Genomic DNA, 113,543 nt, shown 5'->3' with positions numbered 1-113,543 from the left:
GGTGGCCTGGTGCTCCTGCAGACTTTACCCTCTGGGAAAATAACACTTATCTTACACTTCAGTCCAGCCAGGCTCATTTCATTATGGCTTCGTCTGCGTTATCTACAGTATGAGTTCTGATTTATTCCTGCAAACGCCCCACACATATAGTTGAACAGCATCTGAGCCGTGAGACACGCAGCCTCCTGCAACTGATACTGGTAAAGATAATCATGAGGACTGTCAAGCGCCAGATAAAAGGAAGAGAAAGTGATAAAAGAACCAAACATTAAAATGCAGTTTGTAGAAATGACAAATCATACCTTTTTCCATCCCGTTTTAATGGTTATGTTTCTCCAAAACAGCTAAGAACTTTCTGCTGCAAATTAGGTTTTGAAAAAACATCTATGCTGAGCATCAAGAGTTTGAAAACTGAACTGAGTTCATTACAGTTATATACCTGCTCTTTGTGGAAACACCTGTGATTTTATTTAATTTGTTATGAAATCCATCGAACTTCCAGCCATGGATGCAGCTGGGAGCCCAAGAACATACAGGATACTACTTCACCTAAGCATGTGTTTTTGCACTGGGGACTCACAGGTGACATGGGGACAACACACAAACTCCACACAGACCATTTGAAACCTGAGGGGTATGAGGCAGCTATAGGCAACTTTACCAGGGCTGCAATTATGCCCCCTACTGGTCAGGTGAAAATGCTATTCAAACACATTAAGTTGAATAAAATTTAAATATTTTGTAAAGTTATATTTGAAAATGCAGCGTGAATAAATCACATTAGTGTGTAGTAATAATTTATTGTAAATGTATTTACTATTTTTTATGTGCTACTGGGTTCAGGCTGGGAGAAAAGCCCAGAGTTGCCTATGGAGGTAACAATTTTACAAACTTAGCAGTCTGGCATAAACATACCAAAGACCATACTAATGAGGCTGAGAGAGGCTTTGCCTATGATGTGACTCCTCCAATAGAGGGCTCCCAAGCCGGGCTCTTAGAACAAAGCACAGTCCTCCGCAGAGTGCTCCCTCTTTGCGAGAAGCCGTTCCCAGATCGGCAAACACCCACTGCACCCAGCTTACACACACAGGCCCAGGGCCTGCTGACAGGTGGCCTGTCACGCGAAGGAGGTCTGAGGTGGATGAAGAGTTTAAACTGCACTGGCGTGGGTCTCCGCCCCCCCTCCCCCCTGATGCCGTGGCTGACCAGGGATCGGGGCTGGAAATGGACAGACTTGTATGAAGGGGCACCTGTTTATCTGCAAGGAGTGATGCAGCAAACAGAGGAAACAGGAGAGGGAGACACAGGGAGATAAGATAGAGGCACGGATGAGGTGAAGAAACGCCTCTCTGTGACACTCCGTGAAGCCAAGTCAAATGTGACATGATCCAGCTGCCAGTTCCGGAAAACTCCACCTCCTCAACGCCAAAATCAACAGAGCAGCCTAAAACTTGTGCTCAAGCTTGAAGACTGTGCTTCTGTACGCCGTTTTGTGGTTTATGGTGACCACTGGGACTCTGCTCGGAGCATCTGTGTTCCACGGGGGGCTTAATGAAGATGCCTGCCCCTCTGATGCAATGGTAAAAACCTGTCCTCCGCAGCCAATCCCTCTCAAAGATGCATTCAGACATCTGCAGAAGGGTACGCCCAACTCCTGTGCTACTCTCTCCTTCCTATTGCTTCCACGCAGAGCTGTACAGAAGCCCACAGAGATCCACATAGAACACATATAGGGTGTGATTTTCACTCTGCAGCTCCTCCCCCCTGTGACAATGCATTTAACCTGATATCATGCCTCATAGTAAGATCTCTGCACCCAAATGCCCCAAGGGCTTCTGGGTACACCAATATTATGTCCTCAGGTGGAGTAACTGCTGGGATTAGTAACTATACACATGTGTGTTGATCCAGATTTTGGTTGCTGGATCATGGTGCACTAACGTGTCACAAGTCTCAGCTCCCTGCTCACATGACAGCTCTACGCCGGCTTGCTGGGCTCTGGAAGCTCTGACTTCACGGCTTATTCCTGTGACACCAGGGGTTCAGCCTGCAGAGGAACCTGTTCAAAGTGGAGCATGCTTTCAAAGAGCCCGGCTGAATCCCGTGGCACCATGTTTGTGTTTGGAGTGTGCGGGTCGTGGGGGTGTCTGTTCATTCAAAGAGCTGTACCGCTCAGCAAAGTGTGTCTCTGTGGTAAGGAAAGAGGGGCAATGTCCCTGAGAGAGGTCTCTGGAGCTGAGAGAGCGTCCCCTGCTGGCCTGAGATTACTTCAAATGAAAGCTTTCCTTAAAGCAGTTACCAGATTAGCTGGTTAGTAGCCACATACCTCAATGGAATTTGAACTTGTTTTCTGATTATACCAAAAACGTGATAATAATGTTTATGTCCTTTACTGCCTGTACCATTTAAATTAAAGAATGAACGCACATGCTGCTTTTTCAATGATTTATTAGCAGATGACATGTGATTTATTACGCTGGCTCTGGACCAAACGGCATTGCAAAGCTCTCTGCTCATGTCCAGGGTCCTAATGACCACCTCTCACATTGGGGGAGTCACCTTCACAGTGTAGCCATCTGGGTTAATATGACTAGCAGCAGAATGGGGCCTCCCCACAAAATTAGACGGATATATATATGTGCACTCTGCATTCTGCACTGTCTTCCCCCTACAAGCCCCCCATCCCTCTCCATTACCCATTTCATCCCACTCTCTTCACCCCAAAATTTCTCCCATTCCTCTCCATTGCCCCCTTTATCCGACTCAGACCCCCTACAATCCCCACGCCTCTCCATTGCCCCCTTCATCCCACTCAGTCCCCCCTACAATCCCCCACCCCCTCCATTGCCCCCTTCATCCCACTCAGTCCCCCCTACAGTCCCCCACGCCTCTCCATTGCCCCCTTTATCCGACTCAGTTCCCCCTACAATCCCCCATCCCGCTCCATTGCCCCTTCATCCCACTCAGTCCCCCCTACAATCCCCACTCCTCTCCATTGCCCCCTTCATCCCACTCAGTCCCCCCTACAATCCCCCACCCCTCTCCATTGCCCTCTTCATCCCACTCAGTCCCCCCTACAGTCCCCCACGCCTCCCCATTGCCCTTTCACCCCACTCAGTACCCCCTACAATCCCCACGCCTCTCCATTGCTCCTTCATCCCACTCAATTCCCCCTACAATCCCCCATGCCTTTCCATTGCCCCCTTCATCCCACTAAGTCACCCTACAATCCCCCATCCCTCTCCATTGCCAGTACCAGTCTGAATAAGTTAAATGTTAATGAATCAAATTCCTATAAAACACTGTGCTTCCCCTTCCTGCATACCAATACGCATTTTTGATAATAAGCAGTAACTATGTTTTTATTGCCCCCTTCATCCCACTCAGTCCCCCCTACAATTCGCCATGACTCTCCATTGCACCCTTTATTCCACTCAGTCCCCCCTACAATCCCCCATCCCTCTCCATTTCCCCCTTCATCCCACTCAGCCCCCCCTATAATACTCCTTTTTCCGCTTTGTTTCCCCACTATTGCCACCTCCATTTCTTTCCTGCCCAATAACATCCCCCGCCTCTTCCTTCCTCTTCCCAAATTCTTATTTTCCTTCCTTTCTTTTCTTTTCTCGTACCAAACCCTTTTGTCATCTTAGTTTAGCACTTGGACTCAAAAAGCAGGGAAAATATGACATGTCATGTATGTGCTTTATGAGTAAGATTTCTTTAAATGAAGCAGCAGGTAATAAATCTAATATCCACCTACCTAATATTTACCATGGCCAGTCCATCATGGTTTATGTGCAATCTTTTAATGTAAGGAAAAGATTTAAGAGTAATGGTGCAACGTGCCAAGTGTAATACTGCCGCCTAGTGTTGGAAATGCATCACTGCATGTTTTGAGAGCGTAAAGGCACAGAGATAAATGTAGGAGAGGCGTTTTATGGTATCAGGGTCATAACAAACTGAAGTAATAAAGCATGACAGGACAAATGAAGGAGACATCAGGCATTCTGAAAATCAGATAAATCCAGGATATATGTATTGAATTTGCTCTGGATTGGATTTCACAACGCGCAATAAACTTCTAGGGAAAAATATATCTAATTTTAAAGAGGGCAATTATACATTCCTACAGCTCACAATGCCGCTGAAATTATAAATGCCGGCAGACTTGTGGACAGATTTTCCTTTTTTAATGATTGTGTTTTTTTAGCAAAAATCCCCAGTCTGAATAAGTTAAATGTTGATGAATCAAATTCCTTTAAAACACTGTGCTTCCCCTTCCTGCATACCAATAGGCATTTTAATAATAAGCAGTGGCTATGTTTTTATATGCATTCTGTACTGCATCTCCACACAGAACCCTGGATGGCGGTCACTGGGGCAGGGGGTGGGGGGGGTCCTTACACAGGGGGGAGATGAATGTGAAGCGCTGGAAAAATTAAGCAGCGTATACACCACAGACCCCCTGAGGTGTTGGCCTGTGTGTGTGTGTGTGTGTGTGTGTGTGTGTGTATGTGCGTGGGGGGCACCCAGGGAGCCCCCCCCCCCCATCAATATTAACCAATTCTCATGTCGTCCCCTATTGGAGAGTGTGGCAAGCAGAACAACCATGAATAAATACTGAAAATCTCAAGATAATAGGCAGTGTTAAATACTAATAAAATCATTTACTCCCCCAACATTTGATCATATTGGACCTCGATCTCTTGAAGCCTATTACACAATAAGATTCTGGCTGGTGAGAGGCACAATTAATGCATGTGCAATGCGTGTGTAATGCGTGTGTAATGCATGTGTAATGTGTGTGAATGCCATGCATGAGTGTTTGATACTGCATGTCTATTTGCGAGTAACACCCACCTGTCCATGTAAAGCACCTTCAGATCAGATCCAAGTTTAATCTCAAATCATGGAAAAACCTTTAATTCCTGCACTTTCATTGTGCCTCTGCCAGTGCTCCACTGTATGCAAGTCGCTTTCTTAATCATCCCATCTGATTGCCTCTTAATAATCAAACAGCCTGTCCTTTGTGTTCTGGTATCTGAATATTGAAGGTTTGGCTTCCTTTTATAAATAGACTACGTGAAGAAAGGAGGAGTGCATGGAAACAAACTGGGACAGGCCCAATGAAGACTCAATGAAATCTTCGGAAAAGGTTCAGACACAGCAGCAATTCATCAGAACACAGGAAGACCAAAATTCCAGCAATAAGCTAATAAGAGAAACTAAAGAATACAATAAATACCAGAAATAAAATACAACACAAAGTAAAATCAGGAATCCGAATACAAGTGGAATACAATACTAGAAAAATGCAAGAAAGCAAAGATAAGGTATGCAACTAAAGTGAGAGTGTATAATGTGCAAAAACAAAAGGTCTCTTCGAGAGTCCGTCTGGGTGCCTCTGGTGCTCTTAAACACTGCAGTTGTTTTATAATGTAATCAGGCAGCCCCACAGGGGATCGGGGGAGGCAGGAGATGCTGCTGTGCTACTCAGCTGGGCCTCTCCAAATCAGACGGCCTGATTCCCACGCAAAGGGATGGTCTGAAAGGGCAGCAGGTCTCTTCATCGGCGAGGAGCTCTTCAGCTGGGGGGATTCTGGGAGATCAGAGAGGAGGTGGAGATGGACAGACCGCAAAGCACTACAGGGGAGCTATGAAAAAACACAGAGGGCTGGAACTTCCAAAGGTCAGAAAGTTCTATTGGCCTCATGCCTCCCACCAAGTAACTGATCATGTCAATCAAAGATACTCGCAATATAAAAATAATTATAGAAGAGTATTATACTTCATATTACACTGCATTGGTGTGAACCTTGTTTGTATAGTAACGAAAAGGGCAGGGCTTATGGCATTACAGCTGTGCTTCGTTCCTGAGCGGGCAGAGTTTTGTACTTTGAAAGCTCATGCAGAAATTCACATTAAATAGTTTGGGTTTAATGGGTAGATGCCTAGGCACCCTCATGCCACTCCGGCTGCATTCCTACAGGAGCAGTCTGAATGACGCCCCCCGCCCCGCCCCGCTCCGCCCCGCCCCACCCCGACCAAGCCCACCCCCTCAGAAAAGCCACACCAAACATGGTGGTCCGTTGCGTCCTGCTCGACTTCCGCTTCCGGTCCAAATAGACGAAATGTGCTCCGGCACTTCGATGGCCGAGATGAGCGCCGATCTGCGGTTTCGTTTCTCTAGCTTGGTAGCATTTTAGTGTGGCAGCTGCGCTCTCCTTTCTGATCGCTGATGTTTCACGTCCAGTTGATGGTCATAAGAAGGAAATGTCGCTGGTGAGCGCTGACTTGGAGGCTCTGGCCGAGGTATGCAAATGAGCAGGCGGTGTCCCCGGGGCGGCTTCGCGGGTCGCCGTCGGACCCCCCGATGTGGGCTGTGTCCACCAGCGTTACCGCAGATGCGACTGCCGACCCGTTTGTGCGGTGAAACGCGGCTTTTGCGCATTTCTGCTGCATCACCTCCTGCAGCTAATCTTCTACTTTTCGGTGTCTAGGTGGCTTCGCTTACTTTGACAAGTACGCTGTGTTAAACGGAGAGCTGTGCTGTGTGTTTTTATATTTGCGGTTCTTGTCGTGATTAAAATATAGATCAGAAACCCTAAGTAAAGAGTAATAATTATGCAGATGTTAGTGAGGGACTGAGGGAGATCCGCTTTTACAGACAACTTCTCGACATCGTCCACTTAAGCTGCATTTTATTTAATGCCACACACTAAAAACATCGCAGCTGTGATCAAGACACATGTGTGAGGATGGGGTGTGGTCGCATCTGTATTGAGAAGCAGGTGTCATATGTGAGGTCAGATGTTCTCTCTAACGTATTACTTTAAGAAATTTCTCCAGATCGCTTTCAGTTTTGACAGTAATAAACTTTTCTGGTGCATTGCGGTGTCAGGGGTATGCCTATTCGTGTCTTAAACACATTTCAGTGCTCAGTGTTAAACGAGACATTTCAGTGTTCAGCGTTAAGCGAGACATTTCAGTGTTCAGCGTTAAGCGAGACATTTCAGTGTTCGGCGTTATCGAGTCACTCCGGTGCCCGTGGAGGTGACTTATCACGTTCGCTCTCTCTCCTTGACATTCATCTGACTGCAGTGCAGGTACCGCTACCCGACGGAGGCGGCGCTCGATATTCGGGCTGTCACAGCGATCTACCAGGACCTGCACTTGTATGTGGAGTACTACTGTGAGTCCTGGCGTTTGGGTCTTAGTGCTGTTATTGAATGAGATGGGTATCTGCTTGAGGTCAGCAGACTGCACTGATTAATTTCACTGGTGCTGGTAGCAGTAACAGAATCTTCTTCACTGTGGTGTCTCCTCTGTCTTCCTCAGACTATGCCAACAAGGAGAAGAAGCAGCTCGTTAATCTGAGCGGCACCATCCCTGTTCTTTATGAAGGTGACCGCCCACATGCCGCGCTCATGTAAACTGTCAGCTTCCTGCAGGGGGTGTTGGAGGGACGTGGATACCCTGGCTGATTCAGGGGCCCTTGAATATGTAAAATTAGTTGGGTGCAAGGGGGGGGGGAAGGAGACATTTTGTCAGGGATCTCAAAATTTCTTAGTACGCCTCTGGCTCTCTGTCACCTTTTCACATCACTGATTTATTGATCTTCAGTGTCTCTGTGTGTTTTTGGGATATTAGGAGTCGCGTACAACATTCCAGTATCCGTCTGGCTCCATGAAACACACCCCCAGAATCCCCCCAAATGCTTTGTGCGCCCCTCCGCCACCATGGTGATCAACGCCAGCAGCAGCAGCGTGGACGAGGCCGGTCTGGTGTCCCTGCCCTGCCTCAGTAACTGGATGCCCGTTAGTCGCACCTTTCTGTCATCTGAATAATCTATAGCAAGGCTGCCCAACTCAAGTCCTGGGGGGCCGGAGCCCTGTGTAGCTTAGTTCTTTCCCTGTTCCACCATAAATGATTCAGCTCAAGAGCTGTGTGGTAATTAGCACAAGGAATTGAATCAGGTGTGTTAAATGAGGGGAAACCCAAAAATGTGCAGGGCTCTGGTCCTCCAGGACTGGAGTTGGGCACCCCTGATCTTCCCAGAATGCTTCAGGATGTCTTGCTGCTATTCACTTGAAAGTTTGCTGCCTCTGAACAAGCTGTTCTTTTTTTTTTTTTTTGAATGCATTATTTGACGTGTCTTAGGTGACGTGTCTCCGTCTGTTGTCAGTGTTCAGGTCTGATTCACATGCCCTGTAGGGTCGACATTGTCACTTCTGTTTCACTTGATTGACAGGGGCTTTCTCTGTACCTTGCTCTCCCTGCCTGTCCCTCCTTCTCTCTCTCTCTCCCTCTATCTCTCTCCCTGTCTTTCTTTCTCTCTCTCTCTCTCTCTCTCTCTCTCGCTGTCCCTCCTCCTCCTCACTTTTCACCTATACCCCCCCCCCCCCCCCCCCCCCACCTGGTTCGACAGGGCCTGTCCAACCTGTCTACTGTGATGGCAGAAATGAGGGCAGCCTTTCAGAGAGAAACTCCCCTTTTCTGCACCGTAGCTCCCCGGACCCAGACCCCGCCCATGGTGCAGCCCCCTCGGTCGCCCCGGCATGCGGGTGAGGCCCTCGCTCTCCAACGCGCCGATGTGTCGGGTGACGCCGCTTTAGCTGTGCTCGTGTACTCCTAGCCGTACATGGCTAATGGCCACCTGTCCTTCCTGCATTACTGCTCATTCATATGTGACGTAAATAATCAGCCAAACAGCTTAACCTCTTAAACTAGCCCGCTCTTCTTGTTCTGTTATTCTGCTAATAAACCACATTCATATCCTGATGTTTGTTATTTATCAATTATAAAATTGTTTTCCTTATCTAATGAGGCCAGCAAGCTAACCTTGCAGCTAGTGCCTCCAGGGACTGAAGGTTTGAGCTGCTGTGATCTTCCCATGATCCCTTGCTTTCCTCTCGTTCCTTTTAACTTTTCTCCCAGTAATTCCTGCCCTAATTCACCCAGTGTGGTCCCAGCAGAGGCGGCTGGTCCGTATAAGTACAGGAGGTAGTAAATCATTTATTTTTGGGATTAAATTATGAAACAAGTAACTAATAATTGAAATAATGCATTACTAAAAAAAATTTTGTCATTTAAAAACATATTTTCTCTCTTCTTTGGAAAAATTCACTACTGTAATATTTTGAAATGTATTTCGCAACCAGCCGCCACTGGTTCCCAGTGGTACTGTAATAATGAGATATTGATAAATAGATAGATTAATAGGGGTTTATAAAATAAAAATAAATATGGATTTCCCAACCCATTTGTCTGTGTGTGTGTGTGTGTGTGTGTTTGTGTGTGTGTGTGCGTGCGTGCGTGCGTGCGTCTGTGTGTGTATGTGTGTGTTACCCCCCTTGTGCACACGGCATTCATCCAGCTGCTCTACTTTTCTAATCTAGGCCAAAAACATGCACTTAGGCCACTGGGTGTCCCTGAATTTCATGTAGTGTGTATGTGCCCTGTGACAGACTGCCATCCTTGCTTTGTGCCTTACACTGTCACAAAAAAAAACCAAAACGTACCAATTTGTTCCTTTCAGGGTACAATTATTTGGCACTGGGGCTGTACCCTCAGCAGTCTGCCAATTGTACCCTTAGCTGTTGGTAATTGTACCTTTCAAAGTACAGAAATGCAATCTGAGGAACATTAATATTGTTTGTACCATAGGAAACAAATGTGTACCAGGGCTGTACCCCTTCTTTCTGACAGTGTATGGTGCCCAGGACAGGCGTCAGGCTTCCTGTAACCCTGTACTGGATGGAGGGATTCACACCCTATTCATTACATGTACAGTACTTCCTCTTGTAAATTCCTTCAGTAGAACAGAAATGTGCTCTCTTGTCCTCTAGGTGGCAGTGTGTCTCAGAGCTCTCCTGAGCCCTACAGGCAGTTCTTCCCAGATCCTATGTAAGTACAGTCGAACCTCGGTACAACGTACCCTGTTTATAACGTTTACACCAATACAACGTTCAAATTTCAATGTCCCGAATTCGCGTAATCCATTATTCCATTTGCCGGTATCGCTTAGAACGTACACCTTTACAACGCAAACTTCGATATAACGTATGATTTTCAGAGGAAAATAGGCAAACTGACCTTCGTTACAACGTACAGCCTCATCTTCCGAGCGCGCGCACAATTCAGAATCGGCTGTTGTCGGCCATCTACATCGCTTAGCAACGCCTAACTGTATGAACCTATCCTCACGAAGCATTCCATGCCGGCCGGACTCCTTGCATGCAGCCCCCGTTTTTTCATGGTTTTGCATGGTGTCATGGTATCGAAATTTATTTCAGCCAATTGAATCATACAGGTGCATAATTTCGGTTTGACATTAGGTTCCAGTAAGGCGATTTGAACGATAAGACGGCAGTGGATTTTGCGTTATGTCGGCTGTCTATGAGTAACTGATATTAACCTAGTTTGAAGAATATAGTTCCTATTCAGAATAGGAATTATATTCTTCAAACTACACAAGCTGTATGTCATAGTGTCAACTTGAGGGGTGTTTTATAAAAGTTTTTTTTATATACATTTTGTGTTCTGTCATTCATTTTGAGGGACTTGGTTACAACGTACTATGGTTATAACGTACAAATTTTTAATGTCCCCCGAGGTACGTTGTAACGAAGTTCGACTGTAATATAAATTACTGTAAATTACAAAGGCTTTTAGTGCCAAATGCTGATGGGTTTCATTTGCCTCTGTGCCTTTTGTCCCACCTAGGCTGCCGTTATCCAGCACTGCTTCCAGTCAGAATCGAGTGGCCTTCAGCCCCAAGATGGCCGCAGTTTCTCCAGCACAAACAAGTGATAAAGGTCAGTGTTTATATTGCTTTGAGTGAGCTGTTCACACATTATTAGAGAAAACACATTTCTCAGCAGTCATGTGGTAAACGCTTTTATGACACTTCATATGTGAATTATGTGCATAATTAGCCTTGTAGGTTTCGCTGTAAAATGTAGAGGGGGCAATTTTCAGTCAGGAGAAGGTCCTGCACACACAAAGGCTTCTTCTGCAGCTCCAGCCACTGATGTACCAGCGGTGAGGAGATCTCACACGGAGGAGCTGCTGGACCTGGGCATTACTTTCGGAGGAACGGAAAGCTGTACCCTGTCTCCTTCGAACCCTTTCCTCCAGAACACTACAGGTGTCTGGGCCGACTGTCTGGGGCTTTCTGGGTTGGATTATATAGTGTTATGTTCTTATTTCATCTCATGTGGTGTTTTTATGCAAAGCTTATGGCAGCTTCACACATCTGTGAATGTGCCCCCCCCCACATTGTGGAGTCAAACTCATTACCATAACATATTGTTATGGTAATATGACTATTAGTCGATTTTTGCATCTGGGGTAGTTAACCAGTTTTATTATATTACTATTTATCCCTGTAGTAAACAAAAGCGTTTAATCAAATCCAGGGCACACAGAGATGAGAAAAAAATGACAAGAAAATGGCAAAAATCTTATCATACAAATGTTAATGCGAGTTTTGGCTAGCTATTTGTGGAAAATGAGAAAATAATAATAAAATTAGTGGCACTATAATATTTTTAATATACCTACATGTATCAACACCCAGTTAATATGATGTAAAGTGCTCTATACAGCAAAATACTGTATTTTAGTATACCATACTTTCCACAAAAAAAAGCTAATGAGAATGACCTACTAGCACAATGGACCGTCTACAGCAGGGGTGTCGAACTCCAGACCTGGGGGGCCGGAGCCCTGTGCGGGGCCTGACATGGCCACCGTGCATTTCCATCTGTCTCTGGGCCAATAATGTGCTGTGCTTGGAGGCACGGCAACATCATTTATTCATTCATTCCTTAATTCTTTTTCAACAGTTTCAAGTGCAAATGCCTCCACTTCTGAAGACATGGCAACCCTTTTTGGGAGCTTGCAACTGGAAAACGCTAACGCCTCCCGGTTAAACCCCAGCGATAAAGGTAGGTATCGTTTATGCTTTGGCTGTAGACCTGCATGAAGAACCTGAAACCATGTCCTGCTCTTGCTGAAACCTGAGAGAGAGAATGTAAAGGGTCTCGCACATGGTCTGAGGGACAGATTCGGGGCTGAAGGGGGCATAGGGACAGTCTGATGTCCAAATTGACTGCTCCCCCTGTTCCCTTAAAGGTGTCCCCAGCCTCATGGGGGAGGAGCTTGGAGATAGGGCCCCCCTACCCGGACACCAGCTTCTGGTGGATGATGCCCACAAGGTGGAGGTGAACCGGCTACCCCTGGGCATCCCCCCCAGGAAGATGAGGAACAAGCTCACCATTTACTTCCAGCGGCAGCAGAACGGGGGCGGCGAGGTTCTGGATGTGCATTACCCAGCAGCCCAGCCCGACCAGGCCTACGTCACATTCTGCAACCAGAGAGGTACTGCTCTTCAGAGAAGCCTGGCTGAACCTTCTGGTCCATCTGCGGGCTTCTGTTCCTTTGCTTTGCTGGTCCGTGCTGCTCCATCGGTTCTGAGAGGCCTCCTTACGGCCAGCAGAACCGGAGCAGTGGTACTTATATTGGCAGATGTGTTTTTAAATGCCGACCGGCTCCTGAGCGATAGATAAGCTCTTAAATTAGACATGTTCCTCATCCTGATAAGGTTGAGTCTTATCAATTCAGGCCAAAATGATGGATTTAATAGGTGATTTTTTTTTTCATGTTTCTTGCTTCTCTTGTGAAAGAAAAATGTAAAATTTTATCCCTCAATGGTAGTAAAAATCTTTAGTGGTAAGTATCAGTAGTTTAATGTTGTAAGAAGTGGTTCTTATTTTAGTAGACTAGGTTTCATTTTTTTTTTTTTTTTTTTAACTTCTGCTGGAAGTTTAATTTTAGTGAAGGCCGGGAATTGGAGGCTTAGTTGATGCCTGCGCAGACACTGAGCTGATGCCTAAGGAAGGGCAACCAATCAGAAACGTGTTTGTCGATTGGGGGTGTGTTAGTATTAAGTAATTTCCACATTTTGCGGGCTAACCAATGAGATGCGATTTCCTGATTCCATTGAGAGATAATCAAATGACTATAACGAGTTGTATGATTCATGTTGGGAGAGACACTATTCCCAGAACTGGGATAGACTCCCTGTTTGATCAATCAAAACAAGAAAGGGTGCTGGCTTTGTGGAGCTCAGTATTTTCATCTTCCACGCTAGACCCCTCCGTTCCTGGTTATCCTGAGAAATGAAAGGCTTCCGTATGTGAGGGATTTGCGTTTACCTCGTGGTTTTATCCAAAGTGATTTTAGAGTGGGTTACTATTTTTTTTTTTTCCCTTGGGATTTGAACATTTGCATTGTTGGCACACTACTCTGCTCATTGAGCTACACAAGCCTGTTTGTATAATGGGCCTGGCCTGCATGCCTATGTGTGTTACAATGCGCGCAGCGCTCGGCATTTCCGTGCTGGCAGCCTATGAGATTCCTGGCATGATTTAATCTTCTGTTTCTCAAACTCATTAAGTTTAACTGGGGCTGGGATTATATTACACAGGATACTGACTCTGCATATCAGCACCGTCGTTAGAGTCCTTGCTTTATACTTCATTAATTACCCATCATGTCCCTCCCTCCGGCAGGACTGTCTCTTGCCTGGTGGTGTGGGGGGAGGGGGCTCTGCTTCTCACAGCCGGTTTCCTGTCCTTCCAGACGCAGAGCAGGTCCTGAAGCAGTCAGACAGGCTCTTCCCCATCAACCAGGAGCATTTTCCCATCCAGGTGAAGAAGTTTGATGGCGTGTTGGTAAGAGTCCCAGCCTGGGGGACACCAGTCGGCTCAGTTTGCTTTTCAGAAGCCGCCGTGTTGAAGTGACATCACAGGGGAAACTTGGATAACAACATTCTGTCCGACATCAACGTCGTAAAAGAGACGTGTTTCCGACGGGATGTGACGTTTCTTGTGACATTTTCATCCGAGTTCCGACTCGGCGAGAGATAATCAAACGCTATGTACAAGATAAGATAACAACAAAGATTTCTAAATTGGCTTTCAGTTCATCCTTGTAGCTTATGTTTCTGACGCAGTTTAAAAAAACAAGCCAATGACCCTGTTGTCTTTTTAACTCTATGTATTGTACTCATAGGTATCAGTGTATATAAACATCATCATAATAGTGGAACGTTTACTGTTGATTTGATACGACTTAATATTATTGTTTATACTGATATTTTTCAATAAAATATTTTTAACATTTTATTAATATTAAAAAAATTAAAATTAGATATCACCCAGCCCTACTGCCCAGCCTATGGTAATAATTTGAATATATATTTACACAAACATTTAATGTTTCCTACCCAAGGAGACGCGACTCAGCCTGACAGAACCCAAACCTTTGCTTTCCCGAACGCCCCTGCATATTCCCTCTTCTGATGCGTCGGTCCCAGACGGCATCTCCCGGGACAAGGCGGACATGTTCTGGAGCCTTCTCTCCCTGAAGGAGCGTCGCTTCTCTCCAGAGGAGGTGCTGGAGGCGGTACAGTCCTGCAGGGACCTGCCCTCAGCTCTGAGATACCTCACCCATGAGTGTCCTATCTGCCAGGAACAGGTGTCCTTCAGCAAGGTGAGGCCTGAAGATAAGATGGCCGACATGCCCTTCAGCTGTGAGGGACATAATGGCTTTATTTGAGTGGCGCTGAATCCGGCCTGCCGGGTCGTTGTAGACTGACGCATCTCCACAGCTCTGCTCTGCTCTCTATTCTTTCTTCTTCTCCCTTTCTCTCTCCCTATGTGTCCTGCCCATCTCTCCATAGATCATCACCATGACCCACTGCTCCTGTGCCTTCTGCGAGAGCTGCTTCAAGGCCTACTTCTCCTCAGCCATCAAGGAGAAGAACATCACCAATGTGGTCTGCCCCATCTGCAACCAGCCGGAGCTGCGAGGCGCCGGCCGTCTGGAGGAGGCCATGGATTACTTCAGCCTGTTGGACACGCAGGTGAGATGCTGATGGGCCCAGGGTGGGCAGGGGAGAGGGGGGGGGGGGAACTGGTGTAGGGAACTTTGGATATTTTGCAGGCTGGGTACTTCACTCATGAACTTCTGCTTGATAAGCTGGACACATTTGCTGCCCCAGATCAAGCACTACCTGGACAAAGAAACCCATGAGCTGTTCCAGAGGAAGCTGAGAGACCAGGCCCTGCAGGACATGCCCAACTTTCGCTGGTGTGCCCACGTAAGAGCGCTTTCGGGGGGGTGGGACGCGGGTGTCCTGTGTTAGCCGCCTTACAGAATGAGCCGGCCTGAAACACACGAGGGCGTGTGGTGTGTTTGGATGCAGTGCTCCTTCGGCGTCCTCCATGAGGCTGCCAGACTGAGGATGGACTGTCCCAACTGTGGGAAGAGCACCTGCTCTCAGTGCCGGCGTCCGGTAAGACCTCAACGCACACAGACACGCGTGCCGGTCAAGTCAGGTCAAGCAGACTTCATTGTCATACCATCCATATACAGGTACACACTGGCACCAAATAACATTCCTCCAGGTCGGCATTGTGACAAACAAACGGCAGAGATGAGGGGAGGGTTTGTAAAGTAAACGATCTCGTATCTGTCAACATCAGCACCCAGCCTCTGCCAGATTTTCTGAATACTTGAATGTTACTCTTGAAAAACACTGAATCGTAACACCTTGTTTCACTTACTTTAATCCTTTTATAAACACGCATCGTGGATTATTGTACTGTTAAATCAGATATTAGAACACAGGATATCACAAGGCTAACAATACTGGAACAAGCGAAAGAAGACTGAATCATGTTGCTCCCTAAACTTATGCAAGAACTGACTATTGTGTAATGCTGTTCTTAGTTATTTTTTATTTTTATTACAGGGTGTGGATTTGGGTGTGGGTGATAGGGAGATGTCTCTATCGAAATTGTGGGAGTATCGGGGGGTGGGGGGTTCGTGCCCTGTCAATGTTGAAACCAAACATACACCTTTGTTTTTCGTTAGCTTAGTGTCATTTTAATAAAATAGTGTTATTAGTTATTGTGAATTTTTATATTGATTTTTAGAACTATAATTGTGCCAGATACTTGCCGGACACAGTTAGCTTTAACGGTACTTAAATGGTAAAAACAGAGGATAGTGCTCAACAATGGCAACAACACACACACACACACATTCACACACAAACACACACACGCACGCACAGGAACGTCTGCATTCCTGTAAGAATGCATTATGTAATAATGCCGCATTATGAGAAACTATTACACATTTTAATCGCATATTGCGATGTTATTACATAATGCACTGTCACACACCGTGCACCAATGCATTATGTACACCACATTACATAATAACTCAACAAAATGTAACATATTTATTGACTATATTATAATTTTATATTGCAACATTACCCTATTTCAATCTTCATCATCATCGTTGTTATCATCATTCAATTTGTTACATTCTGTCGAGTTGCTACATGATGCGGCTTTATTACATAATGCCTGGTTACAATGCTGCATGCACGTGTGTGATGTCCATGCTGAGGGCTCCTGCCCTGCTTGTGTGGCCCTTCAGTGGGCAGCCCGACATGAGGGTGTGTCCTGTGAGACCTTCAAGGACTGGGAGCTGCACAACAACCCCGAGGACCAGGCTGGCCACCTGGAGAAACTCCTGGGCAGGAACCGGATCGGTAAGAGCCCACAGCATGTGACGGGACCCTTTGGGACCCGTGCTCTGGCAGACGCCGGGGGGGGTTCTGCGTTCCTTCTGCACTGACGCTCTCTCTGATCCTCGTCGTGTTCTGCAGACTGTCCGAAGTGCAAGTTCCGCTTCCACTTGTCCAAGGGTGGATGTCTGCATTTCAAATGCACACAGTGTCACCATAACTTCTGCGGGGGCTGTGGCAGACCCTTCATGCTGGGCTCTGTAAGTGCCCCCCACCCCGTCCGTTCTGAGGGAACCTCTGTCTGCATTTCAGATTAAGCTCTTAATTACTTCTTAAGCACCTACCTGGCGGTTGCTAAGGAGGTACATGTGGCCAGACCAGATGTTGTGTTGGGTTAATCTCGGATGATTAAAGGCTGCGATATGAGCTTGGTGTCCATGTGGTCTCGTCTCCTCCAGGCCTGTGGTTTCTCGGTGGACTGTGGAGCCAGGGGTCTGCATGCTCACCACCCGCGCGACTGCCTGTACCACCTGCGCGACTGGAGCGTGTCCAGGCTGCAGCGCCTACTCCAGGTGTGTGCTGAGGAGGTCTCCGGCCTGACCTCCTGCTGTGTCTCTGTCTAAGGGAGGTTTTCGGGGGAACAATCACACTCTGCTGTATGAAGGAGGTGCACCCTGTGGTTGCTAAAACAGAGTGTCTATGATCTTGAGTTGGGTCCACATTTGCTAAATTGTTGCCAGGATGGGGTGGGTGCTCAGGAGGGACCGGTCCTGCTTGGCCAACAGTGTCAGCTACCATTAGCGCAGTTTAGCCTGATGTGTCTCTTTCCTGTCCAGTACTTCAGAGTGTCCTACGCACTACATCCCCGAGGCTCTGACCGCCAGCAAGGGAAAGACTGCAGAGGTACCTCCCAGCTACATGATCGTATCCCTGACGTGTGGCCATGTTCTCAGATGTTAATCAGTGTCCTTCTGAAGTTCACGGTGTTCCTCACGCGCTCCCTCACCGTCACAGTCATTGCTGTATCATTACTTGTGTAAACCTCAGAGGCTCCTTGTGTTTCAGACGCATCCTTTTTATGGATGTAGCTTAAATACCGTGATCCGTTTGCTGTGTTTCTCACACCGTATTTTTGTGCAATCAGGCGTGTGTCCCGTTCTGGAGTACCGAGAGGCTTGCGGTCTCCGGGAGGAGGCCTGTGGACGCCCTGCCCCCCGCAACCATGCTGGTTACTGCACGTGAGTTTCCCAGTCCAGGGGGGGGGCTGAGAGGCTGGGTCCTTCAAAGATTTTTATTGGAAATGGAAAATAGGGTGACGGGCAGGACAGATTCTGGGGGGAAAATGGAATACGTCCATGGCATGCATGCAAGCCACAGCCCCCTCATCCAACTCTCTGAGGCTGCTACACAAATAAAACACCCCCTGCCATTCGCCCCGGGGACGTGGGACCTACCAAAGTGACACCATGCTGTTCTGCCGGGGAACCCTCTGCCCGTTTGTGTAGACAGAGCGCCCTTCTCTCCCAAAGGCTGCACTACAAGGAGTTCCTGGTGGAGCTGATCAACAGGGACCGCCTGGACCCGGCAGAGCTGTTCGACCGGCTGGAGATGGAGGCGGAGCTGCGGCGGTGGCAGGTGCCCGTGCCGGCGGCCCGGCAGCAGGAGAGCGACACTGCCTACCTGCGACGGCTGCGGCAGGTCTGTGACCCGTCGGTGACCCGTCAGTGACCCTTTACCCCACACGGCCTGCCAGCACAGCCCTCACCTCCCATGTTTCTGGCCCGCAGTGCGTCACTGAGATTGGCCTGGTGGGGGACCCGTTCTGTGTGGACAAAGCGGGACCTTCCTCTTCCTCCTCCTCGTCTGGCCCACGGGCTCCTTGGGGCAGAGCACAGGGCAGCTCATCTGGGGGCTTTGCAACAGACCCCCAGCTGCTGATGCTGCTTAACGAATGACGAGCAAAACGAGGTCCGGAAAGAGACGCCGCCCCCCCATCACACAGTTACTCAAAAAGCAGCTGTACCACACTTCTCCAGCAGGGGGGGGGGGGGGGGGTCTACAAATTTGACAGTGTATGTCTAACCCCGTCATGGTGTGGCTTATTGTTCTGGATGGTTCTGTCCTCTACAGTAGTCCAGAGGTTGTTTTCATTTGATTGATCGCTTCGGAAAGCATATGGGTGTCGTTGTATCAGCTGATCAAGGGCTTTATGATGTTCCATTAAACACGTAACTTTTACTAAAGAATGTTAGTTTATGCAACTGCCATAAAACCAAACATAGTTCAAAAGAACACAGAAATGAGAATATAAATAATTCTGGATCCTTGTGCTTGGAGTGTGGTTGTTTTGCACTGTGACAGATTGGAATGTATGACAAGTGTTTATTTTAATAACTAATAGCACTATTGAAAGTAAAATATTCAGATCTTTTAGCCATTGGTTTCTTTGTTTATTTAGCGGGGGGGGGAGCAAGGGGGATCTTATTCTGGCGGGAGGAATGATGGGGTTGGCGTGGGTCACTTCTCACTGTTGGGGTGAAAAAGGGATGGGGATCTGGGGGGGGTGGGTGTCTCAGCAAGTTTGGATGCTGCGCTTGTAATCAGATGGTCGTTTGTTCGGATCTCGGGGTCTTTGCCCCCAATTACGCTAGGGACTGGCGGACCTTACTTTCTCAATTTTATGCCACTTTGGATAAAAGCGACTGAAACACATCAGCACAGAAGGATGTGATCAGTCAGGGCTGCCACAGAAAGTAGAATGTTCATTTTAATTAGATTGTTTGACATTAAAATGCAGCGCGAACAGCACCTCAAAGCCCGATGATAAAGAGGTTCTTCCACAAAATAAAAGACCAAACTACAAAGGAATAAACCTCAGGCTGGCCTTTGGTGATAGACCATACATTTCAAAAAAAGGACCATCCCTGGCCCAGCAGGCACTGTGATGACGCTGCAGGAGCTCATGCTGACCCGGCTTCAGAAGCATCATCTCTCTCAGCTGGAAACGCCTCGATCTCCTTAACAATCCTCTCCGCAACGTTCCTGCTGTTGGCTGCCACCACCCTCCTGGACATCAGGTCCAGCGGCCCTCCTGGGGAACAGGTCAGCCTCAGGTTTCAAACTCTGCATCACTGCATATACACCAAACACTGTTCTGACCCCGGCTCTGTCCCACCTTCCACGTCCATGAGGACACCCCCGGCCTCGCTCACGATGACGGCGCCAGCGGAGATGTCCCAGCAGTGGATCCCGATCTCGTAGTAGGCCTCCGCGGCGCCGCCGGCTACCAGGCACATGTTGATGGCCGCTGAGCCGGCGCAGCGCATCCTGGGGGGTGAATTTTTACGGTTCAAACTACCTGTTGCTTAAAATGACGGAGCCAGAGGATGTCGCAGGGGATGCGGGAAATCCCGTTCACCGGGCAGGGAGATAGTGCTCAGACACCTACCCGTGAACAGGAATGCACAGGATCTTCTGCATGCTGGAGAAGATGTGGCGGACCACCTCTGGATCTCTGCTGGAGCCCAGTTCGGTGATAATAAGCGACTGTTTGATATCTGCAACCCAGAATGCACTGCTGCACTATAACAAGCTGTAATGTCTCGTTCACTACAGCCCCAGCTGATGGCTGATTTCAGACTCGGGGGGGGGGGGGGGGGCAGCATGTTTGACCCCTACCTGTCTGGCCTGACACCTGCAACCGCTTCCCATTGCAGAAGGCACCCTTTCCTCTCTTGCCTGTGTACATTTTGTCCTCAATACAGCTGTAAACCACACCAAACTCGAGCTGCAAAAGAAATGCTGCCATTATGTTCTTCACATTTAACATACTTCAAAAAATCTGTCATAAAACACTGATACAAAATATTAAATATTACTTCATAATGTCCAATTCAAATGGCTGGCACACCAAGAGGCAGTAGAGATATTTAATCAGAAGTTTGTTAGTTTTGCCCCATCAAGCTCATTAAGTTACAGCAGAAAGCATCTTATTACTCACTAACCAGCTCTGCCTATTTTGGTAGCGGTTTTTAACCTTTACACACAAAAAACAAAATTTTACAGCCATATAAAAAGTAGGTCCCTCCCATCTCTTGTAGTAACCAATAAGAATTCTCATCACACAGATACCATCTCACCTCTTTGTTGACTGCAAACCCAATGGATACAGCCACAAATGGGAACCTGAAACAGAGGAAAGGTGTTTCCCTCCACATGTGTCGTCTGCGTTTTCAGTGTGGTACATAGGAGAAACACTGCATCACCAGAATAAATAGTACAAAGTGAACTGAAACATTCTGTTCTGTGTGTGGTATGGGGAATGGGAATCATACCTATGTATAAAATTGGTGGTCCCATCCAGAGGGTCGATAATCCAGGTGGGGTTGTCTGTTAGGATACAGGGCTGACCGGCAGACACAGACTCCTCTCCAATTAAACTGGAAACACAGATTAACAGGGCAATTGCAGGCACTGTCATTCACAGCCTGTGGGCGATACCTGATTTTTGTCCCTTACAGCTCACACTTCTGGTTTGCTATGAGTCATCTCCAGTTGCTCCAACATACTAAGAGGCCTCACCTATGTGTGGGAAACTTCTCCATTATGGATGCCATGATGAGCTCCTCCACCTTCTGGTCTGTCATGGTGACCAAGTCCGCAGGGGAGCTCTTGCACATGACCGTCATCTCACCCTGGAGGTGATCCCTGATCACCTGCCATGAGACAGGAGCAACACAGGGTGTCAACATAAACTCCACGTGGACCAACCAGCCTCCTCACACGCTATCTGAGTTGTGCACATGTGTGCAGATGGGAGGTCACTTTAAAGACACACCAGCATACTGCTAAAACACCCCCAGCCCCCACTCTACTTACTGCTCCTGCCTTCCTTGCAATGGCTACAGCATGGTCCATCGCGTCCTGCCAAAGATCAGCCATGCTGCTGAGGACCCTGTGGCCAAATGGTACTCTTTAATGGCAGGGTTAGAAACACATGTACAGTAGTAACTGAAAAAAATCAGACATACTTACTACTCTGCTGATTCAAAACGTACCCAGAAAACTGAGAAATTTACTTCTCAGTATTAAAATAAAATCATCACACACACACAGCTGCCGCGGTTGTTTGAATGGGAAATTGGCTGGATTTCTTTTAGGCGCTATAACGCAAATCTGTGCACCTGCACTGCAAATAAAAACCGAAAGAGCCGCGCTGGAGCAAGCTCGCAGACCTCGATTCACATAGTGATAAAACTATGATGCACTTAAAAGATCGGCATTTCCTGATTTCGCTGCATGCAATAAAAACGAATAGTAAACGAGAAATAGAAACAGAAATGTAGTGAAATTGCACGGATGAACTTCAGATCAATGACAAGTTACAGCACCTGCACAGTCGTTACTGTACCTGTATTCACACTTGTACAAATAGCAAATAAAGCGCCATCATTTCTTTCCATCGGCCGTTTCCTACCTGATGGCAGCTTCCTGTACTTCGCTCAAAAGAGACCCGGAAAGAGGCAGCCGGTGTTCTGACGAGTTGAACGGGAGATTGTCGGACGTGATGTCACTCAACTCGGAATTTCCGAGTTCCGAGAGAAAAACGAACGCAGCATACCTATCGAGACGTACTATCGAGTCTTTTTGCGCATGTGCAGTTCCACCGTTTTGGGATTAGGGTTAGGTTTTAGGGGTTAGGGTAAGGGTTTTAGGGGGTTTGGGGGTTTAGGGTTAGGGTTAGGGTAAGAGTTAGGGTTAGGGCTATCGATTAGCACTACGGTAGGATAACTCGACAAAGTAGCTCATTTCGACAGAACACCGGAGCTGTACAAACGGGGGAACCGTATGCCTGTACCCGGCGGCAGCACTGCTACGCCGCCCTGGAAAACAGGGAAACGCCGCCCGCTTCCGGTGTAGGTTTCGGTACGACGTCAAAGAGGATCACGTGATTGTGGAAGGCGGGGTTACAATGTATAAAGAGCGGTCATAGAAATGTGAAAAATTTGTATATCGCATCTGTATCAACTGTGTGGTCCACTCAAAGTTCTTTAAATTGCTATTTTCTTTAAATTAAGAATTACTTTTGGACCTGAGTTATGACGTTCAACAAGGAAAGGTGATATTTATCATTGTTTGCAATTCAAAACAATCAAGAATCCGGCATGGGTTTGCATGTTGGTATTCAAGCATTATAATCACGAGGCAGCCTTTTTATCTGCCACGTATATTCAGCGCAGAAGTTTATCTTTTCTGAAGGTTTTAACTCAGCAGAGTGGTCTGAAGTGGAAAAATGCAGCAAAACCAGCAGGTGGCAGCATACAGATTGCGAGTAAAGAGGAGAGTAATTTAGCAGCATTATGTTTTTATTTATTAAACATTTTTTTTATTTATTATTAATTATTATTTGTTATTAGGCTTGTGGACAATAAGCCATAACCCTCGATATCAGTCCCTCTATCGTCCTCGGGTAGCCCTGGTCATACTAACAGGGACTAGGCTTGGAGAATCCTTTAAGCCACTACACCCAAATTCAACGCGAAAACGTGAAGTCTAACCAGTATGGTTTGACCAGGACAATGGAGTAACGGTGGAATTACTTGCAAAGTCTATGTTGTGCTGCCATCTGGTGGTCAAATAGAGACAGCACATGCAAGATCGATGTTTGTGTTATGGTGAACGAAAAAAAAAAAAACTATATAGCTGTTTACTATAAAATAAAACAAATGTTTTATATACTGCAAAAGTATTTGTGGGTGATATTTCCTGAAAAGACTTTTTATATCAATGACACTTCATAAATGTTATACACTGTATGACTGTCATTTAAAATCCAGACATATTTAAATACTTTGCTTCTGTGTTTCTTCAGTGAACCACAACAATGATAACATTGTTCACGTGTTTATGTACATGTGTGTAACGTGCACATTCAATGCTGATAATAATTACGTGTAATTTTGACTCACCTTTTATTAACTTATTAAGTGACTTGCCAACAGAGGACATAAGGTATTAAACAAGTGGGGTGTTTTTGGTCAAAGTCTGGCAGATCCTTTGGACCACACACTGGGCAGACAACACAACTGCCACAGGGAGAACAGTCTAGAAAGGGATTCAAGACCATCAAATGGGAATTAACTTACTAGGGGCCTGGTGGTGATGGCTGATCTCACGGTACATGATGAATGGCATTCGCTGATCTCACTGTACATATTTTAATAATTGGTAATATAATAATATGAGCATGTTCTTTTCAAAACATCAATACATTTCAATTTAATACCCAGTCCTTTTCTTAATTTCTTAATTCAATCAGGAAACTCGTTTTCTATTAAAAGGAATGTTTATTTGAGAGGATTTTATTTGACAGTAACTGATCTGCAACACATTTCCAGGCATATTAATTCCCAATACTTACATTAACTTTTTGGTAAATCTTTCATTTCATCCACATTTTTCAATACTGGCTAACGTTTCTCAGACGTATCTGAGTTTTTTTTCCCATAAGTAATTAACTGGTCCACTTTAAAGGGGTGATTGTCTCAGTGCATAAAGATAAGCAGATCTTAAAGTCAAAAAGAGTCACGGTACAATGGTTTCTGTAGGAGAGACAGACAGCAATGCTGTCAGAAATGGACATTACGGGTGATGCATCAACAAACATAATCAGCAAGCAAAAAATACAAGAGTGAAATGTAGAAAGATCTCCGAAATCTGCACCCAGATGACTAAGGATAAAATGTGGTGATCCCAAAATTTTGACAGGGAGGACGTCTTATATTCAAAACAAAGTAGGAATAGGAAAAGGGATCAAGCTCTTAGTGGAGGCGCACATGAAATTTCCTGTTGGACAGACACATGCTATTGACATGCCATATGCACCAGGACATGCCACACTACCTTTAATTGGCGTTTCATTTACAATCTTTATGGGGCTGGAAAAAAATGTTCTGCTTTTTTTCATTAAGTTAAAGTTTAGACACATTTTGATGCCACTGAATTTTCAGTAATTTGTCCAGCATTCATTTGCCATTCTGAATTTCTATGAATATCAGGTTTAAAGGATCTTTAATAAAAAACAATCAACTTGTCAATGTTTAAAAGTGGAGTGTTAAAATATTTTGTGTATATTTATTTTTTTAAAGCTGTCTTTTGGTGGTATGTTCAACAAGAGCTCCAACAAAACACTGCACTATAAGCAGAGATTATGACGATTAGGACCAAAACTGACATTCACACTTTACATGCAAGCATTAACGGTCGTTTCTGTGTAATTAAAGTACACGGCTGTGGTGACTCTGGGTGAAGACTCGTACGTCATAGTTCTGTTTCTTAAAAACTGTATGAGCTTCTCACATTGTGGAGCCGAGCGAGTGAGCGAGCGAACATTTACAGCCAGGCCACGGCAATGATTTTAATACAAAATACACACACGCATATAAATACTCATGTGTCACAGAACTGGACCCAAACAGCATTGTGGGTAAGTGAGTACTGCACACATTTCTCAGTTGTCCTCTGTCTGCCCCGTCAGAAGAAGGCGGGGTTGGTGTGCTCAATGACGCAGCGCTTGCAGTGGCGTTTCACAAAGCACAGCGCCTCTAGTGGCACGTCACAGTCCTGCACGTTGAGCAGCTGCAGGTCAAAGCAGTTGGCGGCCACTACCTGAAGGCCGCGGCCCGTGATGCTCTCGCAGGCCTTCAGGCTCAGCCTCTTCAGGTTGAAGCAGTTGAGGGCCAGCAGTTCCAGCCCGGCGTCCGACACTAGGGGGCACTTGCCGATGTCCAGTGACTTGAGCCTGGGGCAGTTCTTGGCCAGGTGCTCGAGGCCGTGGTCCGTGAGGCCCTCGCAGCCGCGGGCATTGAGGTAGCGCAGCTTGCCGCAGTACTTGGCGATGTAGCGCACGCCCACGTCGGTGATGCGGCTGCAGTGTGCCACGCTCAGGTAGCGCAGGCGGCCCTCCAGCTTGGCGATCTCGCGCAGGCCGAAGTCGCTGATGAAGCGACAGTCGCTGACGCTCAGCTCGCGCACGCCGGGGCAGTAGAGCACCAGACAGCGCAGGCCCTCGTCGGTGAGGCGCGTGCACCGGCGCAGGTACAGGTGCGTTAGCTGCGTGCAGTGCGCTGCAATGGTGTGCAGGCCCTCGTCCTCCAGCGCGAAGCAGTCCGTCATGTCCAGGTAGCGGATGCAGATCTGCTGCCCATGCATGGGGGCCAGCTTAAGGGAGACGTCGCGCGTCAGGCTGATGCAGGTCACCTTGGAGCAGCCTGAGGAAGGGGAGGGCATCCGGGCAGCGTTATTAGCATTAACGAAATCTAAAGCAGTTTACGAAAACTTTTCATAAACTGAAATAAAATGACACAAAAATAAAATTTAAAAAGCTACAACTAAATGAAAACTACAGATATTGCTTATGAAACTAACTGAAATAAAATAAAGACAAATTTGAAATACTTTCTGTCACATTTAAATACAATGTAGCTAAAGTAATGACCGTTAATATACCCAAAACATGTTTTACCCTTTTTGGCAACATTAGCACATAACGTGTGATGTGTTTTCATGCAAGAATGGACACATAAGATAACTCTACAAAGTTGTAGTCTATTACTACAAATAAAATGACTAAAACTTAAACTGAAACTAAAATATATAAAAGTTAAATAGAAATATATTTTCAGAATAAAAGTAGGTAAACACCAGACTGAAAACTGAAACTAATCTATATTTCAAATAGAAGTTGAAAATAATATAAAAAATAAAAAACAAATAAAGAATCAAAACTATAACAACACTGATCTGGGATGAAGTAGACAGACCCACATGGTCATTCTGTTACCTGAGACATCCAGGTGCTCGAGGTTTGGACAGCGGGACACCACCTCGAACACGGCCTCATTGGACACATTGTAGCAGCTGGCCACCTCCAGGCGCCGCAGTTCGGGGCAGCACTGAGCCACTGTGTGTAGGCCGCGGTCTGTCAGCCGCCGGCAGCCGCTGGCTACCACCGCCTCCAGCATGAGGCAGACGTTGGGCGTGTCCTGGCAGAGGCGGCGGGTGAGGACACGCAGGGCACGGTCGGCGTGCAGGAGCTCCCCCGTCAGGCGGATAGTCCGCCACAGCCGCGGGTCCCACGCCAGGTTGTACCAGCGGCGGCAGACGCGGGCGCAGCGGCACAGCTGATTGGTGGGCAGGTGGGAGAAGATGGTCAGGAAGACGTGGTCTGGGAGCAGCTCGATGGGCGGCAGCTGGTCCTTCGGGGGCCGGGGCCAGGCCCGCATACGTGCGTGAGGCAGGCTGCCGGGGGGAGCATGCACCATGGCGACGGTCTCCCCGGTGACCGAAGAGGAAGAGGTGGAGGAGCCATTGATGATGGCTGACGGCGACAGAGGGGAGGAGCTTGGAGACAGGATGAGGGCGGGGCTGGGCGTGCTCAGCGTCCTCATGCTCAGGTCTGAATCTGAGGCGGGGAGACAGAAATGCAGCGTCACACATTATCACAGTAATATCACATTTCCCTGCAGTATCATGCGTTTCAGGTTTAATGCTGGCTTTTCCTGAAGCACCACACGTTTCTCTGGTAATGTGAGCTTTCCCTGGAGTGTCCCACGTTTGCGCGGTAATGCCGACTTTCCCCGGATTGTCACAAGTATCTTCGACAATGTTTGTTTTCTGAGTAACCCCATATGTTTCTGCAGTAATGCTGGCTTTTGCATAGCATCACGCGCTTCCCTGGTAATGCCGGCTTTCCCAGGGGCGTCACGTGTTTCCACGGTAATGCCGGCTTTCCCAGTGGCATCACGCGCTTCCCTGGTAATGCCGGCATTCCCAGGGGCGTCACGTGTTTCCACGGTAATGCCGGCTTTCGCCCAAGCGTTGCGCATTTCCACAGTAAAGTCAGCTTTCCCCAGAGTATCACACCTTGTGACTAGGACTTGACCTGCTCTGTGCAGAGGTTTTGAAATCCGGCACCCCATCAGAAACAGAGTTCAGAAAGTTACTGGCTCAACACGCAGCGCTGCTGAAAACCAGCGGCACAGCACCAGCATGGCTTTAATGAGTATGTGTCTATTGTTCTGTGAGGCTAGAGCAATTTCCATTTTAAAAAGCCTCAGCATGAAGACCATCAAGTTTTCCAGCAACCCCAAAGCCAGGTACCAGAGCAGATAGAGGAGCCAGCAGACTAACTATATACATGAACACACTCATGAAAGTCAGTGACATATAATGACATGTAAGCCAGCATCGGGGGTAGGGTGGTAAATGTCCAAAACTCCACTGAGACACCTTTCAGCTGCTATCTTCTCATCGGTGGATTCAAAGCAGCCCTGGAAGAGCACCCATAGCATGGCAAGAAGCTCCAGGAATTTTTCGGTGCAGCCATTTCTGCTTTATACGTATAACCTGTACTGTTTACCCATAATGCCCTGGGGTTGCTTTGTGAACCTCTCAATAACTGTGTCCCTGACCATACAGGCCTAAGCAGCAAACAGGAATGGAAGCCAGAACAAAAAATCTGAAGATGTTTACGATGCATTTGCTCATTGCCATTTTCCCAACTTCAAACATTTCAGTTTGCTTTCTGATCCATATTTTTCGGAGCTGTCATAGCATTTCCAGGTCTAGCATATGTGTTTACACTGAGCAACGTATGAGCAGATGTCAGGCAGAGCACTTCACATATTGTACATCAGTCACCACAGAAGCTTCCTGCCACAGTACTTTGTATTTCCATAAGATGCATGTAAACTTTTTAGAACACTTTGTTTTGGGGTATTTTCCTTAATATTATATTGTCTGAAATATAATTTGAGCCAGAAACGTCTTCGCATTTGCTTTGTTTACATGACCATCCCTTTGTTCCGGGGTTTTTTCTTTGACTTCGCATCCTCTCTTGCAGTGAGACGGACGGCTTGTTCTGTACCCTGCATGATTACCAGCAGCACAGCCTGTAATTACACAAGCACGTCGCTCTCACGTTCCACAAGCGCTAAACACAAACTCCGCGCACACGCGCTCCAGCTTCTCTGCCCATTTTCACGCTGCTGCTCTTTACTGCCGCCCAGCAAAGCCGATTCATTTTTATAGTGCATTTATGGCTGCTGGCTACCAGCCCCTCACTGTGAGGCGTGCCTGCCTGATGTTGTTTGGGTGCAGACCTGCAGCTGCTGGGGGGGTGGAAGGGTCTGGAGGGAGGAGGACAGCCTGATTTATCACGCACTAAGACCGCAGGCAGGTGCAGCACTGATAAGGAGTCCCTCAGAGCCTGTGTCACGATGTGGGTCACGGACACTTGCCGAAGCAGAAAGAATAATCTTATGATGGGAGTCATCTCTCACATATAAATAAAAACCTACCGAAGGCACGGCAGCCCAGGAACACAGGGGAGAGGCAGGGGGAGCGCGTTCTTGGATGTGCTTGGAGCTCTCCTGGCGTTCCTAATTGCCAAAATAAATCTGCCAGACTGTGGACTTTCTGAGTCACTAATTACTGCAGACCAACACTTGCTGCCCAGCCAAAAGCCACAGCCCTGGAGGAGAGAGTGAGGAGGGGCAGCGAGTTCTTCTCAAGATGTTGGAAACTCTTGGCTTCTGCACCCAGCGGCATGAAAGTCACCATGCCTAACATCCACGGGCCCTGACACCCATATGGTGATACCCAGAGACCCCGATACCCATACGTTGACATCCAGGGGACCTGACCCCCATATGCTGACATCCAGGGGCCCCGACCCCCATATGCTGACATCCAGGGGCCCCGACCCCCATATGCTGACATCCAGAGGCCCTAACACCCACACAGTGATGCCTACACCCTCTACACCCACATTACACATTTCAGTGATTGTAGATCTCTGTAATTCACAGCCCATTATGTGGACCTGGAAACCTCTATTTACTCATTTCTTTGGCAGGATTGAACCTACGCGCCCATACTGTGATTGGCGATTTTTGAATTCAAATCTAGGAAGGATAAGATGCCTTAGTTGTTGTTTTTCCAAACCTTGACTGCGGCATGCAGCCTAATAAGGTAGAAGGGACTGTCTCACAGTTTATCCTATTATTATGAGAAATACCTTGCATTATTATCTTATTCCCATAATGTTTATTCACACAAAAAGTGAGATTTCTACCTAGTCAATGCAACCTTAAATGTAAACCTTTTAAATGGATACTGCCCTGATTTTGCCTGAGCACCTATCAACACAGTCATAACTTAGGCTATTGAGTGGGCAAAGCACAGCTATTCAAATATAGGTACAGCATAGCAGGTCTTCAGAGGGTGTGGCAAATCTTTACAGGGGTATAGCAGGTCTCCATGGGGGCGTGGTATATCTTCACAGGGGTGTAGCAGGTCTCCATGGGGGCATAGTATATCTTCACAGGGGTGTAGCAGGTCTCCATGGGGGCGTGGTATATCTTCGCAGGGGTGTAGCAGGTCTCCATGGGGGCGTGGTATATCTTTGCAGGGGTGTAGCAGGTCTCCATGGGGGCATGGTATATATTCGCAGGGGTGTAGCAGGTCTCCATGGGGGCGTGGTATATATTCGCAGGGGTGTAGCAGGTCTCCATGGGGGCGTGGTATATCTTCGCAGGGGTGTAGCAGGTCTCCATGGGGGCGTGGTATATCTTCACAGGGGCGTGGCTGAATGACATTGCTTCACATTAGCACCAACCACTGGAGTTGAAGAAGCCCATGAGAAGCTAATCTGGATGATAATAAAGTGGTGGCACATGTGGCCGGTAAAGATGCAGCTCTTTCATCAGTTTGGTTCACATGACCAGCCTGTCTCGGAAAGGTGCCCATCAGCAGTAATGGCCTCCTTCTGTTATTCATGAGTGTATCTGGCTTAACCCCACAAAGGCACCCTGATGTGTTGCGGGATTAAACACATTACAGTTCTTTACATTTTTTTTCATTTATATTTATGACTACTGACTTTCTACCAAACAGTAACTTTTTACTCTAGACGTCTGTTTACCAATCCAGTCCTCGGGGGCACACAGCCAGACCACGTTTTTGCTCCCTCTGAGCTCCCTGCTAGACAGTCCATGCTATCAGGAGCCAGGTGGGAGGAAAAATGTGGACTGTCTTTGGGTCCCCAAGGACCCGATTGGGAAACAATGCTCAAGAGAGATATTGTGCTTTGAGCAGCTTCCTTCTGGCACTCTGGACACTTTACAGAGAGAAAGCTGGTCCTTATAAATCTTTCCCAATATCTCAGAGCCCAGGGAAACTTTTGAAATGTCAACACTGCACCACTGCATTGTGTGACTCAAAACCAAATTATTTTCACATGAGATTTCACCTCAAGTGACCAGTCTGTTAAAGTTCAGCTATTCGACAGGTCACACATCTTGGGGCGCACATTCATCATTAGTGCCTCCGTTTGCACGCTTAGATTAGCTCATTTTCAGAGTATCCCTGTGGGTGGCAGTAGTGAGCATGTAGCCAGCTGTAAACACTGAGCTATAACACGTATGTGCTGCTCAGCCAGGGGAAATAGTGACCGATGCTGCAGCAATGGTCAGCTGCATCCCATCACAGTGGTATGAGCCTGGGGCCTCCGCCGGTGCACTCAGCATGACCCCAAACAGTCCTGCACTGGAAACGAATGTAGACGAAGAGCCCAGGTCTCGGCTGCCAGAAGCTCCCACGTAGAAGCCTGTCTGAGGCCTCCAACCTGCTGAAGCTGGGCTCAGTGCAGATATGGGAGCCTGTTATCTTACCCTTAAAGTTAATAGTCGTGTGATTTAGAGAGCAGAACTCCAGGATTTTCACGCTTTACATGAGCAATCCAGCTGGAATCTCAGCCCCAAAAAACAGATGATTTTAAGCTTGGGACTGAACCTCTTGTTACTTACCAACACACTAGCTGTTGTTCCTCTTGCCTATAGACATTTCAGTTGCTGTTCCTCCTACGTACTGAAAAACTGCTTTCTCCCATTCCATGGATGATCGTTGCCCCAAAATCCCTCAGATGTCCAATTACATAAATTGTGGGACACATGGTGAAGGTCCTGTCAGAGCTTAACCCTAACCCCAACATGAATTCTGGGAAACATGGTGAGGGACCTTCCAAAGTGTAACCCTAACTCCTACATGAATTCTGGGAAATGCAGTGAAGGACCTTCCAGAGTCTAATCCTAACCCCTACATGAATTCTGGGAAATGCAGTGAAGGAGTTTCCTAAGTCTAACCATAACCGCTACATGAATTCTGGGAAATGCGTTGAAGGCCCTTCCAGAGCCTTACCCTAACACCCCCATGAATTTTTGAATATGCAGTGAAGACCCTTACAGAGCCTAACCCTAACCCTTACATGAATTCTGGGAAATGTGGTGAAGGACCTTCCAGAGCCTAACCCTAGCACCTCCATAAATTTTTGGATATGCAGTGAAGACCCTTACAGAGCCTAACCCTAACCCCAACATGAATTCTAGGATAAATGGCAGAAGGCCCTGCCAGAGCTTAATCAGGGCTATAACCCGATAAGTGGCTCTATCTGTAGGTCCTTGGGAGCTCTCCAGGGCAAAGCCAATGCGGCACAGAGCCACACTTCAACGGACACTGACAGGGGCTCTCACATCCCTGACCCACTCTCTGGCCATGAACAGAAACACGCTGCATGCAGACTTTAACTGGAAGTCTTCAAATGTTTGGAACAAACATCCAAGTTCATTTGGAGGCTACCTCAAGCGCCCGAGGAGATGGACACCATAGGGCTGAGAAATAGCACAAACTCGGAAGACTTTCTCCTTCTGAAGGTGCTGCTCATGAACGATCTGTCCAGAACACGGGTGACGAGCTGGGCTACCTCCATCCACTGAGCCAAAGGCTGCAGCCATACACAAGCCTCAGTTCTTATACCCTCATAGCACCACCTGCCAAGTCAGTAAGCCTCAGTATGCATCCCTCTGTGTTCACTAATGACAGCAAAACTCTGAGCACCAACACAGATGGGGCAGAATGAGTGCTATTACATGCTTACAATGGAATTTTCCCAGTCTTTAATTTGGAGTGAGTAAAACTATGCAGTCTATGCAAAACTAAAATAATTTTTTGGGATGTGTGTGTCTTCACAGAGATCTTCAACCTGACCATCCAATCTTCTTCTTGGTCCTTGCAACAAAGATGCCTCATGTTAACCCTTTATTCTCGAATGGGTTTGTGACTGTTTCAACACAGAAGGAGAGGGAAAATCTGCCCCTGGAAAATCCCATCAGATCATCTATGGAAACTTATAAAGCAAATGACCAGGTTTGATGTCCAGCCTACATCCCGCACTTCATGGGATCTGCACAGGACTGAGATAGAACTCCATTCATTTAGAGCTTTTTATTTTATCTCCTTGGACAAGACAGGAGAACTCATGGGATTGAACTTTGAACGATGAGACGTGCACGGTGTGGAATGCTACAGGAGAGCTTCCTAAAGCGTTCCCCTCCTACTCCCACCATCCACCCCTCACCTCCCTCCCCCACTGAAGAGCAGAAGCACAGACCCACTGTCTGCTCCTCCCGTGTGTCGTTTAGATTGAAATTCCAGACCAGTCTGACTCAGTCAGATGACAAAGCCAGACAAAGTCTCTCTGGAAATGTCCACCTGATAATCTGCTTGGAAGCCTAAGATGACCTCGACATTGTACAATTCCACACCAACAGCTTCCACCAAATGGGAGTTTCTGCACAGCTGTTGTGTAGTGATGGCATCAGTGTTAGCTTCACTGCCCTTTCTTCTGGTTCCTTCATTTCCTGGCTGCCACTTCCTGCTTACATCACAGTGTCCTGGACTCAGAACTGATGGCCAATTATCTGAAGTACTTAATTTCATACGCCATAATTTCATACAGGCCGCCTGTATGTGACGGCCAGAACAGGGCCCGCTAACAGAGAGGTCTCATCAGGCACAAATAAAGCCGGTTCTATTGGCTGCGGCACAAATATAACCCAAATGCGCAGTGCAGAGGTCCACGGTTGTTTGGCACTGATGTTTCATACAAAGGGCAGGACGGCACGATGAAACCAGCAGGCCCATTTCACACCGCCGTGCTGGAGCTCTGCCACGGGCACTGCCAGCCTTGGAGGCCAAGTCAGCAGACACCATATGTGCCTGAATCTGCCCAGAAACCTGGAACACGGCACTTTCTGTCTGCTTCCCATGAGCACTGGATCACGGCTCCCATAACGCTGTATCTCTGACACTTGTGGATTCATTCCTACAGCTGCTTACCCTTAGGGCAGGCATACCTGCAGCATCATCTCAATGTGAAGGTGAAGCCTGAACACGAAGCCCACTCATCACTTTGGCCTGAATTCTCTGCCAGGCCATAAGGGACAGAAAAGCCACTTTTAAAAGCTCCATGTTTAGCATATACAGTGTTGGGAAAGTTACTCACAAAAGTAATCCATTACAGATGGAAAGTTCAGGTCCAGAAAGTACAAACCCAGACCAATGAAAGGTTTTGTTTCAACCAACCTGTTATAGAGTCAAAGTCATAGAGTCACTGTCATAGTGTACTCGACTGGTTGGTTGAAAGAAAACCTTGGTCTGGATTTGTATTTTATGGACCTGAACTTTCCACCTCTGTCTGTAATGGACAACATTTTTAAGTAACTTCCCCAACACCATACTGGGTGCCCCCTGCATCCTGCCCTATCCTGCCCAATCAGGTTTCAGACTCATCACCACTCTGTACTGCATAACTTATAAAAAATACTGACGTATATTAATGAATTTTTTCGTCATTTTACTGTTCAATCAACTACATGTTCTGGAATTCCATAATAAATTATAGAACAGGTAAGAAGAGGAAAATCAGTCTTTAATAAAATCCTTGAGAAATCTCCCCACTCCTGGGAAAAGCTGGCTTAGGTCAGAAAGAGACAGGAAGTCCCTCATGTTTTTGTTTTTCTCTGCCTGCCCGGAGAGGGTTGCTGGAGTGTTTCAAGCAGCCCAGTGGAGCCAAGCCCTTAAAGTGACACCTTCTCTGGGAAAAATATCTCCTGCATGACATCATGGCAACTGATAAAATGGCTCCATCCTCAGAAGGGTACCCAGATAAGTGATGAGGACGAAGACGAAGATGGATGGTTTACCAAGACGTCTCAGGTCCGATAAGCAAGAATGTGAAATATTCCACTTTCTGAGTGCAACCTTAGTGACCTTGGAAAACCTACTGCTCAATGCTTTTCTCAGTGTAACGTCTGTTCTATGACAATATACAGGAAATGACAAGAGGTCACACACAGCGTAAGAGAGTAGAGCCGTACAGATGCCGTTGTTATCGATGGCATAAACGCTTTCAGTTGTATGTCTGACAATATTGGCCAGGGATATCTGCACACAGGATTATCTGAAGCCAAGCTTGGGTCCTGACTACAAATCCAACACCTGGGTTTAACATCCCTACTCCGCACCGCCAACACCAAACAAGAGCTGGGTCTTATCTCAATGAGAGGTCCTGCTGGACACATATAAAAATGGTCTTTCTTTTGCGAATAGGGCCCGGATGGTGTCGTTTTAGCAGAATACAGACCCAGAACAAAATCACATGAAACCCGTGACTGAGTGCTAGGTATTTCTTGACTTTTCTGCACATTTTGGGACAAAACGAAGGTCTGGACCTGTTTGATCTAAGCATTGTTTTCAAGATTACTACACTTTACTCCATTAAGTGGAGATTGCTTATCTTGAGACAGGATTCCTTATGGCAATCTCTGTTTGAGATTATCTCCTTTAAAGACTGAGGCGTGTGGATGTTTGAAGGGACAGGCCCCTTCCATGCTTGCGGCTGGGTAAAAGGTCAGGCCCCATCCCAGCATTGCTGCTTGCGCTTTGATAGTTACTCCAGGGAGGCTTTCTGATAGTTTTCTAGAAGATCTGCTGAAATATGTCAGAGAGATAAAACTGTGACGATGAACAACGATTTCAGAACAATCTACTGTTCATTTTGAGTAACTTGGCAGTAAGTGCAGAAACACATTCCCCAAACTACACGAGAGGTTAAGGATGTCTGATGGACTGAATCACTCCTACTGAAGGCTCATGGGCTGAAAGGTTTCAAGCACCCCCCCTAAAAAAATGCTGGACCGTTGCACCTATCGGATTTCTTCCTTCTGTTGTGATTAAACATCCCCCGATGCAGCCTGACTGTGTCTTTCAGCTGTTGCGGGTGCAGGTCGTGACCCCCGACAGCTCGCTGTAACTCGAGCCTGAGCTTGCCGCACAGAGGTCACAGCGCGCCAGCCTCTCCTCTCTGTGCCTGCTGCCCGCTTTTGATGCCAGCCTGCTTCCAGATGAGCTCTGCAATGCCTGGATTCCATCCCCCCCCCCACCATCCTCACGACCAATACCATCAAAAGTAAGTAACATTCTTGTAAACATTTTATGGTGAATTCTGAAATAATATATATAGATATACTTAATCAAAACCTCAAAACACAGCTTATTATATGCAAATATATACTTATTTAAATGAGCTGATAATTTCTGTTCCTGCATATTTTTCTTGGTGTGTTCTCCTGCACAGAGGGCTGTCCCTAGGGCATATGCTTTATCCGGGTCTAGTGGCTTTGTAAATCGGTAGGGTACCTGTCACTCTTGCGCCACAATTTCTCCCCCCTCCCACCCTGCCTCTGACCATTTGCTCAGCAGCAATGCTGCCGTCAAAGCGGACCTGCAAATTCCCTCCTGAAACAGCCCCATGAACAGAGAGTGAGGCCTTTCATCTGGTTATACAGACTGACGCTAGATGAAGTTCAGCGAAACCTTTAGCTAGCGGTGTGTTATCAGCATGAGAGCCGCTCCCCCCGTCACATTAACAGAGGGCTGCACCTTGGTCAGCAGAGCGATCTTACCTGTACACTGTGCACTGTGCAAAAGTTTTAAGCAAAAATGTTTAAAGCTATTTATCCTACTAATGTGTGTATATTTCCTCAGAAAAAAAAAACACAATTAGAATATATGAAAATTCACAATAACTCAATAAAAACTAACGGGAATTTCTTCTGTTCTCCAAAATGTTACTGATACCTTGTTGCATGGCTACATGAACACTGCATCAGCTCCCAAACCTCAGGGGCACCTCAGCCATTCTGTGGTCGAATAAAAAAACACATGGGTGCACTGGATGGTTGCTGCAAACACTGGGGTGACTTTAGGAGAGGTTTAAAATGGCTAAGCTGACTCCGACAGACATAATATCATAGTTTTACACCAACATGAACATCCTTTAGCCGTCATCTTCTTTGACTTTTGTATTGCGCTGTATGTGTACTGAAGCCTCCTTCCTGTTCTCGGCAGTCTAGGTCTGGTAGAAGAACGAAGACTTATCTGCTCAGAGAATAAAGATGGCAGGGAGCCTTTGGCGGGCAGCTAGTGCAGCAGAAGGGGCTGTGAATCACTGGGGCCCGTTTATGATGCTGCTGCATGAACATTCCCTGAGCCCCGTCGCTACCGGGACAGACATCCTGCATGGGTTGGCATTTTCCTCTCATCAGGACTCCCGCCCTGCCCCCCCCCCCCAAACTATGCTCTGATGCGTAAATGAGACAGACTGTGTTACAGCATGAGGGCTCTATCCCAGCCCCCTTTATATCCAGGCTCGGCCGAGGCTGTTCTGTGATCCTCCTGCAAGCTCAGCGGCTTCCTCCACTGGTGCAGATCGAGGGCTCCTCAGGCATCCTCGTGAAGGACCTTATGGTTGGACAGGTACCAAAGGGAGGGCGGGCTGGATTCTGGTCTCTGGCCGACCCCCCCTTTTCCCCCCTGCTGCCCCCCACCCAGTGAGTCCTGAGCCTCTGTCGCTTAGCAGCTGCTATCATGGCACCCTGCGCTAATTAAACTGCTTCGCTGGCTTCTCACGCGAGACTCGCTGGCTTCGCTGTGCTATGTCATCCATGGCATATGTCTGAGACAGATCAGTCGCACCATCCAGACCCCATTGCGGCCAGGACAGAGTGAGCTCATTCATACCTACACCCACTGTTTAACATCCCCATGTGAGGCCACTGACAAGGCCTGTTAATATTACTCATGGATGTTTAGAGCGTCCTACTGAAATATTCCATTATCATTTGGGGAGAGCTTATGTCCACTATGGTGGAGAGGAGATCAACCAGGTAAATGACGGTTTAGGGTCCACTCGCTCTGAAAACAAGCAAAAACACACGAGACAGACACAGACAGCAGCAACTTATTACAAAGTAACCAGAGCTCTTCAAGCAAAAGAGACCAAACTTCCCCAAGCTCTGCAGTCCATTGTGGATTTCTCCTTCCGTAGGGAAGTCGAGGTCAAGAAAGGAACGTCAATGGAATGGGGTAGAACCTGGCTGGGAAGTACTTTACATAAGTGTACAAAGCCCCGCAGAGGTAAAGTGCTATTTTGGGGTTTTACAGTATTTCCGCGGAGATGCCCAGTAATGTGTGTAGGATGGTTGCGTGGGACCAGCTTGCACTTTAAAGTAACACATGAAACATTCCAGTTCAGAATGTCACGTTTACCTTTGTAATGCTCCCATTACTGAATGATGTCACTCTATCGGATTGTATTCTCTCAGAAACAGCTGTCTTCCTGTTTCCTGTCCCACTTGCTGTGGATGTGTAGGACGCACGTCACCCAGTGGTGCCGCGACTGTCCTCTTTGGCGGCCGCCCTGTTCATGCACTATGGCTTTCGTTGTGGGGGCAGGTGGTTCGCACTGTGGATTCCTCTCTCCATTTCTCTGTGTGTAAGTACAGTGATCGCGGCACAAAGGGAGACGGACAGCGCAGGGTCATGGGTCATGGGTCATGGGTGCCCGTACGGAGACTGTGACTGATTCTGACCGGTTCACCAGCTAACCTCTAAGCCACTGGCCATGCAGGGATGTGTGTGTCTGGGGGCAGAGGTGACATCACATCATTTTTTGGAAATGAAAGATCAATCTGCTAGAAATATGTTGTGGGCAGTATAAATCCATTTTGGGGGTGGGGGGGGACTGCTATTTTGAGAGTTGTAACCTGTTACTTATTTCATAGCAGTGTCCTGTTTTGAGCAAATATGGTGCACTAATCATCCTGTATTTTCAGTCTGTGACCATCCCCCCCCCCATTCTACAAATTTTATCATCAGGACCCATGCGGGTGGGGGGGGGGGGGTCCCTCATTTCTTCAGATTGAATTTGGCAACATTACTTCTAACCCAGGGGTGTCAGACTCCAGTTCTGCACATTTTTGGGTTTCCTCTCGTTTAACACACCTGATTCAACTCCTTGTGCTAATTACCACATAGCTGTTGAGCTGAAAAATTTGTGGTGGAACAGGGAAAGAACTAAGCTACACAGGGCCCCGGCCCCCCAGGACTGGAGTTCGACACCCCTGTTCTAAGCGGTGAATGAGCTGACGAAACCCCTCATTCATACAGAAATTGGCTGATCATCCAGTGCGGTTTTCTCCAATATTTTAGTAGTTATATATTTAGCTCTGGTGCTGGTACCTTGGAATACTGATAAAGTTTAAATATGAACCGGGCATACAGTATAGGCCAAGACTAATACATGGGACCAATTCTAATAGATTGATTTTTAACAAATACACTTATCAGTGTCAGGATATACACAGTGTCAGGATATGTCACCAGGATTTGTCACCTGGTATCTTCACACATACATATCTAACACGTAACAAAACCACTAAAGCCGTTTCTGAAATTATTCATGGATAAGTACTTTTGATTTGATCCCTTTGATTTGAAACATCAGAGAGTAAGACATCTGGTATTTAAACTTGGACTTTGCCACAGAAGAAAAAAAAGGTTGAATAGAAACTTTCTTTAAAAATGCATGTCAAATGTCTAAAGTCAGACAGCGAAGCATTTCGGAGGTCAGTGAATGCATAAACCAGACTCAGGGTCTGGACCCTTATTTACCTCGAGACAGACGCGGGCATCATGGCAACAAACAAACACACACGCAGTGGCGTCTCTGACAGTGATAATGAGATCAGATCAGGATGTGAACCCATCATACATGACAGCTTTACGAGTCACTCTGCGGAATGCAGTGACATTGGAGGGGGGCTTGCGGGCCTGGGTGTCTTGACCATTATTTCATTCAGATGTTGCCCACTTTGGAAAGGAGGAGAGAAGGGCAAGGGACAGAGACGTTCCCTTTTAGAGATCTAGTCTCTTTAAGGGATCCAGTTCTATGCTGAGGTTCGCTGATCTGGTCTCCCTGCAGCCAGCCGACTGGGCAGAGATTGGCCCTTTAAAGGATCCGGCTCTTTAAGGGATCCAGTCCCACGCTGAGATTCGCTGATCTGGCCTCCCTGCAGCCAGCCAACTGGGCAGAGACGGCCCCTTTAAAGGATCCGGCTCTTTAAGGGATCCAGTCCCACGCTGGGATTCGCTGATCTGGCCACCCTGCAGCCAGCCGACTGGGCAGAGACGGCCCCTTTAAAGGATCTGGCTCTTTAAGGGATCCGGTCCCACGCTGAGGACCACTGATCCGGCCACCACTGTGCCTGTGGGGTAATGTGGCAGAATAGGGTGCAGGCCAGACAGGCTTTGAGTCACGTCTAATCGTAGCCCTTGCCAGGCGGGAAGGTGCAGGGAGCCACAGACAGCCGTGTGCTGCGGGTGGTTCGAGGCGGCCGTGCAGGAGATCCAGGAGGCGGGGCTAGCTGACGCTGGCGCAGACCGTTGGGGAAATTAAGCAGAACCTCAGAAACTATATTATAAACACACGGCCATATGTCTATTATCTGGGCGTTCAGGGTATGTAAGCAGAGAGCCTCTTGGTCCAGCCTGTGAATGATATTGCCACACCACCAGGGGGGGGGGGCGAGGAATTGGGAGACCGTAAGCAGCCCGAGCTCCACGTGTTCAGCAGACTTTACTCCTGGCCCATCCTGGCTCCAGAGACCCACGTCGTCATTCTCTTCGGGGGACGAAGGCTTTGGAGTTCAGCCCGGCAGGTTATGGGCCTTGGAAAAGCCAGGCTGACATCAGCGATGTGGAGAAGCAAGCCTGGAGATCGGTCCCATGATGAGCAGCTGCGCTAGGGGCACAGAGGGGTGGACGGTGGATTCCGGCCTGTCAGGACGAGTATCGATTTACCGCCAAAGCGCGGCTCGCGCATCCAGGCCCAGCCCCTGTCCTGTGTGACTGTATGGGAATAAACCTGGAGCGGCTGGAATAAGGGGAAATGAGTGATGCTGCTGCCTCACTCTGGGGAAGGGTAGTCAATGGTCAGCCCCAGAAACCATTCATGCCATTACAGCAAGCCCGTCAGAGGTACTCCAAGCTGTCATTAATGAGAAATGAACTGAGAAATCACTCTGATTATGGATAACACCGGTTAACACACGTTTTACACATGATGAATAGTAAAACATAGATGCTTCCTTAATGAGCCTTTCCCATCCTGCCAGCAGAATTGGTACCCAGCCCCTCAGCACAGGGACCAATGACGTCACCCAGAATACAATGGGCATGCCACCCACTCACTTCCTGCTTGGCAATGACTTTGCTGGTCAGGAAACAGCCAGCCCTGCACCAGCCTCCCAAAGGAACTGGGAGGAACAAGGAGCACAGGACCTTCTGATGTAGCATGGCCACTCAGCAGCTCCAGAGGAACAGGTCCAGCGTCGGAGTGGCCTTCCCCGCAAACCTCCACGCCGGAGCCAAATCTCTTCAACATGGCTAACGTTCGCCATCAAAGCCATTCTCTTTCATAAATGGTTTACTTAATCCTCAAAAGAGGTCACCATTCAGCAAGGAGGATGACATCATGCGGCTGTTACGGGCAGAACATGAGAGGGATGCTGGGATTTCTGTGTGAAGCGTGATGGATAAACACGGCTGCAATCGCTGGGACGTGTGCTGTTAAACACATCACGCATGGGGGACTGACACAAGCATTTGGTGCTTTTCTTCTGAGGTTATGGCTGATTCATTAAAACCAGCATGCTTGGGGGGGACCCCTATGACCTCAGCAAAGCTCATCTCATGCCACGTCCATCCTAGCGGTCGCACACATCCTCCTCCCCCAAAACCCCCTTGAAATTTCAATCTCCATGGGCACTATGTTTATTAGATCCTACCCACATGAGAACATCTTCCAAGGTGGCCCTGTGTAACTCTACACCAAGCTTGACGTAATGACCTGATGGAGCTCCTTGCAGAGCCTTGGCCTTGCTCCGCATGTGTCACCAATCATGTAGACAATACTGCTGCGAGCAGTGGTTAATTAAACACTGAGATATGTCAGAAGCTCTACTTACATGGGGTCTCTCAGTGTGGATGTGTGAGATTCTCAGATCAGAATCCCCACAGCGGTGAGCATGGCCGAGTCGGCACTCTCGGCCTCACCTGAGGACTGTCCTGGAGGACAGCATGATGCAACAGCAGCAAGAGGGACGGGGCACTTTGACTCAGTCATTCCAGACTGTGACTAACTACGGTAACACGAGCCGGACAAGGGGGTACAGGGACGGGCACCACGCCATGTGTGATGTGGTGTGGGCGGAGACAGCGAGTCACGAGAGCGCCGGGACGAGGCAGCGTGCCGCGCTGCTAAAGAGGCGCAGAAAAGGCCCAGGAACACATATGCCGAGCAGACGGCAGCGGCGGCCAGCCCGGGAGACTTTCCAGGACAGGCCCTGCCGGGGCCCGGCCTCGGGCTTCGTAATTACACGGACGATGGATGAGGAAGCGGACGTCCTCGTCGGCGGCGTGGAGGCCGCCGCGGGCGGGGGGCTTGCGGGATGGATCCCGACAACATCCATTTGTTCATACATGTCCTTTTTCCATTTACTCCGGATTCAACTCAGATGAGGCAAAAACCTGATGCCTTTAGAAAGTGCCGCTCTCCATTTGGAATAGATTAGGATACTACAGAGCACGACTCTCTTAAAGGGGCTCTATTCCAACTATAAGCCAGCCTGAACAAGATAACTGAGTGTTGAGGAAGCCAGATTAATCAAACATCTTTAATCTCTTTCCCAGATTCAGCTTCTTACTGTACACTCTAGGTACATGTTCCCCATAATTCATCAGAAAACATAATTTCTGATTATGAATACAATTACACCCTTAGGGATGTTGTGAATTCTGAACTGAAAAAAATCGAGATTCAGGAGCAGTTGGAAGTCTTCTACCTAAGCAAAGAAGGTGGGGGAGGTTTATCAAAGGAGACCAACCCAATAAAGCGACAGGCTTTAATCCTAGGAAAAGGAATTCAATCCGCCTCACTCCATATGGCCTTCATTACTGGTGGAGCAGTAATCCATCTTCTCGCTAGGGGATCAACGAGGGGAGACAGGCCCTGCCCACACGTGATGTCATGATGCCGGAAGGGATCACCGCAATGCAGGTGACTCAGAACCTCAATCATGCTTTCATCTCGGCTCGTTTACTGGCCTTCTAACCGGAGTCTCCCCCGTTCCCGTCTCCAGTTCAAACACGGCACTCTCCAGATGTTGGGCTTCTGGAACAAAATCCGAGCAGTGGGTCGAGGAGAAGGAGCAGGCAAGGAATCGTGGACGGCGGCAGTGGGCTGCTTGATCGATCAAGAGCTTTCCCAAAATGGTGTACCCCACCCACCCAAATACAAAACAGGTACGCACTACATGCTAATAGTGTGGATGCCCGACTGACATTATAAGACCATTCTACACACAACAGGTGCCTTGGCAGTTAAACTGAAGGCCACAAGAAAGACTGAGCGGGTAAAAGATCTGAATGAAAAAGTCACTGAGGAGCAGGACGCCTCGCTTGTGCTCCTCCTCATCCCCAGCCCTTAGGGTCGTGTCTGTGTTGCCCCCACATTGGTTTATATTCAGGTTTTAACAAGGGACCCCCCTGGTAAAATGAGGGATCTCGTACATCCTGAGGTGGCCGCAGACTTGCCCATAGCCCTGTGCACGCTGCCTGCCAAGAGGGTTATGAGCTGATGATCATCCTCAGCCCACAGACCCTTTGACGTCCTTAAGCGACGGGTCACAATCATAGCCAGCTGAAAGACATGGAACATAGAAGCATTTGCATTTATACCTTTTAGCTAGATTGTTTAATCAAATAGCTTGTTCTGTTGGTTATATAGTCATCTTCTTAAGTGGTCTATGTCATACTTAGGCTGCTTCGAGAGGCTCTGCACACAAGCATTTCACTCACACGTATAGTACCTGTGTACTGGTGACAAGTAACATGACAATAAAAGTGATTTGATTTGATGTGCCAGCTTTAGGAATAAACATAAAAATACATCAATACACGTGTAAATTCATTCACATGGTGAGGATTTCCCTTTTGTTCTTACTACAAGTTTTGTGCACTTGTAGTAAGAAGCATGTGCATCCATCTCCTGTCATCAGCATGTAGATAATGTAGCCTTGTTCTCCCTGACAGACATACGGTAAGCCATGTAGAAAATTCTTTTGTAATGTGCCCATTATGGTGTCATTGTCCTATAGATGAGAATACAACCAACTCCTGACTTATATGCTAAACATGTAAAAATGTTTTTTACTTTTCTCATGATGTCTATAGCATTTGTGCACTCCGTGCAGGTAGGAGGGGGTTGCTGGGTCCATGTTGGACTCTAATGGCCTTTTTACTGTCCTGGTTCTATGTGAAATGAATGCAGTTTCCTGGTAAGGGAAGCTACACACAGTATATATCACTCCTGCAGGCTCCTTTGGGACAGATCGATATTACTCTGCTTTCCTCTCCCCCCTCGCCACGGGATCTCTGTGTCTGAGTGTAATCAATCAAGGGATCGTCTCACCGCACCCACAAAAATAAAGGCACCTTTCTCGTTTTTGAGCATCTGCGTTCATAATCATCTTTGAAAAATTCAGATCGTCTGCTTCCATACATTGAAAAAGGGTGATGACGTTGGTTTGTGCAGGACCACAATGCCAGAAGATCAGGCAGTGGGCTTCAGGAGAACAGAAGAAGCTGAGGGACGTCTGAAGCACGCGATACAGTAGCGGCGCAGCTCACAGAGAGCTCCGTCGTCTGTTACCCCACCTATTCCCAGCCTCTCTAAGCTCAGTGTGAGGACACAGCTGAGCCTCTGGAGTTATTCTGGCCTGCGTCAAACTGCCAGGAAGTACAGCGCACGCACCCGCAAGACGTTTCCTTCGAACAATAATACAGCTTCCTGCTCCCGGTGAGAAGCTGTCGACGCGACCGGGACAAAAACAGAAATGCCGTATGAAGAGCCATCAGAAATTTAATTGAATCTAGGCCCAGTCCGTGTTTCCATCCCATGACACTCATTTCTGTGGCATATGACCCATTATGAAAAATATTATTACTAGCACTTATTAATAGTGATTGACTGAAATCGTGTATAAGTATAACGCAGCCTTGTGGCCATATAATGTGGCATCTCCAGCTGTAGATACGACTCGCTGCTCGCATTGACATTTAATCACGGCTCTACTTGGCTCTACAATAGTCGTTGACCAGATATGGCTCTCGGACACAGCTGAGCATTCCCTGTTTGCGCATCACCAGCCAGGCACCATTGCAAGCTACTCCGCTCGTGTTTGTTCATCACTACTCAAACCCTGTGAGATGGCCCCTTCGCTGCCGTTCAGTTTCTCTCACCCGTGGCACTAGCGGCAAGGAAGGCGGCCAAAGCTCCCCGACAGCGAACGTTCACTCGCTCGGCCCGCCGTGTGATCCCATCCTACTAGCTGAAAGGTCCCGAATGAGCTCAGTCCGCTCACATCTGCTTATTCGGCCACCTCAGCCAGACAGACGTGGAGGACAGCCATCATGTCTCAGCCAGTCAGACTATGCTGTATTTCCCGGACGCCTTTCGAAGCGTCCGCATTTCAGCCTGACTTTATGCTCCCCTGTGTGACGTGCCCTGCCCCAGCTTCCATATCTCTGCAGCTCCTGCAGCCGAAGCCCCGCTCAGTGTGAGCCTGGGGTCAGCCTCAGAATGACGGTGAGCCCTGATCAGCCACTCACTGCACCATTATATCAGAGTCTGCCGTGCAGTCACTGGGTTCTTATCTTCTCTCTTCAATCCTGGTAACTAAACTACACCAGAATCTCACATCAAAAACCGAAACGTTCCGACTGCATATCCCAAAAACGTTTTTTTTTTTTAAGAGCTTATTCCACAGCCCCGTGAGTCTCCTAGCGCCTGAACACGCTGTAAACATTAGTACATGCGGCCATAAACTTCGTGCAGCTCCTTCCAGCGAGTCTGCACCCTGCTGATTATTTCAACACCCGAAACACGCAAGTTCATTTCAGAAGGGTGGATTCCACGTGTGATGAAGCGGATTGTAGATGCTGGGTTTTGCTCGGATCCTCACTGAGACTCTTTCAAACACGTGCTAATATTTCTCCAACCTGCCCCCACCCCCCCCCCCCCCAGCCCCTAGGTCTTGCCAAAGAAAACCCTGAAGGTGCAGCCTTTCCAGAAAGAAGGCTTACATTCGATCGTGTGTCCTGCACCGCACCCTGGTGAAGGAATGTGGGCTCCCCAGCAGAAGTCCTAATCAAGTGTTATTGCATGGCCCGTTATCTGCCATCAATAGCAGTACAAAAAAGAAATAAAACCAAATTATGACCCCATGATATTATTAAATGGCAGTTATCCCAAGCCACAGATGGGGAGGAGTGAGTGCACAGATAACGAGGCTGAGAGCAGGAGAAGGGGGGGGGGGCTCTTAACCCTCCACGACCCTCCCTCTGCTTACACCCCCCACGCACCCCTCTCCCCGAAGGCCAGCAGACGTCCTCTCCGCATTCCTTCACTTTAGTGCTCATAATTTACCACGGCGATGCGGCCCTGACCGAGCCTCGCGCCAGCGTAACTGTAAATAAAAACCTCCCCGCTTTTAAACAAGGCTGCTGCCAACGAGGAGGGAAAGGCAGCCGAGTTTTATCGATGACAGCATTCGCTGCGGGGTTACAGGGCCGTGTGCAGCTCCCGGGTGTAGAGGCTGAGCGGACCTGAAGCAGGACAGCACCCGATGTGCTCACTGCCAGCTGCTTTCGCAGCCTGGGAACAGTGACATCTTCAGTCTTGAGGAAAGACTGTCAAACCTGAACCAGGGACTTCCTCCGACTCCATATTAAATAACATCGCTGTTTGGTTCATTTATTATAACTGGGAGACTGGTCTCCAGTAGACCATCACTCCGCCACTGTGCTCTGCCATCAGGAAAACACGTGTCCCAACTGCTGTGTCAGACATGTGCTTTTCCACACGCAATCACTCTAATGCAAACAAGACTGCTGAAGTTAACACAAGGAAGAATAGAGGGATGGAGAGGAATATGGCAGCATCTCAAGAAGATGAGTGAAACATCACCTAATGAAGCTGTCAGTTTCTCAAACACACTGGAAAACTGCAAAAAAAGATATTGTAGTGCAGTGTTTCCCAAACAGGTCCTCGGGGAACCACAGACAGTTCACGTTTTTGCTCCCTCCCAGCTCCCTACCAAACAGTCCACATTTTTGCTGTGGTTCCTCAAAGAACAAGGTTGGGAAACACTGCTATCGTGCACTTAGGGATGCTGTGTAAATCTGAGGGCAGGTGTGTACCAGCAGTACAGGCCGAACTGCGCCGGTGCTGGCGTAACACACTCTCAGTGAACTGCAGCTCACTCAGACAATGAGATCCGGTTTCCCCCATGGTAGTGGCCTGTGCACTGGGAGGGGGTGGATAGACAGAGCGAGCAGAGTACTGATGACACTGCATGGCCCCAGAAATATGGGATACCTCTACATCTGCATGCACGTTGATTACTGGGGCATATTTTCTTACCCCTCCTTGACTTGAGATGCCAGAATCAGTGTGGGATTTACTTGTTTACTCTTCAGAAAGACTTGTTAGACTCGCACTGGAAAGGCAGTGACTTTCCGGTGAGAGAAGTGGAAAGCGCTGGTGTGGTTTGTCCAGCGCTCTGGCGGTAATGCGAAACAGCGGCGGACCCGCTCGCTACACCAGCCCACACCCCCAGCCGCAGAGAGCGCCACATTCCTCCACACTAATTGAGGCAGCGTCTGTGTTCAATTCCCCTTTTTAAAGAACCCCGAGACGACGGCCGCTGCCAGAACGCAGAGGTTCCGCTTAGGGTCGGAGTCGCGCACAGTCCCCCTCGCTGCCACAGCAGCCTCTAGTGCCGCCCGCTCCACAGACAAAGGTCGCCGTTCTGCTGGCTGACGGCTCACGGATCTGCAGAGCTGCTGCGTGAACTTTAACAACCCCAGGAAGGTTTAACAGCTTCATAGATAAGCAGTCCAGCAGCACAAATTCAGATCTGCTTAAAACTGCAAAAACTTGTCCAAAGATTTCTGTTCAGAATTTTCACATAATATACTACAGAACCTGCCCCTAACACTTACACTGGAGGGTGAGGGACTTTACCTGCCCCTAACACTTACACTGGAGGGTGAGGGACTTTACCTGCCCCTTACACTTACACTGGAGGGTGAAGGACTTTACCTGCCCCTTACACTTACACTGGAGGGTGAAGGACTTTACCTGCCCCTTACACTTACACTGGAGGGTGAGGGACTTTACCTGCCCCTTACACTTACACTGGAAGGTGAGGGACTTTACCTGCCCCATTTCTTTACAGTGAACAAGTTTGATCTGGGTGACTGCAGTGATCAAGCAGTGGTCCACACATCGAACGCTCCAGTTCCACGTGCCATCAGTCCTACCCAGGCACCCCCTGCAGTCCTGCAAGTGCATGTGCGCTGGGCCAGTCGGCTTGGCAGCAGGGCAGCTTAGTCGGTAAGAGCCTTGGCAGGAAGAGCCCACACTTCAACAACAGCAGCTTGAGGGCCGTGGTAAAAATCACACAGCGGCACGCGATGCGTTTAGTATCGAGCGTACCACCCCCACCCCCCAACGGGCAGAGGCAGCAGGGGTGCCATTCCCACACAGCCCTAAAAGGGTCAGGTGTCTCCTCCAGAGAGACTGTGACGATGGGCCTGCGGCAGGCTGTGTCGCCGGGGGGCTACAGAAGAAGGAATGTGAGGCGTAAGCGGTTTGTTGGTTTTTATCTGGAGGAAATCCTTCTGGAAACAGCGCAGTGGGATGTCTGCACTCTGGGTAGCCGTGCCAACAATCACACGGGGGGAGAGGGCCGGCAGTAATCTACCAGAATGGAGAAAATGTAGCTGCTATTAGCAGCTACACTTTAGGATGTAGTTTCTCCTCCAACCTGCAGCTGCGGTGAGCAGGCACAGATATATACATCATGATGATATCATTGACTGGAGCCACCTGTCATAACAGAGAACAGTCAGAAGCAAGACTGACCGTCCATAAGTCAGAGCACACGTGCACCACTAAAATCAGCCGCCGGATTCATTTTACATCAGCCAAACAGTTGGTGACACATGAGGACATCAGTGAGTACTGGGATCACTGGTGACCACAGCAGTTGGTGAGGATCATCACCCTTTTGTATATGACAGGCAGAGAGACCCTGAAGAATCGTATCGTCTTATAAAGCAGCACTCGGGTCCTGCTTCCTGAGATAAAGATGTCCAGACTACCCCCCCCCCCAGCCACCCACCCAGCTGCCCAGCCTCTCCCTGTCTCCCTCTCTCTCTCCCTCATTCCCTCCTCAATTCCTTCATCCACATGCAGAACACGCTACTGAGGGGTTTACAGGTTGAAGTCTCAAAAAGGAACCTTTTGCTTTGACCATGAGTGAAGCAGTCAAGACGAATTGTATCCATCCATCCATCCATCCATGCCTCGGCTTTAGAACTGTGATGATCCAGAACTCTGTGAGGGTCACCCCTAAGTGGCAGGTGTGTATGTGCACAGCATATATGTACAGTCCATCACTGACTGATCCTCCTGTCCTACACTCACTCTCAGTCATTTGACAGCTTCTTCTGCATCAGGTGATACCGACAAACATGATGTCCGTTCCCTTACATGCTGTGGCAGTACTGGAAGCCTGGACAGGGATCACAGTGGTGTGGGCAGCATTGCTGCTAGTCACCGCTGGCAAAGCTCATCTTCTGCAGACAACAGGTAAGAGATACAGAGCAAACACTCGACCCATCCAGACCCTGACCTCACAGGCGATACAAAAAAAAAATGGCTGCGGAGGGATTAAGTTCCGCTTGCAAGTCCTGAAGATCCAGCACCTACGTGTACGTGACCTGTGAGTATCGCAGAAGAACAGCTGACGTACCAGAGCGTTTCCCCTCAGCGTGTGAAGAACGTTCAAGAAAACTGAGAACCACAGCAGAAAGGCACCTCCTCTGAGACGGCCGGGTGTCGGCCCGTTCGGCCAGGCCGTGGGCATGACTTCCCACCCAGGATGGGCTGGTTGGAGCTGGTCCTCCAAATCAGGTCCCCCACAAAGCGACTGGCAAGGACCCGAGCTACTCTGAGCGTGACCTGCCCAGGGCATCGCTGTTGTTTTTGAGAGAGCCGCCCTCCCTGCTATAATTCTACTGGCGCCAAGTCCAGGAAGACAAATTGCGGCATATATAATCCCGGAATAGCCACCAGGAGCTCCATGCAAAGGTCTACAAGCCGGACTCTGCTAAGTGTGTGCGTCTGTGTGTATGTGTGCGTGTGCGTGTCTGGCCGCTGGCCCAGATCTGCCTCTGACAGGCCCGCGATCTCCTTTGGACCGGACCTACATCTGTTTTCCCTGCATAAAGAGCATCTGAAAGAAGAAAGTGAGCCAAAGGTAGTGTTCAGTGAAACAAAAGGCCATTTCACAGGTGAACACACACACACCGGCGGAGACTGCCTGACAGTGCGATATGAATCACTGTAATCCGAAATACGAGACCGAATTCACCAAACGGTACTGCGGACCCTCAGCTGAAGATATGAGATGATTATACAAATATGATAACTAGCTAAAGTGCCAAAATAACAATGAAATAATACCACCACTAGGAAAATATTATATTACAGCCCTCTTAACTACAATATTAACATTCCTGGAGAATAAATTTTGGCAAACCACCATAATATTTTCTTTTGATATCTCCGGCTGCACATGACGTTATGGTGACACAGAGCTGTTAATTGGAAACAAAACTTCTCTCCAAACGGCCATCTGCCTCCAAGCCTGAGAATCGATGAGCAGCCTGCCAAGTGGACGGGGGGCCGTGTTTTCCATCGCTGAGCGCAGGCACTCCCCGCCTAAAAAGGGCACCCGCCGTTTTTCCGACTGTAAGAGCTGCACCTGGGGAAAGACGAGCATTCCCCATTCCACAGGGGAAGACGGCATGCTGACAACGCGCGGCCCAGTCAGGAGGCCGAGATGTGTGGGGTCTCTCCTCCACCCCCCCACCCCCCTCATGCTTGTGTTCCTAACGCTGGCCTGGATGTCGGAGAGGGATCCGTGCACCGGGGTGGGGTGGGACTGAGTGGGCAGGGCTGGCTTTTCAGCACTTATGAACGTCTCCGAAGTACAACATGGGAAAACAGCAGTTTGTTTTCAGCATGAGACACTTCTAAAAACACACAGTTCTTCCAAAAATAGTCATCGGAGTACCAGAGAAACAGCGGCAGGGAGGCAGGCGGGCGGGCAGGCGGGCAGGGGAGGGGAGAGGAGGAGCACAGCGGCCCCTAATGAACACCAGATGCTTACCTTCGCTGGTAGCTACATTCCTGGGAGCTTTTGTTGACGTGTGATCCGTACTTGAACTCACGTCGGAGGAGATACTGGAGCTGCCTTTACCTAGACAGCAGAGCAGAGATCAGAAAAAGCCTCAGGGACATGCAGAGCGATGCTGGGACACGGTGCCGGACAGGCGGACATCAGGGGCACGTCTGGGGAGAGGGAGGCACCTCTCACGGGAGTGATTTTCCTGCCAGAAGAAGCAAATAGTCCGCAAACGGTGGGCTGGCAGTGTGCAGCCTCTTGTGCGAGACCTTGAATGACAGTTTATCAGCCAACCCTGGCGATCAGTATGCAAAGATCTCAGCTCCCCTAACCCCAGCCATCCATCTTCAAATCAGTTATCCTGGACTGGTGTAAAGGGGTCCTAAGCCCTCCCCAGGAGACACAGGGCTGGGGGTACACCCTGGCGGGGATGCTGGCCCATCACAGGCCACAGACACACGGACAGGGACACACGCACAGACACAGGCAGACCTGTCCTCATATCTTTGTGGGGACCATCCATTCATTTCTCTGGGCAAAACTCTAATCCCAACAATGACACCCTTATCACCTACCCAGTGCTAACCATAACCATAAGTAACCAAACAAAATACAAGTCTTTTGGCATTTTTAGTTTTTTGATTGCAGTTAAAGATTTTTATACATTTGAATTTCCCCTTGTGGGGACCAAAAAAAAAAAGATCCTCACAACATCAAAATAAGGGATTTTTATTACATTATGGGGACATTTGGTCCCCACAATGTAATGTATATCTGATCCACACGCACAGACAGACAGACTGTTGTTGTCTGGCGCTGTGAAGCATTCCTACATTTACAGCCTGGGCTTTACTTTTGGGGTGAGGAGGTCAGAGCCGGGCCAGAGAGGTCCAGCACTGCACAGCTCCACTTAAATCGGTGCCGATTCTGTAGCCTTGGCTCTGCCCGGCTCTCCCGTACAAAATGGACACCATATGCCAGGCCTGGAGCGGCCGGGCTCGTCCAAGAAGGCCGTGGTGCGAGAGGAGCTGTGTGCAGAGTGACGGCTGAAAGCTGCGCACCCTCTCACAAGGCAGAGGAAGTAGCTACAGCCCCGGCCAATAAGGTGACACTGCAGCTTTAACTCCCTTCATTAACGAGGGAGACCTGGAGCTTATCCAAGGCTGCATGCAGCACATGGCCGGGGTCAGCACAGGCGATTTTAGAGAGACCAACTCACCTAACTGTATGTCTTTGTGGGTGGAAAATGGAATTCCTCTCAGAAGCAGGTAATGACAGAGGAGAAGAAGCATGATTTAATCCAGCAGTCTATGAGGTGTGAGATAAACCGAAAGTGCTACCCACTGAGCCACTGATATGACAAAGGGAGATCCTCTGCTCAGCGGATACAGTCAGTCCGTCATGGAAAAGGATTGGGGTTGGTCAGTACTGCTGTCAGTCAGTGAGAACAGCCAGGCCTCACCTCCGCAGGCTTTTTTAAACGTTGTTTACTGGGCTTCTCTTAGAAGCTAGTCTTAAACACGGCCGCCCCTGGCTTTCTGTGTGTGTGTGCGTGTGTGTGTCTGTGTGTGTGTGGGGGGGGGGGGGGGGGGGCAGCATGATGCTGCATTTGCACACAAACACCATGCTCAGAAAAGGAAATGCCAATTTAAACCTCCCCCTGGTCACTGCTGGCACTGAATTCTCAGTCTTTGTTTTGACACCTACAGTCAATAACTGTGGCAATAAAAACAAGCTAGCCAGACCTGTTATTTTCACATTTATTTATGTACAAATTATGATGGTTCAGATGGTGCGCTGCCGGAGTTAACCGCACCCCGATGGAGGAGCGCAAAAATCATTACCGCACGAGGGATTCTGAATCCCGCCGGACTGAACCGCACCCAGAGAGAGGAGCACACACAGTCATTACCGCACGAGGGATTCTGAATCCCGCCGGACTGAACCGCACCCAGAGAGAGGAGCGCACACGGTCATTACCGCACGAGGGATTCTGAATCCCGACCGGACTGAACCGCACCCAGATAGAGGAGCGCACACGGTCATTACCGCACGAGGGATTCTGAATCCCGCCGGACTGAACCGCACCCAGATAGAGGAGCGCACACGGTCATTACCGCACGAGGGATTCTGAATCCCGCCGGACTGAACCGCACCCAGATAGAGGAGCGCACACGGTCATTACCGCACGAGGGATTCTGAATCCCGCCGGACTGAACCGCACCCAGATAGAGGAGCGCACACGGTCATTACCGCACGAGGGATTCTGAATCCCGCCGGACTGAACCGCACCCAGATAGAGGAGCGCACACGGTCATTACCGCACGAGGGATTCTGAATCCCACCGGACTGAACCGCACCCAGAGAGAGGAGCGCACACGGTCATTACCGCACGAGGGATTCTGAATCCCGCCGGACTGAACCGCACCCAGAGAGAGGAGCGCACACGGTCATTACCGCACGAGGGATTCTGAATCCCGCCGGACTGAACCGCACCCAGAGAGAGGAGCGCACACGGTCATTACCGCACGAGGGATTCTGAATCCCGCCGGACTGAACCGCACCCAGATAGAGGAGCGCACACGGTCATTACCGCACGAGAGATTCTGAATCCCGCCGGACTGAACCGCACCCCGATGGAGGAGCGCACACGGTCATTACCGCACGAGGGATTCTGAATCCCGCCGGACTGAACCGCACCCAGATAGAGGAGCGCACACGGTCATTACCGCACGAGGGATTCTGAATCCCGCCGGACTGAACCGCACCCAGATAGAGGAGCGCACACGGTCATTACCGCACGAGGGATTCTGAATCCCGCCGGACTGAACCGCACCCAGATAGAGGAGCGCACACGGTCATTAACGCACGAGGGATTCTGAATCCCGCCGGACTGAACCGCACCCAGAGAGAGGAGCGCACACGGTCATTAACGCACGAGGGATTCTGAATCCCGCCGGAGTGAACCGCACCCAGATAGAGGAGCGCACACGGTCATTACCGCACGAGGGATTCTGAATCCCGCCAGACTGAACCGCACCCAGATAGAGCAGCGCACACGGTCATTACCGCACGAGGGATTCTGAATCCCGCCGGACTGAACCGCACCCAGAGAGAGGAGCGCACACGGTCATTACCGCACGAGGAATTCTGAATCCCGCCGGAGTGAACCGCACCCCGATGGAGGAGCGCACACGGTCATTACCGCACGAGGGACTCTGATGAGGTGCTTAAGCCAAACTGAACCCCGCTGGAGTAAAGCATAGCCTACGGCCCCACGCTCACTGTGGTCACCGTGACACAGGGAAGCCGCCTCCCATAGTGTCACTTTCCATACGCGTCGTGGTAGCAGGTGGTTAAGTGGTTAAAGCCCTGGTAACCAAAATGATACACGGTCAAATCCCAGAACAGCTCTTGCACACCAGAGCAACTTAGGTACTTAGCTCGTAAGTATCCAGAACATACACAGCTGTTCAATGGAGTAAAACTCTTAGCTGACATTGTTGGGTAAAACTGAGATAAAAAAAATATCACAGAAACACAGGTAGGGACACAGAGTGTGACATTCTCTACAATGTTTCCTCACCACCTGTGCATCAGGGACATGAGCTGATGCCCTCCTGCTGTTCCATAAGTACTTTTTTTAAAAGAGATATCATTACCTGCCCCTTGGAACCGGGTCTTTGTCAGAGAGCCCCCAGGGATGCCTGATGTATATAAAACATATATGACTATATCAACTGTCCAAAACCCATGCATCCTAACCATATACCCAAAACTGAACTGTATTGTACATATTGAACAGTGAAACCAATGCATTTACTACTGCACTAAACTCACCCCGTATCATATGGAATCAAACATGTATAGTACTGCAGGGCTGTACTGGGATTAAAAATTGGCCATGGACTTTTGCCCAGACCAGCCCACCACATACATACCCCGAATGAATTTTGTCAGCTAATCCAGCCCTATGGTACTGTATTAAATCAAAACCCGGCCTGTATTGCTGTGATTCACCCCCTTCTGCACACAGTACAGATTACAGACGGGATCCAAAGCCCTCCTGGATATCCCAGACCATGAAGGGCTACAGTTCCATTCCCTTCATCTCCTCTAGAGCCTTCACTCATCGCCTGAGACCTGACAGCCGTGAAGAGACTCCATCAACAGCAGCTGTCTCTCTGAAATAATGACCTTCTTACCCAGACTATACAGACAAGGACTTTAATTCATTTTAACATGCTTCACAAAGACTGCCAGACACAGGATAAGAGGGCGTAAATGTTCCGGGTCTCTACTTCAGCCTTTCTCAAACCGGTCCTTGGAGACCCCCAGATGATCCATGTTTTTGCTCCCTCCCAACTCCCAGGGAATTGGGAGGGAGAAAAAAGGTGGACTGTCTGGGGGCCGCCGAGGACCGGTTTGAGAAACACTGCTCTACTTTCCGCCATAAACATTTCACATACTCATCTGGGATAAAGCGCTGGTTTACATATGGAAGGGGTTTCTCCAGAGAAGAGACTACAAATGATCAATTTGTAATCAACAGCAATACATTAAGGTAGTAAAAAAAAAGTCCTTTTCCTTCAGTGCCTTGATCAATAGTCCCACCTTGTGAAATATCATCCCAGCCAAATAAATAATCTGAACAACATGGGAGTGAAATAGAGACAAAACCATCCAACTGTGATCACGTGACAGTAGAACAAAGCTGGCTATACATATGATTCATGCACAATGTAGGACGCTCCATCTTTCATGCATTTCTTGCAAATTGGATTCCGAGCGGAAAACAGTGCAGAGCCGTTTCCCAATTGTGGAAAAGCAAGACATCAGACAGGATCCCTGCAGCAGGGAAGATGAGCTGGACGATGAGGGATGAATGTGGTGAGAAACACCAAAGGTAGAGCCACATTCCTTCAGTTTAGCCTCATCCCACTTAACCATAGTGCTCAGAGACCGTATGAGGCTAATTTCCCGTGCTACCAGGACAGGGGGCGATTCAATAATACAGACCCACAAGACCCCCTGCTTCAAGGAGGCTTAACAGGGAGCCTTGGACTCAGGGTCACACTGAGAACACACACAGCGCACGATATACATAAACACAACCTCGCATACAGACACCCTCTTCCAAAACCAGATCTACATTTTAGCACATATCAAGTATCAAAGCCGGACTGGACTAAAATGTGAGACACGCATCATCATCCTCACGCTGTCATTTCTTACCGTCCCGTTTACATCACCAAAGCACTCCAAAGCAATCACAAGCTCATGAGCCATGAAGCTATTGGGGATTCATATGCATCCTTTCAATACTCACAAAGAGCAGCTTCACATGCAGAGGAGAGCATGGTGAACGTGACTGTGTGGCTTTCAATGGTCCTTGTATCACTTGTGTCTCCCGATTGTGGATGAAATGCTAAGCAAAATGCCGCTTCAGTGGGTCCCTAAAGATCTCCCACCATCATATTCCAGATTTTGCCCACACATGCAGAACAAGAACTGAACCACAGTATCAGGCTGTATCAATCACAAATCAGTCCTGATGCTGAAGTGCCTTGACATGTCGAGTAGCAGTAACGCCCATTTCCATGCCTTTCAGATTCACTTCTGCTCCTCCTCTCTGCATAGATCTGCCTCCCTTGACCCTTGTTTCCTCTCTGCAGGTGTGTAACCGGACACAGTAGCAAGCCAGTGTTAAAGAACAAAGCCCTACAGACAGAGAAACACTCACACCAGACTCATACACATCAGCTGTTTAAAGGCAAAAGAAAACACACTTTTGTCAAGAAGGCATGACGGCTGAAACAGTGGTGACCCCCAGTGTCTACCGGGGGGGCTGTGGGTTTAGCTCGACGCACTGAATGGGACCATGTAGCTGGCAGTAATGAGAAATTAGCCAGCTACGCTTTTCCTGCTTTTGAACAGATGGAAGTGATGAGGATGAAAAAAGGTATGAGGCAACAAGATGCTCTAAATGTGCCTGGCTTATGTCCAGAGGCCAGCCATGCTTTCTCTTCTCCGTCTCCCCTTTTGTTACACTTGTTAAATATTTGCTTGCATGCGAGTGGGAAACCAGATTTTAAATCTGCCCAGACCATCCAATTATTTAACAGCAGAGCTGGCCTGCGCTGCCAATGCTGGGACACATCCAGTTCTCTACTCCCAGTTAACCTCGCCTTAAACCATGAGTACGGATTAATACAATATCACCGCTCTCCGTTTCAGTTCACGGTCAGAGTTTACCAGGTGTGCCAGTCACTCATACAGTATGCCACACAGCACCTGCAGGTTAGAAGGTGCGGCTTTCTCGTCTGTCTCCTCTATTGTGCCCCTTAGAGACAAAAACTGCTCTGCTTTTTCATGTCACTTGAGAGAGAGAGGTGATAGAGAGAAAAAAAGTGGTAAACAACACCTTCTGGAATGGCTCTGCTGTTCCTGGCAATTTTCACCCTTTCCATTATGTTATATGGGTTTTCAAGACACCAACCAACAGAGAAATCTCCACACTTCTCTGTAACTTCCTGTACAGGGTCTGAAAGTGCCACTAAGGAGCTGGTGAGATACTTCGCTAATTCCTCAACAGCCCACAGAAGGCCCTATCCTCTCACTTCTACAATGTATTTACTATTCAAACCAGAGGAACCAATAAAACGTAAAAATGAACATTTGGCACTTCCTGAAACTTTGGTTCCTACATTTATGGGTGACCATGAGGCTAAATGAAGTCCGCTGTGATTCAGATCTCTTCAAGTGACTCCACTAACTGGTTTTGGTTTCCAAATCTATCACCCACCATCAGGGAGTAACTTGCCACCCTCCAGGTCTGTGCCCTGTTGTCCAGGTCTTCTGAGATGTCACCTGCCCCCTGTCATTACTCATCAACACCTCCACTGCTCAATTGCATGTGATGTCAACGCTGAATGCATTCCTCCCCTCTTGGCAGAGAGAGGTCTTGGCAGATGATGTTGCCTGAGACTTAGATTCCAGTAAAAGCCAAATGCAGCTGCAACAGATCGTTTTCCCTCAGCTTCACACCGAAGGTTCTTGACAGGGTGGAGAACTACTCTACACCATCCCTGGGCTCAAGTTACACTCCGTCTGAGAGCACAAACTAAGTCAGTTTTCCTTTACAAAAAAAAAAATAAAAATCATACATTATATACATACGTAATGAAATAAGAGGATTACAAACGCATCTGACTATTGATACAAAACAGACAGGGCTGCATGAACCAGGGACCTTTATCTCTGGCAGGGCAAGGCCTTGTGAACACAAAATGTCCGCCTGCATTACACTGGAAGAAAGTTGCCTAGACTTCAATTATGCTGAAATGCCAATGAAAATTTGACTTCTGCTTTGAAGCACGGTGCTACCACACTGCAAAAATATTTTCCAAAGAGACTTCCAGTGGGCTCTTGGACATGGATTCGCGCAGTGATCCTGCAAGCAGACGGGTAATGTGTTTTCATTTAGGGCTGGCAGTGTCGGGATTCTCTTGCATCCCGTCGGACACATCGCCGAGCCTAAGGAGCACTGATGTAAGCAAGGGTATGAGGGACAATGTCATGGTCTTTAGTGCAAAGATCAGGTTCACCCACACAGCTCCTGCATTTTCCTACTCACTCAAATTAGTATAATCTGTCTTGGGCCTTTCAAAAAGATACCATTGGCCGCTACTAATACCATAAAATACAAGGAAGTTTAAATGGATATTCCACAGTTAAACTGATGTCACTAAGCCATCACCTCAGACATGAACACCACCCACAACAAAGTCTGATGAATAGGAAACTACACTCACAAGCCACAGCCATGCCTAAAAGGCAAAACTTATTAAAAATTTCAAAAGGCACAAGTTCTTATAAAAAGGTCTATTAAAAAAACTGGAGAAGCTGAATTCTCAAGTGCTGAAATCAGCAAAAGAATGATGGTCAGCGTGTCCCTCATCTGAGGGAGAAAATTACCAACATACCATTAGAAAATCTATTTAAAAAAATAATAATAATAATAATAATAAAACAGCAGCTGCGAATTTTTTGTTTTCATCTCTATATTTACATGATGTTTACAGTTCTACCAGCTAAAGGGAAACGCGTGCAACACCTACTGTCTGCTGGGGGCGCTAATAGGAATTTGCGTTTAGTAGTTAAGTGTCTGATAGCCAAGATCTGTCTGTTCTTCGGTTTATTTCAATAGGCAATACATTTTAACGAACTATTGAAAGCAACAAGTGAAGATAGTGAAGAAATATTTCAAAATCCAGCACTAGGTTATAAGATTTATCTAAATAAATAATGAATCTTGTTTCAAAAACCTAATGTAGGGGATTTACCAGCAGATTCAACAACTCATTCCATGATCGTGTGTAAGACGCTCGAAACGACGACGCCTATTCACACTAAAGTAACGTATGGACATAGACAGTCGTCGTTAAAATGTTAAGTAAGGACTGATCTTTTGCAATGGTTTATCATCGACACAAATTACTCTTGCCTCAATTATAAACATCTATTTACCATAGACGTTAATTTTCACATTTCTAATATTATCAGTATGGCACGGATAATGACCATTATTTTATTGGATGTTGTTTAGTTAGAATGATCCCCTACGCCAATTAATGTGAGTATGAAGCGTTCTGTGGCATTTACACATCATACTGTGTTATGGCATTTCTGGTATTATATTCAGTCCATGGCATCTAAAACAGATCGCGCAGATATTTAAGCGTTTATTAAACTGGTATAATAAACTTAATTTGCTGTGATTGTCGTCCACTACGGCGCTAATACCACGCAGTCCAGGTTGGTTAAGGGGCGGGGATAAAATAGACGTACCTTTCTTATGCCATATGCAACACTAAACACAATAAGCTTATAGTTTTAAAAGGCGTATCAGTCGCTGTATGATTCATATAAAGGTATTATAAAGGAATTATGTTTTCCTTGTTTTTCAAGTTGCTCACTTTTAACAGCATAATACGGTTAAAAGCTTGGTGTTTTAAGAAATACAATAATCCATAAATAAATGAGCAATAAAGAAAGTACGATAAATATTAAGTGAAACAAAACTATGCGTATGAACTCTGCATGATAAACTATTAAAATAATATGCGTTAGTAAAATACGTGGTTAATAACTAAAACAGATTTAATCATATTTAGGGTGATCTAGAGAAAGCCCCGATTTCGGTCTGGAAAACCGAAGTTTTTACCCATGCAGGATAGATACTTACCCTCACTTCCACACTGTTTCCCATTGTTCGCGCCCATCCTGACGAATGCATAATCTAGCCACAGAATCCGGAGATGCCCATAAAAATTAATCCATACAGATAAAAAGCAATCAAAGTCAATCGGTGAATCTGAAACTATGCAAACAGTCGTCCTTCAGATTCGCAATCCAGACCTTGACATTGTGCAATCCATAATACCATACCGGAGCCGAAACCCCTAAAAGTTCAGATCCTATTTCTGACGGAGATACCGTCCTGAACACTGTTCCAGATTATTAGAAGGGGAAAAACGAATAAATAAATAAATAGTTAACTTGTTGCGTCGAGAGTCCTGCATCCGCCCCTGTTTAGTCGCTTCACATGTAGACACACTCCAGCCCGTCCAAGTCTCCTGGACTGGCTCCGGATCCAGTCCTCCCCTTTCGGACATGTCATTCTCCGAGGAAGGCGAATGGGTTGCTTTTAAAGAGACCGTGAACATGCAAACTTTCTTTGTGTCGCCGTTTAACGCACTTAAACATTCTAAGTTATAAGAGTGTTTGATCGAAATATGTGTTTTTAGGCATATACTTTCCCCCAATTAATAGTCTGTATAAGCACAACCTATTCGTTTAGTTAATCATAGTTTACCTTTCCCATATTACCAAATACTCCAAATGTCTTCACATGGCGGTTCACACCAATTTTGGCAATGGATGCAAACCTTTCCTTTACAAACATTACGAGGAGGAAAAGAAATGTAAGAGTTAATAGGAACCCTATTAATTTTAAAAGTTTGCATGGGTCATGGAGAAACTCAGGCTGAGATAGACGAATCTGTGATTATTTCATCGTAACCGAGGACGCTTAACTATATAAGGTTCTACAAATAGAAAAGCCTCCACGCAGGACACGGAAATCCAATTTCATTATACTTTGTAATCCTGGCCTGAAACAACGCGCTCGGCTCCAGACAAGGTACGTAAGCGGGCTGGTCCTGTCAGCCCTCTGGTGGGCAATACATCCGTCATGCTGCGCATCGTTTCTTACTATGTTCTGTTACAATGTCACAATTACTATTTAACTTTTAAAATTTGTATAATTATTTCTGGTTTACTGTCTGGATTGATGGTCTGAAACCGTTCAAAACGAGGCCCAATGTATTAACGCATTAAGCAACAAACCCCTAAACAAGTCAATTTAATCAAAATTATGAAAATATTATGTCGTGTTAAAAATTTGATAGTTGATGGAGAAAAGTTATGTTTACAAATCTAAAACGTTTATTTCCCCTAAGCTTTGCTGTTCGCATATAGGGTGTATATTTGCCCAGCGTTCTATCAACGTGTTGTCGCGAGTGTTTCAGCGACAGACGCACCTGATGGCGGCCTGAGCAGGTTAAACTGCACTCAAAAGCCAGTAATAAATAGGCGTTAAGCGGTGCGCATCGCCGATCCGCTGGTAAAGCAAGGCCTGCGTGTGCCAGCCAGACCGCAGGATGCTCTGATGTACCGGGGGAGCGCTTTACATTTCTTCCGTGTACTGCTTTTCCTTTAAATAGTAAATAAAAGCTAAACTTAAGCCTGTGTTCTGTCGAGTTGAGCTACTTTGTCGAGTTAGGCTACGGTAGTGCTAATCGATAGCCCTAACCGTAACCCCAAAAAAACCACTAACCGCCCCCCCCCCCCCCCAAACCCTTACCCAAACCCCAAAAACCTAACCCTAATCCCAAGACGGTGGAACTGCACATGCGCAGAAAGACTCGATAGCACGTTTCGATAGGTAGCTCAACTCGTTACAACATCGGACGCGCTTCACCAATATACTGAACGAAATATGAATACAAAAACCAAGGTAACATGCTATTTCACTTCTATAATGAGTGAATATGCACAGAAAACTCTGCACTTTCACACAGACCATGGCCTTTCCCATTCAAGGACTTAAACTGCAGTATTAACTTTTCCCATATTAAACGTTTCTGTGCACAGTATGGAAAAGTGCTTCCCAACGCTGTGAATAGTTCACCACTAACCAGTACAGCCTGGAGCACAGTCGAGCTCATCAGTGTCTGCTGGCTGATCTGATGAGGTCAAGTGCCAAACCCCGAACCATCACTGCCAAACTTATCCTCTGCCTCTCTGGGTGACAGCCAGGAAGCATATGCTCAGTGCAGATGGCCACCAGAAGTAAATAAAACACTTTCCAACAATAAAGGAAAAGTGAGTTCTTGGAACTGAGCATTACTTGTGGTCTGGAACTTATGGGTGTCACAATCTCATCCAAATTAAACACCACATCTAAAGTACAACTGGTGCCCATTCCTTAGCCTTGTTCAACAGTGGTCAGCGCATTGTACCAGCTCATGAGAGAGCGATCACTTGTGTAATTTGAGGGGAGAGATCTCTTGAGTGCTCTTGTGCGATATAAGAGAAAAGGCTGTTTGCCATCATTCAGTTTCACATAAATAAATACATATAATTGATGTGCATTCCTGTTTTGTATAATGGTATTAGCATAATATCTACTTTTTCAAATGACACCACAAGCCCATTGTCCGTCTTATCGGGAACATGGTTGTGGTTAGGAAGGCTGGACAGAACAGCATAGGCCAAGGGACACCCTGGCTAGGATGCAGCTTATCATAAGGCAGACACACACACACCAACCCACCCAACACAATCCTGGAGGCACAATGCAACAGTGCACACAAAGGACAAGACCAAAGAATGAACAATATTTACACTAATATATATAAACCACAATATCATTAGGGGAATGAACCCCAGAAAGCCAGCCTACTAGGGGTGTAAATTCACAGTTCGGCATAAACCCCAGTTCTGGGTTCACATTTTGGTGCAATTTTCATACAGCAGGGAAAGCGGAATTTGATTTGACATTATTTATTATTAAAACTGCAAACACAATTAGGAACAGCTGAAACCAAAGGCATTGCCTCTGTCAATATGTTAGAATAACAAGAGATGATTATTCGCACATTGTGAAATTAGATGTATAACATATAGGGATATACACTCACCTAAAGGATTATTAGGAACACCTGTTCAATTTCTCATTAATGCAATTATCTAATCAACCAATCACATGGCAGTTGCTTCAATGCATTTAGGGGTGTGGTCCTGGTCAAGACAATCTCCTGAACTCCAAACTGAATGTCAGAATGGGAAAGAAAGGTGATTTAAGCAATTTTGAGCGTGGCATTGTTGTTGGTGCCAGACGGGCCGGTCTGAGTATTTCACAATCTGCTCAGTTACTGGGATTTTCACGCACAACCATTTCTAGGGTTTACAAAGAATGGTGTGCAAAGGGAAAAACATCCAGTATGCGGCAGTCCTGTGAGCAAAAATGCCTTGTTGATGCTAGAGGTCAGAGGAGAATGGGCCGACTGATTCAAGCTGATAGAAGAGCAACTTTGACTGAAATAACCACTCGTTACAACCGAGGTATGCAGCAAAGCATTTGTGAAGCCACAACACGCACAACCTTGAGGCGGATGGGCTACAACAGCAGAAGACCCCACCGGGAACCACTCATCTCCACTACAAATAGGAAAAAGAGGCTACAATTTGCACGAGCTCACCAAAATTGCACAGTTGAAGACTGGAAAAATGTTGCCTGGTCTGATGAGTCTCGATTTCTGTTGAGACATTCAAATGGTAGAGTCAGAATTTGGCGTAAACAGAATGAGAACATGGATCCATCATGCCTTGTTACCACTGTGCAGGCTGGTGGTGGTGGTGTAATGGTGTGGGGGATGTTTTCTTGGCACACTTTAGGCCCCTTAGTGCCAATTGGGCATCGTTTAAATGCCACGGCCTACCTGAGCATTGTTTCTGACCATGTCCATCCCTTTATGACCACCATGTACCCATCCTCTGATGGCTACTTCCAGCAGGATAATGCACCATGTCACAAAGCTCGAATCATTTCAAATTGGTTTCTTGAGCATGACAATGAGTTCACTGTACTAAAATGGCCCCCACAGTCACCAGATCTCAACACAATAGAGCATCTTTGGGATGTGGTGGAACGGGAGCTTAGAATTAAGAATTAAGGAGTTTTCTGTGCATATTCACTCATTATAGAAGTGAAATAGAATTAGGGCAGTTCTGAAGGCGAAAGGGGGTCAAACACCGTATTAGTATGGTGTTCCTAGTAATCCTTTAGGCGAGTGTATATATATATATAAATGAAGAATCATGATGAACTAAATCCCATTTAAATCTTGGGTTCTCTACCACTGAATAAGGTCACATATCCGTGATAAATTAGCAGATGATGTGTTTCCAGCAACATGGCCAAGTTCAGCCTTGGTAGGCTCTCTCTAGAGCTGGTGTCTGTCTGCCCCATGGCATACTGTATGGTTACTGTATGTATGCTGTATTGTATGTATATTACACCGTTTCATTTGTGCATATGTAAATTTGTATACTTTTGTATAGTTGTTTTATGTAAAGTCTTTATGTGCAGTACACTGTTATACAGTTGTTTTATGTAGTTTGCTTTATTTAATGTACTGCACTGCCAATAGGAACGTCTGACCCAAGACTTTCACCCATTAGTTCACCCGTTCTAGATGTGACAATAAAAGTGATTTGATTTATTAGGAAACCAAAATGTTCCCAAACCATCGATTACTACTGACTGTACTACTAATGACTGTATTACTATTGCTTACCATTTCTAGTCTTAGTTTTGCACTGACCTACATGGCTTTGCACAATGTCTTATGTTATTATTTTTTTTCAATTTCATTTTTTAAATTTTATATTTACTCTCGTTTTTGCACACATAATATTTTGTTACATCCTAATTCAGGGTGACCCTGAGCTCCGCAATTTTCTCTCTCTGTATACTTGTATATGGCTGAGATGACAATAAAGTTTACTTTGATTTTTGACTTTGACTGTAACCTGCATTAGCCGTAACCAACTCACAGCCACAATTAGAATTAGAATGCTGAACACCTACTTGTGAATTTAAGTTCTGCCCATGCCAAAAACTGTATTAGTTTCACTGTGCATAAGAGCCAAATGTAATGTACCGAATGGACAAATATGTGTACCATATGTGTCCTATAACCTACCGACATGTAGATGTGCATGGCCATAGAGGCTGACCATCACCGTGGCCGGTAATGTGTGAAGCAGGATTTGGACCAGATGCGATAATGATGTGAAACGTTGTACAATTATCTGGCACTACTGTACATATTTTTGGCCCCATAAAAGCACATCATATTGGGCCCCCAACTAAGATCAATTTAATTATATTCCAATTATTTTTTAGGGTCCTTGTCACCCTGTCCCTTGCCTTCCCGTAAATGAACATCATTAACCATAGTATAAAAGAAATTAATATATATGTGAACAAGATTGTGGAATACTATAAATTTAGTCTCCCCTTGCCTGATCTTGATACCTTTTGAGAGGAATAATGCCAATCATTTCCATTTTTCAGGCAACTCAAACACTTTAAATATTGCTTGTAAAATAATGATTAATTGTGGTTTGTGACCCGTGTTGTAGACTTCATGTGACTTTCTTGCCAAAGGGTATTAATGTGAAATATCCACAGACTAAGAATCACTTCTGAGTGGTCTAGTGGTTTCCCAAAACATTGGCCTTCTGCTGAAGGATCAGGAATATATATAAATGAGTAGCTATAAAGACACTTACAAAATCTCATTCCACTTCCTCATTAAAACTTTCACCTTTTTTTTATCCCATCCAGAGCGTCCACCTACCCTTGACCATATGCTACATAGGAATTGGATAGAATGAGAATTCTTTTATTTGGCAAGTATGAAAATACAAGGAATTTGTTTTGGTGGATTTGTTTAGTCTATGAGCCCCTGTTATTTGCATTTTAACACTGTATTTCCTAAAACCACAAAGACCTCAGAAACTCATGTAATTCCCATCGCTGGACCGATAAACTTCTGGTGCCAACCGGAAGAAGTAACCATCTTTGACAGGAAGTGCCTTAAAAACCGCTACATCTTCGAGAAGCTTCCGCTTGCACAGGCGGCGGAATAGCGGTAGGAGATACGTGGTTCCTGGTCTCCGTAAGTGTTTCAGGGTTTCACGCCGGTGACACCATTAATCGACCCCTGAGAAATCTGCGACTCGCGATTTATTGTTAATTTTGTCATGATATTAGCTTTTAGTAAGTATGGTTACCTTAGTTGGCTTCCTGTTAGGAGACATGAGTTGGGATAAGTACGGGCGACGTGGCGAAAACCTTTTTGATTCATTGGCTTTTAGTTAATTCCGCCGAGACCACAATGAAAGCGCTTACTTCCTATAGATTTGTTGGTTGTCGGTGTGATTATATCCAACGTAAAGCGTCCATTAGCTGCTTGTCTAAGGCAGGGCGGTCCGCCAGTGAATGGCCTCGTCTAGAAACACACTCCCTCAACGACATACCAGCGAAAACTCTGACATAGAGATGTACCTAAAAGTTTGCAGGGTAAATGCAGGGCAGGAGGCACATATGTTAAATATGAATAAACAGGTAACTGACGGTCTGGATTTGATCTGCTCCTTTGAATGCACGGTGAGCGTAACACAGTCAAGCCTGTGTGGTCATTCACTCGTCGGTATTACGGCTCACATAAATAAAATGAGTTACACACATTCCAGCAACACAGGTCGCGTTATTCAGCACTGCGTGTGAGGTTCTGTGTCGTAATATCCACGTATAAAGCAATATAATGTAAAATATAGTGCATAATACTGGTATCTGTATGATATTATTAGATAAGGATTAAATATAGGAACGCACTGATCTTTCGACCCACCTATATATAACATAGTGAATCATTTATAAATGCTTGTGTATAAATAGAGTATTAACAGAAGAAATGTGTGTCATTTTACAGGGGGCAAGACAAGATAATCTTCACAATTTATTAAATTATAAGGTCTGAATAATATATTTCTTGGGCTTACCTTATTTTAAAAGCATGCTTATATATATATATATATATATATATATATATATATATATATATATATATATATTTATTTATTTGCTAGTTAGATGTTCAGTGTATAACACTACAGAATATTTAGGTCAGCTCTGTGAATGTTTGTCTAAATAAATAATTGGACTGGTTTAGATTGTAATCTCGCCATGTTCTCTGAAAACATAGGGAGATGTATGGTGCCCTAGAAGAATTTCACCTGTCATGAAGGTGACCTGCACTTGCATCTTTTCCTTTCCTCACTGGAATACTGCACTCTCCATCTGTGTTTTTGGGTCTGAGGTCTTATAAAACTGAATAATAGATGCCTCTAGTGTAATGCTGCATTTCCTAAGAGACGCATCGCTGTTACATTTTACTCTAACAGATATAGCAATAAAGCATGACTTCCGACAAATTTATTTTTAAAATTGTCAGGATCACTTGGTGTATTTACTGTTATGTGCCCAAGCAGTGTATGAATTATGCTGTGCTTTCAGTTATAATCCTTCAGTTTGGTGCTACCTTTAAGTGTCTCCTTTGTAACTGAAAGCCAAGATGGAATATCTGGAATGTGAGCTGCTATTTGCCTTTACATTCATGGCTGTGTGGCACCATTGATCAGTCAGTGTATGCATCCCTCATCTCTTTCAGGTATAATGTCCCAGCAATGGCGGCAGACTCCATGCTAAAGGATCGGATACAGGTGGCCCAGGAGCTGCTAGAGCGGGTCGAGCAGCTCTGCAGCCGGCAGACGCGGGAGATCGAGGGCCGGGCGAAGCTCTGTAGCAAGTTGCGAGCCGAGCTCAGGTTCCTGCAGAAGGTAGAAGATGGTAAAGTGCAGATCAAGGAGTCACATCTGCATAGCACCAACCTCACCCACCTGAAGGCGATCGTGGAGTCAGCAGAGAGCCTGGAGGATATAGTGAGTGTGCTGCATGTCTTTACTTATGAGGGTGCCGCTGGCCAGAGGCAAACGTTGGTGGTAGATGTGGTGGCCAATGGTGGGCACACCTGGGTGAAGGCAATCGGACGTAAGGCAGAGGCTCTCCACAACATCTGGCAGGGTCGCGGCCAGTATGGAGACAAGAGCGTGGTGCGGCAGGGAGAGGAATTTGTGCAGGCCAGCCATCAGCAGCCTGTGCAGTACAGCAACCCACACATCATCTTCGCCTTCTACAATGGGGTATCCAGCCCCATGGCTGACCGGCTGGCTGAGATGGGCATCTCCGTGAAGGGAGACATCGTGGCTGTAAACCAAGTACCTGGAGTGGAAGGGGGTGGGGGTGAGGGTGAGGATGATGAAAATGAGGACAGAGGCAGCCCTCCCAGGGAGGAAGAGTACAAAGACTGGATTGAGGAGGATGAATATGAGGAAGATGAAGAAGCAGGTGCCTTCCATACCAGGGTGGACAGGGACACCATTGTTGCCAGTGTGGCATTCCCAACGGAGGTGAAGGTGGACGTGTGTAAGAGGGTCAACCTGGACATCACCACACTGATCACCTATGTGTCTTCCCTAAGCCATGGCAGGTGCCACTTTACCTTCAAGGAGCAAGTGCTGACAGAGCAGGCTGCCCAGGAGCGCCAAGAGAAAGTGCTTCCCAAGCTGGAGGAGTTCATGCAGGACAAGGAGCTGTTCGCCTGCCAGTCAGCTGTGCATGACTTTCAGGTCATTCTGGACACATTGGGGGGGCCTGGGGAGCGGAAGCGGGCGGAGCAGCTGCTGGCCCGCCTGCAGGTGGTGCCGGACAAGCCGTCCGAACGCACCTTGCGGCTAGTAACCAGCTCCAAGGTCAATCGTCGCTCTCTCACGATCTTTGGAACTGGAGATTCCTTGCAGGCAATCACCATGACTGCTAACAGCGGCTTCGTCCGGGCAGCTGCCAACCAGGGTGTCCGTTACAGCGTCTTCATCCACCAGCCCCGTGCCCTCACTGAGGGCAAGGAGTGGAGGGCCAGCCCAATCTAAAGAGCACCCACAAGGCCTGAACATAGGTGAAGAATAACTGGAAAATGCAGATGATGGGCTTCAGCAAAATGAGGAGGTTAAGAGAGGCTTGTGAGCTCATTCCCTCAGTGGGAGGTTGGACCTTCTGTAACACATCAACACTAAGAACACAATGAGATTAATAATGAAAGGAAACATGTGGTAGCAGAACGGAAGAATAATGTGAGTGAACACCGTTCTACTGATGTCAGCCAGGTTATGTGACCATCTCAGGGTCGTTTTGGAAATCCCAATATTATGCTGTATACAAGACTAGGGGTTAATTTTTTCCCCTTTAATGTAAATATGTTTTAGATCTCTTTAAGTCCATTATATAACTAAGGAGGTTTTTCATGTACAAAGTAAAATTTGTGGCATTGTAAGAATTACAATGCTATGCATGAGTACTTATTTTTCACACTCAATAATATCCTTTATTTTGTTTATTGGCTGCATTAAAAAGATCACCCCCACTGCCCAAATGAGCTGCCATATTGCTGAATTACAAGCAGCTACCCAGCTGAGAAAATGTACCGTCTTCTTTTCAAAGCAATTAAATAAGGTGAACAAATTTGTGAAATTGTCACAATTGCCATTTGCACAAGTGCATTCGAATGTTTCTTTTTGCATATGCTTCTTGCTTGCTTTTGAAACGTGTATGTATACGCACACAGCTGAGAGCAAAGGTTGGGGTTAGGCCATCTATCCAGCACACCTGAAGCATTTCCACATGCCCATCAGAGCTGTGACTGTTTGCTAAGGACAGGGCTCAAACTGGTGCCCTTCCACAGAGGCCTAACCTGCTGAACCACACATCATGTTGGTGGGAGAGCGTGGCCCATTGCAAAGTACATCCTACCTATGGTTATCAAACTCGTGTCTCACAAAGTTTCTGGATTTAAAGTGTGTACATACAGACCACGACCTGACTCCCCAAATGCCTTATTCATATTCGAACCTACTGGGTGTGAAGAAGCTGCATTTTGTGTTTCTATCCCCGTGACGGTAAGTCTTGCGTTCATCGGTTCATGCGCCTTCGGTATCTGCCCTTGTTATTAACTATTTGCCCATGAGGTGGAGCTATAATTGTATGCATAGTTAAAGAGTTAGGTAGTTTCTCATTAGTCAATCAGAAAATGTTTTCTTATTAAAGAAAAAAATGCATAATGACTAAAGATTACAATGTGCAGCGATAATTTAATACAGTTTAAAATACATAGTTGAACATTAATGTAACATAGCACTGAAATTTTACAGCTTGATTTAAAGGCGCCTTGATCCCCAACCTCGGCCTCAAAAAAAAAAACCTTGCCTGTTTTTTTTTGTTTGTTTTTGGTGCGGGGGATAATGTCTAGCAGCCAAAATTAACCGGATTTAGAGGTGTGTCCTTAACTGTTATGAAAGAGAAGAAGCACTTTCATGAGTTTCGTGGGCACGGCGACTGGTAGGAAAGCGTCAGCTTAAATGAAGAGCGCATCGTTACTTACGATGTCGCATACACTATATCTGTGGTTCGTGAACGTATATCTCCTGACATTGGACAAAATCTACGTCTCTGTCTTCACCAAATACCGGCGGCAGAAATATGTCCGCATGAAAGTCGTGAGCGTACACAATTAACGACAGCGTGACCTTCACCCAGTCGACACTGTATAGTCCCGGCAGCTGTTCTGGATAGGTCCCTGCTTTACTTCGGCACATGATCTTCGATATTAAATAATGGGCGGTGTTCTCTGGGGCAGCGGTTAAACTCGCTAGCGAACCGCCTTCCTAGACCACCGACGGCTCATCATAGATCAGTCACGTTCTGCACTAGATAGCGTTCGCAGTGTGGCCAGACGGAGCCCGAACCGACCCCAGATCGGCGACGCCGAGTCGCGCAGCGACGCCACGTACGAGCTGACGTCACACCAGCGTCCTCGTCCCCACCCTTCCGCCATGTTGCCGGGCTGAATCCGATACCGTTCGTACAGTGAAGGGGAGCGGCTGGAGCTTCGTGCTGGGCGCCCGGGGGTCTGCCGAGGGTTGGAAGCAGCGGCTTGGAGCTCAAGAGACGCGACACGACGATATCAAATAACCTGAGGCGAACGCGGCCGCTTTCTGCTTGTTTTTTCCCGTTAACTGTCCGTCTGGCGAGTCGAGAGCAGCAGGTAGGTGTCGCCGGGGTTTTGGTTGGTCTCCGAGGGCTACCACCCGTCTCCGTGCTGGCTTAACTCTGCGAGGGGCGTCGTTGCGTCCCGGCCCGACTCACATCGCCTTCCAGGCTCATGGTCGCCTCCTCGACGCCCTGGCGGCACTGCGTGTCCGGCCGGTCTTTGCGGCGCCCTCTGCGAGCTTCGCGGGCGAGATAAGGGGCGCTGTCCATTCGCTTTGCTCTACTCTCACTCCCCGCTCGCGTTCCCCCTACTGTCACTTTACTGTCTCTTGTTATTACTGCTTTCCTTTTCATATTTGTTTTTTTTTTCAGTATGTTTGTGGCTGAAAGCGCCGGCGCTACGTGATGTGGGTTTCGTTATGTGTATAAATATGACTGTGTGTGAGAGAGAGCGCCCAGCGTTTTGTATGGGGTATGAGAGCCACGGGTTTTGATATGTTTGTACGTATGTATACATGTGTGCGCCACAGGGTGCGTGTTTGTGCGCGAGCGAGCCATAGGTTTCGTTATATATGTGCGGGCGAGGCGCGGGTTTTGTTACATGTGCCTGGCGCTCTGGCCCTGTGCGTTGTGGGTTTGCCTGTTCCTGCTCTGTGCGACTCCTTGTACGCGCTCAGTTATGGGGGATTTCCTTTGCTGCATGGATTGTAGGATCAGATGGCCTCGGTTCCCTGGGATCTGTATCGCTTCCCTCCATTTTTAGCCAAGGGGGCTTTCTAAAGTGTGTTGTAATGTGTTGTTGATTTTCCTGTTTGTTGCCTTTAACCGTTCATCCGAAAGCTGATCAATGCATTTTATGTGGGTTCAGAAACAAAACGTCTCTGTTATGGGTATGCCGCCAACTCGGGTCCATTAAAAGAGTGACACTCGGATGATAAATCCATTAAGCATACCTTTTGCATTCTGGGGGTGTGATTCACATCTCTGGTTTCATTTGCAAGCATTTCCCCCAAGTAATCTAGTATCCTCTCCTTGTTTAAAAAAATGCAGTAGGATGAATTTGTGACACTCATTTCTCCTGTGTGTGTGTGAGCATTAGTCAGCAAATAGCATAGTGCTCGAGAAAGTGTTCTCATATGCATTCTGATGAGGAGGAGCCCTTGTCTTTGTTTACTGGACCTTCCTTTCTTTTACATCTGTTGTATTGTGCTGACAAAAGTATTGCTTAATTTGCTATATTTGTTTATTTTATTGCTCAGTGCAGTCAGTAACCATAATATTTCTGATCCGAACTCAAAGCATTTTTTTTTTATTTTGTAAGGTGAAATGTTAATTGCTTCATTGGTGCATGTGCCACATTACTTGCACTCCATTGTGCCTCATTGATATTTTTATAAAAATAAAGGGAAGTGTGAGCTGTTTGGGGAGTGAGAGGCCTTCCTGTTGAGCTGCTCCTTCACACATGTTGACATTGATGCACTAGCTTGCCTGTGACTGGATGTGCAGGTCTATTATGAGGGTCTGGAGTTTGTATCATGTAAGGAGGTCAGTGAGGTGCAGTGTGCATTAGCGGGGCCATTTGTTATAGAGGTGTGTCTCCTCGGGTTGTTGCTGTGAGCTGGATGTGTCCTTGAAGACTGTGACTTCTGTGTTGTTCAGCTGATTTGATTGTATAATGGAGCGTATTTGTGTTCTGCAAAAATAGCCAATGCTTAGCCCCTATTCTGCTTACAGGGTTAGTTTTGGTGTTAACGATGTTATAGAATAGCCAGGTGAGTGCCAGTGCTGTTAATGTTTAACCTGAGCATCATTACCACAAGTCGGCTGCTTCATGTCCTTTGTGTTCCTAAGTATGCGTTTTGGGAGGGTTTGCTGCTGGGCATCGCTGTTAAGGCTTTACCTTTCTCACCTAATCAGTGCTGGGTCTCTGCCAAACCATATCTTATTATGTGCCTAATGTGGTAGTGTTGTACTTGTTCGTGTTAAGTATGATCCCATCAGAATTTGGACCTGTGTGCACAAATGGTGATCACTTGTTTATTCTTTAATTTCAGAACCTAGCATATACTCTCAGTAAGTCAAACCTACCATTAAGGGTTGCCCTGTATACCTGCATTCTGTCCTGCTCAATAATTCAACAAAGAATGGCCAATCAGCCACCCAACTTGTCTGCCCGTGTCCTGAACGACACCCCACAGCAAACCTTGTCCGTCTGTCACAGCACCTTTTATGGTCTCAAACCTTCCCTAAACTATCCTGTACTCTTCTGTTGAGGTGATGTAGTGTTGCTTTTGGCCTTGAGCTTCACAGAAACTGTTTTGTGGCCTTAACACAGTACTCCACCGATGTGTGAGTGCAGTGTTAAGCACAGCTGTGCCCCATCCCCAAGGCTCCTCTCAAGTTTCTGCCTCTGCCTGGCAGTGCCACTCCTTCTGCCTCACTGCTGGACACCCAATGCACATTAGCAGTGTGCGGTGGCTCCAGCCTACGTGTGTCTGACTGCAAAGGGCACAGGGCAGCCAGTCTGCTCCCCAGAGCCCCCTGATTGTTACCGTTCCACATTTTCAAAGCAGGGGAATGTGGCTCCCAGCTGCCCTCACTCTTTCATGGAGGATGGCCCCGGTTTGCAGCCCGGATACTCCCTGCGCACCGGGTCTCTATGCGACAGCCCGTTGCCTGGTTCAGTTTTATGGGGGTTTCGGAAATGGGTCATATAGTTCTCCATTTGCCAAAGTCCACTCTGTGTTTTCCCCGCTGTATGGCCTGATTCTGCCACAGATTCAGCATGTAACCCACACTGAATTAGCACCATTAGTTTTGTCTCGCACTGACTTTGCTAGTGACTGAATGTGAACATGTCAGGCGAATGAGCCTCTTAAGTTTGATCTTTTACACTCTATGTGAAGGGGCCACATAGGGGCATCAGGGAGCATTCAAATTCCTTGCTGGGAACAGGATGAGGGGTTTCATGTTTTTCTGGCTGTTCTGTGCTGGGTCCTCATTTACGAGCTGTGGGGTGACGATACCTTGCTGAAGCTGTGTTATCGGTGTCCTCAAACACGGCCTGTCAGCACTCTTTTTAGCAGGATCTTTAATTCGGCGTCAGCCTGACCGACATTCGTCACAGGGGCTGATCCTGCTGTTTGTCTGCTTGTGTGATGAATGTAACACATTCAGGACTATTTTAGTATAATCCCAGGTTTGAAGAATCTTCCTGAGGGGGAGTGTTCACCTTGCCATCAAGTAGTGCAGTCTAGAACATTCTGTGGGTGTTATTTGCATGGATGAAGCAGTGGTTCAGAAAGTTCAGTTCCCACACTTCAGAAAACCCAATGTTAGCTCTGCGCTCATTAATGTGCCCAGAATGCCTGATATGTTAAGGGATTCTTTATTTGTTTATTCATTAATAATACATACTGCACAGACTAGTTTCTGGGTAGTTGATTCTGTTATACGGTGTTTTTCTACCAACATCCTTGCCACTGGACGTTCATTCTGCAAGGTAGGTTCCAGGTACACAGGAGCAATCCAGTTTTGTCCTTGCTATTTCTCCATCATCCAGGCTGCTGTTTGTTGTCTTTCCCTGGGGTGATTTCAAGGGCAAGAGCGATTGGAAATATTAAAGAAGACTCGTCAGATGAGAACCAGCCATAAGCTGGGATTTGTGTGGCTCAGTGGTTTGAAGGTGAGGGCTTCTTATGCAGGTAGGTTTGGACTGGCTTATCTTTGATAGAGGTGGCTGATGATGGCCAGCTGTCCGGTTGAGAATGTTTGGATGGCATGTGGACCCGAACAGGACAGAAAGGAAGGATCATTCTGACCATGTGTGTCATTGTGTTTTAGTTATTCAGCTTGTTAAATTCATAATGCCCACTGTTAGCGTGTAAATCAGATACCAGTTTTAATTTCTTCTTAAAAGTACAGTGACTTCATCCTAAATGAGCAATATTTATGATTATAGTATAGGTCTGCTATTCATGATGAACTTCAACTGATGCTAGGGGTCTCTGAAAAGGAGAAAAATAATACCTCTGTGTAATGAAGTCTGAGCACTGAACTGTGTAATTGTATTTTATGAGCCTGTTGCTATGGGCTGTTTGTAATTCATTGTCTAATAGGGGATCAATGTTCAACAACCTGGACGTAAGTGATCTGTAAACTGAACAATGAATTCATAAGCAGGATCTCTTGACGTAGCTGATCTGGTCTGCAACATGTCAGCTCATGTGCTTTATTATCCCATGGGAACAGTCACTCTGGTGCCTCACGTGGAGGGAGTTGAACCACACAATGTTGCGCTCTGGGTGCTAGAACCTCCAGTATCTTTCTTTTTGGCCCAGACCCATTCCTGGGTTGGCCATGTTGCGTCGGTCCCCAATGCTGCCTGCCTGACACTGTGCTCAGGCGCTACCCTTGCAACTGTCGTCGGTCTGAAGCCGTCCCTTGTCTCTCCCTTGGGTCTGTCTGGTGACCTCAGCATAGACGCGAGTTGCTGTCAGTGCCTTATTGTGATCCCACCTTCTCTTTGAGCTCAGGCCTGGTCAGTGTTTACTGGGACCACGAGCCCTTACTGTGACTCATGCTCCTCCTTGTGGGATGTGACTCCCGCTGTGGGACCAGCAGCTGTTGTGATTTGTTTTCACTGGTACCATTGCTAAGCTCTTGTATGATCTTCCACTTTTCTTAGTCTTTTTAGGGTGTCATAGGAACATGGAGGCTTGCTTTAAAGCAGCTTATTTAGCACCTTTCCCTGTAAGACAAAGTGGGGGGGTGCCCTCATGCTCGACAGATCCCCCAAAACTGGCAGTGCACAGTCAGGGTAGTGCTACTCTGAGTGACCCGGTCATGGTGTGGACCGATGTCATGCTTGGACGGGCCCATCAGCTGTGTGAGTTGGAATATGACTCCACATTTTCCCATTTTACTGACGTGTGACAGTGGCGTGTGGGCGTGGCATGGCAGATTATCCAGGCGTGCCGTGCAGTGGGAGATGCGCCGTTGGGTGTGATGGAGAGCCTGCATTGGTTGGATTGGGTGTAGGAGACTGTATCAAGTCTGCAGGGTACCATTCTCTCTGAATTCACTCCTTCCTACCCTGTAGTGGAAGACGGGGGCCTTTAGGTTTATGTGTTTATGGTGGCGTCACATGATGATGCCCAGAATGCAACTTCAACACTCATGTTGGTCCCTCCCCAGGCCTCTTGCTGCTAGGCTTCGTGCTAAAAGGGTGGGGGGCCTCAGGCCACTCATTTAATGGTACTTGCACCAGCCCAGGATCAGGAAAAGCAGTTACATCGCCGAATTGTAAGCAAGCCACTCAGGATCTTTGCCTTCTCCAAGTGTCTGCCGCAAGAGAGATCTGAAACCTAATGAGCAGAGTGTGTGGATGCTGTTTTGGGGATGATGGAACAGGAAGCGCGAACAGGAAGTCTGACCTTTAGTGCTGCATGTTGGAGAAAGGAGCACAAATAAATGTGCCAAGGAACATCCTGGAATTCCAGAAGGTTCTGTTTCTGCTTATCTGATCATTCCGGGGCGGGACGGATGTACAGCACGTAAGCTGTGGTTTAGGCTTGGGGAGAGTACGGTTCTTTCTCTGGTGTGGTTCCGTGTTTAAAATGGGAGACGGCCAAACCCTCTGGCGGAATGAGGCGGGTCACCGTGTCCAGCTGATGTAATGGAGCCATGGGAGCGCGCTCCAGGGGAACAGAGGGGTCTGTGTGTGACCCTCGGGAATGGGGGGGATCGGCAGAAAGCCAAAGGATCCAGAGTGAGTGCGCGGAGACTAGTCTTTTGTTCAGCATTGAAGCACCTTGTAAGTGAAGGTTAGGAGATGCAGTGGCCAGCAGAGATTCCATCATCTGCACAGAACCTTATTGGCACGGTGGTGTGACGACAGGGCCGTTAGTATCTCGCCATGGCAAACACTGCCTATTCTGGAAGCTTCCAGAAAGCAGCCGGACGAAAGTCCCGCAGCCCAGCTTCCCCCTCAAGGTCAGTGCACTCTTGTCACAAGCATGTTGTGAAGGCCAGACCATGAAGTGCATGCCCGTCACAGGCACTGGTAGAAGTGAAGCTGGTTTGATGGTGCAGAGAATTGACAGGTCAGCAGTTTCCAGAGAGGAGATTTCCACCTCGGTGAAGTGTTGGAGAACCTTGCTGACAGACATGTGAGTGGATGCGGCGTGTATGTTAAAGGCGGGACTTTAGGCTGGCTGCTGGGCTCTGATTGGCTCCTGAGAAGTCTTGAGTTAACACTGACCTTGGCATGTCTGGTGCCCCGTCTCACGCCCCCGGTTTCCATAGTGATGAATGAAGAAGTGGGCTTGCATTCTTGTTTGGCTCCCCCAGGGAGAAGTAGTAAGGCTGCTGGAATCATTCCAGCAGTTTTGTGTGCCGTCTTAAAATATTTATTATTACTCATTCATAGCGCTACTGGCTGGCCTTCTTAAATAAGCACATTCACGTTCATCTTCTGAGATGAGTGTGGGTTCTGCCTTTTCTCACAGCTTTAGAGGTGCTAAGGCCCTTGCCGTATGACCCCAAACTGATCTCAGGACAGCTCTGTATTGCTGGGGGCCCTTGAGACCAGGCTCATCAGTCTGCACAGCTGTACAAAGGTGTCCCCTATGGAATGAGGGTGACTTTAGAGGTTTGATGCAGGACACAGTGCTAAGTATGAGTAGTGGACATGGTGTTGTAAGCAGGAGGGGCGTGGCCAAACCCAGCATATGCTTTAAACTGGGAGTCCAAGTTAAGTCTGTCACCGTTACTGATGGATGTCTTTTTTCTTTCTTTCTTTTCAGGGAGAATCTGTCTTCTGACCCCTGACTGGTGGGATCCTGCACTCCATCACTGCCCTCTGCTCCTCTCTCCATCCCTCTCTCCTTTTCTCTCTCTCTCTCTCTCTCTCTCTCTCTCTCTCTCTCTCTCTCTGCCCGTGTACAGCCATGGCCGCCAACAAGCCAAAGGGACAGAACTCGCTGGCCCTGCACAAGGTCATCATGGTGGGCAGTGGTGGTGTGGGCAAGTCGGCCCTCACCCTGCAGTTCATGTATGACGAGGTGAGCAGCCTCCCTGTCGCTCGTGTGCCCCGGGCTCTGAATCATTTTCTGTCAAGGGGCCTCTCACCCTAGAGGTTCTCAGACGTGTGGTATCGTTGGCCTTTTCAGTTTGTGGAGGACTATGAGCCAACCAAAGCCGACAGCTACAGGAAGAAGGTGGTCCTCGACGGTGAGGAGGTCCAGATCGACATCTTGGACACGGCAGGGCAGGAAGACTACGCCGCCATCCGGGACAACTACTTCCGCAGCGGAGAGGGATTCCTCTGTGTGTTCTCCATCACGGAGCTGGAGTCCTTCACCGCCACCGCGGATTTCAGGTGGGACCTAGAAGAGAGATGGGGTTCAGCAGAGGACAGAAACTAAACACTGGGCAGGGGAATGTAACCTCTTCCCGCAGCTGACCGGGGAAGTTACCTGCTTCTGTACAGGCACATGTGGGTGTTTAGGATGGCAGGAAACAAGTCGCAGAGTGCTAGCATACCTGTACTCCACAGAGAGCAGATCCTGCGGGTGAAGGAGGACGAGAACGTGCCCTTCCTGCTGGTCGGGAACAAGTCTGACCTGGAGGACCGTCGGCAGGTGGGCGTGGAGGAAGCGAAGGCGCGTGCCGAGCAGTGGGGAGTCAGTTACGTGGAGACTTCTGCCAAAACCCGCGCCAATGTGGACAAGGTGGGTCTGGATGGGGGAAAGTGGTTCATTGTGCCGTCCATCTGTCTGTCCATCCATCCTCCACACCGTGGGACCTGCAGATAACAGGAACACTCTTTAAGCCCAAGTTCAGTAACCTATATTTCAATAGTAATAACTCAGTGCAGGCTAACCATTCAATTTCAGACTTGCAACCCCATGAATGAAAACCTTTCATTTATGTTTCATGGTTATTGTTCTTTGTTCTGTCTGATGTTATTCATCTGTGCTCTGTGTCACACACATTATAACACCCAGAAAAAAAATCTGGCACGCTTGACATTCCTGGCAAATAGTGTTTCTGAGTCTGATTTCAGTATTAGCATGAATGCTATCCGTAACCCTGACCTGTGACATTCTCGTTAGCGGCATCACAAGTCAATCTTGTCATCCGCAGGTGTTCTTTGACCTGATGCGTGAGATTCGGGCAAGAAAGATGGAGGACAGCAAGGAGAAAAATGGAAAAAAGAAGAGAAAAAGCCTGGCCAATCGGATTCGAGAGCGATGCTGCATTTTATAATGGCTGCTGGCCTCTTCCACAGCCCTCTGTTAACGACTCCTCCTCTTTGTGTTGGTTCCCCTCGGCTCCCTCTGAACAGCTCAGGCTGTGAGAGGTCGTTTCCTCTTGTGTCTCTGGGATGGGGGTAAGTTTGGGAGCGAGAGATGCGTAGCGCTTTAGGAGCTAAGGGGGGGGTGGTGAACAGCTGGATGGGGTAGATAGTGAAAGGACTATTCTCGCTGTATAACTTGTATATATCTGGTGCCATAAGCACAGTGATCACAGCAGTTCTGTTTTTTTTTTTTTTTTTTTTTTTAAATCATTTAGAGCAGCCCTTATTCCCCTGTGGAGAGTTTTATATACATGCTTAAAGCTACAGGCGGCCCACCGGTCAGGCTCCGCTTCATGTTGCTGGTGCATCGCGTCCCTCTTAGTTCCACTACATTTCCCATGAGGCCTAGCGACAGGACTCCTGAACTGGGGCTCACGAGGCCAGCATGGCGAGAGGCGGAGGTGAAAACCGTCCTCCCAGCTCGGAGGCCGGCTACCTGCCTGCCACCGCTGCGTTTCTGAGCCCTGCCGTGCACTGTGAGCGTGTCTGACCTGAGGGAAGCTACTGCAAGCTCCTGGAATTAGTCATGTGACCTGCTACGCCCGGCGGTGGGAGGCGGCTGTGCTGTATCACCTGGTTTCCTTCACAGCTGCTGTGTTTCGTCGCATGTGGGTACATATAAGTGCTCCGGTCCAGTCCGGTCTGGTTCCGCGTCTGTCCCGTTTGCCTTCATGTTAAACGGCACCTTCCTGCCTCTTGCCATGTTGGGCTAGAGTGCAGGAATCGGGGCCTGGCCGTAAGCACAACTGCTGGGTGGTGAGAGGGGAAGGAGGTCACCTACCTAGGCCACCTGTGCTCTGTGCTTGTTAAGCGTGTGTCACTAATAGTCTTTTTCTGTATGGTTAGCTAATGACACTCAGTAATGTTTAATCTGAAATGTAGTGACGGCACCCCTGTGCTTGTGGGTGGGTGCGTAGCTCTGTAAGTATGCTTTGCCTTATTGACATCTCCGTTCTTTAGCAGATGCATTGCGTGGCACTTGCTGCAAGCATCGCACTTGTCATTTCATTCACAATGTCATTTCAGAAATGAATGCCATTATTTAAAGATTGCGCTTGTTTTACCAGTCTTTTCTGTACCTACTGGTGGATTACTTTCCAAAGGACATTTCATAACCCCCAAAACAAGTTCATAGGAAGACAGTGCAGACAGTGGGACCAATATGTTGAATTGGAAACCTGGGTGAATCTCTGCACTGTGGCCCCTGACTTCCTGAAGCATTTTAAGGGGCTGGAGCTCTGTGTTCCATGTGAGCTAATGATGACAAAGGGCTGGGGATTCCTCCTGCTACTTTCAGCTCAGCGTTTCTTGTGCATCATTTTCTCCTGTGGCCTGATTTTGAACGGAGTCTGCTTGGTCCTGCTTCAGACTGGATGAACACGTTCTCAGCAGCACTAAATGCCCTGTTCCACTCTGTGAAAACCAGTGCGATGCAGCACGGAGGATGGCGTCTCCCAGGTAACCGAAACCCATAACACTAACTAGCGTGCCTCCATGGTGCATTCCTGCTCGTGCTGAAACCATCTAAGCAAATATGTGCTGATGTTCTGTGTTTGTGCTTTGTTGGAGGGGATTGGGGGCATCACAGGTTAGATGAGATTTTGTTTTGTGCCCATTCCCCCCTTCCTGTAAGATTGCTTCATTCACATGCATCCCTTACTGAATGTCATCCAGCGAGGGGAGGGGGGAGAAATGTGTACAGCTTTTTCTGGAATCTGGACATTTCAAGTGAGGAAATGTTTTTGAAGACTATTCTGAATGCCCTTTTCTAGTAGCTCGTTAAGTCTGTTGTATTGCTCTGTTTTGGGAATGGTTTAGAAAACGGGCTTTAAAGAAGAGGGGGGATTTCAGCATTAACAAATAGTATGGATGCTATGTGTACGTCTCACTGAATCTCCACTGTTTCCCACTCTCTCTAAACTGTTGTGACGATGCTTTAGCCCTGCTTATTTTGTTATAAGTACCGTGTAACCAGGGATCCTTAACTGAACCACTAACATCATTTTCTGTTTGTGGCACGTGGGTGCAGAGGTGTGATGATGCTGCAGGGAAGGGCTGATGCTCCTCCCGCCCACGCCTTTTTGCTGTACTTTGAGCCATTAAGAGAGCTTAAAAATGTGAAGATGACATGAATAAAGAAATAAACTACCATTTTATAACTTGTACCCTGCAGTCTGTTTGTTTGGCGGTGTCCCTTTTGTAAATTCTGAGAACAAGGAGCATGATGACTGTCACACCCACTTTCCAAATGGCACCTCGGCATGTTCTTCATTCTCTCTGGAAACTCTGCTCGCGCAGCCTTTAGTGGCTGGTCACTGATGGCCCCCAGCTTGTCTTGCTGCCTCAAAATTCATTCTTTCAAATCAGTCATTAAAGCTACTGGTCCTGCATTTAAAGACATTCTCTCATTTTAAGCCCCCTGCTGTGGCTTCAGGCCACCCCTGAAGACAGTAAGTGTGTATGAAGTCACATCTATAAAAAACAGCCATGCTGCTACCCCCTCCCATAATTTCAAATCGCCATACATCTCTAACCTGTTTCTCCCAACGACGTAAAATCTCACGTCCAACCGAGTTAATCCCCACATGAGGCTGGGAAGAACACAAATTGGAAAGCCCAGGAGAAATGAAAAGAAATGCCAAATTTAGGCATTATGTTTCTCTAAGTGGTCTTACACGTGATTTCTTCTGTATATTAATGTGGAGCATAGGAATACGTGGTGTGTTTATGAATGGTAAATATTCTTACCAGCTGCCGTTTTTTTAAGGAGAATTAATGCTCATATGTGGAAGACTGAAGAGCAGTATGAATGTTATACTATATGACAGTCACCAAAATAATAAAATGCAGGAAATCTCTAATCACATTTAGTAGAGCTAAATCTGATTATATTAGTGTTGCTAATTCCTTTTTAGTTTAGAAACATTAAAAAATAAGGTAAATTCATTGAGAGAAAATCTGCTCTTTCGAAAAATCCAATATATCTCTTTCTGACTAGAGATGTTTTAACTTTTTACATTTTCTTACCTTGAGCTCCTTAGCGATTGCTAAATTTACAAGCCAGTAATCAGTTTTTGATCTAAAGGGTTTATTAGATATTTTTCCTTCAGAAAACGGTAACGGTCCCTTAATCGTCAGATCTAAATTGACTGCCAGCCTGTCTGACCCGGTCGAATGGCAAACCGGAAGTGCCCTTTCGACCCATTGCACCGGAAGTTCCCCACTTTTCCGTCTAACTGGAAGTTCCGGCTTGCTCTACGTGAAGCCGCCATGTCTGTCTCGGTGCTGCTTTCAATAATTTATCACACAGCGGCGTCTGAGCTTCCCGGTTCAGGGGAGGTTTAGTTTTACAAGCCGAACGGCAGAACCAGTCCGACGGCCGCTGGTGGGGCCGCACAGGAAGACGGTGTCTCAGCCCGAACCGGGCTGTCTTTGGCCGTGACGCTTCCGGAGCCCCCCGGACACGGTCGGCGTCTCCGACCGCCTGTCTGGCGTGTGTAGCGAAGTCTGCGGCCGGGCAGGAGCGTGCAGCGGCGCCCGAACACCGTGGGAGTCCCGGCAGGTTCTGTGGATCTGTGCCCAGCTAGCGGGGGCAAATCAGGGTTAGCCGGTGGGCCACTTCCGTGTTACCGAGGCGGGATGGCTGCCGACATCAACAACCTCCCCAAGCGGGGCGTGAGTGACCCATTGCCCCGCCAGTAGAAGCCCGCCTCCCCGGCCAGCTCAAGGGCCACGTTCACTGCGTTCAAAGGGCGGCCGGCTTGCCCCGGGAGCTGCCGACTTCCAGTACCCAGAGAGATCGCCGCGCATCGCGACATGGGCAGGCTTGGAGCCGTGCAGCCGAACCGGTGCCCCGCCACCCCTACGCCCCTCCTGTGAGTGTGATCGCACAGCGGATCTCCGTCGCCTTCGCTGAGGGTGTCCGGGGGCCTTTCGTGCCCCCCGGAATCGTTTAATAGGCGGCGGGTCTCCGATGCCGCCGCTTCGCCTTTGTAGCACCGGGACATCAGGCGTAGCGGTCGAGTTAGTGTGCTAGGAGTGAAGTGTGGCTCCCGGCCCGTAAATGCCCAGCTCGGAGTCGGTCCAGGAGTGCCGGGGGCGCGGTACCCCGGAACGGAGGAACCCCTGGCTGGACAGGCGGGATGATGTGCCCAGCGGGCGACGCAGGGATAAGAGGCGGCCGTCCTCGGGTCGACGGAAGAAGCACCGGCGGCCCAGAGAGCGGCGGGCGCAGCCAGAAGAGCCGAGCGGCGGCAGGGGGGGCGTGTTGGACCGAGACGGTGACCTCAGGACCCTGGTGGAATACGACGACATCAGCTCCCAGTCCGAGGGCTTTTCTGGCAGTCCGTCTCCTCGAGCCGAACCGCAGCGCCAGCGATTCCCGCACCAGCGACAGGACGATGCCACAGCATCGGCCGGGATGTCCACCCCTGCCAGGAAGCGGCCGCGGAAAGACGCTCAGCGGCGCTCGGCGGAGACCAGCGGACTGCAGTGGGAGGAGAAGAGGAACGACTGTCGGGAAAGGGAGCCCCGCGGCGGCAGGGACGGGGGAAAGAAGTCCACGCCGACTCCGGTGACTGCAGAGAAGAACGAGCCGAAGCAGCATCGGACCAGGGCCGAGAGGGAGAGGGAGCCGCCTTCAGCTTACAGGGAGACCCCGAAAGCTTACCGCGACCGTGAGGAGCCAGAGGCGTACAGGCGGAGCCCGGGCTTCAGCGAGGACAGTCCGTACGGGGCTCCTTACTCCCAAACTTACGCGTACCAGTCACCGCTGCACGGCTACAACCAGCTGTTACCCAGGCGGAGCCCCGGCTACGGGAGCCGGCGGCACTCTCCCAGCCCCACCTACTACGGCCGCGACGTGGAGCTGTACGGCGCATACGTATCCAAGTCGCCCGGCTCGTACTCGGCGACCAAGCGGCAGAGGTCCCCGCTGAGCCCCTACGGCCGACAGAGGTCGCCGAGCTTCGGTCGGAGCAGCCCCTACGAGCAAGGGGAGATCGGCTTCAGTCCGTACGGCGGCCGGCGGCGCTCTAGGAGCCCCTTCGGGAAGTCGTTCAGCCCCAGCCCTGATACAAGGTAATACCGACGACTGTTTAACCATGCTGCGGATTGTGGTCCCTAATCGTGGTTAGTGACTGTTTAACCGATCAGCAATCACTAATTGGGCTCAGTGACACAGTAGATGGATAAACTGTATGGCCAAATGATCTGAGTGTTTAAGCATCAGACGTGACCCATTTAGGAAGCTGCTCTGAAAGGGTGTTTTAATTGAGACACTCAACCCTTGGTCATTGTGTCCAGGACAGTAAATGGCCCTTAATTAAAGTAGAAATGGTGGTGTGGTTGCCTTGTGTCGTTATCACGTTGTGATGTTAGATTAGACTGAGTGGAGGAATCTGCTCGAGATATCTGTAATAACATCCATCTTAGCACTGACCTAAGTGTTCTTCTGTAGCCTCTCTGTCTTGTGTCGTGTTTTTCCCCAGTCGGATAGCCTGACTTCACATTACCCTCTAACCTAGGGGTGTCAAACGACAGTCCTGGAGGGCCAGAGCCCTGCACATTTTTGGGTTTCCCTTCGTTTAACACCTGATTCAACTCCTTGCGCTAATTATCACACAGCTCTTGAGCTGAATCATTTGTGGTGGAACAGGGAAAGAACTAAGCTACACAGGGCTCTGGTCCTCCAGGACTGCAGTTTGACACCCCTGCTGTAACCCTTTTGTTAGATTCCCATGCTGCCCTGACTCTGACGTGGCCCCTCTCTCTCCCTGCTGTCCCTTACCGCCCTGATTCTGATGTGGCACTTCTCTCTCCCTCCCTCTGCTCTGTCCCCCACAGGAGAGGGAAGTCACCGCCCAGCCGCAGCCCGTACCCAACCTCACGGCCATCCCGCTCACACAGCCGGCACCGTCACTCTCGTTCACGGAGCCGCCCCTCCAGCCTGTCGCCCAACACGCTTACCTTCAAGAGCAGCCTGGCTGCTGAACTCAGCAAGCAGAAGAAAGCCAAGGCCAGCCAGCCCAAGGGACCTGGGGACACACCCATTCCCGTTAAGGGCCCCGCCCTACCTTCCACCCCCGCCCCCCAGGCTTGCCCTGGCTCCAAAAGAGCCCGCCCTCCTTCCCCACCCCCTGACAAGGGCCCAAAGACCCCAGTGTCTGCCTGTCCTCAGTCTCCAACTGACGGGAACCCCAAGAAGACGACACTTCCCCCAACGCCCAGCAAAGAAAGCAAGGAGAAGGAGGAGCCCCCAGCAACAATGCCGGCAGCCCGGGAGAAGAGGAGAGGAGCCAAGGAAAAGGAGCAGGGAGCACCCCCTGTTGCCTCGACACTGCCATTGCTCCCTTTACCCCCAGCCTTGCTGGAGCATTTGGAGGGAGTAGACAGGTGAGTGAGGAGAACAGGCCCAAAGTCCCCCCAGGTCAGGGTCACATATGTATGGTAGGGGCGGTGGGGTCAGGTGAGAGTCACATACAAATAAACTGAGCTCGTCTTCTGTTCCTGGTGACAGGGAGGAAGTCATTGATTCTGCGATCAGGAAGGTCGCATATGGTGGTGATTCCTACCCCAGTATGGAAGGTGTAATGAGTTTTTTTGCCACGTGCCACCATGTTTGTTTCCCAGCTTGAAGGACTGCCTGCCCCCTCGACCAGTTAAGAAGAAGCAGGACAGCAAGCCCCCCCAGCTCCTGGCCGACCTCCCCCTCCCACCCGAGCTGCCTGGTGCCGAGTCCAGCTCCCCGGATGACACGAAGAACACGGCATCGCACCACCGGCCCAGGTGACCTGGTTTCTGCCCGACGCGGGGTGTAAGCAGGGCCCAGGTCACACGTGATATCCACAGGCTTTGAGGTGGCCCCCTGGGGCCTTTTGGGGATTAAGCAGTCCCGCCTCCCACCCTAAACTTGTCCCTGTCCCTGTAGGATCTGTGGCCCCCGCTGTGGTGAGATCAAGGAGACGGAGATCGCCTGGGGCAAGCGCTGTGTGGACAAGTTCGAGATCATCGGGATCACGGGAGAGGGCACCTATGGACAGGTATACAAAGCCAAGGACAAGGACACAGGTGAGAGCAGCGACTCCTACTGACCATCCAGAAGCGAGATGCTGCCTCAGTACTACTGGGGGTCCCGCCTGTGACTCAATTCTTATGCTAATGCCACTGATGAAGGTGGAGAAACGTTTGTGGTGCACATCTATCTGAGGACTGTTTTCCTCCCCAGCTGAAATGGTAGCCCTGAAGAAGGTGCGACTGGACAACGAGAAGGAGGGTTTCCCCATCACAGCCATCCGCGAGATCAAGATCCTTCGGCAGCTCAACCACAAGAGCATCATCAACATGAAGGAAATCGTCACCGACAAGGAGGACGCCGTTGACTTCAAGAACGATAAGGGTACTTGCATCTTGACAGCCATATCCTGCTGCACCAGTTCTCAGTCAGCCTGGTGGGGGGGGGAGGCAGGCACGGCACATTCTGGCTCACTCCCATTATCGCAAATCAGCCGACATGCCTCAGAGTGTGTGTTTGGCTCACGTTTGTCACGTCTCCTAGGGGCGTTCTACCTCGTCTTTGAGTACATGGACCACGACCTGATGGGCCTGCTAGAATCTGGCCTGGTCCACTTCAACGAGAGCCACATCAAGTCCTTCATGAGGCAACTGATGGAGGGTCTGGACTACTGCCACAAGAAGAACTTCCTACACAGGGACATCAAATGTTCCAACATCCTTCTCAACAACAGGTGAGCCACTGGACGTTGCCGGAGGGGAGTCAGTTTTACCTCATGCCATCAGAGAAACAGCTTGGTGTGTTAAACACACACAAGGACCCTGTTTTTTTGCAGTTCTTTGTTTTTGGTTCTCCGTTAAGGGCATTCCACATTAAGTAGCTCAGGAGCTGAATTGTTTGCTCCCCTCCACCAGGGGGCAGATCAAGCTCGCCGATTTCGGTTTGGCTCGACTCTACAATTCGGAGGAGAGGTGAGCATTCGCTCGTTCATCACGCCACTGTAAGACTCACCTGACTGCAGCAGCATTAACAGCCAGAGCGTTGCAGCATGTCAAGAGGATTTCTGGGTGATATTCAGCATTTCAGGCTTGGTTTGAGTTCAGTTTGATCCTACACTGAGCCATAACTTGTGAAGTAGATAATGTTGACTGTCTCATAAAAGCAATATGTATGAAGGTCTGGGATATATTAGATGGTAAGTAACATTGTAGTCAACATGTTGAATGCAGAAGAAATTTACAGGGATAAACATCTGAGAGCATCTCTGAAACTGCAAGGCTTGTAGGGTGCTCATGGTCATCCTTGGTGAGTACCTACTGAGAGTAGTCTGAGGGAAAAACCACAATTCGCCAGTGTTGGTTGGCCAAGACAAAGTACACGTCCAAAATACACATCCAGACCAAGGTTTTGTTTCAACCAACCAGTTGAACATAAAGAATCACATTCAGAGTGCTGAACTGGTTGGTTAAAACAAAACCTTGGTCTGGATTTGTACTTTCTGGACCTGAACTTTACACCTTTGAAAATTACAGAATTTTAATTATGATTATGGGAATAATGTCACCACACACAGTGCATCAAGCCATACTGCTTACTAGTTCCGGTTCTGGAGGGCTAGTCTGCAACACGGTTTGCAGACTTCCCTGGTCAAACAGCTCTGTTGCAGACTAGCTCTCCAAGACTAGAATCAGGGAACCCTGGTCTAGTTTATCCCAGAAATGGACACGCATGGTTTTTATGTGATAGTCAACATTATTCGCTTCATGTGGCGGTGATAATTGTTTTGTTCTGTCTTGCACCTACTAACCTGCAGTCTGACCCCATTTGAGTTGATTTACAGGTGTGTAGCGAATGCTGTCAATGTGGTCCTTCCAGATTGTTCCACCATTGGGCAAAACCCCAACTAAATGTCAGTCCTTGTTTGAAGTTGTTTGATGTGCCTTTAGAGTCAGCATTAGCACTGAGGCTACTGTCTGTGTGACCCCTCTGCCCCCCCAGCCGGCCGTACACCAACAAGGTGATCACCCTGTGGTACCGCCCCCCGGAGCTGCTCTTGGGCGAGGAGCGCTACACTCCGGCTATCGATGTGTGGAGCTGCGGGTAAGGCTTCCTCGGGCCGCCACGCCTCTCAGACGCTCCCTGACCTTCCCTGTCCTCAGTGTCCACTCTGCCTGTCCTTCAGCTGCATCCTCGGAGAGCTCTTCACCAAGAAGCCCATCTTCCAGGCCAACCAGGAGCTGGCCCAGCTCGAGCTCATTAGGTAAGCCCTGACTCTGGGTTTGAACCCGGTGTCCGTGGCGTTGCCCGAGCTCTCCCTGAGCGATGCGCTCTACTGCTCCCACAGCCGGATTTGCGGGAGCCCCTGCCCCGCTGTGTGGCCGGACGTGATCAAGTTGCCATACTTCAACGCCATGAAACCAAAGAAGCAGTATCGCCGCAGACTGAGGGAGGAGTTTGCATTGTAAGTGCCTTACGCTAAACCATACAGGCCCGTGCCGCCTCTCCTAAGCCTGATCCCACCCTGGCCAACGCTCGCCGCCTCTCCTAAGCCTGATCCCGCCCCGGCCAACGCTCGCCGCCTCTCCTAAGCCTGATCCCGCTCCGGCCAACGCTGGCCGCCTCTCCTAAGCCTGATCCCGCCCCGGCCAACGCTCGCCGCCTCTCCTAACCCTGACCCCTCCCCTAACCCTGACCCCTCCCCTTTCTGCCCTCAGCGTGCCGTCGGCGGCACTGGATCTCTTCGACCACATGCTGGCGTTGGACCCTGGCAGGCGCTGCACAGCAGAGCAAGCGCTCTGCAGCGACTTCTTGCGGGACGTGGACCCGGCGCGGATGCCCACCCCTGAGTGCGTATGGGTCTGCAGTATAGGGTCGGGGAGGGTGGGCCGGGACTGCCCTGCGTCTGACTCTGCGCTTGCAGTCTCCCCCTGTGGCAGGACTGTCATGAGCTGTGGAGTAAGAGGAGACGCAGGCAGAAGCAGCTCTCCGAGGAAACCACCGTGCCCCCCAAGGCACCCCGCAAGGACCTGGGTCTGGATGACAGCCGTAGCAGCACCCCCCAGGGGTATCCCGCTCCCGGGCAGCAGAAGGCTGGCGGCAGCACCGCGGGAGCACTGGGTGAGGAGGTGGTTTGTGTCAGGAAATGGTTTGGTTTTAGGTGTCTTAATAATATGACCTGTGAACATCTGCTGAAAAAAAAAAAAAAAAAAACCCATATTATGGGGTTTGGTGGGGTGGTTCGCCAGTGATTCTGGCAGGGTCCTGCTCACTCCCTTGTCCCCCCTGCAGAGGTGAAGGCCCCTGCTTCCCAGATGCCCCCAGAGCAGCTGGCCGCGATCGTCAACCTGCTCCAGTCCAAGAGTTCGGTGAGCTTGGCCCAGCTGGCACAGGCCCTGAACGTCACTGCGAACCCAGATGTGCTGCAGCAGCTGGTGCAGGCCTCGCTGCCCCCTGCCGGGACTCAGGCCGAGCCAGGGCTCCCCCCGCACACGCAGGGCAAGCCAGAGGGGGAGGGCGCCCCCAGCGCCATGCACACCGCCGTCACTGTGCTCCTGGCCCAGCTGTTGAAGGTCCCTCAGAGGAAGGCGGAAGGAGGAAACACGGCAGCCGACCCCCTCCCAGAGGAAGCTCCCCCAGAAGCACAGTGCCCCCCCTCGCAGCCCAGTCCACCGCCTCCCGTCTCTCCAGGTAACTTTAGCACTGGGTGTCTCACAGAGATCTGGCCTCCACCTCTTTCTAAAACACTCGCCTTCTCCCCCTTCATAGTATCGGACAGCAGCGGGGTCTCAGTTGCACAGCTGCCCCCTGCTGCCCCCCCGATCCTGCCCCCCAACCAGAGGCCCCCAGAGCCCCCTGAACCACCCCCCTCCGGAGAGGACCTCGACTACAGGCCCGAGGGTGGCCAGCAGCTCACCAGCAGGGGGAGCGACATGGATGGAAGTGCCCCCCCTGAGCCTGATTATCCACCGCCCCCGTGTCCCCCGCACCCAGAGCTCCCGCCCCCACCCAGTTTTGCCCCTGTGCCGCCACCACCACTGCCCCTGCCTACACTGCCCTTTCCCCCTGCCGGTTACCCTGCTGAGGCCTTTGGAGCAAGCTACCTGGGGGCGGTGCCCCCCCACGCGCTAAGGGACATGTTCAGGAGCACGGCCCCGCCTCCTTCTGCACAGCAGCTCCCCCCAGGGTTTCCGGAGGCCTTCCCCCATGGGGGGGTCGCACCGGCCCACACTGGAAGCAGCTTGATGTTCAGCGGTGACAAGGACCATCGCTTTGAGTTCAACCACAGCCCACTGCCCATGGAGGGGCTGCCCCCTCCCAGCTACAACCACAGCCTGAGCAGAGCGGACCACGTGCTGCCGCCCCCGCTGCCACTGCCCCCACACCGGCCTGCCCCGGGCTGGGGCTCACCCTCCCAGCCCTCCATGGCTCCTTTCCCACCCGGCTTCATGCCGCACATGAACGCAGCGGCACTCAGGGGCCGGGGCCTCCCCTTCTGACTGGAGCCCCCAGCCGTGGAACACAAGCTGTGTGACTTGAAAGGATTCATTCACTGGACAGTGTTTCTTTTTGCCCCGGCCCCCGTTAAACAGCCCACGGGGGTCTTTCTCACAGTTTGGTATTGTTTTTATTCTACTGATGTCTTTTAAATTAAACTCCCCTTTTGGGTGCGCACTCTGCCTAACCAAGTCCCCATTTGTATCTGTTCCTTAGCGATCACCGCCTTTTTTAATTGCTTCAGGGCAGACTAATCAAAGGTTTCTTACTAAGTAGTCCAAACCTGATTAGGTATGACATTAACTACCTGTGCGACTGAAAATTGTTTTGGACCAACCGCATTTTAGCGAACAACCAGGTGTGGTAATAAAGACACTGGATAAGTCACTTTCTCTATGGAGAAATATTTTTTCTGAAGGTTGGTTTCACGTGGCAAACTCTTCAAAATCTGATCTAAATTTAACTGTCTAAAGCAAACGACAGACGGTGTCTTTAGTTGTGCTAAAACCAAAACGAACCACACCCAGCCCTGTTCCCACAAGGGCAACAATGTCTTTTGTATGGATTTTTTCCCCCTGTAAATGTTTATTAAAGAATTTCACATTTAAAAATGCGGATCTCTCTTTTAATGTGTAGCACAACCATGTCTGATACTGATGAATGGTGAAACAGCACCCCCTACAGGAAATGATTAGCTACAACAATCCAATATTATTAAGGGTCTGTATTAACTAGGCAAATTAAATGAACTTACTGGGGCATTTCCCATAAGTTAAATCCTGAAAAGCTTTCAGCCCCCATTCGTTATCCAAGGGAACACCTGATTGCGTTGGTCTGTTGCTGCTTAACTTCAGTGAAATATCTAAGAGCCACTTAGTTTTGTGGTTCCCCTTAAAAAATGAGGTGGTGCAGTACCATCTCAGCAACAGCAGATGGCAGTGCATAAATACAGCTTACTGCTGCTGGCAGCAAATTCACCATTCAACTGCTTACTCAATTTATCACCTGCAGTAATTTGCCAAAAGATGTAACATTATACCACTGTTTCCTGCCTGGATTTAGAACAGCTTAAGTGTTACTGGGTGGTGGGTGGGCTAAATCTCTGTGCCCATGGTCAGAAGATGACCAGTTCAAGCCCCAGCTTAGCTTCAGCAGAACAGTCACACGTCCAATGCACCCTTGAGCAAAACCCTTAACAACCCCCCCCCCCCCCCAAAAGCCCCATAGGAACCACACATGAGGGTCACACTGCAGGACAAACCAAAGCTATGAAGAATAAGAGAGTAGGCAAAGAGAGCATTCTAATATACCTGTACTTGTGCAAATGGCAAATAAGTGATGTATCATTACTTGAGGTTTTGTGGAAGCCCTAAGCCTGGTTAGTAGGATTGAATCCAAAAGTAATATCACAGGGCCTTTCAGCATAGCCCTTAACCCAAAAATTCTCTCACCCCAAGCTGGGTCAAAAAGTTTTGAAACTGAACATAGATATACTGATGAAACAGCTTTTTGTGTGTGATAAACCATACAAATCTACCCATAAATTTTGAACCCATACTTACCTTTGATATCATCCCAGGTTGCTGAGCACTTTGTGAAATATGCGGCTGTTTAGCTCTACTTCTGGGCTGATAACGCTGAATAAGAATATTACAACTGATCCGTCTGCTGTCATGTTCAACACACACAGAAACAAACCAGAACTTTCCATGACCTTCCCCTAACAGTTACAGCCACACCAAAGCGCACCACGGCTGCTTGTTGACACATAACCTGCCATGTCCTCAGTTCTACACCACGCTCTACAGTGAGATAAATTACCTGTAATGCCTTATGTAAAATCACTCTTCCAGTTCATCTACACATCAACGGGACACTTTATTTTTCAAACATAGATGCTTCAAGTCACAGTAAATTATCAAGATAGCAAAGTAGCTTTTACACAATGTATAAAACGTATAACATTTTAATACAAACAGAACACTTTACCGTACTAGTTATATTAACTAGTTTTCTCTTTACAACTGAACATTTCCATTTCTGAGTCTAGCCACCCTGACAAAAGCTCAGGTGAGAAAGAGCAGAAACAGGAGGAAGAAGAAGCACTCAGGAGTATCACTGAGAGAGAAAACTAACAGATTACCTGTAGAGATAAATAAAACAAAGGCTGGTAGAGGAAGCCATCAAACTAGAGAAAGGCAGATCAGATGCCTTCAGAACAACCATTATCAAACTGGTCCTGGGTCACAGAGCAGCACAGGTACAACGTGCGTTAAAGAACAAAGGAGCAACGTAAAAGCAGAGGAGAGACGTACTTGAGGCCCAAGACCCAAACTATGAATGGTGCACATGAAGTCAATCATGTGTGAGAGTCCTACAGCCACAAGTAGCACACAATACACACACACACAGCAAAGTTTAAAGAAACCACACATTCAGGGAAAAAAAACTACCCAGCTGACTGAACCTGTTACCCACTTTTCTCTTAAAATATTTACATTTAAAAAAAACACCTGAGGAACCTGTACTGTATATGTTGTAGATTTCATAGAAGAAAAGCAGTTTGTGAGGGAGAATTTCAGCAGCGACAGTTGACGGATACATATTGCCATTGTGTACAAACGGTCTATGGTCACTTGTGCGACTCACAATCCATGCGAAGACATTCAGCTTCTACAAATAGAGGTTTGTGAAAGTCTTTCAATTAAAAACGCTTGTGGGGATAAAACGGCAGCACCGGTTTGCAGCTCCGAGTGCGGAGTGTCAGCGAGAGCCATGGGCAGGAGCCTCTGACACCCCAACAGAGTTACAGCTGCCCCAGGACAGCCCCCCCTACAGCAAACATGTGCGCAGCACACCTTCCCACACGTGTATAATGAAGCGACATCCTTGTTCCCAGACTTCTTCAACGATGAGTGACGGATCCAGAACACCGGGAGACGGGCTATGGTGGCACACACCGGCCACGTGTGCGTATGGAGTACGCACCTCTCCGCAGCCCTATCAGACAAAAACATACGGGTGCTCATAGCCATCCGCATGCCAGGAGGAGGTAATCGCTAGGAAGAGCTGCAGCATGGACAGGTAACAGTCAGGCCGATTGCTGGTGATCCTACACTGATAAGGCAGTATCCAAAATGACACCACTCTACACTCCAGTTGGCAAACACTCACATAACCAAATAAAAACTTTAAAAGTGTAATCAGAAAATGTACTGCTGCAGCCGTGTCTCTCTTCAGCGGTTAAAATATCTCCCTCTCCTGCCCGTGTGCGAGGCTTGCTCTGTGCTACTCTTGACTTTCGCGTCTGTCACAGCAACTGGCTGCAGACCAGCCCAGGGGTCCTGCAGCATAGTCGGGTTGTAAAACGCTTCCACGCCATTTGCCACCCTCTCCCTGCCATGCGTTGGCCCGAACGGGGTGGAGGTCCGTGGGGAACCCTTCGGGAAGAAATCATCACGTAGACACATTAATCAATAATCATCCCGTTCGACTATCTCCATAGGCAAACTATAGAACACAAACTCCAAATGTGGATCTCGTGCACTGACTCACTAAGAACAACAGTGGGAAATTTAACGTAGTTACTGCGCTCAATCTGAGAGCTCAGGGTCGTCTTAAGGAGTTAAGTGCCTCATGAAACAGCAAAAATCCAAACAGGTACGGTACAGACATGTACTAGGAAATATAATTAATTAGTTACACAGACTAGTCATCGTACCGTTGGTCCGCCAGAACATTGAGCTCGAGAAGAAAATCTAAGTTTAACCTGGCTCACAGAGGTCTCGGTGTTTAGTTACCTGATAGCCCTTGTGGTGTCCAGGACTCTCTGAGTTATATGGGCTTTTTTTATAGGGTGGAGTAAATCTAGGACTCGCAGAAGGCCGCCTCGGCGTGCGGCCCGGGGACGGACTGCCGTAAAACCGACCCTTTCCGCCGCCACCATTATTACTGCCGTGAAAATCTCTCGGAGGAGTATCGGGAGAACCGCAGTACTGCGCGATCCTGGGCCCGAACGACGGAGGAGGACCGTTTGGAAAAGCCCAAGGTGGAGGGTGAAACGCGCCCGCTCCTCCGCTATCGAACCCGGCTGGGGGACTACGATATCCCCCAGGTCTCGGGCCCATTCCGCCTGGAGGAGCAGGAGGTCGAAAGTTCGGTCTGTGCATAACTCCTGATATGCTGTCGTCACGCTAATGAAACAAAAAGCAAAACGATACGCAATACAAGTCTGTGAAATAGTAAAATTAGTCAAAAATTACTCGACAACACAATCAAACTGCCGCCATCTTCGTGTCGCGCCCTGCCCGGAAGTGTACAGCAGTCTTACGGGTCCGGGAACACAAACGTATCGCACCTGGGTTCCTAGGCCCGATAGCTACTCAGCTACCATCCGTATTGTTCAGGCATGGAATAAATGTGGTAATTAACACAGAATCATGTAGATCATTATATTTTCACACAAATATTTACACCGAAATAGATATTTAATGGCAATTAAATCATTAAGGGAAATAACTGAAGCTTTGTTTACTACAGTGTTTTCAGTTACCTATTTTAAAATAGTGTTCAGATACTATTCAAATACATAAATTGTAGAAACTCAATATCAAGGACCTTGTTTAACTAAATACAGGTCTTAGTCAAACATACGAAACCATTTCCCCAGCCCTAAATTCCTAAAATGTTCGGGTTTACTTAGCCTCATCACTCAGCAGGGTGAGAGAGGGATTCGAAAAAACAAACACAGATCGTTACATTCCAGAGGTCCACCCTCCGTGCGGAGTCCAGACTCCAGAGTGCTACACCTGTCATGCTGTTCTATCCCAAATACAGAGAGAGGCTCCGTTTTGACATTTCGGTTGGCTTTAGTATAGAAGAAGCAACATTGTAAAGGGATTTTTCACGTGCGCTTTCACTCTAAAGTAAAATTCAGTTTCCCCCCTGTGACATTGGATGTGTGACAGGTTTTCTGTTTCTGGGCTACAAGTTTCAACTACACTAAGTTCTATTTATATATGGTTCCAGATCGCGGGACCTTCAGACACAGTGATCTATGTTTTTCTTTGCACTCTTTTTAGGATGTTTTATCATGCCACAAACCTTCAAGTTTCAGCATCTAAAGGTTGTCCTTTGCATGATACCAGGAAATGTCAGGGATGTGGGTTTGGAAAGTGGTTCCAATTAGGTAATTGTTTGTATTCGTCTGTTGTGGTCAGGGATTCGTCTTCAGAAATGTTCCATATCCTTCCTGCTTTTAATTGTATCCAGGTCTGGAAAATTATAGTACAGCTAAAGCACATTAAGTAAGGTTTTCTGTGGTTTCAAAAAAAGTCACACTTCTCCTGCCCCCCCCCCCCCACACACACACACACCCCAGGCACTGTGGTATGCCCTGTTCTGCCTTTCAGTCTCACCTTACACTCATCTGCGGCTCAGCACTGCCATCAGATGCAGTAAATCTCAAATGCCGAGCCGGACCCCACGACCTTCTGGGACACAAACCAGCCACTAGAGAATAGAGGGTCACCAAGGGCAGGTAAACAGCAGCCAATCGGCTGCTTTCTGCCAGCAAATTTATGTGAACAAGAAGACTACGTTGTCAGGGGGTGCGATCACATGCTTTGGTAAAAAAAAAATTCTCCGATCGCTCACCCAGCATGCAGTGAAAACCTGATGAAGCGTGAGACAGAGGGCACCGCGGATGGGATGCCAGTCTGTTGCAGGACACACGCTACAGGCTTCATTCAACCTGTCACTTGACAAAAATAAACAAGTAATAAAATTGCACCATGTACAGAATCCAGAGAGACTTTTCAGCTTGGTGGTCAGCTTCCATTAGGTAGTGTCTGTCACAGTTAATGCTACGGGTGGAGATCTTTAGATACCTTCATGCTGGGATGAGTTCTTATAGATTGTTGTTGTTATACATGTGTGTTCAAACAGCCTTCTGCTTACCATCCATTTATCTACCATTTCCTACTGAGAGTTTCTGTTTATTATAATAATTACTGTTCAGATTTGAAGTTCCATAGGAATGTAAGCTAAAGGGACTGGTAGCCGAGTGCATGATTATTTTTTGAGTGTATAAAGATGGGGGGAACTGCAGTGCTCATTTTAACCACATGAAGTCCCCAGTTAGGATAATCGGATGAGGGCCTATATTGGCATATCCGGGCTGCAAAAATACAGACCGTTGGCCTCCCAGAGTGGCCGAACCTTGTATCGAATGGGACGGGACCTGGTGTGCCTCTGTAATGCGATCCAACCCTCTCCTTCTTCATCAACACTTATCCATTCCTGTTGGTGTTATTGCTACACTGCTGTCTTAATGAATTACTGTCCTTGGGATAATCAGGAAAGAAAGCAACAGGGAATCCAGCATATTTTTCCCAAACTTGACCTGTCTCTGACAATCCAGACTGACGAGCAGCATGTGCTGGTCTGTGGAGAATCCCACATCCAAGAGGAGCGTATCCCTAGGCTTGTTATCTGGCCTTTGCACCAAAACATGTTTATCCTTATTTTGAAAATCTTTAATTTAAATACAGGTCCATTGATAGATAAAATACAAAACAATGTCAGTCTGTAACATTACAGAGTGTTGATGGAATGTTCTAGAAAGACAAGATCAGGTCTCTTAGTTCTGCTGTCAGTCATTTTTCGGGGATGGATCACAGTGCCAGTTGCTCCTTTCCTGCACAGTCCAGACAGCCCTTGAGATGACAACATATTGAATTGAATGAATCTAGTGATCAGTGGTCATTGTTGACACACCAAAGCACATAACAACAAAATGTGTCCTCTGCATTTAACCCATATGTATACAATTCCATGTGAGGAATACATGACATTAGGGCAGCAGCAGGGGTTACGGGAAGCTGGAAAAGAAAATATTGACCACTGTCTAAATGTGAAGACGCTCTATGGTATAACAGAAAGAGCCCATTCTTGGTTTCTTTAATGTGTGGAAGTCAGCCCTATTTGGACTGTTTTTCTCTAGAGGACTTGGAGCACAGATTTTGCAGAAAAAAGCATCAGAACTTCCTTGATCCGAAACATGTGTCCATATCGTGTTCTACATTATGTCAGTTGTACTAAACCATTCACTGTTTCCGTTGGAACATAATTATTCTTGTCACCATATAAATGTGCACTTTTTATTATGAAATACATCATGGATAGAGAACAAAAGACTAGCATTTTTCTGTAATGTTACTCTTAAGATTTCATGAAAAGAAATCATTTAAAGTTGGAAGATTAATGACTGAAATTCCTATTCATAATTAGCACATTGGGTAGCGCATTACAATAAATATTTTATTGCTATGGATTGTGATGATAAGATCTTGTTTATGTAAACATCTGGATGTTGCACGAAGAGGTTCAGGCTGAATACTTCGTTAATGAACCAATTCTGAGCCCTGCTTTGGTGTCACTTTGGTTCGGAATACTTATCATCCTGCACTAATGCCCCATTTAGTTTGCATTGTCAGCTGCCTCTTGTATAGATTCTGCATCAACAATTGGCCATTAAGAACTTGCATGATCTCATCCACCACTATCTGGCAAACGCAACCGAATATAATGAAGAAGTGCTTTGATACCAATGGTGTTTTAACTCATTATTTAAAGATATATGTACCAAAAATTAAGTTTAACCTCATCCTCAGTTGTGATAAGATTCTATTATGTATTTATCATAACGATATCTGTGAGGGTTCAAGCTCAAGGGCATCCTGAAATTGACAGGGATCTACAAAACCATCCGTGTGCACCCTCTCAAGGCCTCAACAGTCCGGTACAGTCTGGGAATGATGAGCCCACTTTCCCCCCGAATTTCCGGCTGCCATTCCGAAGCCTTGTACCAGTCACGCATTTCCGAAGCTGATAAGGATCAAGACTGGGGGTCTGTTCTTTGTTTGTGTGGCTTCCGTATTGATGTTGATGTAGTTCGTGGCTATGTGGGTGAGCCGGGCCACCTAGGAGACCTAAAAGGAATGGTAGTAATGGACTTTAAATCTTTCCTCTGTCAACAACTTAGTCTTCCATCTCCCGTTTGGCTCAGAAGCTTTTCCCGCTGTAATCATATATCTGACTCAATATTTAGTTCTAAAGACTGAATCTTTCACTAGACTCTCAAATTATCGCAAGATCACCTCTTTGGCTGTTCTCTTTCCCCAATAAATTCCTCTGAAGTAAACAAAAGAGTGGCATGTTATGAGAAGGTGCCATGTTCTTTTGAAGATGTATCTGCATAAATATACCACTGATTGTAAACAATGATGTAAAAATCACTCTTTGCCACACACAGAAGGGTCATAGTGTTGTGTAACAGTGTTGAATAGAGCGTGATAGCAAATATCTAAAATGTTTTTGGAACTTTGAAACCTAGAAAGAGCGCAGATGATATTACATACGTAAATGGACGCATTACAAAGTGTGGGGTCAAACACTTTAAACAAGGGGATGTGAAAATCAAAAGTACTGTGTTTTTTACTGGAAGCTTGACTGAGCTGTTAACCTGAATAATGAAGCAGACAGAATGTTCGTAGGGTCATGAATGGGAGGTGATCATGCAGACTGTCTCTGCTGGAGTCATGAAACCCAACCAAAACCCGAATGGCCTAATCAGTTCCAGGCAAGGAATTGTGGGAAATAAATGCCTATGTATTGACAATAAGGATGGTCTTCCTTGAGTGGTCTTTGGGTTGTTAGGAGTGTTACATTCAGTATGTTCTTTCCACCCCAACCAGGGTTCCATTCACACTTAGTCTAAAGAGGACTTAGATGGTGAATCTGTAGGTGACGTGGGAGAGGAAGTCTTCATGACCTCATAGATATGTACAAGAGGGACCTGAAGGCGTGAATCTTAAGCTGAATCTCTGCTTTATTGTAGACTAAATAAATCAAATACGTTAAGAAGAATCCATTATTTAATTATTCTGTTTTCATTTCGCCGTGGAAAGTACTGAAAAGGATCTTGAATCTCGAATCAAAGCAAACTAGTCGTTTTATTCCTATCACTTTGTGAAGCCTTTAATGGTGCCACCCACAGTTATGGCTTCATGATTTCAATTAATCATCCCAGATTTATCCTGTGCAGAGTGTAAAGGTTAGATTCTGGTCAGATGCATGTCACTGTACGCTCATGTGAAAGCCTGAATAAAGCCACATCCGTATCTGAGCTGAATTTGTGCAGTCTGTTCCATGGCCTGTTTGGAGTTGGGAGTAGCAGGGCTGTGGCCTGCATGACACCTTCCTGTTGTCCCTGAGATGCTGGAACAGTACCAACAGTCCGTCCCTCACCTCTCTTTCCCTCCAAATTCTAAAAATGATCTATTTACACAGGTGCTGTTGTTTGTTTACCCCCCAGCAGGGGGTGCTGTATACCAATGACAAAGGACAGCATGCAGTTTATGCCACACAAAATATATAATAATGCAGGACTAGACACAGCTCATCGCTGAAGGATGTGGTCGTGTTGTATCAGGATTGGAACAAATATGTGCAATGAGACAGTTCAGGTATCTTCATAATTTTAATATACTTTAATTTTTTTATCAGTATCATAGTGTTAGGTTATACCAATATCAGAAATTGTCAGCACCTTTATTTTTTTATTATTGACTTATTAAGATAGAACAATATGAAAACTCTTGATTGTTGTTAAATCTCAGTTTAGGGCAGATAGTTATATTTTTTCATTTCTACCTAACAATTTATTGCTTTTTTTTCTCTAATCAAAAAATTCTGTCCTGGAAAATCTGAGCGGTACTTTGAATACGTTTATAAATCAAATAAATATGTTTTAGATTACGATTGTGGTCTCCTAGACATATATATGCCACATCTTGGGCACTGTGTATGTTTGACAGGGATCAAACGCACCATGTGTGAGTTTAATATTCTGGACTACAGGCTGATACTGTATTTTTGGGCACCAGTGTATTTTGTCTATACGTTCCTTTGATCTGAAATTACTCTTAGGGAGATGCATTCGCAAAGTCTCAAATGATGAAGCAAGTTACCATCTGGAGTCAAGGCCCTTTGACTGAATATAATGTACAGAAGTTTAGAAATATTTGCACTACGGTGCCTGAATTGGCAAAGTGTCTGAAATGGACCCCCCATCCCCCTAAGCCCTGTTCTGATCACAGAGACTCCTCCTTAGTCAGTTATGTTGTCCTAAAGCAGAAGCTGAGGACTGGATCCTGTTGCTCTTCCCATCAGGAACTTGCAGATGTTTGCTGTAGAGATCTGTAACACAGCCGTGGTGAACATTAAATGCTACAACTTCTACATATGTTATAGCCAAGACTTCATAACATTAGCCTAAAGTATTTTTCAGAAACACCCGTGCTATATGCTCTCTGCGCTTGTTTGTCTGTGGTCCAGGGTCCTCACAGGAAGGGAACGGCCTTATGGGATACTCTGACCAGGGACGTTTGTCATGTTCTGCAGCCATCACATGGGGACCATCTGGAAGCTTGGCGAGAAACATCCCTGCTGTTAATCTCTCTCACCACAAGCAGTGTGTGTCCTTGTGTTTAAGTCTGAAGCTGATTTATTGCTATAATTGTGAGCTTCAGCCTGGTGAAGACTTGCTTGTTGAAGACTGGACAGTTTCAATTTTATCCCCCTCTCGGGTTGCCTTCCAGTGTTACATTTCTTCCAGACTGCATCTGGTTGTTTTAAAGCTAAATATCCACATCCAAAAAATATTCATTGGTTCCATATAATTTGCACCTTTCCAGCTCAGTTTTGCCTTAATTTAAGAGTATTGTTTGCACATCTAAGGGTGTTTTTGGCAATTTCTGTGCATGTTTCCTAGTGTCTTCGTGTTCATACACTGACACAGACAGTTCATGCATCTTTCAGAAAATGTTTGTCAAGGTATAAAGTGCTAAAGTCATCACTAGAGGGCAGCCTTGTCACCCTGCAGTATGTTACTGCCGTAGATGGCAGCGGACTGTTACCAGCCTATGTTAGAAACCAGGTTTGACTCTACAAGCCCAGTCCTGTCAAAGCCTGACAACTTTGGGTATACTCCTATGATGATGATGATGATGGACACTAATAAAAATTGTCCACCTATGTGTAGGCTCTGTGACGAAGGGAGTCAGTGAAATTTAAAGGCTGCGGAGTTTTCCGCTTGAGCCAAAGCTCATAACTGCTCCCGAGAGCCATTTTCCATGCTGTGAAATAAAATGGTGATTGTATGTAGTATCCAGTCACAGACTCCGATGTCAGGAAAAAAAACAAAAAATTTGGCTGACTAGTAAAAAAAACGCAGTCGATCGATTTGTTATGCCAGTTTCTTTATGAAGTAATGTGTGTATATAAGTGTTCACATTCATACACACCGTGTATGAATGTGGACGGACAAGACTGTCCATCAGAAGCCATTTAAGTGTTATATGGAATTCATAACATCTGACCTAATTCTGGGGCTTGGTCCCAAACTGAGCTCAATTAAAGTTTCCTAATTATTTTTCCATAACTGTTTTTGGCAGCGTGTGAATAGGAAGCCAGCTAAAATATTCTTTCTCTGTTTTCGGAAATGCATGCAGGCAACTGGGTCAGTTCAGCTGGTGGGGAGTAAACGCACAGATCATTCCTGTCCCCTCGACATGTAGCTGCCAGTAAATATCAGCCTGACCTTTTCTGTAAAAGCCAGACAAGGCATATGTTACATGTTTCCTTTATATATCAAAAGCTTGTAGTAAAGATCCATGTTAATAAATGAATGTGAAAACACACACAATAACAGCTGAGATGATGTGTCCAAGTTTATGACAAGTTTATGGTCTCCAAAGTTATATATCAGAATTTTGACAATACTATCATTTTTTGTAGACTCTGGGCTATCCTTACAAGAATATTTAGTGCAAAATATTCATTTTTGTACTAAAAAATCCAGTATTCTTGATTTTGGTTGCATTCATCTTCCAGCAGTGGTATTGGGGTAGGGTGGCTGGGATATACATACCCCATCATAGGACACAGGGCTGGGGACACCCTGGATGGGATGCCTGTCCATCACAGGACACAAGGCAGGGGACACTCTGGATGGGATGCCTGTCCATCACAGAACACAAGGCAGGGGACACCCTGGATGGGATGCCTGTCCATCACAGGACACAAGGCAGGGGACACTCTGGATGGGATGCCTGTCCATCACGGGACACAAGGCAGGGGACACTCTGGATGGGATGCCTGTCCATCACAGGACACAAGGCAGGGGACACTCTGGATGGGATGCCTGTCCATCACGGGACACAAGGCAGGGGACACTCTGGATGGGATGCCTGTCCATCACAGGACACAAGGCAGGGGACACTCTGGACGGGATGCCTGTCCATCACAGGACACAAGGCAGGGGACACCCTGGACGGGATTCCTGTCCATCACAGGACACAAGGCAGGGGTACATCTTGGATGGGATGCCTGTCCATCACAGGACACAAGTCAGGGGACACTCTGGATGGGATGCCTGTCCATCACAGAACACAAGGCAGGGGACACTCTGGATGGGATACCTGTCCATCACAGGACACAAGGCAGGGGACACCCTGGATGGGATGCCTGTCCATCACAGAACACAAGGCAGGGGACACTCTGGATGGGATACCTGTCCATCACAGGACACAAGGCAGGGGACACTCTGGATGGGATGCCTGTCCATCACAGGACACAAGGCAGGGGACACTCTGGATGGGATGCCTGTCCATCACAGGACACAAGGCAGGGGTACATCTTGGATGATGATATTAAGTTCTCCCTTCATGTTTAGGGAGAGCTGCCTTTGAAGAAGTTGTCATCCAAGGTCCTGTTCAATTCTTAGGGCAGTCTGTACCTTTTTAACCATGAATTGGTACCATGTGGTTAAAATACGCATCATGGATGACACCGCAGCCTCTCCTAGGCTGTGTGGAGACACACACTCAAAGAATGATGAAATTCTGCTGCACTTCAAGTGACCAGCACATGCCAAAAGCTGGGCACAGATTGGACAGCTGGAGCAAGTCTCACGAGGGCCGTCCTATCAGGCGTCGATTTTCTGGCTCATACTTCAGCCCCCCGGACCAGGCCGGCCCTGTAGGTCTCCATCACTTCCGGACCATGCTCACCCCATCGTGGTTCTGGAGGAGGTCAATGTCATGCAGCTCCAGTGAGCACTAATGAGCTCTTCGAGCTGTTCGGGCTGGCCCTCGGCTGGTGGCCCGCTGGGCAGAGCGTCTGCAGCAGCCCCCATTCCCCGAATAGCTCACCGACGCCCTCTTTGTTCTCCTTGGTTCAAATCGACATGCCGCCCCCTGACTCTCTGCTGCTGTTTCCATATACGGCAGATAGCTCATGTAGAGCTGACCTCTGCTCAACTATAGTACTGTGGACTGGCTCTCTGCCTTGCTGGCCACAGATAAGAGGATCCATCACAGAGCTATGATTAGTCTGTTTGGTGGTTAAATATCACAGTTTACTTTCATGACTTTTATTCGATTTAAGTTAATCAGTTTATATAATGTTTACCAAAATATTAATCAGTATCATACCAATGCTAATTAAGAGTAGCTTACTTTTATAAAATTCATTGATATTGAAAATGTACTAATTTTTTTTTAATTTTAATTTTTCTATATTATTATTATTGTAATTATTATTTCTCTCCCACTCTTTAGAAGTAAGGGGACAGGTCCAGAAGTATCCAGCAGTCAATTTGCATAGACAAACAGATTTCTCATTAATATGTAAATGAAATAAACTCCTTTCAAATGGGAGGAGAAGGACCACGTTTGTGCCAGAGGTCAAACACACTCCTGCTGTGCTAATAAACACCTGCAAACAAACAGCAATCAGCGTGCACATCTGAGTTTCCCCAAACAAACAGCAATCAGCGTGCACGTCAAAAAAAAACAAAAAAACAAAAACACCGCTACCACATGGAGGAGCTGCGGCCTATTGGTGATGTTGTCTGTCATCCACGCCACTACAGGGTCCACAGCCCGCATCGCCTTCAGCTTCTCTCGCAAGCTGGATGGTGCTAAACCCTCAAGATTTCGCTCAACTTATCTGTGCTTTGTTTGACCGATGGTTAATTAAACTAAGTACACCCCACGATTCAATAGTTTGTAAAACAACCTATAACATCAATAACTCAAAGTGATTATTTTCTGTATGACTTTGTCAGTCTCCAATCGTTATTGTAGAGGAATTTTGACCCACTCTTCTTTACAACGTTGCTTCCTTTCATTGAGGTTTGTGGGCATCCGTTTATGCACAGCTCTCTTAAAATCCCACTACAGCATTTCAATCAAGTTGCGGTCTGGACTTGCACTTGGCCATTGCACCTTGATTCTTTCTTTTTTAGCCAATCTGTTCTAGGTTTGCTGGTGTGCTTGGGGTCATTGTGCTGTTGCATGACACAGTTTCAGCCAAGCTTTAGCTGTTGGACAGATGACCTCACATATGACTCTACAATACTTTAGTATGCAGAGGAACTCACAGTCCACTTAAAAGACTGAAAGGTGCCCAGGTTCTGTGGCTGCAAAACAAGCACAAATCATCACCCCTCCACCACAGTGTCTGACAACAGGTATGAGGTGTTTGTGCTGATATGCTGTGTTTGGTTTTTGCCATTATGGCCAAACATCTCCACTTTGGTCTCGTCTGTCTAAAGAACCTTGTTCCAATAGTCTTGTGGTTTATTCAGCTCCAACTTTGCAAACCTAAGCCATGCTTCCATGTTCTTTTTAGAGAGAAGAGGCTTTCTCCTGGCAACCCTTCCAAACAAGCCATACTTCTTCAGTCTTTTTTCTAATAGTACTGTCATTAACTTTAACATTTAACATGCTAACTGAGGCCTGTAGAGTCTGAGATGTAGCTCTTAGGTTTTTTGCAATTTCTCTGAGACTTGCAATCTGACCTTGGGGAGAATTTGCGGGGACGTCCGCTCCTGCGAAGACTGGCGACTGTCTTGAATGTTTCCACTTGTGATTCTTTCTCACTGTATAACGATGAACTTCAGATTGTTTGGAAATGGCCTTATAACCCTTCCCAGATTGATTGCTTCTCTAAGATGATTGCTGATGTCTTTCCTCCTTAGCATTGTATTAACACACACCTGACTGCTCCAGACCAGCAAACTGACAAAGCTTCTGCTTTTATAGAGGTGGTCACACTTGCTGATGATCAATTAATCAAGTGCATTTGATTAGCAGCACCTGGCTGCTACTTACCCTCTGTGTGTGTGTGTGTGCGTGTGTGTGGATTGGGTTTATATTACACTATATTACATTGTGGGGACTAAATGTCAATGTAATAAAAACCTGTTTTTTTGATGTTGTGGGGACCATTTTTCAGGTCCCCACAAAGATCTGTGAACACAATCAAGATTGCCAAAAGTCTCATATTTTGTTTAGTTACTTATGGTTAAGGTGTGTGTGTGTGTGTGTGTGTGTGTATGCTGGGGGGTGTGATTTCTTGCGGACCTCCTTCTGAGCTCAGCTACATCTATTAAAGAATCACCTGCCCTCTCCTGGTTCCTGACTTCACCGGGGGTCATCCACCTTAGTGAAGCTGGAGATCTTCCTCTTCACTTTCCATTCCTCCTTCATGCTGTCATTCCCCAGCTAACATTCTGCCCCCCCCTCCCCCCCATATTCCCTCTTATCCACCATGAAGAAAGCTATGGAGGAATGTTTTGAAAACCTTTGTGATCTAAGGTTTGTTTTTCAGGAAACAACATTTCCAGGAAATAGTTACATACATGCAGAAGTTGATGAAGTCAGGTGTGCAGACATTGATGAAGTCAGGAGTGTAGAAGTTGATGTAGTAACGGGTGCAAAAGTTGAGCTAGTCAGTGTTGATCAATGACTTACCATACAGCCCACAAAACAGGTCCCACTCTCTCACCTGCAAGTAGGTTTCCAGCATCTCTGTTGTGTCTGTGGCCACACAGTCACAAAGGTAATGGCAGAACAAGGTGACCAGGTGTACAGGTCTGTGGTCTGGGATGGAGGCCAGCATGGCTGTTTGCATCCTGAATGTTTACTCTGAACAAGGCCAGGGACCCAGTGTTACACTTATATACTACAGAGTGACCAAAGCTATCTGAGATCACCATGGATGCACGATGACGCCGACTTCATGCGAGATTAGCAGCGTCGAGAAGCAGCCGATTAACTATCCAATTATTTCCCACATGCAGCCAAACTCCAAAGACATGAATATGATGAATACCAACACCATCTCATTTATTTTGTGCTTTATTTATCTGCTCAGACTGCTGCCGCCGGATGGGACTCAGTGATTCCTGTAATGTACCTGCCTGTGGGCAGCTCGTGCACCTGAAGCCACGATTTAATCAGACAGATCTCATTCCCTTCTCATTATCCAGCTATTTGTTTATATGTTTTAAGAGGATATTAATGACTCACCGCAAACTGCTGGCTGTTTCTTGTAGTATCGTGATATATGGTATTTAATGCTGTGTTAACTTCAGACAAAAGTTTCTGTCTGACAAATAATTGTAAAGGGTTGCATTTTAACATTATTTCTTAACATGCTACTATAGAGTTAGTATATATATATATATATATATATATATATATATATATATATATATATATATATATATATATATATACACTCACCTAAAGGATTATTAGGAACACCTGTTCAATTTCTCATTAATGCAATTATCTAATCAACCAATCACATGGCAGTTGCTTCAATGCATTTAGGGGTGTGGTCCTGGTCAAGACAATCTCCTGAACTCCAAACTGAATGTCAGAATGGGAAAGAAAGGTGATTTAAGCAATTTTGAGCGTGGCATGGTTGTTGGTGCCAGACGGGCCGGTCTGAATATTTCACAATCTGCTCAGTTACTGGGATTGTCACGCACAACCATTTCTAGGGTTTACAAAGAAAGGTGTGCAAAGGGAAAAACATCCAGTATGCGGCAGTCCTGTGGGCGAAAATGCCTTGTTGATGCTAGAGGTCAGAGGAGAATGGGCCGACTGATTCAAGCTGATAGAAGAGCAACTTTGACTGAAATAACCACTCGTAACAACCAAGGTATGCAGCAAAGCATTTGTGAAGCCACAACACGCACAAACTTGAGGCGGATGGGCTACAACAGCAGAAGACCCCACCGGGTACCACTCATCTCCACTACAAATAGGAAAAAGAGGCTACAATTTGCACGAGCTCACCAAAATTGGACAGTTGAAGACTGGAAAAATGTTGCCTGGTCTGATGAGTCTCGATTTCTGTTGAGACATTCAAATGGTAGAATCAGAATTTGGCGTAAACGGAATGAGAACATGGATCCATCATGCCTTGTTACGACTGTGCAGGCTGGTGGTGGCAGTGTAATGGTGTGGGGGATGTTTTCTTGGCACACTTTAGGCCCCTTAGTGCCAATTGGGCATCGTTTAAATGCCACGGCCTACCTGAGCATTGTTTCTGACCATGTCCATCCCTTTATGACCACCATGTACCCATCTTCTGATGGCTACTTCCAGCAGGATAATGCACCATGTCACAAAGCTCGAATCATTTCAAATTGGTTTCTTGAACATGACAATGAGTTCACTGTACTACAATGGCCCCCACAGTCACCAGATCTCAACCCAATAGAGCATCTTTGGGATGTGGTGGAATGGGAGCTTCGTGCCCTGGATGTGCATCCCACAAATCTCCATCAACTGCAAGATGCTATCCTATCAATATGGGCCAACATTTCTAAAGAATGCTTTCAGTACCTTGTTGAATCAATGCCACGTAGAATTAAGGCAGTTCTGAAGGTGAAAGGGGGTCAAACACCGTATTAATATGGTGTTCCTAATAATCCTTTAGGTGAGTGTATATATATAGTATAAAGCAGGGTTATTCAACTCACGGTCCTCGAGGTCCGAGCACTGCTGTTTTTCCAGCCTTTCTTTACCTGTCAATCAGGTGTGAAGCCTCTGACCAATCAGAATCAGTAATTATTAAACTAACTACCTGGGAAAACTGAAAAAAAGGCCTGGATTTGGAATCAAGGTCCAGATTTGAAGAACCCTGGTATAAAGGCTCTGGGCCCCTGTCACCCTGCATAGGACAACTGGGTATGGAAAATGGATGGATGGCTAAAAGCTACACTATAACTATGATGTCACTATTTCTGTTGTAACAGACACACATTCACAAGAAAACCAGGGTAAAATTAAATATTTCTGTCATGCATTATTACTTGGATTTATTTATTACACATTCATATTGAACGCTCTGTACATTTCATGGAGAGTGAATCGTTCATTTCTGGTCTATGTTAATGCTCTCCTCTGCTGAAGTATCCTTGAAATAAATGCAAAAATATTTATTGGGCTGGAAAACACAATTTATTGCACGGAGCTTAACAAATCTGACTTTCATATTATACCAGCCTCATAATCCCCGGATGGATTCTTGGTGATTTGTTCCTCGGCTGGTTGTAGCGTTCGTGTCCTGACTGAGTGGATGCAGAGCATTTCTCTGATGGATATACTTGGTTCTCCTCAGATGCACTAGCCTGGTGTACGGTGTAACTTGTTTGGCTTTACTCCGCTGTGCGTTTTCCATATTCAATCATCGAGCTGCGGCCTGGCAGTCAAATCTGTGAAAGGCAGACTCAGTCGGCACAGCTGGGATTTTCGTTTAGATAGTTTTCTTTCAGTCACAAATACATCCTTCATCCTGTTTTCATATTCCGCATTTCACCATTTTTAATCTGCAGAGTAAGTGGACTGACACAGTAAAGACAAATGTACACCTCGGCTTCAATGTAGGGCTTAAACTGACCTGGTATCGGATGCTGTGACAGCTGCATCCTGTTCCAGGTGTGATTTGTAAGGCCAGAACTTCAAGTCAAACTTCAGGCATCTCCACTGTTATTTTGCGAATGGATTCTGAGAACAACCTCTGGATTCTCTGAACAACTCAAGCATCTGACTGGATCCACAAGACCGACGGGGGCGCCTGTAGTCGAGATCACCAGTGATGGTTTGCTGTAGGTCCGTCAGCCATGAAATAGTAACCGATCCTGGTTAGTTATGGTTGGGTACGTGCAAATGCGAGTCATGTAACGTGCGTGTGGATGCAGACCCAAGGAAACACATGGAGAAGATCCATGAGGGTAAAGTTGACCTTGGGTCCTAATGTGGGTGTGACATGGAGGGCAGAGAACTAAACCGTAGCTGGCCGTAGAGCCTGTGGGGGGTGCTATAACTGGAAGACAAACACAGGCCGCATGAAAGCGTGACAGTAGGTTCACTTGCTGCTGTGGACAACACAGTTATTTTGAGGAATCTTTTGTGACCTTTGGATCGTGGACTCCGAGGGTTATGAAGGTGGTCCAAATCTCAGGAGCCAAGTAACAAGGCAGAACAGGCCAACTTCAGTTTATTTTCTGAAAAACGAAGCCGAATTAATATAGATACCGATAAATAATCTAACTTGGCCAAATGAATGCAATATCAATGGCAGATTTTTTTACATTAATCATCCAACCGTTTGTGGTGGGCAGCGTTTAATGACGCAGAGGAAAATCGCTGCACTGTAGACTGGCTTTAAATTAGAAGGTCACAGTCGGCACCAGATTGCTGACAGGTTTTGGATGAGAACCTATTTTCAAATGAGTCTGTCATTGTTTCAAGTTCAAATCCAGCTCTGCTTTTGGCGATTTTCTGTGTGAGCCAGCAAATGCGCACTTTAATGACAGCGTTACTCTATATTTCACCCATCACCCCCTCCAATGTCTACACTGGCCTCCTGCCACTTTATCCAGAACATTCCCTTTACAAAATTGACACACAATCAGTCTTGCTGTTTGTCCTACCTGTTTGACAGCCATTGCAGCTGCCAGGACATATTTACCTGAATACACCTGAAGTGCATTGTGGGAATTCTAATTCCGAAGCATGTCACATTCACCTTTTCATTAAAAAACAATAACTCATAAAAAAAACAAATGTTAAAAAACAGGATCCTTCATTTCCTGTTGGTCTCCAGGATGGAAATGGACAAACCCTGCATTGCAGATGGTGACAAGACACATTTGTCAAAAGAATCAAATCTTTCATGCCAAGTGTGGCTTAGCTTAAGGCTCCTCCAGGCATTGAAAGGAAGCCTGTTTGCACCCAGAATGTAGTTCCGAAACTTCCAAACGTATGAACACAAAGAGAGAAAGGGCAGTGTCACCCTTTCTCCTCACACACATCCACGTGCGAGTGTGAGCCTTTCTGAAGTGTGCAGACTGCTGTACAGGCTGACCACATCTTTGGAGAACTTGCAATGTCCAAAACATGCAGGGAGATCGTTTATAAATGAGTTAGTATATTATAAATTTTGATCTGAAGATATATGTACATAGTGGATATTCTGCTTAGATGATTCATGATTCTGTAGTGAACCTTTTAAAACCTTGGTAGTTTGTTTTTTTCTGATAAATAACTGTAAAACGTTGCTGGTATTATTCAACAGCAGTTGAATTAGAGAGCAGATATTGAGTTTATTTTAAGAGGCTTCACCATGTATCAGGCCAGGAGAGGTTATCAAACATGTCCTTGCCATTTTTTGCACGTGGGTCTCCCTCGCTGGAAAGTATTAATAATGGTATTCGATATTTCCATCTCTGCTGGACTCCCCGTGCCAGGTGCCAGCTCCAGATGTCTGAGTTACACAATTGTAACCAGATGTGTGAATGAAAACCCCCCTGTACTCTGACGGGAAAAAAATCAATTACTGGGGGAAAAAAAAGTCCTTGCCGTTTGTTGGTAGTCAGATCAGCAAAAGCAAGTTTCTGCTGCTACCAGAGGAATTTAAAAGATTAATCTTTTTATTCTTTGCATTGTTCTTATATCTGTTGTATGCACAAATATCAGACACTCTTGAGGAAATATTTCATACCAATACAATAAAAATACTTTTTATAGTTTCTGGTATTTTAGGCATTTATGTCAAATAATACATAAACAGACTATTTGGCTGTGATGAGTTGGCACCCCATCCTGCATTATTCCCTGCCTCGCACCCATTGCTTCGGGAATAGTCTCCAGAACACACATGACCCTGCACAGGACAAACAAGTATAGAAAATGGATGGATGGATGGATGGATGGATACGGTTACTTATTTCATCATCTATAAACTATACTCACTACACACCAGTCATACGCTGAGTCTCAAGCAGGAGGCGCCCTTCCATGTCCCTACTGGATAAGACAGATCTGTAAAATGTTTATTTATATCTGCAAATTTATGGCTGTCTTCTTACAGCGGAAGCTTCCAGAACAGATTCAGGGCCTGTAGAGAGGGGCGCAGGAAGCCGACATTTCCACCGGCAGCGAGTAATCATGTTTTACACCAATAATAAAAACCAGAGAGACTCTTACGTGTCGACTGCACTGATTATCAGCTGGAATTCCTACTTGTGCTTCTTCATTTCACCGCGAAAGATTTTGATCAGAATCTTTGGAGTCCGAGTGTTAACGGAATTTCCCAGGTCTGACAAACACACACCGACCCCGTTTGACTGTGAGGCGAGTCAGAGCAGAGACACGGAGAGTCATGACATGGTTCCATGCCAGCGCTGTCCCCTGGCATTGGCACATTCGGAGCTCACATCAGATCTGCAGAATGCCGACATTCACGCAGGGGGTGTGGGATCCTTTCTGACCCGGGGGGCCAGAAGCAGGTAAAAAGACCAACTGCGGCTTAACTGAATTCTGCAAACACATGTCTTCAAGACTAGCAAATGAGTCACGAGTTCTACAGCCCATAATAAGCTCCCTCCTTCAGCACTCAACCGCATGCTGACGACACTGTTACGGAGACCTGTGGAAAAAGTGTCTTTTCTCAGCTGCCGTCTCTCTCTCTCTCTCTCTCCTTCCTTAAGGAGGAGGTTAAGCAGGCGCCATGGCGATGCTATACCCGCAGCGATGGACGCCAGCGGGCTTGTAGATGCTGGTGAGTTTCCATGGCTCCGTCCCATTTGGCCAAGCGTGCTCTCCCCCCTCCACTTATCCACCAGCGAATGCAGATTGTCTCTGGCAACATTCACGTCACATAAAATTTAAAAAGTGGCATTTATTCGCGACACGGGAGCTGCTCTGTTTATGGCAACG

The 113,543-nt window shown here is 47.4% G+C and overlaps 7 protein-coding genes and 1 long non-coding RNA gene across 16 annotated transcripts in view; 5 read left to right on the top strand and 3 right to left on the bottom strand.

The window, feature by feature from the left end:
- The first annotated feature begins 6,122 nt into the window (after positions 1 to 6,122).
- On the top strand, positions 6,123 to 19,045 carry LOC111859543 (E3 ubiquitin-protein ligase RNF31). 4 transcript variants are annotated; one of them, XM_072711319.1, is made up of 23 exons: positions 6,123 to 6,312; positions 7,102 to 7,192; positions 7,339 to 7,404; positions 7,651 to 7,817; positions 8,429 to 8,564; positions 8,938 to 9,003; positions 9,849 to 9,906; positions 10,726 to 10,817; positions 11,021 to 11,149; positions 11,850 to 11,951; positions 12,139 to 12,384; positions 13,648 to 13,715; positions 14,299 to 14,559; positions 14,750 to 14,932; positions 15,071 to 15,169; positions 15,275 to 15,364; positions 16,522 to 16,636; positions 16,754 to 16,872; positions 17,071 to 17,184; positions 17,449 to 17,515; positions 17,757 to 17,850; positions 18,142 to 18,310; positions 18,400 to 19,045. In XM_072711319.1, the coding sequence occupies exons 1-23, from the start codon at positions 6,274 to 6,276 to the stop codon at positions 18,565 to 18,567; spliced, it is 2,739 nt and encodes a 912-aa protein (XP_072567420.1). In that variant the 5' UTR covers positions 6,123 to 6,273; the 3' UTR covers positions 18,568 to 19,045. The 4 variants fall into 4 exon arrangements, with proteins under 4 accessions (XP_072567420.1, XP_072567419.1, XP_023698071.1 ...); XM_072711318.1 differs by having other exon boundaries at positions 13,648 to 13,739; XM_023842303.2 differs by lacking the exon at positions 8,938 to 9,003 and having other exon boundaries at positions 13,648 to 13,739.
- Positions 19,046 to 19,361: 316 nt separating this feature from the next.
- Positions 19,362 to 22,532, bottom strand: impa1 (inositol monophosphatase 1). 2 transcript variants are annotated; one of them, XM_023842308.2, is made up of 9 exons: positions 22,023 to 22,532; positions 21,491 to 21,566; positions 21,194 to 21,327; positions 20,947 to 21,051; positions 20,752 to 20,797; positions 20,291 to 20,399; positions 20,061 to 20,169; positions 19,788 to 19,939; positions 19,362 to 19,703 (listed from the first exon to the last, which is right to left on the bottom strand). In XM_023842308.2, exons 2-9 carry the CDS (start codon positions 21,551 to 21,553, stop codon positions 19,573 to 19,575), a joined length of 849 nt encoding a protein of 282 aa, XP_023698076.1. In that variant the 5' UTR covers positions 21,554 to 21,566; positions 22,023 to 22,532; the 3' UTR covers positions 19,362 to 19,572. The 2 variants fall into 2 exon arrangements, with proteins under 2 accessions (XP_023698076.1, XP_023698074.1); XM_023842306.2 differs by having other exon boundaries at positions 22,089 to 22,532.
- A 1,406-nt stretch (positions 22,533 to 23,938) lies between these two features.
- fbxl7 (F-box and leucine-rich repeat protein 7) lies at positions 23,939 to 61,986 on the bottom strand. 2 transcript variants are annotated; one of them, XM_023842321.2, is made up of 4 exons: positions 60,476 to 61,986; positions 51,214 to 51,303; positions 26,454 to 27,074; positions 23,939 to 25,881 (listed from the first exon to the last, which is right to left on the bottom strand). In XM_023842321.2, the coding sequence occupies exons 1-4, from the start codon at positions 60,510 to 60,512 to the stop codon at positions 25,145 to 25,147; spliced, it is 1,485 nt and encodes a 494-aa protein (XP_023698089.1). In that variant the 5' UTR covers positions 60,513 to 61,986; the 3' UTR covers positions 23,939 to 25,144. The 2 variants fall into 2 exon arrangements, with proteins under 2 accessions (XP_023698089.1, XP_023698088.1); XM_023842320.2 differs by lacking the exon at positions 60,476 to 61,986 and adding an exon at positions 52,448 to 52,676.
- Positions 61,987 to 66,451: 4,465 nt separating this feature from the next.
- On the top strand, positions 66,452 to 70,003 carry c4h7orf25 (chromosome 4 C7orf25 homolog). Of its 3 annotated transcripts, XM_072711315.1 has the most exons (3): positions 66,494 to 66,542; positions 67,359 to 67,400; positions 68,097 to 70,003. In XM_072711315.1, the coding sequence occupies exon 3, from the start codon at positions 68,113 to 68,115 to the stop codon at positions 69,412 to 69,414; it is 1,302 nt and encodes a 433-aa protein (XP_072567416.1). In that variant the 5' UTR covers positions 66,494 to 66,542; positions 67,359 to 67,400; positions 68,097 to 68,112; the 3' UTR covers positions 69,415 to 70,003. The 3 variants fall into 3 exon arrangements, with proteins under 3 accessions (XP_023698057.2, XP_072567416.1, XP_072567417.1); XM_023842289.2 differs by lacking the exon at positions 67,359 to 67,400 and having other exon boundaries at positions 66,452 to 66,542; XM_072711316.1 differs by lacking the exons at positions 66,494 to 66,542; positions 67,359 to 67,400 and adding an exon at positions 67,655 to 67,673.
- Positions 70,004 to 71,339: 1,336 nt separating this feature from the next.
- On the top strand, positions 71,340 to 82,054 carry ralab (v-ral simian leukemia viral oncogene homolog Ab (ras related)). 2 transcript variants are annotated; one of them, XM_023842310.2, is made up of 5 exons: positions 71,340 to 71,582; positions 78,334 to 78,591; positions 78,700 to 78,908; positions 79,086 to 79,260; positions 79,676 to 82,054. In XM_023842310.2, the coding sequence occupies exons 2-5, from the start codon at positions 78,478 to 78,480 to the stop codon at positions 79,796 to 79,798; spliced, it is 621 nt and encodes a 206-aa protein (XP_023698078.1). In that variant the 5' UTR covers positions 71,340 to 71,582; positions 78,334 to 78,477; the 3' UTR covers positions 79,799 to 82,054. The 2 variants fall into 2 exon arrangements, with proteins under 2 accessions (XP_023698078.1, XP_023698079.1); XM_023842311.2 differs by lacking the exon at positions 71,340 to 71,582 and adding an exon at positions 72,515 to 75,029.
- A 1,075-nt stretch (positions 82,055 to 83,129) lies between these two features.
- On the top strand, positions 83,130 to 92,006 carry LOC111859545 (cyclin-dependent kinase 13). Its single transcript, XM_023842309.2, has 14 exons — positions 83,130 to 84,968; positions 85,734 to 86,282; positions 86,520 to 86,675; positions 86,818 to 86,957; positions 87,115 to 87,285; positions 87,445 to 87,634; positions 87,816 to 87,872; positions 88,900 to 89,001; positions 89,084 to 89,161; positions 89,246 to 89,362; positions 89,616 to 89,747; positions 89,822 to 90,018; positions 90,190 to 90,588; positions 90,667 to 92,006. Exons 1-14 carry the CDS (start codon positions 83,953 to 83,955, stop codon positions 91,395 to 91,397), a joined length of 4,035 nt encoding a protein of 1,344 aa, XP_023698077.2. The 5' UTR covers positions 83,130 to 83,952; the 3' UTR covers positions 91,398 to 92,006.
- Positions 92,007 to 93,254: 1,248 nt separating this feature from the next.
- On the bottom strand, positions 93,255 to 95,732 carry mplkip (M-phase specific PLK1 interacting protein). The gene is made up of 2 exons (XM_023842291.2): positions 95,196 to 95,732; positions 93,255 to 94,835 (listed from the first exon to the last, which is right to left on the bottom strand). The coding sequence occupies exons 1-2, from the start codon at positions 95,562 to 95,564 to the stop codon at positions 94,632 to 94,634; spliced, it is 573 nt and encodes a 190-aa protein (XP_023698059.1). The 5' UTR covers positions 95,565 to 95,732; the 3' UTR covers positions 93,255 to 94,631.
- Positions 95,733 to 113,028: 17,296 nt separating this feature from the next.
- Positions 113,029 to 113,543, top strand: part of LOC140589055 (uncharacterized) — a 7,350-nt gene continuing 6,835 nt past the window's right edge. Inside the window, exons 1-2 of the long non-coding RNA XR_011990246.1 lie at positions 113,029 to 113,113; positions 113,315 to 113,385. This is a non-coding gene — a long non-coding RNA (uncharacterized lncRNA). The remainder of the gene's footprint in view (positions 113,114 to 113,314; positions 113,386 to 113,543) is intronic.

This window comes from Paramormyrops kingsleyae, chromosome 4 (assembly GCF_048594095.1).
Source record: "Paramormyrops kingsleyae isolate MSU_618 chromosome 4, PKINGS_0.4, whole genome shotgun sequence".
Classification (NCBI taxonomy): Eukaryota; Metazoa; Chordata; class Actinopteri; order Osteoglossiformes; family Mormyridae; genus Paramormyrops; species Paramormyrops kingsleyae.
This window is presented reverse-complemented; position numbering and strand designations above follow the sequence as displayed.

Coding starts and splice junctions, on each gene's coding strand:
- LOC111859543 (XM_072711318.1), top strand. CDS start 6,274: ATGTCGCTGGTGAGCGCTGACTTGGAGGCTCTGGCCGAG. Junction 10,818..11,020: donor AGCACAAACAAGTGATAAAG/GTCAGTGTTTAT, acceptor CTTCTTCTGCAG/CTCCAGCCACTGATGTACCA. Junction 11,150..11,849: donor TTTCCTCCAGAACACTACAG/GTGTCTGGGCCG, acceptor CTTTTTCAACAG/TTTCAAGTGCAAATGCCTCC.
- impa1 (XM_023842308.2), bottom strand. CDS start 21,553: ATGGCTGATCTTTGGCAGGACGCGATGGACCATGCTGTAGCCATTGCA. Junction 20,798..20,946: donor ACCACCAATTTTATACATAG/GTATGATTCCCA, acceptor CCTCTGTTTCAG/GTTCCCATTTGTGGCTGTAT. Junction 19,704..19,787: donor TGTCCTCATGGACGTGGAAG/GTGGGACAGAGC, acceptor CCTGTTCCCCAG/GAGGGCCGCTGGACCTGATG.
- fbxl7 (XM_023842320.2), bottom strand. CDS start 52,520: ATGCTTCTTCTCCTCTGTCATTACCTGCTTCTGAGAGGAATTCCATTT. Junction 51,304..52,447: donor CCACAAAGACATACAGTTAG/GTGAGTTGGTCT, acceptor TCTGCTGTCTAG/GTAAAGGCAGCTCCAGTATC. Junction 25,882..26,453: donor CGAGCACCTGGATGTCTCAG/GTAACAGAATGA, acceptor CCCCTTCCTCAG/GCTGCTCCAAGGTGACCTGC.
- c4h7orf25 (XM_023842289.2), top strand. CDS start 68,113: ATGGCGGCAGACTCCATGCTAAAGGATCGGATACAGGTGGCCCAGGAG.
- ralab (XM_023842310.2), top strand. CDS start 78,478: ATGGCCGCCAACAAGCCAAAGGGACAGAACTCGCTGGCCCTGCACAAG. Junction 78,592..78,699: donor TGCAGTTCATGTATGACGAG/GTGAGCAGCCTC, acceptor TGGCCTTTTCAG/TTTGTGGAGGACTATGAGCC. Junction 79,261..79,675: donor CCCGCGCCAATGTGGACAAG/GTGGGTCTGGAT, acceptor TGTCATCCGCAG/GTGTTCTTTGACCTGATGCG.
- LOC111859545 (XM_023842309.2), top strand. CDS start 83,953: ATGCCCAGCTCGGAGTCGGTCCAGGAGTGCCGGGGGCGCGGTACCCCG. Junction 86,958..87,114: donor AGCCAAGGACAAGGACACAG/GTGAGAGCAGCG, acceptor TTTCCTCCCCAG/CTGAAATGGTAGCCCTGAAG. Junction 89,002..89,083: donor ATCGATGTGTGGAGCTGCGG/GTAAGGCTTCCT, acceptor CCTGTCCTTCAG/CTGCATCCTCGGAGAGCTCT.
- mplkip (XM_023842291.2), bottom strand. CDS start 95,564: ATGCACAGACCGAACTTTCGACCTCCTGCTCCTCCAGGCGGAATGGGC. Junction 94,836..95,195: donor GACACCACAAGGGCTATCAG/GTAACTAAACAC, acceptor TTCTTCCCGAAG/GGTTCCCCACGGACCTCCAC.